The sequence below is a fragment of the Hyperoodon ampullatus genome (genome assembly GCF_949752795.1).
Source record: "Hyperoodon ampullatus genome assembly, chromosome: 4".
NCBI classification, from domain to species: Eukaryota; Metazoa; Chordata; class Mammalia; order Artiodactyla; family Ziphiidae; genus Hyperoodon; species Hyperoodon ampullatus.
In genome coordinates this window covers 80,922,632-81,066,810 of record NC_136917.1, presented here as the reverse complement: position 1 = coordinate 81,066,810, position 144,179 = coordinate 80,922,632, and the positions used below count along the sequence as shown (strand labels likewise).

The window sequence follows — 144,179 nt, the reverse complement described above, 5'->3', positions numbered from 1 at the left end:
TTGGTTATTAAAAAAAAAATCATGGAGAGGGTGTGGAGAAAAGGGAACTTTCCTACACTGTTGGTGGGAATGTAAATTGGTGCAGCCACTATGGTATGGAGGTTCCTCAAGAAACTAAAAATAGAGTTGCCATATGATCCAGCAATCCCACTCCTGGGCATATACCCAGAAAAGCTATAATTTGAAAAGATATATGCACCCCTATGTTCATAGCAGCATTATTCACAATAGTTAAGACATGGAAACAACCTAAATGTCCATCGACAGATGAATATATAAAGAAGATGTGGTACATATATACAATGGAATACTACTCAGCTCTAAAAAAGAATGAAATAAGGCCATTTGCAGCAACATAGATGGACCTAGAGATTATCATACTAAGTGAAGTAAGTCAGAAACAGAAAGACAAATACCATATGATATCACTTATATATGAAATCTAAAATATGACACAGATGAACTTATTTACAAAACATAGACACACTCACAGACATAGAGAACAGACTTGTGGTTGTCAAGGGGGAGGGGGATAGGGGAGGGATGGAGTGGGAGTTTGGGATTAGCAGATGCAAAGTATTATATATAGAATGGATAAACAAGGTCCTACACAGGGAACTATATTCAATATCCTGTGATAGAACATAGTGGAAAAGAATATGAGAAAGAATGTATACATATATAACTGAATTTTTACTTTGCTGCACAGCAGAAATTAATACATTATAAATCAGCTATACTTCAATAAAATAAAATTTAAAAAACAAACAAACAATGCCATCATGGAGCCAGGTCCTTTCCATCATGCTACCCTGCCAGTCTCAGCATCCATTTCATCCCAAGGCTGGCTCACCTCCGGACATAAAATGACTGACAACAGTGACCAGAGCTATATGCTTTCTAATTTGCATAGCCAATGGAAAAAGATTTGTTTCCCACAGTTCTCTTTCAAGAGTGAGAAAGAACTTTTTCAGAAACGTTTACTCAAGGTTCCTCACATTTCACTGGCTAAATTTGCTCATTTCTGAACCAATCAATGGCAATGAGTTTAGGATTACTCAGACTATTCAGGCCCACCATCTGTGCTGATGTCCGTTCCCCAAATTGCCCTGCAACTTTCAATAGTAGAGAAACGGAAGGGATTTTGGAAAGTAAATCAAAATGTCCAAGTTCTCAAACTGTCACCTCACTGAACTACACCTTTGAGAACCTGTGCAATTAGAATTTCTTTAGGAGACATTCTTGTAAGTGCAGTTTATGGCTTAAAATGTATACACATTTAATATGTTAATAGATTCAGCTAATTACCCTAAAAGCAACAACAACAATAACCACCACCACTACAGCAAAACACAACCTGAATCGATTTGAACCCTCACCAAAAGGATAACAGAATACCTTTTAACCATGTACTTGCCAAAATGGCCCTTTCTCCACCTTTCTATTAGTCTTGGGAGTGAAGAATATAAGTTCTAATATTCAGTTTGTGGATTATTGATGAAGAGGAGCATCTTTTAATTTGCTCTTAGTCATCTGAATTTCTTCTGTGACTTGCTAATTTACTTCCATTTTTTCACAGGACCTTTGTCTTTTTCTTATATATTTTAGGAACTCTATATATTTGAGATATTAATCCTATGTTTCAGATATTTTCTGAAAGATCTGTTGGTTGTTGTCTTCTACATGTTTATGGTAAATTTTGTACTATAGAGTTTTAAAATGTTTGCAGTTTAAATATAATTTATTATTTTTTTAACCTTCATGGTTTCTAAGCTTTGACTGAATCTTGCTTAAGTGATGTCTTTCTTACCTTAAGATCATAACATTTTTTCTTTATGGTATCTTACTATTGTAAATAACATTAATATATGTTGTAACATGGAATCATCCTTGCTTTCCTGAGATAAACTCTACTTGCTAATACACCAATGACCTTCATTTGTTAATATTTTATTTGTGCTTTTTACAACTGGGTACACAAGTGGTGTTGGCCTATAGTTTTATTTGTTTGTTTGTTTGTTGTTTGTGGTGGTGGTGGTGGTATTTGAGCCTAATAGAATGAGGTAGGAAACTTTTCATCTTTATGTATGCCTGGAACACTTTCTATAGTCTGAATTAGCCCGTATAACTCTAGTCATTTGACTTGCTTTTCTATTTAGCTGAGAAGAAAAATATGTTGTGTTACAATGAAGTTTATGCATAAATACATTAAATGTGTCAATATTTACTAATATCTGTTAAAGGTCTGTTATTTCATTACTCTATTTTTATTAATTCTTTACTTAAATCTTTTAACAAATACTTTATATTTTAGAGCCCCCTCTGCTTTCTCCCCTTTCCCTCTCTTCCTCCCTCCTCGAAGGTGGACATCAGAACTTCAAGACGGTGCTAGGTTATAAGCAAATTCCTCACCCAGATCTTCTAACCAATATTTAATCTTCAATTTTGTCCATTCTCTTATTAAGCTTATTTACTGAGCTTTAAAATTTTCTGTGATCATATTTTTAATTTCTAAGAAGTTTGGAGTTTTTCATAATTGTCTATCTTGTATGGAATATATATCTGTAGTCCTCTTTTATCACACAATAATTATTAATTATAACTATTTTGGAGTCTTTTCTATTTGTTCTCTTATATCTGTTTGAGTGTTGGGTTTTTGGTTGAGGTTGGTGCCTCTCTTTCACAGTATTCCTCAAGTGGTGATTCTTAGTTGTGTGCTTATCTTTGTATCTATGGCTCTGCGTATACATGTCTGTGGATTTGGCTTCTGTTTACTACAACTTGCTTCCAGGGATTGTGGGTGGGACAGAACATGTGGCCTGGAGGAGATGTCCCAATAGATATCTTCTGTGTGAGTGGTCTTTCTGTCCCTCACTAAGTCAACAGCTCTGTGGAGCACTGCTGTGCTGTTTTATCCCCACGGTCCATTGTGAGTGTCAAATTGCTGCTGCCACTGTTAGTGTGAGTGAGAGAAAGGGGAGGGACTGACCTGTCTAGCTGCTCTGCACAGGATTCCCTAGTTAATATCTGTGGCCTCCCTCTGCTTCATTGCATCTGTTGAATGGGTTTACAGGTTCCTGGAACTACAGTTAGATTTCACAGTTACTTAAAACAGATTTCCTTTAAACAACAACTATTATTCTAGAGAATTTACACAGAGCATAAAATGAAGCACATTTATATCAGTATTATTATTAAGATTTAATCACCATTGAGAGATTTATGAGATTTCTTGAAGCCTCTTTAAAAATGCTTTTGCTAGGGAATTCCCTGGCAGTCCAGTGGTTAGGACTCCCTGGTCAGGGAACTAAGATCCCACAAGCTGCATGACCAAAAAAAAAAGAAAAAAAATCTTTGTTTTATGACCTGCATAAATCGTTTTTAAAAACTTATAAAGAAATATGAAACTCTCAGCTTGCTGTTTTAAAAAGGCAACATTAGCCATTAATCACTTTCCTGGTGGTATTTATTGATCTCTTATTTATTGGTGCATCTTTTTCTCTAGAAAGTAGAATTATAGCTTTGAATAAAAACTAAGAGGTAAGCAAAAGCAAAATAATTACATGCAAACTCAGATCTTATTTTAAGAACATTTTGGTAGGAAACTATTACCATCATCAACATCAAAAAAATTAAGCACCTCCTGCAGTGGTTAAGAATTTGCCTGCCAATGCAGGGGACACAGGTTCGATCCCTGGTCCAGGAAGATCCCACATGCCACGGAGCAACTAAGCCCATGCGCCACAACTACTGAGCCTGTGCTCCAGAACCCATGAGCCACAAATACTGAGCCCGCATGCCACAACTGCTGAAGCCCACATGTCTAAAGCCCGTGATCTGCAACAAAAGAAGTCACTGCAATGAGAAGCCCGCACACACAACGAAGAGCAGCTCCCGCTCACTACTACTAAAGAAAGCCCACGCGCAGCAACGAAGACCCAACGCAGCCAAAAATAAATAAAAATTTTAAAAAAATTTAGCACCTCCTTTAACAGAATAGATCTTAAATACCTCTGTATAGTTTGGGGAGATTAAATGAGAGAGAGAAAAAGGCATAAGCTCAATTTAATTTGATGTTTTTAAAGATACCCAGGTCAATAAAATGATCTTAAATTTTTTTTTTAATTTTAGAAAGCAAATCTTTTTACTGTTACGTAAAATGTTTAATGTTTGTTTTAACTAGAATATATTTAAATAGGGTTGTCAGGCATCCTGTATATGTGAGACAAGCTCTGTATTTAATCATGTCCTATGTCCTGTATAGACTTTGTCAGGACACATCAAATGCCCTGTATTCAGCTTCTTTTGGAGAAATTACAAAAATTCATCAGCTAGAGTTATTTTTCCACCACAGCGGTTGGTGCTTAAATCACTTAAATGGCAATACCAGCTGAAAGCCATACTTCTACAAACAAACATCTGGACAATCTCTTATTGTCTCTCCTGCCGGTTTGGCTGAAGGGAGATCAAAAGGGGAAACTGAAAATTAAAAATATTTACTTTTCATATTCAAGAAAAGGAAACACTTTTCTCTGGCCAAATTGCCAAGTTGCGAACAAGTAACCACTGTTAATTCAAGATAACTTGGTACCAGTTTATATGCTCCAAATATTAGCCAAATAGCTATAGGCTCACTCCCACAGCCCTGCTTCTGGAAACTGGCCAGTCAAAAGCCTCACTCTAAGCATCTAAAAGCAAGCATATTAATAACAGCCCGAGTTTCTGAATGCCAGCCAATCAGTGACAAATCCCCAGTCCTGAAAGTCAGCGCTCTGGGACAGCCCATGTTTCTATATACAACACCAAACAGCAAGTGCCTCTCTCCAGTAGCCGTACTCCTGGAGGTTGGTCAGCTGACCAACAGCCGCCTTCCTCCAGTGACCATCCCAACACAGCAAAAAGTCCTACAAGCTGTGTGTACTCTTGCTTCTGAAAGTCCACTAGTCCCTGAACGTCAAGCTTCTCAAAACCTTATGTAAGATTAACTGTGGTTTTGCTCACGAAAACTGTCTTACACGTGTAGCTCTCCCTTGCAGGCAAGCAGGAAGATTACCTTCTTTGCATCAGATATCGAGTTCAGTTTATTGTTGTTTGGCAACCTTGCAAGCCTGTGTGTAGTTCCTATGAGTTCAGATTTGTGAGTGACCAATGGCATTGATGTAGACATAGATTATCAAATTCAATTGTCTCAAATTTTCCAGTAATTGATAATAGCAAATCGATAATTTTTTGTGTATATTTGAAACGTCAAATGCCAAAACACAAAAGTAATTTTGTGATGAATTTCCAAACAGTGGACACTTATTAAATGAGAAAAAAGTTCTTTTGAAGCCTTTCTGTAATACACAATTATTCATTCAATATAAAAACCATTAGGTATAAACCAGCATATACTAACAGCTGAGCATAAGATATGTATGATTTCTTCAACTAGTACCAAAGAAGATGATAAAATAATAAATTTTTTTGATTGCGAGAAATTCAGATGAGGATAAAATAATCACAGCAGAAGTTATAATGGCCTTCACAGTCTATGTCACCATCTGTCTTTTAGCTCGAAGGTTTAAATGTACTGCTACCAGAAGGATTTTCTGATTCCAAAACTGCAAGCAAATACTCAAGTGCTGGGACAAAATCTACAGCCATAATAAGGAGTGTTATGGCTGCATTTACTACTACAAGCTATCAAAGATCTAAATGCTTCCTTGCCTTTTTGCAGCACAGCCACAAATAATCACAATCAGAAAAAAATTTTCCTTTTGCTCCTGCAATATTTTTCTTGTGAAAAAGGCTTGCTCACAAAGTCATCGTGAGTGAAATATCTTCCAGATGAGACTTCAGAAACACTAGCAAATTTCAGGAAGGACTCTCTTACTGAGCTAGGAGTTGATGAGATCAATTTTCCTGCTTTCAATGTAGGTGATGCAGATGTTTGCGTAAAGGTGCAAAAAAAAGTTTCTTCAAAGTTCAAGCAAAGCATGAGATTCCACTGACTGTGCTGGCTGTCCTGGCTATATTCTGCTCAGAGAGCATATGATGTTCTTTCTATAGACATTGCCATGACATTGTTATGAAATTATTCTTTTACTTTAGCATTTATGCTTTCTAATTACATTATGATATTTGTATTAAGCAATTTAAAAAGTTTGTGATTTTGTTGGCATTATTCGGTTATCTCAAAAAATTTACTGGCTCTATTTAACAAATACATTTGAAGGAATCCTCAGTTTGTCACAAAGTATGAAATCATACTTTAATTATGAAGAAAATGGACCTAAAATTCTTGTTGAGTTTTTAATAATCTGTTAAGTGAAGGCTACCTATTTCTTGTTCGTAGTTTTTAATCAATTTAGCAAGAAGATGATGCAAATTGAAAGAAGAGCAAACAACATTTTTCAAGTACTCCACTGTTCAAAGGAAACTGAAGAAAGAAGTGATGAAAGATTCATCTCTTTCATTATCAAGGTTGTTCTTTTTTTAATTTTATTTTTTAAAATTTATTTTTGGCTGTGTTGGGTCTTTGTTGCCATGCAGGCTTTCTCTAGTTGTGGTGAGCGGGGGCTACTCTTCGTTGCAGTGCACGGGCTTCAGGTGCACAGGCTTCAGTAGTTGTGGCATGCAGGCTCAGTAGTTGTGGCTCATGGGCTCTAGAGCACAGGTTCAGAAGTTGTGGCTCACAGGATTAGTTGCTCTGCGGCATGTGGGATTTTCCTGGAGCAGGGCTCGAACCCGTGTCCCCTGCATTGGCAGGTGGATTCTTAACCACTGCACCACCGGGGAAGCCTTTGAGGCTGTTCTTAAAAGGGGTAGTAGTACTTCTGAACAGAAAAGAAATTCCAACTTGATGTAGACAATTATTATGGCACTAGTCATAAGTGGGCTTTAAAATTGATATCCTCCTTTGAAGAATTTTATTCTTTTACTGGATATTACTAACAACTCTACCAGCACGAGAACAAGTAGAATCAGGTGGCTTGCTGAAGAAGAAGGAAATAAAAATGGACAACAATGCTCTTTCATATCAGTGGACATTTTATAAAGTTATTGATCAAGAGATGCAACGTAGTCTTCAAGAATAGAGGAGCAAGTTATGTCATTAAAGATGGTATAGATTTTCTTTGGAGAAATTTCTATTCAGATTATTTACTCATTTAAAAAATTGTTTTATTTATCTTTTTATTATTGATTTGTAAGCACTCCCTACTTATTCCAGATACAAACAAATAAAATTTGAAGAGCAATGATTAGAATTTAACTTTATGCCAGTATATGTTTAGTATACTGGCTTATAATGTTAATATTACTCATGTTCTTACTGATAAATGTTAAAATGACCAAAAAAATGGACAATGTAAATGGAAAATAGACTGTAACCACAAGGAATTCTACAATCAAAAGGCTACAAAACAAGGAACTGTTGAGGAGAAATAAAATCAGAGAAATAAAATCAAAGGAAGTGGTATATAATTTAGATGCTTATAATTTATTTCAGATAAATAACAAATACTTTTATTGTAAAGTATATCCCATGTGGTATTTTTCATTTATCTAAATGTATATATGCCAAGGCAATTAAAAGTAAATCAAATTTAACTGGGAATCCTGTTTTTATTTGCTAAATCTATGACCTTATATTTAGTTCAAATTTAAGTTTTAATAGTTTTATTTTTATGTGTTATATTCATAGTTTTTAATAAATTATGGCACTTTGTATACCAATGTGCATATTATAATTTTGCCAATTTTCTAAGACCTGGGAATATTGCTTACCTTTTTACTGGATACACAAGCTTGAGGTTATTTCAATCTTTGTTCTTACATGGTATTTTTAGCAATATTATTCTTTTTTTTCATTATAGCATGTTTTTATACAGCCTAATTGAGAGATTATTAATATACCATGTAATCTACCCACTTAAAGTATAAAATTCAATGGTTTTTTACTACATTCACAGTTATGTGCAACCGTGACCACAGTCAATTTTAGAACGTTTTCAACACCTCAGAAAGAAATCCGTACCGTGTAGCTATTTGCTTTTGTGCCCCAACCTCCTTTTTCACCTCATCCCTACCTTCTGCCACCCAGCCCTAAGCACCACTAATCTACTTTCTGTCTCTATAGATTTGATGATTCTGGACACTTCATATAAATGGAATCATAGAATATGTGGTCTTTTGTAACTGGATTCTTCCACTTAGCACAATAAATTCAAGGTTATCCATGCTATACCAAGAATTAGCATTTCACTCCTTTTTACAGTCAAATAATATTCCACTGTATGGATATATCATATTTTGTTTATTCATCAGTTGATGAACATTTCATTTTTTTCCATTTAGGTTACTTAGAACTGGAATTGCTGGGTCAAATGGAAACTCTAAGTTTAATCATTTGGGGAATTACCAGACTGTTTTCCAAAGTGGTGGCTTCATTTTCCATTCCCACTGGCAGTGTATAAGGGTTCCATTTTCTCCACATCCTCACCAGCACTTGTTTTAGCTGACTTTTTGATCCTAGCCATCCTAGTGAGTGTGAAGTTGTATCTCATTGTGGTTTTGAGTTGCATTTCCCTGATGACTAATGATGTCTAAGATCTTTTCATAGTTCTTGGTCACTTGTAGATTTTCTTTGGAGAAATTTCTATTCAGATCATTTACTCATTTAAAAAATTGTTTTATTTATCTTTTTATTATTGATTTGTAAGCACTCCCTACTTATTCCAGATACAAGTCTCTTATCAGATACATGATTTGCAAATACACAGTCAAAAATCCAGGTATAATTTAGAGTTGGCTCTCCATATCTGTACTTTTGCATCAGAGAGTACATCCAGCTGTGGATCATGTAGTACTGTATAGAATTTACTATTAAAGAAAAACTGCATATAAGTGGAACCACACAGTTCAAACCTGTGCTGTTCAAGGGTCAAGTGTACTTTTTCTCATTCTATGTAGTCTTTTTACTTTCTTGACAGTGTCCCTAGGAGCATAGATGTTTTTTATTTTAAGTTCCATTTATGTATTTTTTTCATTTGTTGCTTATGCTTTTGTTGTCATATCTAAAAATTCATTGCCAAATCCAAGGTACTACAGATTTACCCCTATGCTTTCTTCTAAGAATTTTAGAGTTTCAGCTCTGAAATTTAGGTATTTGACCCATTTTCAGTTAATTTTTGTATATTGTGTGAGGTAAGCATTCAATTTCTTTTTTCTTTCTTTTTTGCATGTGGCTATCCAGTTGCCCAGCACCATTTATTGAAAAGACTTCTTTTCCCATTGAATAGTCTTGGCAACCTTGTTGCAAATCAGATCTGAGTCTGAGAAATATGGGGGAAGAATCCTGGGATGAGGCCTGGATCTTGGTGAGAGAATGCCATGAGGAGATCTGTAGACCTCCATTCTAGAGGACGGATTGTACCAATCTGCCTCCAAGTAGCCTGTGGAAAACTGCTGGACACCCTGAGGCAGCTGAACAGGAGCACGTTCTCCTCTTCCCCAGAGGAACACCAGTGTTTACCTGTGAGAAGAATGAGAGCGGGAAGTTACTCTCTGGTCCTTGACCAAGGAAGGAGTCACAACTGGCCTGCTTGTCCATCACAGGCCCACTGCAGCCAAGACCACTGCAACTGCAGTTATCATTCTGCTTAACATACCTCCAGAGCTGGACTAAACCTCAGAGGAAGATAGAGCCAAGACAAATTTCCTAAGCCAAAGAAATTGTCTTAAGCAACCCAGCAGCCGAAAAAGAATGAAGAGCAGCCAGAACACCCAGAATTAGGTTAGCTTCTACTGTAGTCATTGCTAGAGGATACAGAAGACAACTTTAATAATAAACAAACACTCACTCAAGGAGATTCTATTACAGCATAAACAGGACTTTCTGGGCCTAAAAAGCATTATTTTGAAACTAAATAATTCAGTGAAAAAAATGGAAAGAGAGAAGAGACGCAATTGAGAATCCAATTAATGTTGTGATAATCAAGCTGAAGACTTATCTCAAAACAAAGGACAAAAATTCTGGTTTAAATAAAGACTGAAGTCATCACCTTGAAAAGGTTTACTGAGTTCCAGGCAGGTTGAGAAAAAGAAATAATATATAATATATAAAACATACATAAATAATATATCTATTTCTAAAACTGGTGAGTTTTCTGAATTGCAAGGACAAAGAGAAAATCTTACATGCTTCTGGACAAAAGACAAAGTATCAACTGCAACTGTGGAAGCCTGGAGATGGTAGGATAATATCTACAGGGCATGGAAAGAAAGGAAGGAAATCTCAAAAGCCTACAATCAACCAAGATGCCATCCACCTCCCAGAGTAAAAAGAAACCTGTTGATGAATATGGGATGATTTAGATTATATATATCCCACATGTATCTCACCTGAGGAAAATACTAAGAAAGAACATTTCAAGCTAAGGGCATCTCAAGAGAAGATGCAAGAGTGATGAGCAATGAACCTTGACACACATATTGTTATATTGTATTTAATTAATTAATTTATTTATTTTTGGCCACGCCATACAGCATATGGGATCTTAGTTTCTCCCGTGCTCCCTGCATTGGAATTGCGGAGTCTTAACCACTGGACCACCAGGGAAGTCCCATATTGTTATATTTTAAAGAAATAGTGGCAGAGAGGTTACAAATGTGTAATGTAAGTGGCAAATACAGAGTCTCAAAACTGAAGACATTGACGACACATATGGCAAGTGAAAAATCTAAAAATAGTTTAGAATTAAAAATACCAAAGGATCTCAGCCAATAGGAATTGGGCACGAGTGCGAAGTAAGGGAATTATTTGCATCCTAAAGCTCTCCTTTAGTGAACGAGGAAGCAAAAACATGAGGATGAGGAAAAGGGCAATAGAACCTTTTAGTATCTTGTTTTTATATAATAGTAGAAAAATATCTATTTTATCAGTAGGAGAAATTAGAAAACAACCTCCAGTGCAATGGCAACGTAAGTAAGAACTAAAATGAGGGCCAATTGCCAGGAGAGTTTGGACAGAGTCTCAGTTTTATCCCGAGGGATCAGTTTCTTGGCTCACAGCATCTGAACAGCTCAGCCTGAAGCCAGGATGCATATCTAGCCTCCAGCTCAAGAGTGTGAGTAAAACCTGCTGGAGAGCCAGAGAGGAAGGTTGCATGGAGCATGAACTTTGGAGTCAGTCAGAACTTGATCCCAGACAGAAGTCTGCAAGTTGTAGCTTGTCCTTATCTGTAACCCTTCATAAGGTTGTGAAATGGGGTGAAATAATATGTGAATATGCATGCAGTGCCCAGTGTAAGTAGCTATGCTACAGTAGTGATTTTTATCTTTATTATTGTTCTTATTATTTGAGGGGATTAGCTCAGCCCTTGCAGATGGTCTGGAGCCCAGGGGCCAACTGGACTCAGCTGGTTAGCCAGGGACTTCGGTTTCAACACCCTGACCCCTGTTTTAGCTCTTCTCTATGTGACTTTGCTCTGTAATTCCAAAACCACCCTCTCATGCTGAGACCCAGGACATTTCCGGGATAAAACCTCCTGCCTGGAGGTAGACTGGACTGGCTTTTTGGAGCTCTGTTCACTTGATCAGTTTCTTTACATTTTGTGAAGTGATGATGTGGTAAAGGGAGTCAAAAGAGATCATTGTATGACTATTCTGAAAAAAATATCTGAAAATTATAAAGTAAAACAGTTCTATATTTCCGACCATTTTGAAGTTAAAAAAACAATTGAAGTTGGGTTTGACCTGCCCAGACTAAAAGTGAAACCTGTAAATTAAAGATAAAATTTTTCCCAACTGGGGTCACCGCAAATTCCTGCCGATGTCTGGTCTGGGTAAAGAAAGAACGCGTCAGACTCAAAACTGTACTTAAAATATCGTAGATGGGGAAAAAAAAACTTGATGGTCTTTCAAACAAGGAATGGATTAACACAGGCAGACAAGTTTATATCTTGGAGAAAGATAAAGCATAGCAAAATAAGGAGAACTAGCTTCTCAGGCAGCCTTAAAACCACCCTTAATGATTTGCATGGGGATTTTTTTTTCCAAAAGAAACTAATTTGAAAATTCTTTCCATCATGTGCCTAAGAATTAGACTCTGTTATATCTACTTCGCAACAATCTAGTGACCCAAATAGATTAAGTGAATCTTCTTATATGTGGAATTTTTTTTTTTAAGTGCAACTCATAGAGAGTAGAATAGTGGTTGCCAGGGCCTGGGGGTGGGAGAAATAGGAAGAGGCTGGTAAAAGGATACAAACTTTCACTTGCAAGATGAATAAGGTCTGAGGATCTAATGTATAACATGGTGTAGTTGATAACAAGGGATTATACAACTGCAATTGGCTAAGAGAGTAGAACTTAATTGTTCTCACCTCCATGCGGCCCCCACCACAAGAAAAGGTAAATAAATGAGGTGATGGAGGTGTTATTAACTCAATGGTGCGAATTCTTTCACAGTGTATAGATACATCAAATCATCATGTTCTACATATTAAATAGATTATAATATTACTTGCCAATTATACCTCAATAAAGTTGAATAAAATTGTTATTAATAGAATGAATTAAATAAATTAAGCAAATCTACATGTTGCTATCTTGGCAATTCACACAGAATTGGCTGTCCCTGTGAAGCAACTTCACTGACTGCATTCGCTTTCCTAACCCCACCTTACTCATGTTTCCCTTCAGGCTGTGCAATAGCAGTGCAATTCAGTTTAATAAGAGAATTAATATGAAGCAGATCGGCTCATAAACTTTATGTCCTTATGAAACTACCCCAAATCAAACAATTTTATCTTTACGAGATACATTTCTTTCTGACTTGTCTGCGGTAAATACATATTATCGCTCCTCCCTGGAGCCTGGTGGGGATGTCAGAGTCATCTTTGATTACTTGCTCCCTCCAGCCAATCCACGGAGGATTTGGCCTGGCCAATGGCTCCTCTCTTCCTTGGCTTCTGTCCTTTCAACTGCCAACTCCTAGTCCAGATCTCCCTGTCAAGACTGCTGCAGAGGCCTCTAAAATGACTTTCCTGTCTTTACTTCTCTCCTTCCCCCAACCCAACTCACACCAAAAACCGGGTAATTCTTCCTAAAACCCAGCTCTGATCACATGACTCTTCTATTCGGGTCACTCTCCACTGCTTTCAGAATTAAGCCCAAAGTCCTCAGCGTTTGCCCTCTGCTTTTTTCCTCACACTTCCACTTCCACCCTGCCCTCTAGTCAAATTGGATTCACAATTCTCCTAAATAGTAAAGCCTCCTTAAATGTATGTGTCACGGAAGGTTGTGAGCCTTGGCTATTGTGAGACTTTTCCCTTCTACAATATATTATCTTTCATGTCTACCTGTGAAAATCCTACCTGTCCTTTAGGCAGAGCAGCTTCTCATTCTCCATTTCCACAGTTCTTGGTTTATTTATTTCATGACATTTATCATTATTTTCATTAGTTTGACATTTATCGCATGTATGTGCGTGATATACTCCTGTTCAGGATGGAGGCTGTGTTCTATTTGGATTTGCTGCAACTGGCCACACAGGTCTGGATGTCTGTTGAATGAATGAATAAATGAATTCATTTATTGAATTGGGTTTTGCCAAGGAAGACTTTCTTTCTGCAACTTATTTAACCCCAAAGTTTAGTTTCCTAATAGGGTTTCCTGAAATTTGGGCAAAGTTTACTGCATTATAGATAAAGAAAGTATTAATTATATATAAGCAGGTTTTATACATATGGGTACTTTTTTTTTTTTTCTACTGGTGACAATCAGAATAGCCAACTTAGGGTCTGCCAGTGATGCTATATGTCCCACTGGCCAGGAGATGATTTGACTGGTGTGGGGACAAGTTAGTCCATGGTCATGTAAGTACTTGTGGCTGCCAGGCTGTATTCTGTAGACAAGGTGCTTGTTGCAGAGGACAGAGTACTCCCCAGCAGGTGATGATGCTGGCAGACTAGGGCAGGGACCACTGGTGTCTTCCAACATGTCCAGAGAGGGCAAGGATTTCTTTGTGGTGCACTTTCCTTATGTATACCCATGCATAGAAAAGATACCTCTTGATTCTTCAGTTAATGGAAGTCATTAATGCCTTCAGTACCTCAAGCTCTCTGGCCAAAGGAAGACCTTTGTCTGCTCCTGCCAAGTTGCTGGTGCTCACTCTTCCTAGATAGCACATTTCCATGGCTGAACATGGCACTCCTGCCCAAACTGGGGTGATATCTCCCTTGTTTGCTGCCAGTCCAAGGGCCTTCTTGCTGGTGTGATAGCGTACTGTCCTTGAACAGAAAGCAAGAACTCAGAGGAATCATCTCGTTTTGAGATGATATGATGTCTCTCAGAGTGGAACTGTACCTTTTAAATGTCCAGGTGTCCTCTGAACAGTCTGTTTATCAGGGACATCACTGTGAGGCGGGTAACACGGAGGGGAAGCAGTAACTCTGGTGGAGACTGAGCAGGAGTGGATGGGGCATTGTCCTTCTCTGATGATTAGGCTTAAATGACTCTTGAGTTGATCCCTGGGTAAGCACTGGTTGTCACAATGCCCATGTCACCCACTCACACCGCTGGCTCTTAACACAACATGCTTTCCAGAAGTAAATCCTTTCTCCCCAGCCTCATAAAGCTAGCCACCATCGATTGGGCATGAGATGGGGCGGAATTTTCCCACAAAGAAGGATTTGTGCCAGGGATTCCACCCAGGGTTTCTGGTATCATAGACACTAGAGATCAAGGGACTCTTTAAAGACCTCTAAATCCTGCAGATTAAAAAAAAAAGTCAGCAGTGAGGTCTCTCCCCTGATGAAACAAAACCATTATTGGAATTCCAAGGTATAAAGTAAAAATTCAAAGTCAAGCTGGTTTCGTTGCTGAAGGAGTTGGGGGTTGAGGGGTAGCTTAATCCCAGATTATTAGCCTATCCTTTCCCCCTCATTAAATCTTTGGGTCTGGGGAAAATCCAGGTATCCCAGGGTTTAAATGGAGCACAGTATTTAAAAATTCCTTTAATTGAAAGATGAAGAAACGAAGGCCCAAAGAAGTTAGAAGCCCAGTACCAGCTGGGAACAGAGCAAGGTCAGAAGTACAAGTCTCTTGGCTGAGTGTTCTTTCTATTCCTCCTAGAACAGGGCTGTGATAGGAAAACAAAGTCAAAAGAGAAACAGACTAAAATTCAGAAGAGTTATTAAGAAATAGTTTAGGCATATGTGTCATAGCAGAAGAAAGTCCCAACAATGGTAATGAGAGGGGTGTTTCTTCAAGTGTGTTCTGTAGACCTTCTGCATCAGAATGTCCTGGATATCTGGGGAAAGTTGTTAAAAGTGTAGATTTCTGTGTAAATTGGTACAGCTTCTATGGAGAAGAGTATGTAAGTTCCTTAAAAAACTAAAACTAGAGCTACCATATGATCCAGCAATCCCACTCCTGGGCGTATATCCGGAAAAGAGGAAAACTCTAATTCGAAAAGATACATGCACCCCAATGATCATTGCAGTACTATTTACAATAACCAAGACATAGAAGCAACCTAAGTGTCCACTGACAGATGAATGGATACAGAAAAAAGAATGAAATTTTGCCACAAAAAAGAATGAAAATTTGCCATTTGCAACAACGTAGATGGACTTGGAGGGTATTATGCTAAGTGAAATGAGTCAGACAGAGAAAGACAAATACTGTATGATATCACTTACATGTGGAATCTAAAAAATATAACGAACTAGTGAGTATAACAAGACAGGAATAGACGCACAGATATAGAGAATAAAGTAGTGATTGCCAGTGGGGAGAGGGAAAGAGGAGGAAAGATAGGGGTAGGGGATTAAGAGGTACAAACTACTATGTATAAAGTAAATAAGCTACAAGGATATACTGTACAGCACACGGACTATAGCCAATAATTTATAATAACTATTAATGGAGTATAACCTTTAAAATTTGTGAATCACTGTTGTACACCTGAAACTCATATAATATTGTACATCACTTATACCTCAATTTTAAAAATTTACATTGATATCACATATGGAAACAGCTCTAAGAGACCCTATTAGCCACCAAGAACACTCTAAGCCCCATCCAGCTATGGTTCCATGACAGCACTCTAGGCTGGCATCCCCCTCTGACTTCTCTGCAGTGAGCTCCAGGAGCAAGGAAAGGAAGAAGGGGGAGAGAGAAATGGGACAACAGCTGTTGTCACCAAGGTTGAGGAGAGCAATGCAAGGCAACAAAAATTTGCTTCAAAGGCTCATAGAATGGCAGTTGGGAAATGCACAAAGGTTCAGAATCCACAACAATATAGAATCATTCTGAATCATGCCCACAATGCTGGAATTATTGGAAGAATCAGGAGACTCCATTATAATGTCATATGATTTCTAGTTCCTGCTTCGTGAATCTTGTACCTTTCTACCTAAGGATTATACTGTTGAAAAAAATAGTAAAATGTAATCTCTAACTTTTTTTAAAATTCATTATCAATTTTCATGTCTTATATTTGCCTTTGACCAAACCTTGAACTGTATATCTGCCTGAGTTGGACCTTACTCCTTTCGTGGGATGACATCACATCAATATCTCATAGCATGATTTCCCCAAGTGTAATATACATCCACTGATACATTTGAAATTATTTTAAATGGTACATGGACAAACAATTTTTAATAGTTGATTAAAAGAGTACTTATTTTTAATGTATATCGGAAAAATGTATAATTAGCAAATCAAATCCCTGATTTCATCGGAATTTTTGCTTAGGACAAGGTTAAAGTGGAAAAAAGTTTAAGAAACATAATAAACCCTTAATATTAATATGGTGGGAGGTATGACATTCCTGTTTCCCAGTGGAAGTTGCTCAGCAGCACTAACTGCTCCTGGGAAAGGTGTGTGAAAGGAAAGTGGTTAGGGAGGAGGCCTGAAGTTTTCCAGCTGGACCAGCGCCTAGATGAGTGACTAAGTGTAATCAAGGAGTGAGATATTAGCAAACACACCAGGCTACTGTCCTGAAACCATAGGCACCAACTAACATGATCAGAAACAAAGCTGATATTTTCAACTCTGTATGTCTGACTCCTAAGAATGTCTCTCAACTTGTTCCAAACTCAGGCCTGCTGAAACTCCCACAGTGTGTGCAGCTATGAAAGGAATCTCAGAAATATGGGAGTGTAAATTCCGTGAAGACAGTGAACATGGATTTAGTAGATATCTGTATCTCTAATCTCCCAGCACATCCCAGTTATGATGACTGAGTAACAAATTACCCCCAAATATAATGGTGTAAAGCAACCATTTGTTATGCTCATAATTTTGAAGGTCATGAATTCAAACAGCGCACACAGTGGATGGTTCTTCTTTGCTCTATGATATCTGGGATTCTCTGAAAGCTCATTTACTCACATGGCTGGCAGTTTAGGCTGGCTGTTGGCTGAAGACCTCAATCCCTGTTCTCATGGGACTCTCTATGTGATCTTTCTGCATGAGCTGGTTTGGGCTTCCTTGAAGCATGGTGGCTGGGTTCCAAGAGTGAGCGTGCTGAGAGAGAGAGAGAGTTGAGAGAGAGAGAGATTAAGAACAGGTAGAAAGGGACTTCTCAACAAGAGAAGCCACAGCAATGAGAAGCCGGGGCACCGCAACCAAGAGTAGCCCCCGCTTGTGGCAGCAACGGGGAGAAAGCCTGTGTGCAGCAACGAAGCCCGTGCACAGCAACGAAGACCCAGCGCAGCCAAAAAAAAACCCAACCAACCAAACAAAAAAACCAGGTAGAAAGTGATAGCTTAGCCTTGGAAACCATGCAGCATTACTTCTGCCATGTTCTATTCACTGAACCAGGTTTGAGGAGAGGAAATAGGATAGGTTCTGGAAGAGCATGTGGGCCCAGAAGTACTGCTGGAGCCATTCGGGAAAATATAATCTGCCACACAGAGTAGCAGGTTATAAGAGAAATTGTCTTCCTCTTACTACGTTTGTATAACTGCCATTGTGAGAATATGTTACAATTAGGTCATTGCTTATGATATTGTGAGTTTATGTAGCCATTCCTCTGGATTGTTTCTCAACTCTGAAGAAGGTCTGTCCTTTAGCATGAAAGTAAGGAAGGGGCTGGGGTGGGCACCGAGATAGATGACTAGGATGAGAAAGAGAGCAAAGCATTCAGGACACCACTGCCCTGTGGTAGAGAATATGATGGTACTTGGCCCGTGGGGACAGGCTGGAATGTAGGAAAAAAGAATTCAGAGAAGATATTGGTGAAATTGTCCTAGCATGATAGTGACGTTATTGTAGGATCTGGATCTTCATATTAAAAAACTTTGTATTAGAGGGAAGGGATATGGGAACAGATGTATATGTATAACTGATTCACTTTGTTATAAAGCAGAAACTAATAAAAAAAAAAGATAATCAACAATGACCTACTGTATAGCACAGGGAACTCTACTCAATACTCTGTAATAACCTATATGGGAAAAGAATTTGAAAAAAAAATAGATATATGTATATGTATAACTAAATCACTTTGCTGTACACCTGAAACTAACACAGCATTGTAAATCAGCTCCAATATACTCCAATATAAAAGAAAAACTTTCTGAAAATGCCAAAAAAAACCACTTTGTATTGTGTGCAATGTTTTTTCTAATAAAGTATTTTTTGCCAATATTTTATTATGCACAATTACAAACATATAGCCTAAAACAATTTAGCCTATTTGTAATTAATTAGAATTCAATATTTGTTTACAGATCTTTTTTGAGATAAAAATTTAAATTTATTTATTTTAGTGTGATTTAACTTCTCTTAGTATTGAGATAGCACCATGTTCAAGAGATTTGAGCTTTATCCTTGCTCAGGCCAAAGTGTTGACGAGGGAGCATCATTCCCTGGGACTAAGCTGGGTCGTGGCAACAGGAACTGGAGTGGAAGCATCTCATGGAAAGGCAAAACTTGAGGGCACAGAATAAGACCTGCTTGGCCTGGTGGCCTGCCTCACCTGGGATGCTGCCCAGGCACTGGGTCCAAAAAACAACCTCTCACCAGCCTGCAACTCTAACCTTAGATCACCACATTCTATTATATATATTCGTGATGAAGCTTCCAGACCCCACCAGCATGATTTTGGATTCTAGTCATTGTAAAGTGATGCCTAGGTATTTTTGAGAACATGCAGGATGATATCTTGTGTGTGTGCAATAAATTCCCTTTGTTCCTCCTTGCTGCCTTACCTACTGATGCTGCCAATGACTCTTGAAGATTACTGGGCCTTGGGCCCATCATTGTATCCCCAGCTCTGGCCTCAAGGAGAGGACACCACGGGCCCTTTGCAGATCCAACCCAAATCTTCCTTTGATCCTCATGCCACCACAAAAACTAAGTTGAAATGAACAGGACATCACTGAAGGGTTGGGCACAATGAAATGGACTGTATATAGAACAGAGCCTCATAGTACTGCTAGATATGGGTTCCTGAGACCTCAGGCTCAGACCTGCTCTGAGGTCCCTTAAAGGGCCGTCTCCTGCCTCCACCTGGAAAAAGCAGCCCTGTCTCCCTACAGAAGTCCCCAGACTTGTGCCACATTTTATACACTTCTGCTGGGGAAGAAGAAGGAACTTTTCACCCTTTTTAGTCTGTGGCCCACCTTCTCTTTCCCTCAACCAGAATCTGCCTTTTCCCAGAATGGCTGAGAGAAAACAGACACCCCCTTCAGGAAAAGCCTGCCCTACCCTGTCCCCCACTCCTGTCCCCAGATATGACCTGGCTCTCTGGCTCCAGCAGGACACCCACAACAGAAAACAGTCCAACAGAAATACCTTGCCAAAGTCTGGCATATTCTGTCTGGTGAGAAATACCTGCAGAATGACTTCCAGTCAGTCCAGTTCCTTTCCACCATCTTCCGCAGAGTGAGGTGACCGTGACTGTGAGGCTGTCCTGTTCCTCCTATAGGTCTCTGCAGCTAGTCTCCTGTAGTCCCCAGCTTGACCATACACGCTATACAGACAAAAGATCCATTTGCTCCAAAGTAACAACAAAGTCTGCAAAGACAGAAACCAAATTTATATGACACCCAGAGCATTTAGCATATTTATGTCAACACCTGTAGAGAGAGAAATGATAACACCACAGTTTTCCTAAAAGCAAAGATGTAGGGGTTCCTTGATTTCTTGTTTGTATTTATGTTATTAAAAGACTGTCTGAAAATACGTTCCAAGAACAAAAAGTTAGTCTTTCGCAAACATAAATTTAGAAAGTTCTAACAATTTTTCAATCATATTTTCCCCCAAATTTCTATTGTCCTCAAAGTTTCTAAAAATACCAGGGTATCCCATAACACTTATTTATCTTCTACCTGACAAAGATTTGAAGGCTTCCCATGATTCACACGTTATAGGTGGTAGTTAACTACCATATTTGTTGATGATGATGCACATTTTGAACCTCTGATAAGTGCCTGTTGTCTGCCAGGGACCAAAAATGACCACTGTATAAGCTGCCATAATGAGGAGGTGCACATTTTCAGAAGGAGGCAAAACTAAGTGCATCTCTCAGCTCCATAGTCGGCAGACACCCACCTGATCCCTGTGAAACAGGAGGGAGGGGGGCAGGGCACAACCCTTTATGAATTACAGAGCTGTTGTGGATATGACAGTAATTGGTTAGAACCTACAAGACCCAAGGTGGTGGAAGATTCAACTCCCAGCAGACCTTGAGCCTCATTATACGCTCACTGTAATATATTAGCATATGCTAAAGGACATGCGCACCAGCGCCATGAGAGTTCCATGGCCAACCATAAAAGGCCAAAAAGTAGGTGGTGACCGAATTCCTAGAAATCCCGGCCACTTCCCTGAAATAGTTGGAATAATCCTCCTATGAAATCACCCAACCCATAAAAACTAACCGCCCTATATTTTGGGGTCTCTTGCCTTCTGAGATGGCTCACACTCTGTCTGTGGAGCGTGTTTCTTCCTTGGCCACTCTCACTTTCGGGGACAACCCCTTGCCCTGGGGCTGCTCTCACCTTTTGAAATGAACTGCATTTTGTCTATGGACTGTGTATCTCTCTAAATAAATCCACTTCTTACCTATCACTTTTTTTTTTTTTTTTTTTTTTGCGGTACGTGGGCCTCTTACTGTTGTGGCCTCTCCCGTTGCGGAGCACAGGCTCCGGATGTGCAGGCTCAGCGGCCATGGCTCACAGGCCCAGCCGCTCCGCGGCACCTGGGATCTTCCCGGACCAGGGCACAAACCCGTATCCCCTGCATCGGCAGGTGGACTCTCAACCACTGCGCCACCAGGGAAGCCCTTTACCTATCACTTTTTCTCTCACCGAATTCTTTCTGTGATGAGACATTAAAGAACCTGATCTTCATTAAGTCCTGAGACCAGCTGTGTGATTTCAATTAAAAGACAGTGGGTTCAAGTCCAAATCTGGGTTTTGGCTGGGTTTGAGTCCCATCCCATGGGTTCAAGTCCCAATCTGAGTTGCGTGGTTTCACCTGGATGACATTGTCCTCTGTTCTTACACTATTTGTGCTCTTTTGCTCACGATTTGGGTCTTTTCTGAGTTAGAAGCCTAGGTGTTCATAGCAGTTTCTTGCCCCAGGGTCCTGGACTGTAAGTCTATGAATCTGAACCTAGCTTGAAAGAAAATCCTTTTGACTCAGCATTCAGGTCACAGCAGCCAGGCTCTTATCCAACACCAGAAGCTGTATTACTTTATTTTTCTGTGAATCAAATTAATTCCAACTCTTGGCCAATATTCTACCGTACTGGTGGGAAACTCACTTTTAGGTTTTTATTGGAGGTAGTTCCTTCCCCCACTCAGGATTACACAAGAATTCAGGAAGCTTATGTGCTGCTGAGAAAGTAAATACTTCTAGGCTTCAGTTTATCTTTGTAGTCACTGATAGGCTTATTGCTTAAAGCTGTATTGTCCCTGGAAAGATCCTGTTCTGTGCTTGTGATCAGAGTCTAGCCTTCCTAAGGGCACCATAAATCCACTCTTTTCAAAATACTTCCAAGGAATGGGGCGCAAGCCCTTCTAAAAGAAACCATGTCCTTCTCCATTCAGCTACCATCCATCATCCCCACCATACCCAACTCCTGAACACTCTCCATAGTCTCTTCAATCAGCTTAGGCTTTAGGCTGTTGGGGAAAAAATAAAATAAAAAAGGCCAGGACAGGTTGTTCTGAAGTCACTTCTTTATCCCCTGAGGCAAGAGAACTCAAGGGCAGACACAATCAGAAAAAAAAAAAAACCTCAATGGCCCATATTCTTTCCGATTTCTGTAAAGTAGCAAAAATAAGACAAATTATATTCTGCAAAAAAAAAAAAAATTGTCTTCCTACAACTCGATACAATACAAATTAGCTGGGCCCATTGAAGGGGACTCTGTCTTAGGGGCTGTCCAGTGCCTCAAGAGTCTGTTATCTGGTAGTAGAACAAACACAAATTCCTATAACCTAGAGCAGAATGTGGTAAATCCTATGTCGAAGAAAAACTAATCAGTTGATCTAAGGAAGAAATGGAGAATTTTATTCGAGCCAAATATGAGGATTATAACCTGGAAACAGCATCTCAGAAAGCTCAGAGAACTGTTCCACCCTTTAGAAGTGAAGGGACAGGGACTTCCCTGGTGGCACAGTGGTTAAGAATCCACCTGCCAATGCAGGGCACACGGGTTCGAGCCCTGGTCCGGGAAGATCCCACATGCTGTGGAGCAACTAAGCCCGTGAGTCACAACTACTGAGCCTGCTCTCCAGAGGCCGTGAGCCACAACTACTGAGCCTGCATGCCACACCTACTGAAGCCCACACACTCTAGGGCCTGTGCTTTGCAACAAAAGAAGCCACAGCAATGAGAAGCACGCGCACCGTAACGAAGAGTAGCCCCCACTCACTACTAGAGAAAGCCCACATGCAGCAACGAAGACCCAACACAGCCAAAAGTAAATAAATAAAATAAATAAATTTATTAAAAAAGAAAAGTGAAGGCACAGTTAGATAAGTTTTTTGAGACAGAGGGCTGTACTTTAAATGTTGCATTATCGAGTTTACACAATCCAGATCTAAGCCTCATCGTGGCCTCTTATAAGATCAAGAAGAAATGTTATCTTTTCAGTTGTCTTGTTGATGTTAAGAGAATGTTGCTCTTTATAGTTGAGCAGGCATTTCTGCCGATGGGGGAGGTTTGGCTGATGCATAATGCAGATACACAATGCACAGTAGCGGGGAAAGAGGAGGCCAAAGGGCAGAGAAAATTTTTTCTGTTAAAAATTTTCTCGTCTTGCCATAAAATGTGAATTTTATTTCACAGCTACAAGAAAGTGAAAATGAAATTCTATGGAAGCCCAAAGATGGAGAGATTCCCTCTCACTGGGGGTACTTCTGAAAGAATTGGTATTTGAGCTGGGCCTGAGAGAAGGAAGAGTTGCTGTTACCCTCAGAAGGGAGGGTACTGGGACAGACCTCATTTTAGGCAGGAGACAGGAAAACAAAGTCAGTGGGGTAGGAAAGTGTTATTTGGCCAGAGCGCAGGGAAGCCTAAGATCTGAATGGAAAATATGGCTCATCTGGGGAGAAGAAGGGGGCAGTTAGAGCAGGAGACGGGCAGAAGATATATGAGGTGTGGTTCCAGCAGGAGCTGGAATGCAGTTCTAACAGACTTATGCAGTCATATAGATTTAGGAATGAACATTAAGAGAAGGATTTGAGTAACTCACAACGGCAATGCCAAGACCCCAACTCCTCAGTCTGATTTTATACAGGCCGGGTAGGAGTGACGGGGTAGTGTTGCTGCTGGGAGAGCATGGTCTACCAACTCCTAATAAGCCCTGAAGAGAAATGCCTGATCCTACCTTTAAGTGACTTTCTGGTCACTTTAGAATATGACAGTTTTGACACCTTTTGTTTTCAACTTTAGGATTTAGCTAGATTCTAGGACAATGAAAAAAGCCCACTTGCCTCCTATAACATAAAGCTGTACTTCTGGTGGAAAAATGTTATTCATGGGTTAGAACGGATGAAGGATATTTCCTTATTGGAGGTTTCCTTGGAGAACACTCATAAGTCTATCTGTAAATTCCTGTCTTGGGAGTGATGGATACAAGTTTCATTAGAAAGTGAAAGAAAAACAGCTAGCGTTGAATTGTTTAAATTAGTGTTATGAGGGGTAAAAAGGTGACGGTGATGTAGTTGCTATGATCTTTCATTCATTCCTTCATTCATTAACTCAACAACTATCTGCTGACCTCCCAAGTTGTAAACACCTGTTGATTTTATCTGCCTAGCCTCGTCTCCCCTTTACCCTTTCTTCTCATAACAGAATTCTGATTTCCCTTGGTGACCTTGCCCCCCACTCTAGTCCATTTCATTTGGTGGAACTGGTTCCACCCCTGACTCCAGAGACAAACAGATGACTCAGGCCAGGGCTGAGCTCATATCCTGCTGTCCACAGAGACTTGGTCAGGGATGGGCATGTGAGGCAGATCAGAGCCCACATAGCTAAATCCATAAACTTCTATGGAAAGATTGTAGAGAAGTAACCCCTTATTCTGCCAAAATTGAAATGGACATTATAAACCTGGAGATACTGGGAATCATCTTACACCACAAGGGTAGACTTCAGAGTCAGGAGATGCGGAGAGCAAGGTAAGAGTCCTGGAAAGCTGTTTGAAGCTTTTGACCCCCCCTTGCCTGAGGACTCCCCGGACTTGACAGTTACATGAGCTCACTTTGTTCAAGTCAGTTGGGTCACATGTTGTCACTTGCAGTTGAGTGAGTCCTAATCAAAACAACCTCGAATACTGGCCTGGTGCCATGGGGTATAACTATGAACATAGTCCCAAAGATTATAACCTGTGCTCTTTCAAATAAGTAGGAATAAAGCACAGCTCGCTCCCAACCTTTGCTGACAGAATAATTAATTGGATCCACCTGGGGAAGATACAACTCTTTACTGTCCCGTTCAGCCTGAGTACCTCCTGAGTATTTATTTATTTATTCTTTAACTATGAAGTCAGGAACCAGTTGCCAGATTTCAGACAGGAAAGCCACAGAATCACCATTGCGTTGTTAACTTTCTGTCCCTGCTTAATTGTTTTTCTCTTCTGCCAAAGGTCCAACGTGTCCCAGGCAGAACCAACATCTATTTTGGTTTTCCCGTTGCCTAGCAGTGTGTCCTTGGGTAAACTATTTTATCTACATCTGCCTACATGTCCCCATCTCTGAAATGGGGAGGGGAGAAATAATATCCCTGTCTCACTTTAAATGATTTCTCTGAAGTGACAATAACATTTTTTATATATGCCAAAATCCAATAACAGTGAAAGGATAAAAATGTATATTTAAACAGTCCAGGAAAACCTTGTCTCTATTTGGAATTCACTGAATAGCCTTAGATATAGTGGTATATGCTGTCAAATATTTAGCAGACTCCCTTGAGGTAGAGAATTACATACTTTGATTTGTAGTATTGACAGATTGCCACAATGTAAATATTTCCATTATGGCCAATTTTAATCTACCAATCAGCTTGTGAGATTCCTCAATATCAGCTCCCACAGGGCTGTGTGAACCTGGCCCAGCACAATGCTGCTCTGGGACAGCAGTTAACCCTAACCTCACCTGCCTCATTTTCCTCACGTATCAAAAGATTTGTTTGACAATATGCTCACTCAAGTACATTTCATCTTCGTGATTCCATGCTAGCATTATATTTATCAGTTAGATGAATCCTGCTTAAACTCATTATAATCATACTTTCATTCACTGTAAGGTGCATCATAGTGATCTATTGCTTTAATGACACTTTTTTTCTTATGACATGTCCAGGAGGGCTCTTGGCATGGAAGGCTAATCAATGTTCAATTGCATTAGATTACTTTCTAGTTCTATATTTCTCCCCTTCATGTGCAAGGAATTTTTCTGGTTGCACTTTTAGGTAAATATACATCCCACTGCAGCATATGATATACAGATTTAAATATGTCAAGCAGATGACCATCTCCTTGTATAAGGATATCCCTCAGACTACTGACTTAGGCTTAAGTCAGTGCTCAAAACCACATTCAGCAGATCTCAGTCTCTGAGATTCTTTACATCTCTTTGTGAATTACTTAAGAAATAAACAAAATGCCCCTCATTAAGCAACCTGAGGCATGTTTTCAAATAGCACATAAAGCCATCACATCTTCAATCATTCAAAAAGGTCAGTGACAAAAGCAAACAAAAACCAAATGTCAGGAACACATCAGCTTTCCTATGGAGCATGGGCAGAATCCTAAATTGATCATTAGTTTTCTCATGAACACAGGGCTTTCCTACTTGTGATAAGTAATCTCTGTGAGTATCAAGCTTCTGACAGTTGGAGGCTTCAAGAGTACACACTTGACCAATGAATAGGTGGAAGTGGATGAATTGAAGTGATGACATCAGGTGACAGCTTCTGCACTCAAGTGGTCCTCTCCAGCCAGGGCAGCTTGCCATGACCTTCCACTATTACCTCATTTTTGGGGGCTGGGTTATCTTGGTTGTTTTGTAATAAAGACATGTCAACTGATATTTGTGAAATGACGTCACATACATGGTTATTCATTGCAGAATTGTTTGTAACTGTTAAAGGTTGGAAATCATGTCAAAGTCCATCAATAGAGGACTGGTGGACTAAACTATGATACATTCATACAGTGTAATACCACGCAGCCAGTCATCAGTACAAAAGAATGAGTGAACTGTTTGTATTCGGATATGGAAAGATCTTCTTATAAGTGCACCATATGGACTTCAGAATGCTACCCTGTGTAAACAATGGAGAAAAGTAAATGAGGAAACACAAGAGAGTGGTATTATAGGTTAGGTTACATGGAGAGAGGAAAACCGAGAGCCTGGGGATGGGATGAAAAAGATACTTTTCACCACAATGCCTTTCATATCGTTTGTATTCTCTATGATAGGAAGTCTTATCTATTCCAACACACACACACACACACTTTTCTCCCACATACACTTTCTTTAAAGAAATAACTTATTGTGGGAAAATACACATTTACTATTTTAATTATTCATAAATGCCCAATTCAGTCATATCAGATACATTCACGATGCTGTGTACCCACCATCACTATCTATACCCAAATCATTTTCATCAACCCCAACAGAAACTCTGGACCTGTTAAACCATAACTCCCATTTCCTCCTACCCCTTAGCCTCTAGTAACCTCTAGGCTACTTTTTCCTCTACGAATTGGCCTTTTCTAGGTATCTTGTATAAATGGAATCATATATTATTTGTCCTTCCGTGTCCGGCTTATTTCAGTATCCCACATACACTTTTCAAGGAAACATCTATCAACTAGGTAAAGTTGTGAAAGTCTGCAATGTCTTTAGAAAGAGAGAATTGACCTTGTGAAATGTGTAGATATGTCTCAGACAAGGTTGCACCAGCCTCTGGTGAGTCCTAGAAACCTCACTGTAACTTTTAAAAGGTTAGCTAGTAGCCCAGCTTGCTAATACCTTCCTCGCTCAGAAAATGAAGCGAAATAGCCACCATTTGCCACGAGCCTTGGGAAAGCCTCACACATGGCAGAGCTCTTTAATTGGGGCCTAAAGGCCTTCACAGGGTCCAGGAATCTTTTCTGAAATTGCATGCAAATTTGTTGTGTGTGGGCCTTTCTGAAGAGTTCTTTAGCATTTGAGATTTCTAAGTGGTTGCATTCAGAAAAAAAAAAAAAAGACTAAGAAGCATTACTAAATGTAATGCTGTCCCTTCCCATGAAACACAGGTAAGAGGCCTTCATTCATCAACCAGTTTGTCCAAGTATATGGTTAATGAACCCACACCAAAAGATAAGCCTCTGACATGGGCCTTGCACATGGCACCATGAAGCTTCTGACTTCTGACCAACAGAGCTGTAGGAAAATAAGTTTGTGGTAGTGTTACAGCAGCAGTAGGAAACGAATACAGTACCTAATTCACAAGGAAGTTTTCTGGAATTCAGTTTGTTAGTACATCTAAACAACTTGTAACAATGCCTAGTATGTTGTAAGTACTCAGTAAATGTTCACATCCTTCTCAAAGGTGAGAGGAAGCACAGGTATAATGATGTAAATAATTCTATGACGTGGTATAAACACCACAATCAATGGCCTAACCAGAACCATCTTCAAAGGACTTTACTTTCTAATTAAGTTCCCAGAGATAATAAATTCCAAGATTATGACAGATATTCCTAAGAAAATTGCCAGAAGTGGGGGCAGCAAATACACGTGTGGGCTTTGTAGGTAACATGAATAAGGGAAACAGGCAAGCTGGGGATTGCCACAGATCAGGGAGGCGGCCCCATCCAAGGGGCAGATCCCAGCCCCATTAAGTGATAGCAGTGAAAATGCAATGCAGGTTCAGTCTTGCCAGATACTTCAAAGTCCATTCCTTCTTCTGTGAAATCTCTGGTTTTTAACTGTTGGAATCCAATTCATATTTAAACACATACAGACCCCACACACAGTTTTCAGGCTAAACTGATTGTCTATGAGCTGCCCTAGGGCCAGAGACCCTCGGGTTGGTATCTCTGGCCAGTTGGTGAACACATATAAAAGCCCCAAAAGGTAAGCTCCTTTTGAATGCAGTTTTTGGCCTTCTTATATTCTTTTTTTTTTTTTTTTTGCGGTACGCGGCCTCTCACTGTTGTGGCCTCTCCCGTTGCGGAGCACAGGCTCCGGACGTGCAGGCTCAGTGGCCATGACTCACGGGCCTAGCTGCTCCGCGGCATGTGGGATCTTCCTGGACCGGGGCACGATCCCGTGTCCCCTGCATCGGCAGGCGGACTCTCAACCACTGCGCCACCAGGGAAGCCCTGGTCTTCTTATATTCTTACATCATAAAAGCATCTTTTGCAGTGCTTTTGGTAGTCTGCATAAACCTAAGAAGCCATGAATTATATGAAATTCTTGTCATGTTAAAGAGAAAGACAACTTCAAATTATGTTCAAATCCACTTTTATTAAAATTATTTGGCAATTCTGGCAGTACAAAGTCTTTGACCACTGGACACATTAGACATGAGTTTATAATTCTGGTTTGCTGTGGGTTTGGTTACGTGTATTTTTCTAAATCTTCTGCCCTTCATTTCATTACCAAATGGCAAAGCGCCTTAAGTTTCTCTATCCACAATACCCTATTATTTATAGAGCAGGAATTTGTAAAATAAGATTGAAAAAATAAAATGCACAGATTCAAAAACTTCTCTTCAAATATTAAGAACATACAAAGTATAATGAAGACATCTACATTTAGTCCTCCAAGTAACAAGGTGGGTGGTTTGATGTCTTATTTTTATTTATTGCTAATTATAGTTCAGAGACCAGTGTTTCCAAAAACTATAAAAACCTTCATTGACATTCCCAGTATAGTTCCAATGGGTTTAGAGGGTAAAATGAGTGGAGCACTTGATTTGGCCTTTAAAATCACAAGCCTTTTTATCTTTAGTGGGATTTTTTCTTCTACAGTAGCTCAGGGCACTATTTGCTTACTTAATGCCTTATAATTAGCATCTGCCTTATAGTAGATCTAAGTATTGGCCTTGTAAAGTATATTACTGGACCAAATGGAAGGAGGGCTTCCTGTCCAAGGCAAAACTTTCACTGGACCTTAAAGTAAAACCTCAGAGGGTCTGGTGCTCCTTAGTTGTTCTCCAGTGATCCTGAATTTGTCTGTAAGAAAGAAAAAAAGCAAGCTGTGTAAGAATCTTTACATGAGACATTTCTTGTTCTAAGTAGTCCTGCTTTTCTGGCAGTATATGAAAGTCCACTGCATGGCAATGGAGCCCTGTTGTTTCGTTCCTGTGATAAGAGTATCTCTTGGGGCTCGGAATGCAGGAAATAAACAGAGCAATCACTTGAGAAAATTCTGCCCTAGCTTCTTTCAAAGGCTGTACTTTCATAAGACTGATAAGGATGTTCAGACTTTGTTTTCATGCATTGTGTATTTCTGGGCATTCCCATGACTAACTAAAGACCATTCCCCTAAATGGCCAATTTATTTCAGTGATAGAAGATTGCCACATCATATTATTGTTGGTTGCCATCACTACTCAAAGACAAAGCAACTTGGCCAGCAAAACAGGCAAGTTTCTTTATTTATTATTATCAGAATAGGGTCTCAACTGTGCAAAGGTTAACTGTAATTTATTTGTATTATCTCAGCAAACTGGAACTATGAACATTAAGTCACAGTAGTAGCAGTTTTATCAGTATAGTTCTCACTCTTATTTCCCTAATAAATGAAGAGAAAATATTTTCTTTAGGAATAAGCATACAGTTTGAAATTTTGAATAAGCAATTCTTTGCATCTAATTTAAGTATTATTTTATAAATTGAAAATACAGTCTCCAAAGTTAAAGAAAATAATAGAATATAATGGGCCTTTTCTCCAAGTTAAGACCTATCTCAAGAATACTTAAAATACTTAAAACTTAAGATATTTAAATAATACCTAGAACAAAAAAGCAATGCATCAGTGTAATGCTGCCAACCCACAAAGCATTTAAACACAGGAGAGAGAAATTATACTTACAAATGGAGTCCTGATTCCAAATTTGCTATGGAATGTCATGGTGACTTTGTTTTTATGTCCTGTTCTTTGATCAAAGGCATGGCACGTATCAAAAGGCGGACTGTACAAGTGAAGGCTCACAGCAGGTTCTGTATGGCTAATATTCTCTACTCGATGTAAGCCAATGGAATCTAAACAATATTGAAGAGGGATGGGTAGATGAAGGAGCTTAGATGTTAGCTGTAGGTAAAAATCTGGTCAATTGCCCAAGATCTTAAATCAACTGATACATATGAATTATTAAAAGTTAGTTAGAATTGAACTTCCAGTTAAAAATAGTAAATGACACGCATTCTGCTTTCTCCTAAAAACTTCCCTACAACTGCAGCAAAAGAATAAAAAAGACATCAACATACAAAGATAAAGGGAAAAGAAGAAACTTTTTAATTAAAGTTAAAAAAAAATCTTTAAAAATTTGAAAGGTTAGAAGTAGATGGATGGCTTTGCAGAGGAGAGAAAGCTAAATCCTCAGCTACCCTTGGAGATGGCCAAGAAATAACCTGATTTATGTCCTGAAACTAATAAACAGCTCAGGAACTGGCACCACATGTACTTCCTGAAATGAAGGTAAACATGGGCTATAAATACAAGAACTGGTTGAAGCCTATTTAAGTTTCGTCACAAAGCTTTTTCACCACCTCACCTTCCCTCCATCCCTGGTAGAAATCGAAGATCTATTCTCTAGAAAGAGTACAACAGATAAACTCAGGATTGGTGGATACCTGGTGAAAAACAGGTGACTTAAGTGAAAATTTACACATTGAGTGGTAAGATCTCCACTTTCTTCATCACATGGCTGCCAGAATGCTGCCAGACAGGAATTTCTTCTCCAGGCAGGAGACGGGAAGCAGCTTCTCTGAGAATCTGATCAGCTCAAGAAAAAAGTCCTGAGGATATCACCACTGATTTTTCCTCAAGGAAAAGATTTACCAGATGTTCCTAGAGTGAAGTCCAGTTGGCAAACACCATCCATGTTTGAAAGCTACCAATTAACTTTTTTGTCTCTGGTTTTTAAATATTAGCACATAGTCAAGGCCATCACACCTGTGAGCAGAGCCTCTAGTATAAAAGAGGCCAGAGCAACCTGAAAAAAAGGCAACATGAAATAGACACTACTCAAGAGAAGCCTTAAAAAAACAAAACCAAAAACTTATCATTAATATCTTCACAGAGCTAAGAGGAAGGGAATTCCCTAGCAGGCCAGTGGTTAGGATTTGGCACTTTCACTGCTATGGCATGGGTTCAATCCCTGGTCAGGGAACTAAGATCCCTGCAAGCCACGTGGCGTGGCCAAAAAAAAGAAAAAATAAAAAGAGATGAGGAAAATACTATATAAAAAGGACTAGAGAATAAAAAGAGCTTTTAGAAATATAAAGATGATACCAGAAATAAAAATCCGAATAGAAGGGTTGGAAGAAAAAGCTGACAAAGACTCAAAGAACAAAGGGCCAAAGATTGAACATAGGAAAGATTAAAAAAAAACCCCAAAAACCAAAAAACTAGAGGACTAGTTCAGGAGGTTTAATATCTGATCAACAGTAGTTTCAGAAACAGAACAACAAAAAAATCAAAGAAACAACTTGAGAATATTTTCTTGAATTGAAGGACATGAATTTCTAGATTATAAGAACCTACAGAGCTCCCACCACAATGAGTGTCATGAAACAAACTGCATCACTGTGATACTGGGAACAGAGAAAAGACACCCAAAGAGAAGTCCCCAAAAGTTTCTAGAGAGAAAAAATAGGATTTATACATAGTAAGATTCAAAAATCAGAATGGTACCAGGCTTTGAACAAGAAGAATGGAAACTAAAAGACAAAAGATTACCTTCATAGTTCTGAGAGAAAATGACTGCGAGGTCATGATTTCATATTCAGCTAAATTATCTATCAAGTTGCAAGGGTTGTATATAGAGATTTTTAGATATGAGGTCTCAGAAATTTACCTTCCATGAACCCGTTCTCATAGGGCCGTTGGAGGATATGTTCCACCAAAACAAGGCCACGAACCCAAGACAAAGCAGACGAGACCAGGAAACAAGGGGATAAGCACCAGGAGACAGTATAGGGAAAGCCTGGATGATGTGAGGGGACCACAGGATGAGCCCTGGCCAACCAATCCACACTGAAGGAAGTCAAAAGGCGTAGGGGAGATGCCTTCAAGAGATTAAAATAAACAAAATATTTGATTTTTTTTTTTTTTTTTTTTTTTTTTTTTTTGCGGAATGCGGGCCTCTCACTGTTGTGGCCTCTACCGTTGCGGAGCACAGGCTCAGGACACGTAGGCCCAGCGGCCATGGCTCACGGGCCCAGCCGCTCCGCGGCATGTGGGATCCTCCCGGACCGGGGCACGAACCCGTGTCCCCTGCATCGGCAGGCGGACTCTCAACCACTGCGCCACCAGGGAAGCCCCCAAAATATTTGATTTTTATAACTATGTTGATAAGAAATTTATATATAGTAAGGAGAGAGTTGGAAGATTAATCAAGGAAGGAATTCAGTGTATTAGTGTAGTTAGTATAGGCACCTAATTTGGCCTTATGCTTTACGATCTAGCTCCATGAGCTTGCATGACAAAGAAGAGCAAAGCCCAGAAGCAGACGACTTTGGTTCTACTCCCAGCTAGACTGACTACCATTGAACAACTCAGAACTTCTTGGATCTTCTGTCTTCCTCATTTAAAGAAATGGGGCGTAATTCTCAGATCTGCAAACTCTTTGATTCTATAGGCTACTGCTTTTATAATACACTGGCTTGCTTTTGAACAAAAGTTAAACATTCTGAAGAACTGACTGCCCTTTATACAAATAACATTTTTTTCTCCAATTGCACCTCCAATAGACCACCCAATGCAAGCAAAGATCCCGCAAAAACAAGTCACCCATCCTTTAGAAATCCCCAAAGCTCATGTCTGATCCCTAAATGTTAGTAATCCCAGCATTATTATGTCTTTGCCTCCTTTTCCTTTATGCAAATGATGTACTCTCTGTCACAGTAATATCGGACTTTTCTTGGTGATACTTAGGGATGCCAGCTTGCTTGAGGCAATGTTCACCTTCTGCCTATTACAATAAGTAACTTGATCTCCTTGCCCCACTGTCCCTTTCTTCCACCTTATGACGCATATTGCTACTGGATTAATCAAGATATTCCCGAACAAAATTCCGCTGACTAAAGAAAGTTTTTACTTTAAGCTAGTCTTGGAGGCTAAGGCCCTGATCTTACTTTACTCTCCGACTACTCCTATCCAAGCCCATTCATCTTCCCCTCCGGCTAGACCGTTCCTGCATAGTCTTCATTCTTTGCAACGCTTGAATGAAAAACGTTCTTTGAACATGGGTTGTGCCTTCACCCATGTTCTTTCTTGTACTTGAAACATCTTTCCCCCCAATCACTATCCACATCTAGCTCTCCTCCTGCATCTGTAAAAAATCAAAGGTTAAAAGTTGGTGGCTTTTGAGTAATGCATCTACAGAAATATTTAGCTTGTCCTATCCAGTATTTTACTGATTGGCAAAATTTCCCATAACAATCAGAATTTCCCACCTCTATGGAAAAAGAAGTCAGGACGATCTCACTGGAGCTGGGTGACCACGTTGTCCCTTTAGACAGGGCAGCTTGCACACCAGTTCCCACAGCCTAGTTCCGGCCTGCATCACTCACTCACTTTACCTGCTTGGCTCCTATAGCCTTTTGCATTGAAGACCCTTGAAAAAAAATCTTAGATGTTCTCCAAGATCTAATGTAGCTTTTTAATGACTCTATGACTCTAGCTGAAAGTAATTATTCTGAAAGGCTTTTGGCTTTATTGTGAGCAGTACCAGCAATCTTGTTCATAGAAATCTGGTGTGCCTGCTATATACAGCAACCCTCAAATAAAGAGTTTCCTACCACCTGAGAAACTAACTCCTTTGTTATGTGAATGGGGGAAAAACTTCCTATACAATCTGACTTCTGTAACTGACTTGCATTCTTAAACTAACTGAACAAATTTAGGCCAAGTATCAAGGCCAATACTGAACGTTAAGATCTAAGAAGAAAGAACCTGCTTTGCCAGAAAAACCTCTGTAATATTTTATTTTATATAAGTGGGATAGCATCCCAACTAAGACTATGGGCTTTGGCATCAAATTCTTTGGGTTCAAATCCTGAGTGACCTTGGACAGGTTATTTAATCTTCCTATGTGTTGGCAATTTCATCTGTAAGTGGGAATAACATAAAAAGTTATCTCAGGACTTCCCTGGTGGTACAGTGGTTAAGAATCCGCCTGCCAATGCAGGGGACACGGATTCGATCCCTGGAAGGGGAAGATCCCACATGCCACAGAGCAACTAAGCCCGTGTGCCACCAACTACTGAACCCATGTGCCTAGAGCCCGTGCTCCACAACAAGAGAAGCCACCACAATGAGAAGCCCACTCGCCGCAACTAGACAACGCTCGTGCATAGCAACGAAGACCCAATGCAGCCAAAAATAAATAAATTAATTATAAAAAAAAGTTAGCTCATGGAAGCTTTAAGGAGCTTTTTGGAAAGTTACTAAGTCCTTTAGGAACACAGATGTTAATCACTGCCTCTACTGAAGAGCATTTGGCTCTCCCATATCACATTTAGAAGAAAGAATGAATTCTTTGTAAGAGATCTAGAAATCATTGCTAAATAATGTGCTTCAGGGGCTTCCCTGGTGGCACAGTGGTTGAGAGTCCGCCTGCCGATGCAGGGGACACAGGTTCGTGCCCCGGTCCGGGAGGATCCCACATGCCGCGGAGCGGCTGGGCCCGTGAGCCATGGCCGCTGAGCCTGTGCGTCCGGAGCCTGCGCTCCGCAACGGGAGAGGCCACAACAGTAAGAGGCCCGCGTACCGCAAAAAAAAAAAAAAAAAAACAAACAATGTGCTTCAAAAAGTTTCTCTTGAGAATACTCTTTTTAAAGTAAGCTGTGCGCACTTTAGTAAAACAGGGACGAGCTACTAGCATTCTTAATCACTTCTGGAACATTTCTTTACATTTTCTAATGAAAGACTAACACTACCAAGTTGGCCTCACGCCTTTATTAAAAGACTCTACTTACGTAAATTCATGTTCAATTCTAACTGTCCTAAGACTTGGTAGGTTAATGACTCTTCAGTGGACACTAACTTGCATGCATATGTTTTTAATAAGTGATCCCAATCCACACGCAAATCTTTAAAAAGACAAAACCCACTGCTTTTAGATTACTTCCTAAGCAGATGAAATCATGACTCCACGATCTAAATTCTATTGCACACATGTAAGCAAGCAATATTTCAAGTGGGAGTTCAAGGTTTTTCCCACTTGTTGTTAGAAAAATTGGATGTTACCGTTGATGTAGGCACACTGGTTTTCCCTCAAGATTCTTTCAGACTTCTTGATCATCTCATTGGATTTTTTGTCAGGCCAGGCAAATAATGTCTCCTTTAGATTTCCCTGCAGCATCTTCAGAAAGCAGTGGGAGTCAGTGTGATCGTGGATACTGCTATATATACACAAAATGACAACTAGACTCAGTAGATGGTCCAGAACCCACACGTGTAACAATCTGTCCAGAGCTTACAGCTGCAACTGTCAATAGGACGTCTCCCAGGCCAATATCCATTTCAGCTGGAGTTTTAAATGTCATCAATTTATAATTCAACATTGTTCAGGGCAAAGTAATAAAATACTATGTCTTCCATATCAATGCATATAAGGGGTACAGTTTTGATCCATACCCCTACTGAAGAACAATTCATCTTTTTAAACCTTGTTGTAATACTACTTTGATAACAGAAACACAAAACCAGTAACCATTTATCTTCTCCAAAATATAGCTTTTAATAACTCAATTAAGCTGGGCTAGAACTTGACTTAAAAACTACATTAGAGAAATTTTAGAGCAGATAAAGATCCTTTATCTGTAACTGCATCACACTGAGAAGATCACATAACAGTGTTTTTTCCCCAGGCTTTTTATTTTTTCTCCTTCCTCTGGGGGACAAAAGGTATGCACATGTGTGTTACCAGCTGAAAATTATACTATAAAGCATATGAAATGTTAATATTTTATACATTTAGAGTATCCTATCTGTGATTACCTCCCAATATTGATGGGAGAAAAAAAGCAAATTGGATCTGGGGAAAGAATTTATTCCTATAATCTTAAATAGCATTTAAGTTTATTAAGTAGTATTAGCTATAGGGTTGATTAAAAAATATGAACCTGTATATGCTATAGCATGTATTTCATATGTTGAATTCTGTTACCCCATATATGTACCATGAGAACTTGTTTCCTAATTCACAGAGCCTTGTTCTACTCCTGACATATAATCTGCTTTCAAAAAATATTGAGAGAATGAAAACAACTTCATTCTATATGAGTAAATAAATGCACTCTATAGACCTAACTTTCCAAAATCTTGTAAACTCATGTTTACTTTTTCCCACCAAAAATGGGTCTGGATTATTGGCCTTTTTTTTTTTTTTTTTTTTAACCATTCTCAAGAGACTGAGAAGGATCTGCTTAAAGAGGTAACAATACTTGACTGGTAGTAAGACTTGCAAATGTATAAACTAAGGAAAAATTAAGGGACCAAGTTTCAATAATTGGTATTAGTCTAAGTTGTCTTATCTTCTGTATACAGAAAATAAACAATTAGCTTGAAGTAGAAAGAAATTTTCTGAATTTGTGAATTGCTTTCCTAGCTCCAAATCTGCATGCTTTGGTCTTTGGTCCGACAATTGTTTACACACTTCAAAGCACCACAAAGGTCAAGTTTTAGCACAACTTCATAGAAAGTTTAACTCTACAGAACACAGAGAGATTAAATTAAGCTGGTTACTTACCTCCACCTCATTTGATTTACTACTCATTTTGGGGGAAGGTCTGTCATAATACATGGTATATGCTAAACCCTCACGCTAATTCCTATGAGAACTTTTGCTGGGATTAGGGGACATTGTGAACAAATAATTACAACATGCGATTTGTTAGTGCTCACAAGGCATGTGGCCAGCCTGGTACTGTACTTTTCATATGCTGGAATAAATACTGAATAAATATCTGAATGAATAGTTGTGTTACCTGCCATGTCCTTCGCCCCAACATAGAATCATGAGATTAAATTTTCCATTTCCTTGATCCACAAGATTTCGGGTATATCTGAAAAGAACGTTTTCAGAAGTTTGAATTTGGTCGATGAGACAAACACAGGGAAAAGTAAGTGTGTCATACAGTATCATTCATTTACAAATGCTAATATTTTTACCTCGAAGCAACTTTAAATGTGGTTGTCTAATTAGAAATCGAGCACAAATGAAAGCAAATATTTTTTCACAGCTCATTTAGACATTTTTGTATTTTGAATCACTGTGTTTATAGCTGCTCAGTTCTAATTAATGGCACGAAAAAGGTAAGAGAAAAAAATTAAATTCCTTGAGTCTCCATGTGACAGCCTCAAACTGATAAAAAGAATAAAAATTTCTCACAGAAAGCATTTTCAAAGTGCACTATTGCTCTAGGCAAGAATGTTGCTATTGTCTTTTTTCCCCCCCCCTGTAGCTAAACCAGAATTTGAAAAACAAGGTTTCATTAAATAGCTGTTCTAGAATTCTCCTTAGTTTTACTAGAGTCCAGACACAAGTGACATCCACATTCAAAAGCATCATGATGAAACATCCTCCACAAATAGAGTGGACATTGACCTAAGTACCAGAACAAAAGCAATTACACTTGGGAAGTAAAATAACACTCTAAACCTTTTACAATGAGGAGAAATTAGTAATTAGCCCCCAGAAATCCCAAACCAAAACAACCACATCCACACCAACCCCCCACCCCCTCCAAAAAATCAACTTTAAACTTTCTATTGGTCCCACAGGTACTCTTGACACCATCTAATTAACAAAGTTCGATAATTATGACATTCATTTAGACTAATTTTTTAAAAACTTTTTATTGGAACATAGTTGCTTTACAATGCTGTGTTAGTTTCTACTGTACAGCAAAGTGGATCAGCTATACATATACATATATCCCCTCTTTTTGGATTTCCTTCCCATTAGGTCACCACAGAGCATTGAGTAGAGTTCCCTGTGCTCTACAGTAGGTTCTCATTAGTTATCTATTTTAGACATAGTTTCAATAGTGTATGTATGTCAATCCCAATCTCCCAGTTCATCCCCCCAGCCCCCCGGCCCTTTCCCCCTTGGTATCCAGACGTTTGATCTCTACGATAGACTCATTTTTAAGGAAAGGAATCTTTATCCTTTTTGTTTGTTCACATGGTCATCTGTTCACTTATGTCCCACATGCCCCTTCCTCCCCTAGGCTGGAGGCCAGGTCCTGGCAGAGTAGGACCACTGAGAGAGTTGATTAGTAAGTGCTTTCTAGATATCAGTCGTCCTTACTTTGGAGCCCTTTTAATGACCTAGCAGGCAGCTGTGCACACAGCCTTTAATTCACAGTAAATGGTTCCTGTATCAGGGATCCTACTTTTCCCTCCTCCGGCCCTAGGGTCTTGCTTGTCTGGGGCTTCTTCCAGACAATTTACTGCTTGGCCCCCAGTGGAACATATTTTGTCTTGATTCTTCTGCACTGGCCTTCCCAAGGTCAGAGATCAGATTCCTTCACAGTACTAGGACACTTATTACATGCGCAAAATACTACCACATTGATTTCTGCTCTCCCATCTCCCTCCCTCCCTACTCCAACTGCCCGCCTAGGAGTGCACCCATTATTTTACTGAGCTGTGCTTCAGAAACCTGTGGAATAGGTCAATCCAAATGTTTCAAGAGCTTGTCAATCAAGATAAATTCAAGGCCCCTGGAAATGTCCTTGTTCTATAGATTAAAAGCCCATACAGCATACCCTGGTTAATTAATTTCACTTGGTCAGTAATAAATCTAGGCAGAAGAAAACTATTATGGCCACCTTGTGTCTACAGAGGGTTTAGCAGTGGTTTAGAGTGTGGGCTCTAGAACAATAATGCTAATTTGAATCCTCGAGCCACTAAGGGACATTAGTATGACCTTGTGCAGGCAATCCAACCTTTTCATTGCCTACTATTTCTCACGTGTAAAACAGGGATAAGAATGGTACCTATCTCAGAGAGTTGTTGTGAGGTAATCAGTTAATACATGTGTCAAGTGATTGGAAGAGTATTAGAGCCCATAACAAGCCCTCAATTACTTGGAGCTAATGGCAAAATTACTCTGGTAGCTTTATTGGCAGCCACAGAATGACAGGAACCAAAGGAATTTCCTAGAACCACTTGCAAGTGGAAAATAGGATCCTAAGTAGACTTCACTTTCTATTTCAGTTCCTAAAGTACAACTGAAACAGCCCTTGGCGACAAAACTTTACCAAACACACTGTATATGCTGACATAAAGTGGCTAAGTGAAACGGCTTCAAAGGAAAGCTTCATCTTTTCTTATTCTTCTGTTTCAACTATGCTCCTTTCCCCGACCTCATCACGACCAACCATTAAGACTGAAGCGCTGGTTACCCTTCGGAAAAGAAACCCTCACTCTTCAGGGTGATTAAAGTTTACTTCTCTCCCCAGAGGATTGGTAGGCTGTTTCATTTTTTACTTAATCTCCAAGCCAAGGCATCTCACTCAAGCACCTCTGAGGAGCAGGGGTCTCCAATTTACATTCCAGACCCTCAGATCTAAGGATAAGGAAAAGCATATTGCTTGGGGGCTGAAAGAAAAGCACTCGGTTATTTCGAGAACCTGACAGTGGGTTTAAATAAACCCCCAGCCCGGGGAGTCCAACTGGTTTGGGAGAGGGGGCATCTTAACCTGAAAAATAGCAGCTGACAACCCCAAGTCGTTATTTTGTATTAACAAAAATGCTTGTTGGCAGACGCCTGCTTGCAAGCGACCGAGGGAGAAGTGATGGAGAATTGGTGTCGTTTAACTGCGTCCTCCACCGTCCACCCTTTTCTCCGGACCGCTGTTGGAGTGCTCTCCTGAGAACACCCCGGTTAGTCCAGACAGCTAGAGTCTGAGGGCGTCCAGACACCGGGGTTTCCCCGCATCTCCTCCGTGTCCTAGGCTAGCGACGGCTCCGTGGGGGTGGGGGGTGGGGGGGTGGGGGGTGGCGGGTGGCAGAAGGAGTGGCCGTTCGGAAGCCGAGGAGTTGATCAACGAGAAAAGAACAGAAAACTTGCACCGCTCGGTGGCCTCCCCTCTGGGAGCCTGCCGCAGTCTCCTGCCAGTGGGACACGCCTTCGGCCCAAAGCGCCGAACGCCCGCCCCCGTGTTCGCGGGCGAGGAGGCGCGGCGCTGGGGTGCGGGAAACGGCCGGGAGCACTGAGAGGGTGGGCGCTGCGGGCGCCGGGCGGCCCGCGCTCTCCGGGAGTCAAGACCCGCTTCCCACGCGCCCGCGCCGGCGCCCGCTCGGACTCAAGAGTCGGCGCCGGAGAGTCTCGGCGATCAGGGCGAAAGCACGCTCACCTGTACTGGTCGAACTTGGCGTACACTGCCCACTCGCCGGGGCTGCTCTCGTAGGCTTCCAAGACGGCCTGCACCTCCTCTACATTGACCTCCTCGCCGGCGAAGAGCTGGTGCAGGATGCGGATCAGATCGGCCAGGGTGCGTGGCTTTAGCACCTCGGTCCGCTCCATCCCTTGCGGACTGGCGGCGCGCGTCTCGCTGCTGGGCTGCGACGGAGGAGCTGAGCGAGCCGAGGAGCCGGAGGCGAGAGTTCCTAGCTGCTAGCCAGACAGTTACACACAGACACGAAGCCCCAAAATGCACGAGTGCCACAGCGTAAAAGAAACCCCCGCCAAGATACCCACCGTGGCGGATCAGAGTACGGGCTGCGCACACAAATCTGGACCAAACCTGCTAGGTTCGGCCTCCCCGGGCCCTTTTTAAGCTCTCGGAGTCACCGGGAATGTACCAACGTTCCTCGGAGGGTGGGGAGAAGCGGGGAGCGACCTGAGAAGGGTGGCGGAGGCGGCGAGAGCGTGCGGGCAAGGCCCACGCACACGGCCCCGGCTCCCTCGGCACCCCGGCCCTAGCGGAACCCTTCTCTCCCGGGTCCCGGGGCTCGCGGTGGGCTGCGCGCAATCTCTCCCCCACCGTAGCAGGCCGTCTTTCGGCCGCCCATCCCAACCCCTCTTCCCCCCTCCCTCGCTCCCTGAGGCTCCTGTGTGCAGCCTTGGTTTGCGACGCTAGGACGTCGACAGAAGGGGTCTGGAGAAAGGGCGCAGGACGCTGAGGAAGGACACGGACGCTTCCTTCCAAATGGAGCCGAGGGATTGATTTTGAACAGTTTACAAAGGTTGAGTATGGAGTCCACTCCCAAGGTGGAGAGCTTCTGTTCTGTCGATTGAAACCATCGATAATATGCCCCAAGGCTAGGTGAAAATAAGTCAAAGTCTTCTTTTAAAAAAATTTAAATGTGCTGTGCTTAAACTACAGTTTGACAAGGGAGGCTGGGGTCTAGAGCAACACTGGTGAAACAATAGAAGGCCGGGTATCCCTCTTTTTTAAAAAAAATCAAACATTTCCTTTAAAATATTGATAACATATCCAGGGCAAAGACCTGATGTTTCAAGTAATGGGTCAAAGAAATGATGATTTTTTTTTGATTCCTAATACAGTAATTTAAAGGGTTCTAATCAGATTATTTAAATCCTTCAATTCTAGGCTTGTGCTTGAAGTAGCCTACCGGTAATACACACAAGGAAATGCATTTCTATGTTGTGCATAGCACGTAGCAGCTTTGAGGTTAACACAAATTAAGTATGAATGAAAATAAGGAAAAAGTGAAGGACAGAAGAAATGCCAGTAGAGATTCCTTCTTTCTTACTATAGATGGATTCAGGGTTATTAAAGGTCTAGACTTCTGGAAGATTGGTCTGTTTCTCCCAGACTTTGCTCCAAGGTATTTGTATGTATATACATATGTATGTATATGTGTATATACTGTATATATTTAAGTTTACTAGTGCCACCTGCAGTCTTAAACACCCCTGATTAAACTGATTACACTGTAAGTATTCTAACAATGTTGTCAGGAAGTAAACATAACACCTCAATCATCATTGTTCCAAAAGGGCTACAGGTAGAAAGCACTCCAGAGGCCTACCTTTTGTGATGTAGAGGTGGTTAAAGAATTATGGGACAGAGTAACTCGTACCCTTTTCATCATTTACTCATAATTTCTTTATTCTCGTCAGTGTTTTCTATTGAGTCTCTTAATTACTTCATTTAAGCTATTTTAATCCACAAATATTGGGAATGAACAACAAAAATCGAACACAAGCTTAACTATTTAAAACTCCTTTCAAACATGCTTTTCATTTCCTGGAGGTTCTATTTCCACAGTCAGGCTACCCGAGCTCAAGAACCTCATCCACCACTGCCTACTCTTTCCCGCTTCATTCTCAAGCTCTTTCAACCAATAGCTAACTTTTTAAAACCTCCAGAGTATCTTTTATGTTTTTCCACCTTTCTATTCTTATTGCTATTCCACTCAAGCCTCTATTCTAATTTTGGGTGGATTACTATGCTGGCCCTTCCCAGTACAGATCCTTTATTCACACCCACTAATTATACTTAAGTTCAGACTGCTTATGTTTCCTGGTCAGAAACTTTCAATAACTCTTATTTCCTACATACTAGGTTTGTCAACCTGGCATTTAAAATTCTCCATGTTTTGGCTCTATATTTCCTCTTTCATCTTTTACCTTTACTTTTCTTCTTTACCAAATGTCTTCCAGCCAGATTATATTAGTCACTATTTCTTGTGGTTACCAAATCCATTCTTCTGCTTTAAGCTTTTCCTTCTGCCTAGACACTAGAAAGACATTTCAATATGTCCAGATCCTACCTTAAGGTTTTAGCTCAAATGCTTTCCTCTCAAATAAGTTATATCTCCTCTTGAACAACTAAGGCAATAATCAGTATCTTTCTTATGGCACTTAGCACTTTGCAGCAGGTATTGTAGTTACTTATGTGGATTATCTTGACCGTGAGACGTTTGGGACAGGCTCCTTTTACATTTTATTTTTGTATTCCTTTCTCTACACCTAGTACACAGTGCCTTGCATATGCATGAATGGTGACTTCAGCAAAAACATACTGGTAATTGGCTAGAGTAATTCAACTGCTAGTTTTAAGGATCCTTAGGGCTGTGCGTTCAAATCCAGCAGACTAGACTTGTTTCTCTCAAGGTTTTTTTTTTTTTCTCTCTGGTTTCTCTGTAAAGAAAACCCATATTCTTCCCCACAGACTTGCACATTGTAACTTAACTACTGTCCCTCCCCCCTCCCCACAAAGTGACTGACATTACAGGCTCTATTGACATAAGTAGAATACCTAGATTCAGAGGTGGTAGTTCTACCGCACTCTGCATTGCCCAGGTCAATGATCATCACATTTTAAGCCAGACGTTGACATATGATAGATATCCAGAGAAAGGAGTTAGAATTATTAGAGGTTCAGTAATACTGGTCTATCCATCTGACACATTTTCACAAGCATGTACTATATGCCTGGCACTGCTTACAAAACTTAAGTCTCTGCCCTCAGAGGGCATATGTTCCAATGGGGCTGGGGGTAGCTACCCCAACAAATACGGTATATATGGAGAAATGGACACATAGTACCATACACAATACACGATGGAGAAAAATAAAGCAGGAGAAAGAAGGTAGGAGGTGGTGAGGAGGTGTCATGTGATAGTTGAACAGGGACTGAAGGATGTTAGTGAGAAATATAATTGTCTGGGGGAAGTTTCCAGGTGGAGGAAATGGTAAGCACAAAAGCCCTGGAATGGGAGCAAGTCTAGTGTTTGAATAATAACACAGATGAACACAGAGGTGGGTGGTAAGCTGTGGAAATGGGGACTGCAGATCACAGAGGACAATGAAAGTCTTCAACTTTTACTCTGATATGGGAAGCCACTTGGGGATTTTGGCCGGAGAGCAGATAAAGGGAAGCCAATTAGCTGGCTATTACAGTTCAAGTGAAAGATAATGGTGGCTTGGCTAGAGTGGGAGAATAGATGAAAAATGGTTGGATTCTGAACATGCTTTAGTAAAGATGTCAGGATTTGCTGATAGACTGGAAGTGGGTTAGAGTGGGATTAATAATTAGTTGAGCAATTGGAAGGAATGGATTTGCCATGATTAAGATAGTAGACGACTTGGGAGAACTGAGGTGGGAAAGGGGGAAAAGATATGCCTCATAGATCTAGATATATAATAGAACCTCCTAATAGTTTTAGCAGGAAGGCAGAGGGAAGAGGGTTCCATAAAGAATAAATCCACCTCAAAATGGATAGGGCTTTCCTTATGGCTATCACTAAGTAACCAATAAGTTTCAGGTATATCTGCTCCATATGAGAACATGGAAGGAACTATGATTTATAAGGATTCCTCTAACTCAAGATTCTAATCACACTCATATACATACATGTTTTATCTTTCCTTCATCCATATCATATAAGGAAACACAGGAAATTCCCTGGCGGTTCAGTGGCTAGGATTCCGCGCTCTCGCTGCCGAGAGCTTGGGTTCAATTACTGGTCAGGGAACTAAGATCCCACGAGCTGCGCAGCGCGGCCAAAAAAAAAAAAAAGACAGGTAAATCTAATATTTGGTATCAAATTTTATCTTTTTACTTTCTATTATTTCAAAAAATCAACTTAAACTTTCAAGGATTATTTAAATTCGTACCTGACAATCTACCTTCCAATTAGAATGAAAGTTCCAGGAGAACAGGAATCTTACGTCTTATTCCAATGCTGAGGACATAGTAGGCACTCTATGTGAATACACAAATGGAAATTTATAGTTTCAAGGCTTTTGAAAGAGATTGCCAAAATGTCCCCTAAAATTGTAGTACCAATTCACATTCCATTCACCAAGAATATGACAGGACTTATTTCCCCACAATGTTGCCAATACTGATAATTGTTTTAACTACTGATACTATGAGAGGTGATACTCAGCATTTCGTAGTTTTTACCTGTACTTTTTTTTTTTTTGCAGTACGCGGGCCTCTCACTGTTGTGGCCTCTCCGTTGCGGAGCACAGGCTCCGGACGCACAGGCTCAGCGGCCATGGCTCACGGGCCCAGCCGCTCTGCGGCATGTGGGATCTTCCCGGACCGGGGCATGAACCCGTGTCCCCTGCATCGGCAGGCGGACTCTCAACCACTGCGCCACCAGGGAAGCCCTACCTGTACTTTTTATAACTAATGATGTTCAGCACTTTTCATGCTTTATTAGCCATCTATATTTTTATTTTTTGGAATTACATTTTAATGAATTGTGCTCATTTTTCAGACGGTCTTTTTTCTTATCAACTGAAATGAGCTCTTCAATTATTGGACATCAAAACCCTGTCATATGTTGCAAACATTTTCATCTTCTGCCATACAAAAATTAAAAACATGCACATTTCCTTTACTGCTGCTTTAAATCATTCTGCAAACCACATCATAAACTCAATATATAATGAATTACTGATTATATGTGCATAAGGAAATGTACTAAGTATTATGTGTGTGGGTACCAAATAAAAAAACCCCAAACATCCTATTTTCAGGGATATTACAATGATGAAAGGGTGTTAGACATGCTTATAAGGGAGTAAGCGCAGTAACTGCTGTAATAGTGGTAGTTTGCTGTGTTCTTATGAGGGAGAGAGTATCTCCTCCTTGAGAGATTCAGATAAGCTTTAAGGAAGTTAAAAAATGAATTAGGCAGAGAGGTAGGATTTGAAGGGGTGGAGGTGTAGGAAACAAAAACAAACAAACAAACAATGCACATTCAGGAAATAGCGAATAATCCAGTGTGGGTTGGACAATTTTGAAGGAAAACAGTACTTGTAACAGTAAACCTGCTGAACTGTTTTCTGAATACTTTCCTTCCATTATGTGGTCTGTAGCTGAATTCCCTTAGTGTCAGAAGCTTACTAAGTATATTACAATCCTTGAAAAATGAAGCAGAAGCTGCATAAAAGGTGATTTTCATTATCATACCTCTGAACACTGTACTTTCCCGCTTTGGGTTACACACAACTAAACTGGTTGACTAATGCTATATAATTTAAAGCATGGTCTGCACTTCTCTTTGAGTTTTCTAATCTTATCAGAGTAGATGATATTAAAGGTCCCTTCAGGGTTCAAACTTCTACAGAAATCATAGATTCCAGGAAGTATTCAATCTTATTTTGATTCCAGATAAACATTCTTAGCTTACCTTACACCCTAAATATGGGGAACTCACTGTGAAGGCCTCGGCATAGGCAGCTTCAAAGATGCAAAGCACACTATTCTAACATTATATACACTGTATGTAGAATAGGTCATCTTTGCACAGTAAGATAAAGCGTGGCATTACTGATGTTGATTTTCTCATTCATAAATATGGAAAAGTTAAAATATAACCTGAGGGTTTAGTTCCCCACCCCCCCAAGCTCATTTAAACCAGACATCTGCAAAAATATTTTGTGAATTGCGTTCTAGGTTCTAATAACCAAATAACTTATGGGATCCAGGCTTATGATCCCATGATAAATGTTGTATAGTCAGCACAGAATAATGTAAATACGGTTTTAAAAAGTGTAAAGCCCTACATATTCTTAAAGGTTGTGAGTGAAAAAAACAAAGTATACATATTTAGCTAACCTCAGATTGAATAAGTTAGTAAATTATTTAGATCAGAAAAGAATAATTAAGTTGATGACACAAATTCAAACTCAAGTAGTTTTGACTGTTAAGGTAATAGTCTATCATTTGAAACCTTAGCAGCAAACGTAAGATACACATAGGTTAAACATATTTTTCCTATCTGTTAAATATATATGCATATAAATATATTCATATCCTTCAGTAAACAGAAAGAGCACAAAACTAGAGAACAGATCCTTCCCATATTCAACTTATTTGACCTGAAAATAATATTCTTTCCAGCTTTCAACATACGTACTAATTTCTTACTTAGCCTTTACACAATTCAACCTGTATTATTTCAATGCTAAATACTAGCTGCATTAATTTATTAAACAGGGACATCATTATAAGGGGACTTAGGAATTTGTTCTCGGGCAGAAAATGAGAACTGAACAGTGATTTCATCACCTTAAACTGAATTGTTCCTTAGCATCCCTTAATGATAATGTATGGCAGATCATTAACCATAAAGTACATTCTGGGACTTAAAGGACATAAATGTAGTTCAAAGTCCTTTGACAAAATCATACCATTCTAATCACCTTTGAAAATAAACACTTAGAATTCTTGTATACACCTTAGATCCTGTTTGAACATTCCATTCAATTTACTGGGATTAAAAAAAATGCTGCATTACAAATACAATACAGAAGAAGAAAAAAGGTTGAATCTTATTTAAGCAATTAACAGTTTAATAGCATCAGTAAAAAATGGTACTTTTAGTCATGGCATGAAATACACATAAAATCTAGCTATTTTCCAATTATTCTTTGAGCATTTTCAAGTTGGAAAATACATTATAAAAACTGAAAGATGCTGCCTCGTTTACTCACTGAGTGCTTTTAACACTGTAAAAATAAGAGAGAGTTTAATACCACAGTTATAACCACTGGGACTCAAGAATCATTAAATGATAAGATTGAAAAGAGTTAGATGACTCATTTGTCCAAAATTTGTAAAATTCCTTCTGTTTCCCAATAAAACAGTTAAACCAAAACCACGAATTTTCTCTAAAGCAATCTTCCAGTGTGTCAACATGTGTGCTCTCTTGGCTAGATGTCTGCTAGAAATTAGCAGGAATAGCTATTATCTTTTGGCAAAGAGGTAAAACCAAACTGCCTAACTCTTTCTGCCAGCTGGGTTGCCCTCTACTGGACTACGCAAGGTAATAAAGCCAGCAGGTCAATGCAACTTTGTTTCACAAGGTAACACTGTAGATAGAAATGTAAATGAGAAAAGGCAAAACACATACCTCAAACAAATTGCACTCCCCTGAATAAGCCCCAAAAGAATCCTTTAGTAAACTGACTTTTATGGGGGGGGGAGGGAATCAGCAGAGTGCTAATTTTTCAAGTGAACAATTTCAGTCATCTTGAGAAGTGGTACAAAAGCAGCTTTATATAATCTTAGTCTCCTTTTCAACACTTTGGAGGCAGCTCTGGAGCAATAGTTGTAGTATTGGGTAAACCCTAATGTCAATCTTTTATGCTGATTTGTGTTTTAATACAAATCACATTTTTGTGAGTCCATCTACTCTGTGGATATTTTAAATGTATAGACATGGGTCCCAGTAGATGCATGCTGAAGAGATCACATCCACAAGTCTCTTGCCACAAGATCAAAACTTTTCAGAGCTGTTTGCTTTGTGAAGATTCATTTTAAGTTAGCAATATCTTTTCCTCTGTAGCTCATCCCCATGCCTGAGATTTGCAGTAATGCAGGACCAGTTTACCATCACTGCCAAAACACTACAAAAATAAAAACGGCAATAAATTAAACTCAATTTTTGTTATTCTTAGATGAAACTAAGAAAAAAAATGTTATACCAATCATAAAATCCTCATACATGTACATGTATCTATAAGGCTAGTTCTTTCAACAGATGCAAGCTACTATTGGACACATATTAGTAATCATAAATGTTTAACAGAACTTGTCCTTTAAGCACCTTAAGCATAGATAAGCAGACATATCTTAACCTTGTCCCTTCTCTACATCTGACTATAATGTATGTACTATTTTCTAGTAATGGTGCTCTAAGAATGCTGAATAAAGTCATTCTTACATAGTCTCCTTTTCAATCTCTTGGAGGGAGATCTGGATTACTGATTATAAAAACAATGTAGAAGATACTACATGTAGGTAAAAAAGGAGATCTTACTTTCTGGTCATATTTCATAGTCATCTTCTGTTTGTGTTATTCATTATTTAATTCTTCAATCACTGTATAATTTATTGAGATCCAACTAAGTTCAAGGTGTTAGAGATATAACAGAGAACAAGAAAGTAATCTCTTTTCTTGATAGACAATTAAGAATGGCTTATCATCTCTTTAAATGATGTGAGTTAATGATCATACTATACACAGATGAGCATATTCCATGAAGAAAATAAAGCAGTAATGTTTTACCTCATAGAGGGTTCCAACTTCCTGGTCTGGGGAGGGGGCAAAGGACTGATTCACATAAATAAACTGCAAGAAATAAGAAAATTATGGTGATTCATTCTTAATGGTATCCAGATTAATCTCCATTTTTCTGGGTGCCAATCAGCCAGCTATTTCCAATTGTTTGTCTTCAGAACTGAAGAGAGCTTCCCTAAACCCCTTCTTTCTAATTCTCATAAATTAGTCAATTAGTGAGATCTTATGAAGAGCATGTCTTTCCTCTGGTGGAATAACAGAATTTTTGTTCCCAGCTTTTTATAACTAAGAAACTTTTGTTTTTACAAACAGCTTTTGAAGATTTATCCAAGAAATTACATTAGTAAAAATATCAATTTTCTCATTTATTCATAATTAAAGACAGAATTTCTCCTAACAAAATTTTACACACACAGCCTCAAATAAAAACATCTAATAATTGAGATAGTTGGTGCATTTTTCTTGAGTAAATGACATGCACGGTTGGATTTTTTTGACCATTACCACCTCTGAAAACTCTCAGAAGTACTGAATTTCAGGCTGGGTGAGACCACTGTAAAGTCACTTGCAGCCAAATGAAGTAGCAAAAATGTAGCATAATTGAAACCTAATGTCCTTACAACCTTGTTTCTTAAGGGATTCACTGTTCAATGTTTCAGTTTAGTCTGTTTCTACTAAAACATTTTTAGTACTTAAAAAATTCCTGAAGATACTGAAACAAAAGATCACAGTGTCAAAGTGACTTCTGATAGTTTTCTTTTTAGAAAACAAAACATTTGCAGGTGAACATACTCAATTTTCCTTGTCTACAATCAAATTTTAAGACAAATTTCCTGGGCTTCACAAAGACCTTAAAAATATCTATCAGAATAGTTGGTTGACAGATACTATTTGGGACACCAGCTAGAACAAGAATAAATATCACTTATATTTCTCCTTCAGGCAATACAGTGTGGTAATTAAGAGTAGGGGCTCTACTGAGATCTAGGTTTGAATTCTGGCTATAAATACAAATAACTTTTCTCACACTGTGTCCTTGTTTGTAAATACAGAAAATAACAGGACCTATACTTCTTGAAGCTGCTGGGAAAAATAAAATGAGACAGTACACATCAAGTGTATGTGCTTGATATATGTACTCAATAGACATTAGTTAGACTTATTAAATTATTTAAAAATAGTTCATACTTAAATATCAACTCATTATTAAGGCTGAGTAAGGTTCTAACATAATTTCAGAAACAACAGAAATCAGTGTGCATTTTAATGTGGATTTCCTGTGATAAGGATATAATAATTTGTGTTTAGTTCCTGACAGTTTAACTATGAGTGAACATAGATTTTACTCTTTGGAACATTTTAAATTAGGAAAAGGGCTCTGGACAACAATTTAGTTTATTTCATCAAACAATCCCTGAATGTCTATTATGTGCTAGGAAATGCACAAGGTGTGGAATTATGAAGATTAATATGATCTCTCCCCTCAATAAGCAAACATACCTGAATAGATAAGAATATAGATGGGGAAAATGCATCTGACAAGGTCTGTAGCCCAAAGATGGGGCATTAGTTTAGCCTAGCCTTTTGGTCAGGAGAGGCTTTCTGGAAAAAAAAAAATGAGGAACAAATTAGGACTTAACTAGGTGCAGAGAGTAATAATTAAGACTCTGCAGGCAAAAGAAACAAAAATAAGATGTGAGTGTTGAGGGGGCAGTACAGCAGATACAGTAAAGAACTATAAGAACTTAATGTAATTCTGTAACAGGAGTTAGCAACTGAAAGTGACTTTAATTTTAAAAAAGCAATTAAGGTAGTTTAAATGGAAGTTCCATAGAGGTAAAAATTTCAAAATACAATCTTTAGCTAAATGCTAGAGCTTAGGAGGATAAAATTTTAAAGAATAATGATTTCTTTTTAAATCACCAGTCTTTATATAGATGTCTCTTTAGTTATTTTGGTTGTTATAAACTTGAGATTTTGTAGGGAGGGTTCATGGGAACAGCATTCTCTTGAGTTCTTGCACGCTGCTAACAGTTTTGTGCCCTGATTAAATGTCAGTTTTGTAGTATATAAAATCCTTATCTCACACTTTCTTTGTATCTTTGCTGCTCAACTTTGATGGTAACCTAATTTCCTAAGCCATGTCCTTTTCCCCCTAGATGTCCAAAGGATTTTTCTTTTTATTTCACATCCAGTAATCTTACCAGAATGTGTCTCCGTGATTATTACACCGCGTTGGTATTCTCAGGATCTTGGTACATTTTTTTAATATGTAGTTTCAAATCTTTTTAGAAGAAATTTCCCTTGAATTATAATTTTAAGTATTTGTTTTGTTCCTCTGCTTTAGTTTCTTCTTCAGGGACTCCTATTTCTATGTTTACTCTCCTTTGTTCATACTCAATATTTGTCATTTTCTCAAATTCTTTTTACCTTTCATTCTACCCCCCCATCCCATCCCCCAGCCTGAGCAACCAGATGCTGTTTAACGTTTTTTTTAAGTTAAAAAAATTTTTATACAATTTTTAAAGGTTACTTTCCATTTACAGTTTTTACCAAATATTGGCTATGTTCCCCATGTTGTACAACACATCCTTCAGCCTATCTTGCATCCTTCAGTCTGTATATCCCACTCCTCCACCCCCATATTGTCCCTCCGCCTCCAAACTGGAAACCACTAGTTTGTTCCCTGTATCTGTGAGTCTGCTTCTTTTTTGTTATATTCACTAGTTTGTTGTATTTTTTAGATTCCGTGTAAAGTTATATCATACAGTATTTGTCTTTCTGTAACTCATTTCACTTAGCATAATGCCCTCCAAGTCTATCTATGTTGCTGCAAATGGCAAAATTTTTTTTCAGTGGCTGAGTAGTATTCCATGGTGTGTGTGTGTGTACATCTTCTATGCATTTATCTGTTGATGGATACTTAGGTTGCTTCCATATCTTGGCAGCTGTAAATAATGCTGCTATGAACACAGGGCTGCACGTTATCTTTTCAAACAAGTTTTTTTGTTTTCTTCACATGTATACCCAGGAGTGGAATTGCTGGGTCATAAGGTAGTTCTGTCTTTAGTTTTTTGAGAAACCTCCATATTGTTTTCCACAGTGGCTGCACCAATTTACATTCCTACCAACGGTATATAAGGGTTCCCTTTTCTCCACATCCTTACCAACATTTGTTATTTGTGTTCTTTTTGATGACAGCCATTCTGACAGGTGTGAGGTGATATCTCACTGTGGTTCTGATTTGCATTTCCCTGATGATTATTGATGTTGAGGATCTTTTCATGTGCCTGTTGGGCATCTGCACTTCCTCTTTGGAAAAATGTCTTTTCAGTTCTTCTGCCCACCTTACAATTGGGTTGTTTGTTTTTTTGATGTTGAGTTGTATGAGCTGTTTATATATGTTGGATATTAATCCCTTATTGGTCATACCATTTGCAAATATATTCTCCCATTCAGTAGGTTGTATTTTTGTTTTGTGGATGGTTTCTTTTGCTATGCAAAAGCTTTTAAGTTTAATTAGGTCCCATTTGTTTGTTTTTGCTTTTATTTCCTTTATTCTAGAAGACTGATCCAAAAAAATATTGCTGTAATTTATGTCAAGGAGTGTTCTGCCTATGTTTTCCTCTAGGAATTTTATAGTATCCGGTCTTACATTTAGGTTTTTAATATATTTTGAGTTTATTTTTGTGTATGGTGTTAGTGAATGTTCCAATTTCATTCTTTTACATGTAGCTGTCCAGTTTTCCCAGCACCACCTACTGAAGACACTGTCTTTTCTCCCATTGTATATTCTTGTCCCCTTTGTAGTAGACTGCTTGACCATAAGTGCGTGGGTTTATTTCTGGGCTCTCTATCCTGTTCCATTGATCTATGTATCTGTTTTTGTGCAATACCATACTGTTTTGATGACTGTAGCTTCACAGTATAGTCTGAAGGCAGGGAGTGTGATTCCTCCAGCTCTGTTCTTCTTTCTCAAGATTGTTTTGGCTATTCAGGGTCTTTTATGTTTCCATACAGAATTTAAAAATATTTGTTTTAGTTCTGTGAAAAATGCCATTGGAAATTTTACAGAGATTGCATTGAATCTGTAGATTGCCTTGGGTAGCATAGTCATTGTAACAACACTGATTATTCCACCCAAGAACACAGTATATTTTTCTGTTTGTGTTGTCTTCAATCTCTTTCATCGGTTTCTTATAGTTTTCAGAGTATAGGTCTTTTACCTCCTTAGGTATGTTTATTCCTAAGGTATATCTTTCTGATTTTGAAAATTCTTTTTTTTCCCTTCTATTTTTCTTCAGCCATTACCTGTTGTTTATTTGCTCTTATATTCCATCTAGTTTAGTCTCCATTTCTGAAATTTAACCTATAATTCTTTTCCTGAGCTCTGTCACTTCGAGTTTTACTATTGCTGATTTACGTTGTTCTTTCATGTCTGGTATCATCTTTCTTTTGACACCTGTTTTGACATAATAAATCAGTTACTGACCTGCTTGTAGGCACATTTTTCTCTGGCATGCTTTCATTGTCTTTAGGGATGTTACTCTGTTTTTTTGCTTCCTTGTAACACTGTGCAGGATTTGACCTTGATACTTCTCTGTTGCTTACTTGTATATGAAATCAGTTTTCTCCAACTTTTAGAATGAAATGGGTTAGTGTAGTTTTTCTAACTCCACAGCGCTCCCTCTACTGTTGTTTTTTGTATAGTGTTGAACAATATGGACGCCTGCTTTCTTTCTTTCTTTTTTTTAACAATTAACTTTTATTTATTTATGGCTGCACTCGGTCTTCGTTGCTGCATGTGGGCTTTCTCTAGTTGCTGAGTACAGGCTCTAGGCACGCGGGCTTCAGTAGTTGTGGCACGTGGCCTCAGTAGTTGTGGCTCACGGGCTCTAGAGCGCAGGCTCAGTAGTTGTGGCGGCGCATGGGCTTAGTTGCTCTGCGGCATGTGGGATCTTCCCGGACCAGGGCTCAAAGCCATGTCCCCTGCACTGGCAGGCGGATTCTTAACCACTGCGCCACCAGACAAGTCCCGGAGGTCTGCTTTCTGAGCTTTCCAGGTTGTTCCTCTCCATTTTGACCTGGTCCTTCTTTTTCCTTCCTTTCCCTGCTTAAATGTTTCACTTCCAGAAGTTCCTCTTCAGTGTGGGATCTTGTCTTAGAAGGGAGCCTGAGTCTGTTTTGAGAGTTCTCAGGGGCTAGTGTGCTCCAGTCCCTTAAGTTCTCCTTAGTGCAGATATATTGTAATCACCTGCTATTGGAGAGAATCAAACACTCTCAATTTCAGCTACTATTCTTAAATTGGCCCACTGTACTTTCCAGTGAATGCCTGTTAGCTATTTCCAGGTTCTCCCTTTCTCAGTGCTATCAGATGCCAATCCTACTGTTTATTTTTTTCAGCACATTTGCTAATAGGACGCAGAGCCTGTGGTCATTGGTGGGTATTCCCACCAACTTGAATCTTAGGTTTCAGGATACTTGTCATCTAAGCTCTGTTATAAGTATACTGATCATGGGGTTTCGGTTTTGCTTTCTAGTTGAATATATTTTTGTGGGAATTCATGCCTTCTGACACCCTTGCTATCTTCCCAGGATCCCCAGCATTACTTTTTCTTTTGACATTTATTTTGTGAAAATAATGTAGGGTACAGCTCTATGAGGCCAGAAGATGTGAGTTCTAGTTTAATCTAGAAAAGTGACAAAAAGATTACTTTTGTTTATGTTTCCTATTGTTTAAATGGGAAGAAATAATCAGATTTGCTACAAAGGTTTAAAGTTGGACCATATGAAATTGCTGAGTTTTTGGTTAAACTGATTGATTGGGGGCTTCCCTGGTGGCGCAGCGGTTGTGAGTCCACCTGCCGATGCAGGGGACACAGGTTCATGCCCCAGTCCAGGAAGATCCCACATGCCGTGGAGCGGCTGGGCCCGTGAGCTATGGCCGCTGAGCCTGCACGTCCGGAGCCTGTGCCCCACAACGGGAGAGGCCACAACAATGAGAGGCCCACGTACCGCAAAAAAAAAAAAAAAAAAAAAGGTTGATTGATGGCAGTTTTACATGGTTCAACCTAATATATATTGACATCAACCAAGTCCTTTCAGATTACTGAATATAAGCAATACAAAATGTCAAAACTCTAACATTAACATAGAACACAGCATTCTTTCACCCTTTCTTCTATCCACAAATTTCTAAAAGTAATGCCTTAATTACTTGGTACTACTCCTCTGGTTACCTACCTCTCCAACTCTTCATGGTATACTGTTAGTAGAGATAACCTCTGCTCATTTCTCTTAAGTGTATGTTCTCATTACCCTAACTTTTCCACTTAGACTTGGACTCTAGGCAAGGTCCTCTGCTCCTCAGGTTTTAGCTACCATATGCAAGTGGATGACACTATAATATTCTTGCCCATCTCTGAAATTTAATTAAGTTCTATACGGCACTCTTATAAAACAGATCTTTTCTCATTCCGAGTGATCACAAACAGAGATGTTCACCTGTAAAACTCAAAAATCCCCATCAGTTTTCCCTTACAACTTCCTTTGGAGGAATCCTTGGTTCTATGCTATCCTTACCTCAAATAACTTCTGGTGATTAACCTATCTTGCACTTGCTTTTGCACCCATGACGTAACACTTTTGTGAAAGCCACTTACCAACAAAATCTTAGATCAGAGTAGTTTCCACCTCTTCATTGACAAAAAGAAATAAATTTCAACACACCTCACTTTCATAAATAATCACCCAATCCTTACACATAACTGTATTTAAAAAATACTTAGTGATTCTTCAATTATCTATCCACATATACATTACCTGAGTTAACAATGACCAAGATTGTGGTCTGAAGATAAAGGCGTTCTATATATTAACATAACATGTGACAAAATGTCAAATACATGTAGACATTTAAATTTCTGTGGCCAAATACCAAATTAAAAACCTGTGGCATTTAAATTTTTAATCGTAACAACTCACCGTGAAATGCTTAACACGTATCATAATATGAAATAAGTACACCTGAACCTTAAAAACGAGGGGGTTGGGGCGCCCACACTGCACAGTCAAAAATCTGTGTATACAAGGCAGATTCAACCGACTGCAGGCTGTGTAGTAGTATAGTATGTATTTACTGAAAAAAATCCACAGATAAGTGGACTGCCACAGTTCAAACTCATGTTGTTCAAGGGTCAACTGTATACCTCTTAGTTCTTCCACAGCACATGGCAAAGGTATATTGATTACCTTGAGAAGAATGGGAAGGAAGCAACATTAATACCAAAACAAAGAAAACCCCATAACTTTCTGTACCGATATTCTATGATAGATCTTTCTGCATGGGCATTCAGTGAGTTTTTGAGGAAAACAACCAATACGGTAGGTTAAAAAAAAAAAAATCAGTCCACCTTTAAAAGCAAATCTAAAATTCATTTCTTTTCATGGTTCTCCACAGAATCCTTCAATAAAGCACAGAAATTCCACTAACAAAAGAAATAAAAGGACATTACTGAAGTAACATATGTGGCTCCTTATGTATTTCTATATACAACAGTTATTCATTGTTGCCTAGGAACTACAGTACCCCCTCCGTATCTATGGGTTCTGCATCCTCCCTCAGATTCATCCAAATGTGATGGAAAATATTTGGAGAAAAAAATTCCAGAAAGTTCCAAAAAGCAAAACTTTAATTTGCCGTGTACCAGCAACTATTTATGTAGCATTTACATTGTGTTAGGTATCATAAATGATCTAGAAATGATTTAAAGTATAAGGGAGAATGTGTACAGATTATACGCAAATATGCCATTTTATATAAGGAACCTGAGCATCTGCAAAGGATGCTCCTGAAATCCCCCTTGAATACTGAGACAAATGTTTTGTGAATTTTTGTAGGGAAATGATCACCATTGTTTTCTTACCAACTGTTCTGAAGCCACCAGTTTAAGGAACTTTTTGATGAAGTCAATGAGTCCTTGGATGGTTCGGGTTCGCTCTACTGCCCATTTCTTTGTTTTCATTATAGGAGTGTCTCCCACAGCCTTTAGCAGGATGTCAACTGTAAAGGAAAAAAAAATACAGTTGACACAATCAAAACAGGAATTAGGGGCATCAATGTCCACACAGTCGAAAATCCACCTATAACTCAGCCCTCTGGATCCACAGTTCTGCATCGTGGATTCAACCTACAACGGATTATGTAGTATTCTAGTACGTATTTATTGATAACAGTCCATGTGTAAGGAGACCTGCTTAGTTCAAACCCATTTTGTTCAATGGTAAGCTATACTGACAAGTACGCTGAAACATCTAAAGAGAATGTGATATAAAAGACTTCAGAAAACTTAAACCTTCAATCAACATACAGTTTATGTATTTATGACACTGGAGGTATGCCTGAGATGATAAATGGAAGATATGAAAAGATTCACTTAGAAGAATTTCACCTTCATCAAAACATTTATTTTTATTGAAAAAAAAAGGTAAACCTAAATTTCCAACAAAGATGTTTAGCAGAGACTGGTTAAGTAAAGGATATTATACTCTATGATAGGATGTACATACTGTAGTATAGATATAAAGCACACTCTAAACTCCCTGGGTTCAAAATCCTGGCTCGGCCACTTGCTAGGTATGTACATATATATCTAGATAAGCTCTTTAATCTCTCTGTACCACAGTTTCTTCACTTGTAAAATGAGGATAATAGCAGCAACCTGATAAGACTGTTATGAAGATTAAGTGAATACATATAAAGTGTTTAGAACAGTACCAGATCATAACTCACTTATTAAACCTTAAGATAATTAAGCTACAATTAAAGATACTATAAAAGCATATTTAATAGTATGAAAAATTATCAAAAAATACTAAATATAAAGCAGCATAAGATTTCAATTTCATTAAAACCATCACAGGCACATATTCACATAAATGTGACTATGCACCAAAATGATATTTCCCAGTAGGGATATTATAGGTGATAATCACTTGATTTTACTTGTGCTTTTTGTAACCACCAAGTTTTCTACAATAAACTTTTAAATAAAGGAAAACAATAAAAATTATTAAAAAGAATATACAAAAACTAGGGGCCAAAAAGGTTTCTGAGAAATCAAAGGTTTCAATAATTTAAAATACAAAGATGCAAACAGAAAGACTATGAATCTGTCTCCTGAAGTTACTTCATTAAAAAGAATTAGAAAATATAAAGAACAACCAAATGGAATTGAAGAATACAGTAACTGAAGAGAAAAGTGCACTAGAAGGAATCAACATTAAACTAAATGAGGCAGAAGAATGTATTAGTTCTTCTGACAAAATACTGAAAATCACTGCCATCAAACAGAATAAAGAAAATAGAATGAAAAGAAATGAGGACAGTTTAAGAGACTTCTGGGACAACATCAAATGAGGACAGTTTAAGAGACTTCTGGGACAACATAAAATGGTAATATCCACATTATATCCCAGAAGAAGAGAGAGAGATCGGGCCTGAGAAAATATTTGAAGAGATAACAGCTGAAAATTTCCCTAACCTAAGGAAGCAGTCACCCAAGTCCAGGAAGTGCAGAGAGTCTCATACAGGATTGACCCACAGAGAAATACACCATGACACATTGTAATCAAAATGACAAAGATTAAAGGTAAAGAGAAAATATCAAAAGAAATATACAAGGGAACTCCCATTAGGCTATCAGCTGATTTTTCAGCAGAAACTCATGTCAGAAGGGAGTGGCATGATATACTTAAAGTGAAGAAAGAGAAAAACTTACAACCAAGAACACTCTACCCACCAAGGCTCTTGTTCAGATTTGATGGAGAAATCAAAAGCTTTACAGACAAGCAAAAGCTAGAAGAATTCAGCACCACCAAACCAGCTTTATAACAAATGCTAAAAGAACTTCTGTAGGTGGAAAATAAAAGGCCACAACTAGAAATGAGAAAATTATGATACGGAAAAGCTCACTGGTAAAGGCAAACATATAATAAAGGCAGGAAATCATCCACGCACAAGGCTAGTAGGGAAGTTAAAAGACAAAAATCGTAAAATCATCTATATCCATAATAGTTAAAGGATACACAAAACAATTAGATGTAAAATATAATATCAAAACAGTAATCATGATAGGGGAAGAGTACAAATGCAGGGTATCTAAAGTGCGTTTGAAATTAAGAGATCAGCAACTTAAAACAAGCACGTACAGGTATAGGCTCCTATACAAAAACCTCGTGTTAACTGCAAAACAAAAATCTATAATAGATACACACACAAAAAAGAAAAACGAATCCAAACATAATACTAAAGACAGTCATCAAATCACAAGAGAAGGGAACAAAAGAATAAAAGGGGAAAAAAAAAGACCTACAAAGATAAATCCAAAATAATTAACAAAATGGCAATAGGAACATACATATCGATAATTACCTTAAGTGAAAACGGACTAAATGCTCCAACCAAAGACAGACTAGCTGAATGGATACAAAAACAAGACCCATATATTTGCTGCCTATCAGAGACACATTTAGGATCTAGGCACACATACAGACAGAAAGTGTGGAGATGGAAAAAAGGTATTCCACACAAATGGAACTCCAAAGAAGGCCACAGTTGCAATATTTATATCAGACAAAATAGACTTTTGAATAAAGACTGTTACAAGAGACAAAGAAGGACACTATATAATAATGAAAGGATCAATCAAAGAAGATATAACAATTGTAAATATATATGCACCCAACACAGGAGCATCTCAATATATAAGGCAAATGTTAACAAACATAAAAGGAGTAACTGACAGTAACACAACAATAGTTGTGTTATGAACTTGGTTAAGTTGTTCGACACAAAATTAATGTACAGTAATCTGCTGCATTTCCTTTTTTTTTTTTTTTTTTTTTTTTTTTTTAGGCTGCACTGTGAGGCATGCGGGATCTTAGTTCCCTGGCTAGGGATCAAACTTGTGCTCCTGCACGGGGAGCGCAGGGTCTTAACCACTGGACCGCCAGGGAAGTCCCATCTGTTGCATTTCTACACACTAACAACAAAGTATCAGAAAGAGAAATTAAGGAAATAATCTCATTTACATTTGCATGAAAAAGAATAAATTACCTAGGAATAAACATACCTAAGAAAGCAAAAGACCTACATTCCAAAAACTGTAAGACACTGATGAAAGAAACTGAAGACAACACAAACAGATAGAAAGATATACTGTGTTCTTGGATTGGAATAATCAGTGTTGTTAAAATGACTATGCTACCCAAGGCAATCTACAGATTCAATGCAATCTCTATAAAATTTCCATTGGCATTTTTCACAGAACTAAAACAGATATTTTTAAATTCTGTACAGAAACATAAAAGACCTTGAATAGCCAAAACAATCTTGAGAAAGAAGAACAGAGCTGGAGGAATCACACTCCTTGCCTTCAGACTATACTGTGAAGCTACAGTCATCAAAACAGTACAGTATTGGCACAAAAACAGACACATAGATCAATGGAACAGGATAGAGAGCCCAGAAATAAACCCAACACACTTATGGTCAAGCAATCTACTACAAAGGGGACAAGAATATACAATGGGAGAAAAGACAGTGTCTTCAGTAGGTGGTGCTGGGAAAACTGGACAGCTACATGTAAAAGAATGAAATTAGAACATTCACTAACACCATACACAAAAATAAACTCAGAATATATTAAAGACCTAAATGTAAGATCGGATACTATAAAATTCCTAGAGGAAAACACAGGCAGAACACTCTTTGACATAAATTGCAGCAATATTTTTTTGGATTAGTGTCCTAGAGTAATGGAAATAAAAGCAAATGTAAACAAATGGTACCTAATGAAAGTTAAAAGCTTTGGCACAGTGAAAGAAACCACACACAAAATGAAAAGACTGGGAGAAAATATTTGCAAATGATGCAACAGACAAGGGATTAATTTCCAAAATATACAAGGAGCTCTTACAGCTTAATATCAAAAAACAAACAACCCAAACAAAAAATGGGCAGAAGTCCTAAATAGATATTTCTCCAAAGAAGACATAGACAGCCAAAAGACACATGAAAGATGCTCAATATTGTTAATTATTAGAGAAATGTAAATCAAAACTACAATGAAATATCACCTCACACCAGTCAGAATGGCCATCATTAAAAAGTCTACAAATAATAAATGCTGGAGAGGGTGTGGAGAAAAAGGAAGCCTCCTACACTGTTGGTGGGAATGTAAATTGCAGCCACTATGGAGAACAGTATGGAGGTTCCTTAAAAAACTAAAAACTAAAAATAGAGTTACCATAAAACCCTGCAATCCCACTCTTGGGCATATATCTGGAGAAAACCATGATCGAAAAGATATATGCACCCAAATGTTCATAGCAGTACTATTTACAATAGCCAGGACATGGAAGAAACCTAAGTGTCCATCGACAGATGAATGGGTACAGAGGATGTGGAATATCGTTCAGCCATAAAAAGAACAAAATAATGCCACTGGCAGCAACACGGATGGACCTAGAGATCATCATATTAAGTGAAGTCAGAGAAGAACAATTACCATATGATATTACTTATATGTGGAATCTAAAAAATGGTACAAATGAACTTATTTACAAAACAGAAATAGAGTCACAAACAGAAAACAAACTTATGGGGGGATGGGGGGATAGATTAGGAGTTTGGTATTTATATATACACACTACTATATATAAAATAGGTAAACAACAAGGACCTGCTTATAGCACAGAGAACTATACTCACTATCTTGTAATAACGTATAATGGAAAAGAATCTGATTAAGAAAATATACATATATGTGTAACTGAATCACTTTGCCGTACACTTGAAACTAACACAACATTGTAAATTAACTATACTTCAATTTAAAAAAATTTAAAAAAAAGACATCCACAATCAAAGGAAACACTGAAAGCAGAGGTAGAAGTTCTGCTGCCTGCTAAAGTCAACTCTATTCTATTACAAACTTCCTGTCCCATTCCTTGGTATTAAAAATTGGGTCCCAATGAGGTTACTGAGATCAATTTACTGAAGTTTACCCCTGGAATGAAGCCATCTAGAACACATAATGCACAGTTTATCTCCCTACTAAAGTTTATCTTCCTTCTTCCATTTAGTAATCCTACCCTCAGTTATCTAAGCAAAAGAGATGAACTGGGAGATAACTAAGGAGATTTTGGTTAACTCACCTTCCATACCTCCCTGTCCCTGCTCCTTCAATCCCCTGGGGCTATCAATCAGTCAACTGTAACTGGGTATTGCAAGTGAAGAATAGTGAGTTGTGCTACTGAAGAAGAGAGTGAGAGCAAGAAGCTAGAGAAGGAAAAATATTTATTATAATTATAGCTGTACTTTATTATTACTTTTTTTAATTCTAAAGGTGATTTGCTTGTAGTTCTCTACTCTAGCTACACAGGAGACTCAACTGGGGGAACATGTGTAAGAACACAGATGTCTACATCAATTAAATCAGAATCTTCTGGAAATAGGGCCTCGGAACTGCTATGTTTAAAAGCTCCCTCAGGTGATCCTAAAGTGCCGTCATAACTAACAAGCTCGGTCTGCTTCAGTAATATGTACATTAAGCCAAAGGTGGAGCATATGAAATATTTAAGTTTTCTCCATGAGAAAAGGTCCTCAAAAAAGGATGACAACTTCAGGGTAGACATTAAATAGCTAGAAAGTAAGTTTTCTATCACAGACGCTAACTCAAATGCTCACAGGAGCCAGAAGATGAAAATTCGATTTTTAAATGATAGTTAAAAATCATAAATTGTGCAGACTCAAGAAAACATGCCATATAACCTCAGGCCATATTTGGGAATGTGGGCCTTATTTTTTAGCCACAGTATTACACAGCAATCTTCAGGGTCAAGTACGTAGTTAATTGTTGACTAAGACTGCTAGATATTAAGACAAACTCTTTGAAAGTCTGTTTCTGCTTATAGTAAATTGCAAGGGAAAAAAAGGAACAACAGTACTGATTCACTTCGCTGTACAGCAGAAACTAACACAACATTGTTAACAACTATACTCCAATAAAAAAGAAAAAGAATCTCTAAAATTCATGGGATTCGTCTGAAGAACAAGTCTAGTGGTTACCTACAGAAATAATTATAGTTTTTTGTTTATCTATTGGTGAATAATGTGGAAATGACAGAAAAGATTTCCCCCAAATGTAGAGTCAGTCTGACTTAAAAGGGGGACGGTGCTGGGAGAGACAATTATCCTCCACAGCAGCAGAAAGTGAAGATGGATGAAAGGGCATGATATCACTGAGCACAACATGAGAAAACGAATTCCTGATTTTCTCATAGGTAACTCTACATGGAGTGCTCCACTTAGGAATTACTGTATTTTACAATGGCGAACTAATTCTCAAGCAATAAAGGGTTGAGGGCTAATTCTCAAGCAATAAAGGGTCCAGTTCAAGCAACGAAATGATTCATTTACAAAGATTCCAAAACAGTGGTTTTTTTTTTTTTTTTTTTTTTTTATAAAAAGGCGATGCCTCTGCCTTTAGTTTTCCCTTAGCAGTCTTCATACTGGGTAAAACCCCAGTTTTTTGGTCCAAGGTGTGAATTCACACGCATTTGGTATAAAAAACAGCGACCTAGTCGGAAGGTGTGGATTCTAATTCAGATTTGCCACAGACCATCCTTATCAGCTAAAATCATTATTCAAATAATTAGATCCTGCGTTAAGTACCTGGAACTATCAAGATCCCACAGAGTTCCCACCTTCAAAGAGCTCTCAGTCTGGTCATTTCAAAGGAAGATGAGAGTACAGCGTAATAAAATGCCGTGACATTCAAAAACTGGGTACCACACCGCGAAGGTGCGTCCTGAGATAGCTTTCTTTCGAGGCACTTAACTCAAACGTCTTAAAAGCCGAAAAGTATACTTCCTCTCTCCTGACTGGTCAAAAACCTCGTCTGGAACCGGCCCTCCTCTAAATTTTGCTTCTTTATTAGCCGCCATCCCTATTCGAAGACAACCTCAACCTCCCGCCTCTGCCCAGAGTGAAACTGCTCTGAAAATTACTTTTCTTCTTGGTGTCACCGGCAGGCTCCTCTGTTCCCGGAGAGACTGCAGCGGAAGAAGGGGGCTCCGGAGTGGCTGTTTCTGGGGAGACCTCCGTGGGTCCTTCACCTTCAGCAGCAATTGAGGGAGGCAGCTGCAGCGTAGACTCCAGCTCCTCAGCCATCTTGCTTGGAAGGAGGTGAGGGCGGAAGTGGTGGCTCAGCGAATACAGTGGGCGGGCTTTGCGCCGGAGAGCGGCGCTAGGGAGGCGCCGGAGAAGGGGCGGGGAGAACCCAACCCACCAGTGAGAGTCGGAATTGCAGGTTGGTCCTATGCGTCGAACCTGTTGCAGTCCCCTGACCGCTGATAGACCAACTACGGTTTCTCCGCCCCCCTCAACAGCAAGTTTCCGGAAAAGGTCGGTAGGCAACGTCCCCGTGAGCCGCCGGGAGCGCAAGCGCCCCTATGCTTCGAGCTCCGGCCTGGAGCTGTTTCCGCTTCCCTCCGTGCCGACCCCGCCCAGGCCCCGCCCTATCCAAGTCCTGCCCCGCAGCTCCGGGGCGCGCGCGCGCGCGCACGTGTGCGGGAGGGGGCGGGTGGGGAAGGATCACCAGCGAGATCCCGAGGCGAGGCTCGCGCGCCCGCCCCCGCCCTGGCCCCCAGCTCCCACCCGGTCGGCCCGGCTCAGCCATGATCAAGGCGATCCTCATCTTTAACAACCACGGGAAGCCGCGGCTCTCCAAGTTCTACCAGCCCTACGTGAGTACCCCGCTGCCGCCGATTCGGGCTAGGGGGAGTCGTTGGCGGCCGGCGGAGCCCTCAGGGCGACCCCCTCAAGCGCGCCGCGGCCCTTCTCGCGCCCGGCCGTCTCGCGCTCCGGGCTGTCAGCCTCCCGGTGGGTGTGCCGGGTGCCCACCTCCCGCCGCGCTCCCTTCCTCCGACGTGGCTCTGCCCAGGTGGCTCCTCCGCCTGTCTGTGGGCTGGGTGGCTTCCCGGCTGCGCGGGCCAGGCCCTGGAGACTTCCCGGTGCGGGGCCGAAGCCAGTCAGTCAGCCGCAGCCCCCCTGCGCCCGCGAGCCCACCCGGCGCTCTCGCCGTTTTGCAGCCCGCGGCTTCTGTTAGCAGCCGAGGGAGACGGCGCGGAGCCGGTAGGTCTCGCAGCCCCACCTCCGTGACTCCCAGCCTTTCCTGGTGGACTTCTTTCTCTTCTCCTGTGGACGGATGGGCTACTGTTTTTCGCTGCCATCCTGTCGTCACGCAGGAACTTTGGTTTCCTGCGTTTGGAGACCTGCACGCTCAGTACAGTCTGTCCAGTAGGTTGCCTTACGGGATCTACTGCCCCTGTGACTTTCAGGTGTCTCCTTTTTAACGAAAAAGATAAGTGAGGACCTAACGTTTTTATGTGGCTTTACCCCCAGTGGCTGCAATTTATCTACTCCTGCAATAACTGGCGAGGATTGTAGTTTGACCAGTTAGAACTGTGATGCTATACCTGAAAGTTACCATTTCAGCGGCTGGTTTGGCATTTTTCTACGTAAGGGAGTTTGCCCTAATTTATAGTTTTCCTTTCTCCTTACGAAGAATAGTAATATCTGTTAAACTCTTTTAGAAGTGTAAATATTGTTGAAAAATGCAGAAGATTTTAAGGTAGTGAAGATAAGTAATTTATCAGTGTTTGAGGGAGGGTTACAGACAGATGTGCTTATCTGAGGGCAAAATTCACCACTATGTAGAACACAATATTAGGCTCTCAGTGGTGGGATTAATGTAGAGATAATACCTATTGCGTAGTATTGGGCATTTTGCTTAGAGCCAAAAAATGAGCTTTCAGCTAAATACTGAAAGTGTGCCAAGGCTAACACTTTTATGCAGATAAATCCCAGATGGAAATCATTCCTGCCGTTAAAAATTAAATATGAAATGTCACTTTGCCTAAAATGATAATGCAGTCTGTGGAGGTGTTAGCTGAAGTGAGAAATCTTGAGCTCATTCCTCATTTCCTTAAGTAGTTTTGCTTTTGCTGGCGATAAAGAATATTTTCTACTACTCCTGTTTGGTTTTAGTGTAGCATAATTTAAATACTAATGCTCTAAGAATTCTACATCATTCTTTAATCCAGGATAAAATTCTAGTTGATTCTTCTGAGTGGAAAAAATCCCCTTGACTTTACATTGTTACCCATTTGCCTAAAATATAGTACTGTACTAGCCTTTATTGAAGGAATCTTTCCTTTAGCCATTTTGCCTGTGCCATCCATTTGCAGTGTAGAAACAGTGTGTTCCAATAGTGAAACAATTTTAAAATGTGTTTTTCCATATCTCCACTTAATAACTAAGCACTATTCAAAGTAGAAGATTTCGTGGCTAATCTGTAATATCAGTGTAACCACTTCTGTAGCGTAAAATTTAACCACATACAGAAAAATGTATTGAATTGGGAAATCCAGGAATACATCTTTCTCTTGTCCAATGATGGCAACAGAAATATCTTTTACCTTTACTCAGTAGGTAGCAGTGAAGGTTAATGTGGGAAGAGACAGTTGTTGCAGCAGTGGCAGCTCTGGTGTCATTTTTGGTCATTGCTCCATGACAGTGTTATGGGGGGGGCAGGGAGCTAAGAGATGTAAAAAAGAAGAATCTAGTGGTTGCTGGACGTGTGGAAATGGGGATGCTAGGAACTGTTATTGGTCTTTTATAAATTGAGTTTTGCCAACTGTGTATTTATTTTTGTCATTCAGGAATAATTTAAGATTATTTATTTATTTATATATTTGCTTTCTCTGATAGATCATAACCCGTTTGAGGGCAGAAATCTTTTTCATTCAGTCAGTTCATTTATTCACTCTTTATTCCATTTGTTTGTCAGCAAATGTTGATGTCTTGCCTACCATGTGCAGGCAGTGTTTTAAAATTTGGAGGTGAACAAACAGATAACTTCTGCTCTTTTAGCAGAGGCATAGACAAAGCTAATAAGTAGAATATATACCATGTCGGATAATAATAAGTGCTGTGGGAAAAATAGAGCAGGGAAGGGTGATAGGGAATGCAAGGATGACACTTTAAAATGGGATAGTCAGGTAAGTTTTCACTGAGAAGGTAATATTTGAGCAAAGACTTGAAGGAGGTGAGAAAGCCAGCCTTGCAGGTATCTGGGGGAAGTTCTTTCCAGGCAGAGGAAGCAGCAGATACAAAGGCCCTGAGGAGGGAATGCCTGTTTGAAGAACCTCCCTTATTGGAAGAATAGGTGCCAAGATGACTGGCCTGGCAAAAGCAGACTATGTAAGGAAAGAGGAGTTGGAAATGAAGTCTGCATGTACAGGGCATCAGAGTTTATTCTATTCTCACTGCCTGGAATGTCCTTCCCTTCCACTGTCAAATGTCTAGATTCCAGGCTTAACTCAAACATCACTTAAGCATCCACTGAATCCTTTTATCTTGCTTAAAGACTTCTCTTGGACTTTATTTTTTTTATAATAAAATCTCTTAGGATTTTATTTTTATCTTTATTATAGTACAATATTCTATTTCACATCCCAAAATTCCTTGGGGCATTCTAGATTCCTTAAAGGAAGGTATCAGGTTTTAGATATATTTGTGTTACCCCCAGCAATCAACATTCAGCCTTGAATGTAAAGAACTCCATACATCTTTGCTAAATGCATTCATCAGAGTTTCCTACCTTGAGATGGAGTGTGGATTAGAAATGATTTCCTAAGGTTCCTTCCAACTCTTTTTTTTTGGCTGCGTTTGTCTTCATTGCTGCACACTGGTTTTCTCTAGTTGCAGTGAGCTTGGGCTACTCTTCATTGCTGTGTGTGGGCTTCTCATTGCGGTGGTTTCTCTTGTTGAGGAGCGTGGGCTCTAGGCGCGCAGGCTTCAGTAATTGCAACGTGTGGGCTCAGTAGTTGCAGCGTGCGGGCTCAGTAGTTGTGGCTTGCGAGCTCTAGAGCGCAGGCTCGGTAGTTGTGGTGCATGTGCTTAGTTGCTCCGTGGCATGTGGGATCTTCCCAGACCAGGGCTCGAACCCGTGTCCCCTGCATTTGCAGGCAGATTCTTAACAACTGTGCCCCCAGGAAGTCCCCCTTCCAACTCTTAAAATTCAGTCCTTTATTAACTAGAAGTTTTAAGAATCCATGCCTTTAGGACAGAAGTAATGATGAAATAGCTGTAACTGCAACTGTTTCTGTTTTTAGTTGAAAGAAGTCTTTAAGAAGTAGATATCCAATAATATTGACAGTTTTTAGTTTAATTTATTAAGGGATATCTAGGTGTGTGGCTGGGGTACCAGTTCTGTACTCTGATAGGATGCTGAGGTTTGAGTCCAACAATAATGATTTGACACTGAGGAGTTTGAAAACTGTTTAACCATTTGCGAACCAGTTTCCCTTAGTGCATTGGATTTCCATTTCTTATTTATCCTCCCTCATGATACAACAATTTATATGTTCATCTTTACCCTTTAATAGTACAGATTTCCAGTTACCGCTGTAATAGATTTTTAGGTTTGATTGTGCCTCCAACCTGCTGTTATGTGAGGGACATACGAAGTCAAACCAGTTTTTCTAAACTGAAGTTTTTGATTCATTCTGCTAGAGTCAGACGTTAAGATTTCAAGGGTGGACTCAGAATGCATCCACTTTTTTTTTTTTTAACATTTTACTGGAGTATAATTGCTTTACAATGATATGTTAGTTTCTGCTTTACAACAAAGTGAATCAGTTATACATACACATATATCCCCATATCTCTTCCCTCTTACATCTCCCTCCCTCCCACCCTCCCTATCCCACCCCTCTAGGTGGTCACAAAGCACCAAGCTGATCTCCTTGTGCTATGTGGCTGTTTCCCACTAGCTATCTATTTTACGTTTGGTAGTGTATATATATCCATCCACTCTCTCACTTTGTCACAGCTTACCCTTCCCCCTCCCCATATCCTCAAGTCCATTCTCTAGTAGGTCTGCGTCTTTATTCCCGTCTTGCCCCTAGGTTCTTCATGACCTTTTTTTTCCCCTTAGATTCCATATATATGTGTTAGCATACAGTATTTGTTTTTCTCTTTCTGACTTACTTCACTCTATGACAGACTCTAGGTCCATCCACATCACTACAAATAACTCAATTTCATTTCTTTTTATGGCTGAGTAATATTCCATTGTATATGTGTGCCACATCTTCTTTATCCATTCATCTGTTGATGGACACTTAGGTTGCTTCCATGTCCTGGCTATTGTAAATAGAGCGGCAGTGAACATTGTGGTACATGACTCTTTTTGAATTATGGTTTTCTCAGGGTATATGCCCAATAGTGGGATTGCTGGGTCGTATGGTAGTTCTATTTTTAGTTTTTTAAGGAACCTCCATACTGTTCTCCATAGTGGCTGTACCAGTTTACATCAGAATGCATCCACTTTTGTTTTCACCTTCTGTATCCTTGAGCTATGACTGCAGAAGTTCAAATGTTTTTCTTGGTTTGTTTCTTTAATTGATATTTAGCCATAGCAACTTGGCAACAGTAAACTTTAGTGTTTTTATATTTGCTTGGCAATATTTGTGTATTACTATAAATGACTAATGAGATTTATATTTCATAAGCCAGATATATATATATATATTTTTTTGTTTTTTTTTGCGGTACGCGGGCCTCTCACTGTTGTGGCCTCTCCCGTTGCGGAGCACAGGCTCCGGACGTGCAGGCTCAGCGGCCATGGCTCACAGGCCCAGCCGCTCCGCGGCATGTGGGATCCTCCCGGACCGGGGCACAAACCCGCATCCCCTGCATCGGCAGGCGGCCTCTCAACCACTGTGCCACCAGGGAAGCCCCACCAGATATATTTTTACATAACCATCAAGCAGGAGAAAAAAAAATCTCTGGAGTTACGATTCTCATGTTATCAATGCACCATGGCATATCCTGTGGTGAATATCTGTAATAAAATAAAAGTGTTTTTTTATATTAATTATCTTAGTTGTGTCTACACATATAAAAAATTGTGTATGTATAAGCATGCGCACAAAGTGCAAACAGGAAAGTTTTCAAACTCTTACATACATGAGTTGTCTCAATATTCTTATAAACTATGTCTGATTATTAAGTTGTTTGTCAACCAAATGCAAGCCCTAGAAGGAACTCTCAGATTGTTCTTTCCTTTTTTTTTTGAATGTATTTACATAAAAAATATAAAGTGTAAGTATGTATAACTTTTTTTCTTTTAAAAAAATCTTTAAGAAAGATGCATTGGTGTTTACTGATGTCTTTTTTTGGCAGCTATTAAGACAACATGACAGATGGGATACTTAAACTTATTTTTATGATGGAGACGTAGTTGTCAACAGTTCTAAGTATTAATTAAGGTATTAACACATATTAACATATAGTATTTGACTTTTGTTAACAAGATAATTCAAAATGGTTTGATTTCCTTCCATATGTGTTAGGATGCTTTTGGCTAGTAAGTTGGGTTTCATGTAACCTGACTCAAATTTTTTTAAAAAGAACTTTGTTAGGATACAGAATAGTAAGTGCAGACTAGTAGACAAACTACAAAATTATTTGATTCAGCAAATCAATGACTTCGTCATAGACCCAGTTTCTTTCTCTTTCTCTGCCCTCCTCTTCACAAAATTGATGTCCAAAGGCTGATTTCCTCCCTGAAATCAGTTGTAATCAATAAAATGCACAAGGAGAGAGTGATCTGTTCCTGTAATCCTGGGCTGTGTGTTTCCCTTCAGCCTGATTAGTTCTACCCAAGACCAGTAACAGCTTATACGAATGGGGATCCACCCTTGCAGCTGAGGAGGGTGGAAACATGAAGAAAATTGGTGTTCTGTTGGAAAGGTGGAAGAGAAGAGTGGATGTGGGTAGGCAAAGAAGTGTCCACTATTCTCTCTTCATTAGCTCACATTATTTCTTTTGAATAGGTAGTTTTTTCCTCTGTAATTTTAGATTGCCTCTGAGGATGTTACTATCAGGAATGGTTCTTGATAATACGTGGTTCTGAACATGTGCCACAAAAGATCTTACTTAGTTCAAGGTATTCCTTACACCAATGGATCATTGAAAAATTCAAATTCTAATATAATCACAATTTTTGTGGGTAATATGCTTGAAAACTTGCTTTAAAAAATTAAGATTAATAAACCTGTTGAAAATTGTATTGAAAGGAAGAAATAAAATGTTCACCATTACAGTGATTTTTTTGGTTTTGGGGAAAAGGTTATAAATAGGACAGTGTTATAGTTCATTCCTCTGCCTTTTGGGACTGGTAAAGGTCTTGTATAACGTGGCTGTATTATGTTTCTTTGGTAAAGCTGATTGTTCAATTATTTATTGTTTTAATTTTTAAATAAGTTTCTTTATTGTGATTACATGGAAAATATTTAAGTTTTAAGGTCACTGGGGGACTTCTGGCAGTGCAGTGGTTAAGACTCCACGCTGCCAATGCAGGGGGCACGGGTTCGATCCCTGGTTGGAGAACTAAGATCCCACATGCCACATGGCATGGCCAAAAAAAAAAAGATCACTAGGGACATCCTCGATTTTACCACCCATCAATAACTATTGATAGTGTATTTCTTGTTTATTTTTTCTTAAATTTTTTCTTCCAGAATATTCCGATGAAGAGTATATACCCTTTAGACATTACTAACACAAAGAATGCATTGAAGCTGTTGTTGGATTTATGGAACATTTGTGGCTTTAAGATAACCAAATATCTGGTTAATGTCTGGCTGTTCTATTGTTAAATGTTTAAATACAATAGTGTATGTTAATTGCACTTTAATAATTTGCATGTATTTTTTTCTCTGTGTATATCTTTTTTTTTTTCCCCACATAGTTTAACTTCTGTAAGTAACCTGAGTGTATCAGGGCCCTTCCCTTTTTTGATCCCAAAGGGCAATATTTGCTAATTTTTGTTATAAAGTCAAAGAATTCATTCTTTAACACTTGGAGTTGTCTTTGTGCTTTTTGGATTATGGATTTCTTCACAGCTGCTGCTAAGCCAAGGTGATTCTGAGTTGTAGACCATCTAGAGGAGCCAGTCCCCTTCCAGTTTCTTGTTGTGTAAAACTCTCAAATTAGGATAAATTACACGTTTTTTCCTGGCCCATTCAGCCATATGAGCCTTCCCCTTACCAAATCCTTTGAACTGCAATATAGATAAACTACTTTATTTACTGAAGGATCAGGCAACGCTCAAGAATACTGCAGTGTAGGAGGAATAAAGGCCGGTATTCTAGCCATCAGGTGTTAAGTTCTTAAGTCTCCAAGGGGAGGCACATCTGGACTTAGTCCTTTGAAAGTAGGAGTGGCCTTTTTGGATACTATCTGACCTGCCCATTTCACTCTTTATGCTCTCTTCCTCTGCCCATATTCCTTCAACAGATATCTATTTGTTGTTTGTATGCCCCTGTTCTAAGCACTGCTAATATTGTAATGAGTAAGACTGATGTCCTTCCTGCCCTATGAGTTTACATTCTAGTGATAGGAAATAGGCAGTGAACAAATTATGTAACAACTGTGATTAGTCTATGAAAAAAAACGAAACAGTGTAGGGGGATAGAGAATGATGGGGGAGAGGCTATCTTAAATAAAATCATCAAGGAAAGCCTCTTTAAAAACCTGACATTTGAGAAGAGAACTGAATGAGGTGAGGGAGTGTTTGAGAACAGCTGAGGAAAGAATGTTTCAGGCAGAAAGAGGTTCAGGATCCCTCAGATGGGTCCGAAATTTGTGTTGAGGAATAGCAAGAAGGCAAGTTGAGTGCTCACAGGGAAGAGTGGCAAGAGATGAGTCAGAGAGAAAGACAGGGACAGATCACGCCCATATGCCAAATCACACAGTCTCTTCAAATCTTTCAGTCTGATGACATCATCCATAACATGCTCTCCACAAAAAGTGGTATTTCTCCTTGAATCCTACTTGTATTTTGAACAATTGAACAATGCCTCTGGCCTCTGCAGGAGAGTCAGTGTTGCTCAATAATGAGACTCTGCTCAATTATATTCTTCTCTACCTGGTTTGGAGAGGTAGGAGAGCTAACCTAGTGAATGAAGGTAAAAGTGAGTGCTCAATTCTGTGCAACCTCTATACTAATGAGACCAGTGATCAAGCTGGTTTTGTTTCCTAAGCAACCTGTGAAGTAATACAGCTCAAGAAAAAAAGCATTTATTTTTCCCAGACATCTCACAGCCTTGATTATAGAAGAGCAAAGTTTATGTGATGCCACTAAACCACCTCTAATATTGTGCGAAGCATCTACATCTTTCCTGCCTTGCTTCGAGCCTTGTCATTCAAGAATCAGTAGCTGTCAGTCATTGTTCCCTTTGTTACCCAGAAGGAGAGGGCTCTTTATCTGTGTGTCAGACCCACTGAATTGTTTTGATTACTATGTGCTGTCTAATTAAGTGGGGAAGACTGCTAGTGTATCCCACCACACATATATTCTTCCATTTCCTGTCATCAATATATCTTAGTGTAATCGTTACAAAATAATTTTTTATGGTGCTAAAATATATGTAATCTGAAATTTACCATTTTAGGTAGTATATAGCTCTGTGGCATTAAGTAAATTCTCAGTGTTGTGTAACCATCACTAACCCTCCATCTTTAGAACTTTTTCATCTTCTCCACTTGAAACTTTGTACACTGTTAAACACTTAACTCCGCATTCTCCCCTTCTCCCAGCCACTGGTAACCACCATTCTCCTTTCTGTCTCAATGAATTTGACTACTCTAGGAATATCATGAAAGAGGAATTATACAATGTTTGTCCTTTTATGACTGGCTTATTTCACTTAGTATGATGTCTTCAAAGGTTTAACTATGTTGTTGAATGTGTCAAAATTTCATTCCTTTTTAAGGCTGAATAATATTCCATTGCATATATGTATGTGCCACACATTGTTTATCCATTTATCTGTTAGTGGATCCTTGGGTTGCTTCCACTTTCTGGCTATTGTGAATAATGCTGCTATGAACACGGGTCATAGGATACATTTCTCTACTGACTAGTAACGTTGAGCATCTTCTCATGTGTTTACTGATCATTTGTGTAGCTTTTTGGAGAAATGTCTGTTTAAGTACTTTGCCCACTTTATAATCTGGCTGTTTGATTTTTTGTTGTTGAGCTGTTCTTTATGCATTCTGGATATCAATCCCTTATCAGATATATGATTTGCAAATATTTTCTCCCAGTCAGTGGTTTGCTTTTTCACCCAAGGAATGGTATCCTTTTTCAAAGGATAGTGTCCTTTGATGCACAAAAGGTTTTAATTTTGGTGAGGTCCAGCTTACCTTTTTTTTTTTCTCTTGTGCTTTTGGTGTTATATCCAGAAAATAATTTTTTAATGACCACATAATAGTTTGTTGTCTAGTGTATCATAATTTATTTAACCAGACTTCTACTGTGGACTTTTATTTTGAAAAATGTTTTTTTAAATGAAGATTGAATAAGAAAATACTTATAAAACCTGATGCATAATAAAGACTCAATACTGTACCTAAATAAATAATAACTTTTATTACTACTTTTATTATTATTACTTTTATTATTACTACTTCTTTCTAATTCCTATCCTTGGTTGGAAAATTATATAATTTAGGGACTGTAGAACATTCCAGAGATTGTTCTCAGATACTCTATTTCCTCAAAATGAATTGTAGACCTTGTTTTGGAATGAACTTCCTTCTTATTACAAAATACAAAGTCCTACAAGATTCTTCCAGAGAAGAGTTTCATTGAGAGATGTTTTAAGGAGAAAGTTAGCTAAAAAACTTGCCCAGCTTTTTTTTTTTAAAGAATTACCTAACATTAAAAAAACTTTAAGATATAATTTATAATTCACATACTATAAAATTCACCCATTGAAAGTGTACAATTCAGTGATTTTGGTTTTGGTAATCATGGTTGTGCAACTATCACCATAATCTAAGTTTAGAACATTTTCATCAAACCAAATGAAACCTCATACCCATTAATAGTCACTCCCCAATCTGTACTCCCCCCAGCCCCTGTCAACCACTGATCTATTTTCTGTGTCTTTAGATTTGCCTATTCTAGACATTTCATATAAATGAAATCATGAAATATGTAGTCTTTTGTGGTTGGCCTCTTTTCACTTAGCATGATGCTTTCAAGATTCACTCATGTCACAGCACATATCAGTACTGCATTCTTCTTTATGGCCAAGTAATATTCCATTGTATAGATATACCACATTTGTTTATCCCTTTATCAGTTGATGGATGTTTGAATTGTTTCTACTTTTTGGCTACTATGAATAGTGCTGCTGTGAACATTCATGTACAAATTTTTCTGTGAACATATATTTTCACATCTTTTGGGTGTGTATCTAGGAATGGAATTGCTAGGTCATACAGTAACTTTGTTTATTAATTGTTTAAAGAACTACCAGACTGTTCTCCAGATTGTCTATTCCATTTTACATTCCCATCAACAATGTATGTAGCTTCTAATTTCTCCATATCCTCATTAACTCTTTTTTAAAAAAAATATTTGTTTATTTATTTGGTTGTACCAGGTCTTTGTTGCAGCAGGTGGACTCCTTAGTTGCAGTTTACCGGCTCCTTAGTTGTGGCTTGCCAGCTCCTTAGTTGCAGCTCATGGGCTCCTTAGTTGCAGCATGTGAACTCTTAGTTGCAGCATGCATGTGGGATCTAGTTCCCTGACCAAGGATTGAACCCAGGCCCCCTGCATTGGGAGCACGGAGTCTTCACCAGTGTACCACCAGGGAAGTCCCTAATTAACTCTTGTTATTTTATTATATGTCTTTTTGATTCTAGCCATCCTGGTGAATGTCAAATGGTATCTCATTGTGATTTTGGTTTGTATTTTCCTAATGACACTGACAGTGAGCATCTTTTCATGTGCTTATTGGCTGTTTGCATATCTTTGGAGAAAAGTCTTTTCAAATCCTTGGCTCATTTTTAAGTTGGGTTATATGTCTTTTTGTTATCGAGTTTGTAAGAGTTCTTCATGTACTCTGGATGCAAGTACCTTACAGATGTATGATTTGTAAATATTTCTTCCTGTTCTGCTATTTTCACTTTCCTGCTGATATCATTTGCAGTGCAAAGGTTTTTAATTTTGATGTCCAATTTATCTATTTTTTCCTTTGCCTGTGTTTTTTTGCACATCTAAGAAAGATTTGTCGAATCCAAGGTCATATAGGTTAGTACCTATAATTCCTTCTAAGAGTTTTGTAGTTTTCTTACCCTTAGGTCTGTGATCTTTTTTGAGTAAGTTTTGTGCAGGGTGTGAGCTAGGAATTAACGTTATTTTTATGCATGTGGCTATTCAGTTTTCCTAGCACCATTTGTGGAAAAGACTATTCTTTTCCCACTGAATTGTCTAGATACCTCACTCCAACTTTCCTCCCCAAATTTTACTTTGTTTTTGAGTTTTCAGACCTTTCAGCTTCCACCACTGTTCGGGCTCTCTCTTTAAATATTTCAAACTCTGTCTATCACCTTCTCAGCTGTTTGTTATTTAAATTAAATAATAAGGTTTTTGCCACTGAAAGTGGGAAACAGTTTAGTATGGTAGATGTTAATTTTAGAGTGTTAATAATAGCTGTCGTTTATTGACTGCTTTCTTGTGCTAAGTATTTTTAATACAGTTTTATACATTGTGGGGGAAAATGCCAGAGAGTTCAAAGAAATTTAATGAAATATCTGGGCAAGTGTTAATATAATTTCTGTTGCAGGTGCCCTCTTCCCTCTTTGTTGTTTGGGATTTAAGGGTAGCCCCACGATGACTGCTTGTTCTTTATACACTCAGGTTAAAGTGAAGCCTACTGACATATATCAAGTCTCCAGCCAGACTTCCTGCTTGGGAGAGGTCTGGCAAAAAAAACCACTGAATTTTCTTTGCTGGGGCCTTCTCTTCTTCATGATTCCTAAATGTTGGAGTGCTCTGAGGCTTATTTTTCAAACTTCTCTTCCTTTTAGGAAAAAGACAGTCCTCTTCCTTTTGCAAAATGAACTAATTATTCCTCATATATGCTGCTCGCTTTCTTGATTCCATGCTTTGGCCCAAACTTTTCCTTCTGCCTCCAATATCATGTAACTTCACATTCCCTGTTCTCTGCATTTCTGAATTCTATCTGTTCTTTAAGGCCGTCCCTAGATATCTGTCACTTTTCTTTGAAAATAATCTTGCTGCTGAAAATCATTTGTTCCCCTTCTTTTTTTTTTTTTTTTTTTTTTTTTGCGGTACGCGGGCCTCTCACTGTTGTGGCCTCTCCCGTTGCGGAGCACAGGCTCCAGACGTGCAGGCTCAGCGGCCATGGCTCACAGGCCCAGCCCCTCCGCGGCATGTGGGATCTTCCCGGCCCGGGGCACGAACCCGTGTCCCCCTGCATCGGCAGGTGGACTCGCAACCAGTGCGCCACCAGGGAAGCCCCTGTTCCCCTTCTTATAGTATATTATTTGTGCTGTTCTTATGTCAGGGATTGCCCCCTTTTATTATAAAGACATCTATTTCTTTTTTGAAATATAAAAAAGGCAAGATATAGAACATGAAATAAAAATATTAAGTAGTTATATTCATTTTATTTCTTGCTTTAAGCTCTTTGGGAAAAGAAACTTTCTCTTTATCTTGGTAATTCTTGATATTCTAACATTCAGTGGAGTGAATGAATGCTTTTTTTTTTTTTTTATTGGCTGCATTGGGTCTTCGTTGCTGCTTGTGGGCTTTCTCTAGTTGCGGCGAGCGGGGGCTACTCTTCATTGCGGTGCGCAGGCTTCTTATTGTGGTGGCTTCTCTTGTTGTGGAGCACAGGCTCTAGGTGCGCAGGCTTCAGTAGTTGTGGCACACGGGCTCTAGGCATGCAGGCTTCAGTAGTTGTGGCACACGAGCTCAGTAGTTGTGGCGCATGGGCTTAGTTGCTCCGCGGCATGTGGGATCTTCCGGGATCTTCCTGGACCAGGGCTCAAACTCATGTCCCCTGCATTGGCAGGTGGATTCTTTTTTTTTTTTTTTTGTGGTATGCGGGCCTCTCACTGTTGTGGCCTCTCCCGTTGCGGAGCACAGGCTCCGGACGCGCAGGCTCAGCGGCCATGGCTCATGGGCCCAGCTGCTCCGCGGCATGTGGGATCCTCCCAGACCGGGGCACGAACCCGTGTCCCCTGCACCGGCAGGCGGACTCTCAACCATTGCGCCACCAGGGAAGTCCGGCAGGTGGATTCTTAACCACTGCGCCACCAGGGAAGCCCGAATGAATGCATTTTAGAAAAAAATTCTTCGTGTGTGGGAGGGAGGGAAGAGGATAATGACATATTTACTGTTTGATTAGAGGAAAGTTTGGGTTTTAAAGTTGCCTTTTATGATATATGTGTAGGAACAAGGAAGAAGCATAGGAAAAGATAAGGTTTTATTAGTGGGATACTGAATTTTTAAAATTTAATTTTCAGTATGCATTAAGAAGTATTTAAAATAAAAGTTGTTGCCTTTATGTAACTCTAGTTGTCTTTAGACTGATGTAATCTAGGAGTTGTGACTGACTGAAATGTATGTATACCTTTGTTATGAAACAGTGTTAGGAAATCTCATCAGCCTGAGGCAAGCTCTAGGCTTCTTTATGAAAGCTGTTAAATTAAATTGATTTTTAAAGAAAGGGAAGTTGTCTTATGTAAGCAGAGACTTAATTTGTTTAATTTTAACTTAGACTGGTTATTTGATTAAAATTTCAAGACTTCTTACCAGTATTGATTTTCTTAGTTGAGTATTGCTTGGTATTTTAAGAAAGATGATTCCAAGTAGCAGTCTTGAAGTTCATATGAGAAATTCTTTTCACTGTTAAAATAGTGAAACATAATTAAGGTTTAGCATATTTAACCTGTTATTTGTTTATAAACAATAATATAATGCAAAAAGATAACTTTCCTTAAAATAAAACTCCTCTAAGACCTTTACACTATCATTAGAATTCTAACAAGGCCTGGAGGTAGATTTTCTAAAGTAAGTCAGTGTTAATCCATGCTTATTATGTGCCAGCTGTTGTTTTTAAGAGCTTTATATATATTAACTCAATCTTCACAACAACTCTGTGAGGTAGATACTGTTATTCTTGCTACAAATGAGGAAAACTCAGGCACTCAGAGAGGTTAAGTAACTTGCTCAAAGTCACCCAGTTAATATAGACCATAGTCAGGAATAAACCCCAATAGTCTGGTTGCAGAATCCATACTCTCCTTCCTCCCTTTTTAATTTTTAGTTTGCTTATCAAAGTTATACATTAGCATAGGTTAAAGAATATAATAGTTCTATAAGGTTTATAATGAAAAAACAACATGGTCTCATTTCCCCCTTCCCACAGGTACGTACTTTTATTTGATAACTCAGTGATTATTACATGTCTCTAAATAACATGCTTGTTTTGTTGCCTGATTTTTCACTTGTGGGCATGATCTGTTGACTTCTGCTATTGAAAATGATTATTTAGCTCCTTTTCCACCCCTCCCGCCCAGCATCTGTATCCTACCAGTCCTTTCATAGTTACGTCATAATTTTGATTAGATCAGTATTTGGTGTTTACATTAATTTCTTGTGTAAAGAAAGCTGAACCATGTTGTAAACTGTGCTTAGTTTTTCCTTTCCTGACATTTCATTTTCCTTGCGGATACAGTCGCCTTTTCCTTTGATCAAGTTTTTTATTTACTTGTCACTAATTCATGTCTTTGCCAGTTGTCTCAGTCATATACATCTTCTATCAGTTTCATGTTCCTGAAGAAATCCCTCCTGGAATCCTTTGACTAGGTCCAACCTGGACCTGTTTTATGGCAGTCATATTAGGATCTTTGTTATCTTAGGTATTCCTTTTGCCTATTTCTGTGTTGGATCCCTTGTTGCTTGATTTTTTTGGTTTATTACCTTACCATGGTGGAGCTTACAGGAGTTATCCTCCAGTAACTTCTTGAGAAAGGTCATGGGAGGTAGATTTTTTTTGAGATCTTGCATGTCTGAAAAGAGTATAACTTTACATTGACTGCCTATAGAATTCTTGGTTGGAAATAACTTTTCCTCAGAATTTTGGTGGTGTTGCTCTATTACCTTTTAGTTTCCAGTATTGTTATCGAAAAGCCTGATGCAATTCTGATTACCTGTTCTTTGTGTATGATCTGTTTTTACTGTCCAGAAAATATGTAGTGTCCTGTTTGTCAGCAATTTCTAAAGTTTCATAGACCCTTGCTATGAGTCTGTTTTCATTAGTTGTGCTGGATTCTTGACGGGCTCTTTAATTCTGGAAGTTCTTGTTTTCTTTCCTTGAAAAATTTCTCAGTTTGCTCTCTTCTCTTTTTGAATCTCCTTTTATTCAGCATTCCTCTGGATTGTTGTTCTACTTTTGTTATCCTTTCTCTTCTATTTTCTGTCTTTCCGCCCTTTGGTCCTATTTTTTGAATGATTTTCCATTCTTTTCCCCCAATTTTAAAATTTCTCCGTATATTTTTAATTTATGTGAACTCTTTTAAAAAAATTTCTGAATGTTACTGTTTTGTGGTATGCTGTTCCTGTTCCTGTTTCCTAGTTGGATTATCTTTTCTTATCTCTCTGGTATTAATGATATATACTTAAAAATTTTCTTCTTCCTACTTGGTTTGTTTCAGTTGCTTTTCTCCCCTACTTTTGTCCTTAGCTTTTATGTTCGAGCTGTCTTCAGATGTCCACTAATCTTTGGTTGACTTCTGTGTAAAGATAGGATACTGAAAACTAATTGGAAACACTGAATCCATGAGTAGAGGTTATCTATATGAGCTTTACTTCAGACAGTGTGGCTAGGCAGTTTAGCTAGGGTAACAATTGCTGTAACAACAATCCCCCCCAGTCTTAGTGCCTTAACATAATAAAAGTTTATTTCTCACTCACATAAAGTATAGTATTGGTGTTTCTGATCAGCTAGAACCTTCTTTGTGGGCACTTATTTGTCATTCGTGAGATGGTGTTAACGGAACTTCTGCATCTAGTTAACATGGAAGATTGTGCAGGAATTTTTATGAGTGAGGCTTAGATGGTGTATTGTTTAATTTATTTAATTTATTTATTCTTGGCTGCATTGGGTCTTTGTTGCTGCATGCGGGCTTTCTCTAGTTGCAGCGAGCAGAGGCTACTCTTTGTTGCAGAGCACAGGCTCTAGGCACGCGGACTTCAGTAGTTGTGGCATGTGGGCTCAGCAGTTGTGGCTCGCGGGCTCTAGAGCACAGGCTTAGTAGTTGTGGCACACAGGCTTAGTTGCTCCGCAGCATTCCCAGACCAAGGCTTGAACCTGTGTCCCTGGCATTGGCAGGCGGATTCTTAACCACTGCGCCATCAGGGAAGCCCCTACATGGTGTATTTAAAAATTTTTTTATATATTTTTAAAATTAAAAGAAGTTATTTTTGAAGTATATTTGATTTACAATGTTGTGCCATTCTCTGCTGTACAGCAAAGTGACACAGTTAAACACATGTAGACATTCTTTTTATTACATTCTTTTCCATTATGGTTTATCACAGGATATTGAATATAGTTCCCTGTGTTATACAGTAGGAGCTTGTTTATGCATCCTATATATAGTAGTTTACACCTGCTAATCCCAAACTCCCAGTACTTCCCTCCCCAACCCACCTCCCCCTTGGCAACCACAGGTCTGTTCTCTATGTCTGTGAAACTGTTTCTGATTTGTAGATAGGTTCATTTGTGCCATACTTTAGATTCTACATATAAGTGATATCATATGGTGATATCATATCATTTGTCTTTCTCTTTCTGACTTCACTTAGTATGATAATCTCTAGTTGCATCCATGTTGCTGCAAATGGCATTATTTCGTTCTTTGTATGGCTGAGTATTTTTCCATTGTGTATATGTACCACATCTTCTTTATCCATTCATCTGTCCACGGACATTTAGGTTGTCTCCATGTTTGGGCTATTGTGAATAGTGCTGCTATAAACATACGGGTGCATGTATCTGTTTGAGTTATAGTTTTGTCCGGGTATATGTCCAGGAGTGGGATTGTTGGATCATATGGTAATTCTATTTTTAGTTTACTGAGGAACCTCCATACTGTTCTCCATAGTGGCTGCACCAGCTTATCAGTACATTGGCACCAACACTATAGGAGGTTTCTTTTTCTCCACACCCTCTCCAGCATTTGTTATTTGTAGACTTTTTAATGATGGCCATTCTGACTGGTGTGAGGTGGCACTTCACTATAGTTTTGATTTGCGTTTAAAGAAGGCATACAGATGACCAGTAGGTACATGGACAGTGTATTTTTAACAACTGGCTCACTTGGGAGGAAAGAACTCTATTTTGTAGTATTGGCTACATGATGTAAGTACTCCATTATGGTCAGTTTCATGCTACCAGCATGATGTAGTGACATCATGTGACTGAATGCAGAAATGGGAAGAGATAACGCACTGTTGTTTTCAATTGTGCCAGCTCTGGTATACCACTGCAACTGCCTACCACATCACGTTGTCCAAAACTGAGTTGTATGGCTCCCTTAAATTCCAGGGAAAATGGAAAATATTCTTGAATTGTGTGCTTGGGAAGTAGAGTTTGGTGAACAGATAACAGTTTCTGCCAAAGTTGGAACCTCCAATGTCATTAACTTTAGATCTAGGTACAGTTCCTGGAGAAGTTTGTTCCAGGCTTTAGCCTGGAGGGTGACGAAGGCCTAACTGTAGGAATTCTGGGAACTGATTGAAGAAAAGGACTAGAGATTTCAACATCTGGCTTGTTGACATTTTCTTAATCCCCCTGTTTTCAGTATGGCCTGGTATTCACTTATACTGTTGCTCTAACAAATGACCACAAACTCAGTGACTTAAAAACAACACAAATTTGCAGGCATACCTCATTTTATTGCTCTTTGCTTTATTGCACTTTACAGATACCGTATTTTTTACAGATTGAAGATTTGTGGCAACCCTGCCTCAAGCCAAGTCTATTGGCGCCATTTTTCTAACAGCATTTGCTCACTTGTGCCTCTATGTCATATTTTGGTAATTCTCGCAATATTTCAAAAATTTTCATTACCATTATCTTTGTGATAGTGATCTGTGATAGTGATCATTGATGTTACTGTTATAATTGTTTTGGAATGCCACGAACCACACACACATAAGAGAGCGAACCAAATGTGTGTGTTCTGACTGCTCCACTCACCAGCTAATCCCCTATCTCTCTCCCACTTCTTGGGCCTCCCTGTTCCCTGAGACACAGCAATATTGAAATTAGACCAGTTAATAATCTGACAGTGGCCTCTAAGTTCAAGTGAAAGGAGGAGTTGCATGTCTCTCACTTTAAATCAAAAGCAAGATATGATTAAGCTTAGTGAGGAAGGCATGTTGAAAGCTAAGGTAGGCTGAAAATTTAGCCTCTTGCACCGGTTAGCCAAGCTGTGAATGCAAAGGAAAAGTTCTTGAAGGAAATTAAAAGTGCTTCTGCAGTGAGCACACAGATGATAAGAAAGTGAAACAGCCTTATTGCTGATGTGAAGAAAGTTTAGTGGTCTGAATAAAAGGTCAAACCAGCCATAACATTCCCTTAAGCCAAAGCCTAATCCAGAGCAAGGCGCTAACTCTTCAACTCTATATTAAGGCTGAGATAGGTGAGGATGCTGCAGAAGAAAAGTTTGAAGCTAGCAGAGGTTTAAGGAAAGAAGCCGTCTCCATAACATGAAAGTGCAAGGTGAAGCAGCAAGTGCTGATGTAGAAACTACATTGAGTTATCCCAAAGATCTAACTAAGATAATGAATGAAGGTGACTGTACTAAACAACAGATTTTCAGTGTAGACAAAAGAGCCTTCTGTTGGAAGAAGATGCCATCTAGGATGCGCCTGGCTTCAACGATTCAAAGGATAGGCTGAATCTTTTGTTGGGGGCCAATGTAGTTGGTGACTTTGTTGAAGCCAGTGCTCATTTACCATTCCAAAAATCCTAGGGCCCTTAAGAATTATGCTAATGTTATGCTAAAATTGTGCTTCTCTCCTTGTGTTCTATAAATGGAACAACAAAGCCAGATGACAGCACATCTATTTACAACATGGTCTACTGAATTTATTTTAAGCCCACTGTTAAGACCTACAGTTCAGAAAAAAAAAGATTCCTTTCAAAATATTACTGCTCATTGACAATGCAGCTGGTTACCCAAGAGCTGTGATGGAGATGTACAGTGAGATTCATGTTATTTTCATGCTTGCTAATACAGTGTCCATTCTGCAGCCCACAGATCAAGGAGTCATTTTGACTTTCAACTCTTCTTCTTTAAGAAATACATTTTGTGAGGCTATAGCTGCCATAGATGGTGATTCCTCTGATGGATCTGAGCAAAGTCAGTTGAAAACCTTCTGGGAAGGACTCACCATTCTAGATGCCAGTAAGAACATTATGATTCTTGAGAATCATAGTCAATAGTCAAATCATAGTCAATCATAGTCAATCATAATCAAAAGAACATGAGAAGAGATCATAATATCAACATTCACAGGAGTTTGGAAGAAGTTGATTCCAGCCTTCATGGATGACTTGCAGGGGAGGGATTCAAGACTTCAGTGGAGGAAGTAACTGTAGCTGTGGTGGAAATAGCAAGAAAACTAGAATTAGAAGCAGAGCCTGAAGATGTGACTGAATTGCTGCAGTCTCATGATAAAAAAACTTGAGTGGATGAGGAGTTGCTTCTTAAGGATGAGCAAAGAAGTGATTTCTTGAGATAGAATCTACTCCTGGTGAGGATTCTGTAAAGTTTATTGTTACGACAACAAAGGACTTAGAATAATTCATAAACTTAGTTGATAAAGTATTTGCAGGGTTTGAGAGGACTGACTCCAATTTTGAAAGAAGTTCTCCTGTGGGTAAAATGCTATCAAGCAGCATTGCATGATTCCTTCTTTATGAAAGGAAGAGTCCATCAGCGAGGCAGACTTTACTGTTGTCATATTCTAAGAAATTGGCACAGTCACCCCAACCTTCAGCAGCCACCACCCTGGGTAGTCAGCAGCCACTGAGGCAAGACCCTCCACCAGCAAAAAGATTATGATTCATGGAAAGCTCAGATGATAGTTAGCATTTTTTAACAATAAAGTATTTTTAAATTAAGGTATGTACATTTTTTTAGACATAATGCTGTTGCACACTTAGTAGACTGCTGTATAGCTTAAACATAACATATACTCACTGGGAAACCAAAATATTCATGTGACTCCCTTTATTATAATATTTGCTTTATTGTGGTCTAGAACCAAACCTTCAATATCTCCAAGGTTTGCCTTTATATACATCACATTTTATTTTCTTTACCCATCCATGGACACCGATGGACACATAGGTGGTTCCCATATATTGGCTATTGTGTATAATGTCCTAATGAACATGAGAGTGTTTTTATCTTTTCAAGTTAGTATTTTCATTTTCTTCAGATAAAAACTTGGAAGTGGAATTGCTGGGTCATGTGGTAGTTCTATTTTTAATTTTTTGAGGAACGTCCATACTGGTTTTCATAGCAGCTGCACCAATTTACATTCCCACCAACATACACAAGGGTTCCATTTTCTCCACCTCCTCGCCAATACTCATTATTTTTAGCATCTTTATAATCATTCTAATAGGTGTGAAGTGATACTTCATTGTGGTTTTAATTTGCATTTCCCTGATGATTAGTGGTGTTGAGCATCTTTTCATGTACCTTTTGGCCATCTGTATGTCTTCCTTGGAAAAATCTCTATTTAGATTTTCTGTCCTAATTTTTTAAATTGGATTGATTCTGTATTTTTGCTACTGAGTTGTATAAGTTCTTTATATATTTTGGATATTAACCTCTTATCAGGTATATAATATTTTCTTCCATTCAGCAGGTTACCTATTTGTTGATGGTTTTCTTTGCTATACAGAAACTTCTTAGTTAGATGTATTCCAGGTCTTATATTTTGCCAAGTCATTTTTCTGTTGGGATGTTTATCTTTTTCTTACTGGCATTTAAGTGTTCTTTATGTATGCTAGCAACTATTCCTTTGTCAGTTTTTATGTATTACAGATATGTTTGTCATGTTTGTAGCTCTCTTAATTCTTTTTTCTGGTGTCATTTGAGCATTAAAAGTGCTTACTGGGCTTCCCTGGTGGTACAGTGCTTAAGAATCCTCCTGCCAATGCAGGGGACACGGGTTTGAGCCCTGGTCCAGGAAGATCCCACATGCAGTGGAGCAACTGAAGCCTGCACGCCTAGAGCCCATGCTCCACAACAAGAGAAGCCACCGCAGTGAGAAGTCCATGCACCGCAACAAAGAGTAGCCCACACTCGCCACAAGTAGAGAAAAATCCACACGCAGCAACAAAGACCCAACGCAGCCAAAAATAAAATAAATAAAGTTAGAAAAATAAGTGCTTACTTTTGATGTGATCAAATTTGCCAACCTTTTCCTTTATGGTTATCGTTATTTGTGTCTTATTTGAAAGTCCAACACTATTACAATGTTATAAAGATATTCTTCTGTATTATATTTTTAAATTTTTGTAGCTTCACTATTGACATTTATTTTTAATCAATCTGGGATTGATTTTTGAGTATGTGAGAGCTAGAAGTTCATTGTATTAGAACAAAAGAAAAATTTTTATCCTGGCACCATTTATGGAAATGCCCTTCCATCCTTGCTAATCTGTAGTGAGTATTCTGTTTTAAATTAAATAACTATATTTATATGTGGGTGTGTTTCTGGTTCCATCAGTCAATTTCCCTATTTCTGCACCAATATGTTGCCTTAATTACTGTGGCTTTACAATAATTCTTAATCTGGTCAGCAGGTCCTCTTATATTCCACTTGAGAGTGTCTTGTTATTCTAGTCCTCTGATTTCATATGTAAGTCATGAGAGGAGTCATATTTGGAGTCATAATCCGGTTTTCAAGTTCTCCCCCTACACCCTTGTTGGGATTTTGATTAGAATTGCCTTAAGTCTTTGGAGCATTTTGGGGAGATTGAGCATCTTTATAATATTGACTCATTCAGTCTATAAGCATTGTACATTTTTTTACTTACTTAGGTATTCTTTAATTTTTTCAGTAAAGTTTTACATTTTCTCTTGCATTTTTTGTTGTTATTGTTTCCTTTATTCCTAGGCACTGCATGGTTTTTGATGGTATCTTTTTAAAATTATATTTTACAACTCATAATTGCAGAAGGTTAGAATGGCAGTAGAATTTTATATAATGTCTTTCTTTGTGTTCTTAATAAAACCTTTTACTAATTACAGCACTTCTGTGTAAATTATTTTAGATTTTCTATGTGGAAAATCTTTTCATCTGTGACTGACAGTTTTGTTTCTGCCTTTGAAACTAATCCTTTGAAATTTGTTAATCATTTCCATGATTTTCTTTATAGTTTTATTTTTATCACCCCCAAATTTCTGTCACTACGTAATATTTAGTTTTGCCTGTTTTTGAATTTTATACTAATGGAATGATTACATATCATTCTGGTACTTACTTTTCTCCCCTGCTGTAGAGTGAATTGTGTACCCCCCACATCCACATTTTGAAGCCCTAACCCTCAATTTGATGGCGTTTGGGATTGGAACTTTGGGAGATAATTAGGTTTAAATGAGATTATGAGGGTGGGGCCCTCATGATGTGATTAGTGCATTTACCAGAAGAGATACCAGAGAACCTGTTCTTGCTGTTTTTCCCCATAAGGACATGTAAGGACACAGTGAGAAGGTGGTTGTCTTCCAGCCAAGAAGAGATCACTCACCAGAACCCAACTATGCTGGCACCTCAGTCTTGAACTTTTAGCCTCCAGAATTGTAAGAAAATGAATTTCTGTTAGTTAAACCTTCAGTCTATGGTATTTTTTTAATGGCAACTTGAGCTGTGGTAACTCTTTTTTTCCACATTAAACTTTTGAGAATCATTCATATTGATGGGTATAAACTGATTTAATTTTTACTGCTTATAGGATTCTATTTTATAAGCATACCACAGGGACTTCCCTGGTGGCACAGTGGTTAAGAATCCGCCTGCCAATGCAGGGGACATGGGTTCGAGCCCTGGTCCAGGAAGATCCCACATATCGTGGAGCAACTAAGCCCGTGCACCACAACTACTGAGCCTGCGCTCTGGAGCCCACGAGCCACAACTACGGAAGCCCGCATGCCTAGAGCCCATGCTCCACAACAAGAGAAGCCACCGCAATGAGAAGCCCATGCACCACAACACTTGCCGCAACTAGAGAAAGGCCGCACGCAGCAATGAAGACCCAATGCAGCCAAAAAAAAAAAAAAAAAAAAAAAAAAATTAATTAAAAAATGTGTACCATAATTTATGTGTGGTTGATGGACATTTGGGTTGTTTTCAGCTTTTTGTTGTTGTTATGGTGCTTTTATGAACATTCTTCTACGTGCTTCTTGTTATACAGGTGAAGAATTTATTATGTATATGTAGTTGACCAATTTTCTTTTGTTTTTGACCTTCAAAAACAATGGTTTCGGGCCTCACTGGTGGCACAGTGGTTGAGGGTCTGCCTGCCGATGCAGGGGACGCGGGTTCGTGCCCCGGTCCGGGAGGATCCCACATGCCGCGGAGCGGATGGGCCCGTGAGCCGTGGCCACTGAGCCTGTGTGTCCGGAGCCTGTGCTCCGCAACGGGAGAGGCCACAACAGTGAGAGGCCCGCGTACTGCAAAAAAAAAACAAAAAACAATGAAACAATGGTTTCATATGGGTTATCATTGTACCTAGGAGTGGAGTGCTGGATTGTAAAACTTTTTGCCCAAGTGGTTATACCACTTACCTTCCCACTGGTAGGATGAGTTTCTTTGACTCCACATCTTTGTCAGCATTTGATAGTGTCATAATTTTACATTTTTGCTAATATGGTACATGTGGAGTTATCTCATTGTTACTTTAACTTGTGTTTCACTTCATTACTAAAGAGGTTTACCATCTTTTTATTTGTTTATGGACCATCATATTTTCTTTCCTGTGAAATTCTTGTACATGATTTTGCCCAGTTTTCTATTGCAGTGTTTGAGAAGCTGACTCTTTTTTACTGGGATATGAATTGCTTGGTGAATTTAACTTCATCTCTTTATTTCAGTTTACTCATTTGTAAAACAACGGGCTTTGACTAGTTAATATCTAGTGTCCCTTTTACTAGTGTCTATAATTCATGTGTCTGATATTTTTCTTGTTGGTTTTTGAAGCTGACAAATAAGTTTTATTGAAGTGATAAACTATAAAGTGCTGATTTTTTGTTTTGTTTTTAATTTTAAAATGTTAAGTTTTGTTTCTTTTAAAGTATGATAGGTTAGTTCTCCAAGGACTGCACTCTTAGATGAATTTCCCAGACAGATACTACTACCTTTTATTTTTTTAATTCTTATAATGCTGTTAAACCTAGAAATTAGATCCTAACATATATGAATTATTCTTTCTCAGAGTGAAGATACACAACAGCAAATCATCAGGGAGACATTCCATTTGGTATCTAAGAGAGATGAAAATGTTTGTAATTTCCTAGAAGGAGGATTGTAAGTAAAGCATTTCATGGACGTTTCTAATCTTTGACTATATGAGTAAAATATATACTGTTTAATCATTTTATCTTAAAATTTCCTAATTTGATTAATTGGATTGGGGGAATTAATTGCCGCTTATGTTAACTATAAATCTAACTTAAATAATTTTTTGAAGATATTTAATCTTTTTCTTTTAAAAATTTATAAAGGCATTTTATATAAAGGTAATATATTCATATGGCAAAAATTCAAACATTACATGGAAGTATAAAATTTAGACCTAGTCTTCCTCCTCCAGCTTTAGTCCTTCTTCCCAGTTTCTTGTGTATCCTTCTAGAAAATTAATTTTGCACTAACATATAGAAGTATAACCTTAAAAATTTTTACTTATGGGATCACACATGTATGCTGGTTTTCATATTGCTTGTTTGCACTTATACTTTGAAAAACTCTGCATATAAACCCATCTAAAGCAATCTCATTCTTTTTAATGACTACAGAGTACTCCTTAGGCTGAATGGACCTGTTTTCATAAGAATTTAGATAGCACCCTTTATTTTATATTATGATCAATTCTGACGTCTGCTTTTCTAATATATGTGTGTCTAGATAGATTCGAATTCAGCTAAGACTTTTCTATTTTTAAAATGAATAAATAAAAATTGCTTATGATTAGTTTGCCAACTGTTGTAAATAGTTTTAAATTAATGGGTTTCATGAAAATAATTTGTTCTCAAATAATTTCATAAACATTCCTTCCCGTGTTTATATGTTTAATTTCTTAACAAGATATTTCCTCAGTGACAATTCAAAAACTAAACTTTAGCTGAACCTCATTATGAATAATCAGAGATTAGTCTGAGAAACTTAAACTTTTCTGTATTTTTAAGGTGTATGATGCATATTATGAAAAACAGTTTTCATAATAGAGAATTCATTCTAACCTGACTATAAATTACTTTTTATCATGTAGAAAGTTTACTTGCATTTCTTGAAAGGTTATATCATGCTGCCCTTAAATTTGCAAATACACACCTATGATTTGTAAATTTTGCTGTTAACTCGAGGCCTCCAATGTAATAGTTGAGACAGATGTACTTGCTTTCTGTTTTTGTATTTTAATTGTACTTTACTTATCTCTCTTAAACTGTAGTTGAGTTGTGTTTGCCATTACCATCGTTTCCCTTTATCTCAGCTCCTTAATCTTCTAACCTCATACGAAATTAATCACCCAGCACACTGCAAGAAATTGATTGGTCTAACCAGGGCACTGTTTGAACTAGGAAGTATGACTTGAGTTTGTAATTATTCTTTTCCAACCTTACAAAAAGTAGAAAGCAAATGTTGCATCAGAGACGAGGCTACACATCTGGTTTAGTCCTAGTTTTGTTACTAACAAGCTGGTTTTCTTGGTTAGGTCACTTAAATTCTTTGTACCTCAGTTTTCTCCTCTTATGTTAAATAAGATATTTGGACTAAGGATTTCTAAAATTCTGTAGCTTTTATGTCGTGTATTACATTCTATACAAGAATTTGAATCAGTATTGTACTATAGTATAAAGATGAAATTATAACAAAACGTGTACTTATATTAATATTTTGTTTTCTTTTAATAACTTTAATTGTCATTTTGAAACTTACAGTTTTCAAAAGTTTGGTCTTCTTTTAAAGCAGATCCAAACAAAAATTTAAGATAATCACTAAATTGCAGATTCAGGATGAAGTAGAGTCTGCTGTTGCTGCTTTCTGTCCCTTTCAAGGAACAGTTGCAATGATAGTCTATAAATACAACTCAGAGAATCTTTAAAGTGCTTGTACATATTTTTAAATTGTGTACCTTTTCTGATAGTAGGAGTTTTTAATTCTTGTCAAAGATCATTTTCACTTTTGGTATTAGAGGATATAAAGTAATAAAAAATAATGAGTGTATACTTAGAGAAGTTGTTTCTACAAAACTTGTGAATTTAGTATTACTTTTATTGAGTGACAAATAGGGACTTCCCTGGCGCTCCAGTGGTTAAGACTCCATGCTTCCACTGCAGGGGGCATGGGTTTGATCCCTGATCGGGAACTAAGATCCCACATGTTGCTCAGCGCAGCCAAAAAAAAAAAAAAAAAAAAAAAAAGAAATAGGTGTTATTTTCCTTTGTCTTGTTTGAATGTTCAGTTAGCTCTGATTATACTTAGCCTTGATTTTTTTATGTTTCGTTAGTGTTAAAGGGTCTTTTGAGAAGGTGAATGAATTGTTGTAAACTTAACTATGGAACAGTTAAACTGTATTTAGAAAAATAAAAGGTGTTTGTAATGATTCCTGAATTATTATTTTTAAAACTCTGAAATTCCAGTCAACATAAATAAAAATATTTGGCAAAAGGATTGAGTATCTCTTAGCTCAGTTTTCTTGCATTTATATTCCAAAACAAAATGTGTTTTTGGAGAAGATCTTGATGGTAAATATGTCCAAAACTTAAGAAGAAATGTCATTTTTTTTTCCTAGTTGATAATCAGTGTTAAGCTGTGTAACATACTGTGACCTATGGAGTTAAATCTAGTAAGCTCTTAAATATGCCCTATGGGGCTTCCCTGGTGGCGCAGTGGTTGAGAGTCCGCCTGCCGATGCAGGGGACACGGGTTCGTGCCCCGGTCCGGGAAGATCCCACATGCCGCGGAGCGGATGGGCCCGTGAGCCATGGCTGCTGAGCCTGTGCGTCTGGAGCCTGTGCTCCGCAACGGGAGAGGCCACAACAGTGAGAGGCCCGTGTACCACAAAAAAAAAAAAAAAAAAAAAAAAAGCCCTATGATCTCATTTCTGCCTACTTCTCTGACCTAATCGCTTGCTAATCTTTCATTGATCGCAGGCCTTCTTTTTCTTTCTTGAACACAGATATTTCGTTCTTGATGAAATTGCCTTTTTATTAGTCTACCTTTGCCTGCAATGCTCTTCTCTAAATTTTTTCATGGCAGGTTCTTTATCATTAGATCTCAGTCTAAACATCAACTCTTTTAACACACAATAGGAAGTAGCAAATCCATCAATGTGGCATCATCCTCTTTTGATTCTCTAAGTAGTCCCTTCCACTCTGATAATATTTTCTTTGTTTGTTTATTGCTCCTTACCCACTCTCAGTACCTGGCACATAGTAAGTACTCAGTAAATAATTGAATGAATGAATGAACTAATGTTAAGCATCGGCATCTTTTACTTGACTTCTCTGAAGAAAACAACCATCTAGTTCACTTGAATGCTATGTCATTAAATGTTACCTTTCTTTTTATAGAAGGTATTAAACAAATTGTCAGTTTTCTTGAACTAATGAAAATGTTTTTCATTTTGTAGATATAACATTCCAATTGTTTTGTTTTGTCATTTAGATTAATTGGAGGATCTGACAACAAACTGATTTATAGACATTATGCAACATTATATTTTGTCTTCTGTGTGGATTCTTCAGAAAGTGAACTTGGCATTTTAGATCTAATTCAAGTAAGTTAACACTTGCCTGTTACTGTCTTAAACAACAATTTTGGCATTTCAATTTTTTAAAACTTCTGTGTTCTAAATTTTCTAAAATGATGTTTTGTTTGGTAAGAAATAAGTGTTCCATAGTAGATGTTGGGTGGATAAAAGCGGGATGAGGGATGTAGAAGCACAGTCATTTAATCTAATTAAGACTAACTGCAACTGATTTCCTCATGCCCTTTTTTCCTGTTCATGTAAGTCACCACAAGAACCCCAACACTCATGGGTCTTTTACCATATGTATCCAGATCTAACCCCCAAACCCACCCCTTTCTATCTCCTGAAAATCTTTCATAATGGCCCTGGAACTCAAGGTCAGTCATCAGCAAATTTCTCCTTATCTTCAACCTCTTCTGTTAATATTATCTTCACCTTTTTGCTGTAGGTTAAATCTGGCTTCCCTGATGAAACTACCTGCCACCCTCTCAAGTAGTAGTAGCAGTTTTCTCTTTTGCTTTCTTCATACCATTGAGTCTGGAGGGTGTTCTCTTTGCTTCTCATTACATTTTCCAGACCCTTTTCTCTTCTAAAATATCTCCAGACTTTATCTCATGTTCTCAAACTATACCTACTTCTACCAATCCGGTTGCAGTAATCTCTCATTCCCACTCCCTATTCATTGGATATTTTGTCAAAAACTTTCAGTGGTCTGAGATTTTACTCTACCTGCAAGCTAACAAGTTAACTACCACAGTGTCATGGATGCTGACAGAAGATGGGAGATTTTGGGGCCAGAAACCAAGGACTTTATTTCTGACAGCTAAAACAGTAGTCAAAGTGACAGCATTTGCTTACACTGGTTACTCAAGTCCCAGTTCCTAAAGTGTGACTTGATAAGGTGCAGGTAAGACCTGCACACACAGCGGATTGAGTTATAGGAGAGGAAGCCCAAGCTTAGTGAACTGGAATCTTTTATAATGGACCGTAAGCATATCTGCCCACGTCCTGGAGGAAGAGAATATCTTCCAAGCAAAGTATAGATAAACCTACCCTTTGCTTTGGAGGGAAACACTATCTATTTTCCAGGGCTGTTGGCTATACGAGCTTGCTTGAAAAGATAATCCACAATAAAGGCAGTCAGTACCTCTGTTCACATGATGTGCAGGAATGGAACACCCATGGAGAATTGTCTCCTAACAGATTTTATTTCTTAGTTCACTGACATTCACTCCAGTACTACTTGTGTTATAGTTCTTGGTTATTTCAACGTTCATGTGGATAGTTCATTCAATACACTGGTATCTTCAAACTGGAATTTCTCTTCTCCAATGAATTTTGCCCGTTACCCTACTTCACTATTCATTTCTGGACCATGTCTTTATCCAGACTTAAGTCCCTCCATCATCTTAATTTCACAGTTTCCACTCTCTGCTACCATCTCATCTTTTATCACAATTACTGTTACTCCAACAGTTCTTTGAGCCCATTGGGACCTTCAGTCCCTTTTTTTGTTGGTTTTTTTTTTTTTTTGAGGATAAAAATTTTTATTGACAGTTTTTTAGGTATAGTTACACTTTTTTTTTTTTTTTTTTTTTTTTTTTTGCGGTATGTGGGCCTCTCACTGTTGTGGCCTTTCCTGTTGCGGAGCACATGCTCCGGACACGCAGGCTCAGCGGCCATGGCTCATGGGCCTAGCCGCTCCGCAGCATGTGTGGTCCTCCCGGACCAGGGCGCGAACCCATGTCCCCTGCACCGGCAGGTGGACTCTCAACCACTGCGCCACCAGGGAAGCCCTAGTTATACATTTTTGAACTGTTCAATGTTTATTAATAGATAAATGGCAGCTTTAGAAAAATAGACATGTTTATATCCAGAATCCTGTATTCTCTTCCTGTGTTCCTTATATCTTTTCAGTGTGTCTTTGGGACCTTCTTTCTTTTAAATCTATCTTCTCACTGTCCCTGATCCTCCTGATGTCTTACTCTCCTTGCCTAGCTTAAACTCCATGGTCAATCATGATAATCATAGACTTGTATATACTCAGCTCTTTGCCTGAATCCACACATCTGAACATACTTAGAGAAAAAAAAGATAACCATACATGCTGGCCTCACTTTAAATTCATGATCTCTGACCTCAGTGATTCCTTAATGCTACCCAGTAATCACGTTATATTTCCCTGGTCATTTCACTCTCCCACACTCCTAGACAACTGCTGATACATTCTCCTCCCCTCTCAAACCTGTAGCACTTCTAACGTGTAGCTTCCAAGTTCACTAGGCAATCAGAAGCATTCAGAAGGGAACTTCTACAGACTCTGTATCTGTGTCCTTGTACTCTCTTCTATAAGAGATGAATGAACTTTGCTCCTAGCTAAGGCCAACTCACCCGCTTATATACTAGTTTACTTCTTCCTCATTGCTCTATCATTTTTCTCTCTTCAGTATCATTTTTTCCTCTCTTCTAGATCATCCCCACTAGTCTATAATATGTTTATATGTTCTTCCATCTTAAAAAAAAAAAAGTCTGTCCCTACTTCCTTCTCCAGCCACTGCCTCATTTCTTTCCCTCTCTTTATAGCAAAACACTTTAAAAACATTTTCTGTACGCAGTGTCTCAAATTTTTCTTCTCCCATTCTTTCTTGAACACATTCTAATCAGGTTTTTCAGCTCTACTGTTGCTGAATCCAAAGGTTCTCATCAGTCCTCCTTTATTTGATTAAGACTGTTTATTACTCTCTTCTTCATGAAATATCTTCTTCACTTGGCTTCTAGGATACCTGGTTTGCATCCTACTACTTTAGTTACTTCATTTTAGTTTCTTGATCTCCCTTACGTCTTCTTCTTTGGCAAATCTGTTGATTATGCAGAATCCACTTACTGCTCTCTGCACTGCCTCCACATGGGTCCACGCCACCATCAGCTCTTGACTATGTCAGTAGTTTTCTGACTGGTCTTCCTGCTTCCATTGTCCTTTCCTTTCTCAGTAAAACAGCCGGAGTGATACTATTCAAATATGTTACATTTTATACTTTTCCATTTTGAGTTCTTCAGTGGCTTCCCTTCTCACTAAGAGTAAAAGCCAAATTCCTTATAAATGACCCATGAGGCCTCACATGATCTGACTCCCCTCGCTGAACCCTACTGTTTATCTTACTTCATTTTCTACTCTTTTCCCCTTTGCTGCATCGACACTGGCCTCCTTGTTCCTCAGATATATCAGCATGCTTTTACCTCAGAGCCTTTGTACTTGCTGATCTTTCTACCTAGATTGTTCTCCCCTCATCGATTATTATTTTGATGCTGTTGCTGGTCTTAATGGTTATGATAGCGTGGTTGTTATATCTTAGTAGGGAATTATATGGGGAGTTGTCAAAAAACAAATATCCTACATCATATCTGAAGTAAATTCTATCATGTATTTGTGGAAAATGGAAACTATGTCTTGTGTTTTGCAAAAGTTTTTAGCCATTATTATTTGAAATGTTGGTAATTTGTCTTGATATTAAATAAGATACAGTAAAAAGAATTTCAGGAGGATTGTCTTATTGTCCTGTTTCTAACGTAGGCTTGAGCTGTTTTTTTAAGAAGATCCTATTGAGTTATTACATGTTGATCTATCATGTCACAAAAAAAGAAACTTTCTGTAATTTACCTTACAAGGATGAATTCTGTCACTACCTTGAACATGTTGGAAGTTCTGTAGTTGCTGTCTTTCCCCGGTGGCTATTACAGATCATTAAATACTTAAGAGGAAGTGCTGAGCATGCATAAGTCAGGCACTTGAAAAACATTGGTTGAGTGAACAAAGATGGAAGGGAGTAGCTTATTGTTTCTGCTTCTGTTTCATGAAACAGCTATTCAGAGTTTATTTAGAACTGATTTTCTTGCTTTGTCCATCCTCTAGTTTTGAGAAATATAATAAAAGTGGAAAATTATAAATCAAGAGAGTTTAGACCAAAGCCTCTTGGTTTTGTATTTTCTTTAGGGAATGGGTCAAGAAAACTTAGTACACATCAACATGTGATAACTAAACACAGTTTCATTTGGTTTTTTTTGAATGTTTGTATTTTACTTTTATTTACATTTCTAGAACTGTTTAAAATACAGAAAAACACAAAGGATAAAACAATAAATACCTATATTCCTATCATCTAGAATTAAAACTTTTTAAAAAACTTTTTTGAATTTTTTGAAGTTTTGAATTTTATCATTTGTTTTTTTGAACATTAAAAATGATATAATTCAAATGATCATTAGAAGCTTATATTTTTATCCAAAGGTTTTGTGTTTCTAAGGTATGTATGTATTGTCCCAGATTTGACTTCTTACCTTATATAAAATCTGAGAGAAGGAATTCTTAGTAAATTCCATGTGGGAATTATACTAGTATGTCACCAGGTTGAATAATCAACTTCTGTTTGTTTGCTTTTAATTCTTTGTTAGTTGGGGAAAAAAGGTAATCTTTTTTTGTTTCTGGTGTGTACTATTTTAATGTGATATTGATTACAATATCAGCTAGTTTCAGAGTTGATAGCTAGCCGTTTTTGAAGTCCCTTCTGTTATAGCATGTTGTCATTGGAAGTGTTAAAATATTTACAGAGTGAGAATAGAAGTTAATTAAATATTAATGTTGGTTGTTTGAGTTATTTATAAGCAGTCATATTGTCCTCATTAATTTAGTTGCCACGCTGATATGGAGGCATAAAAGTTCACTAGATAATTCCAAATTTTGTAACAGTTTTCTGTATCACATGTAGCAATTATATCAGCATCAGCCTTGTTCAGTTATAGTTAGGAAAAAATTGAGGACTAACAACTAAACTTATCTTTAGGTTTAGAAAGATATGTTTTGACCATGGTGTTAGAATATGTATATAAATTAGAGCTGTTATGTATATAGCATTTGTCAGTACTACAGTACTGAGCGTTAGACTGAGTTTTGTGAAATTATTTTACTTATTGCTATTAGTGTTAATTTAGTATGATATTGAGCAAGTCATTTAATGTTAATGGACCTTGCATTTTTCACCTGTAAAGTATGCCTGTTTCAGTATGCTGCCTATAGACCTCATGAGTTGTTAGAAATATCAGTGAATTAAAGCAAAGTAGTAGTGGTTAAAACCATTCAGGCCCTTCTCTGTACTGGCTATATAACTTTGGGCAAGTTATTTAACCTCTTTGACCCTGATTTTGTTCATCTGCAAAGTGGAGATAGTAATAATAATAATAATACCAACTCATAGAACATGTGAAAGCATTAAAAAAAGATGGTGTATGTGAAGCCTGTCGCTAAATGACTGACCTGAAGTAGTCAGTGGTTTTTAGCTAACATTATCATTAAAGCATGTATTTTATAAGGAAGGCGTATAATTTCATTAGTACACAAACTGAATTGGGTAAAGAAGTCCTTTTATTTTTCTTTTTCATTTTTACAAGAATTTGTGAATCTGTTTATCCTATATGTTCTTTGATGGCTTGGAAGGAATTCTGCATTGTGATAGAATTATGTGATAAGAATAGGCTTAATTGAGGAAACTTGTAAGCCAAGCATACTTAAGAAAGATCCCCTGATCTTCCTACTATCTCATAGGAAGCTGCACTGATGTAGATACTACTAAACATAGAATAATTTGCCAATAGAAGCCTCACCCCTCCCATTCCACATCATTGTTCTCTTTTATTGCAAGGGTAGGCTCATTGAAAGCATCCTTGTCAGTGGGGTGGCATAAACATTACTTAAGCTTTGAGCTATACACGTTTAGGTGCCACGTGTCTTTAAGAGTTGCCTGGGAAAACTCGCCGACCAGCTCTTGAGGACTGTGGGAAGTTGCAGCTCACCTATTGGAGGATTGAGTGGGATAAACCCCTGGTCCCATGGAGAGATGAGTTCTGGTGCAGTTCCTCCTGCTGGAGAAAGAGAGAGCCCTGGCCCAATTTGTTTATTTTCCAGGCAATCCAGAGTGAATGCCCAGGATCATTTTAGGAAAATTCTATGGTGTTTACTACACCATACTGTGTTACCAGAGTATTAAAAACTTCTGTTTTTAATAAGATTTGTTTCTTACATACGTAAGAAACCAAAAAATAGTTCTATAAACAATTTGAATCGGACACTGTTAGAGTGATTCAGCATTCTTTTTTTTAAATTTATTTATTTTATTTATTTATTATTTTTGGCTGTATTGGGTCTTCATTGCTGCGTGTGGGCTTCCTCTAGTTGCAGCGAGCAGGGGCTACTCTTCGTTGCGGTGCGTGGTCTTCTCATTGCGGTGGCTTCTCTTGTTGCGGAGCACGAGCTCTAGGCACGCAGGCTTCAGTAGTTGTGGCACACGGGCTCAGTAGTTGTGGCTCCCGGGCTCTAGAGCACAGGCTCAGTAGTTGTGGCGCATGGGCTTAGTTGCTCTGCAGCATGTGGGATCTTCCCAGACCAGGGCTCGAACCCATGTCCCCTGCATTGGCAGGCGGATTCTTAACCACTGCGCCACCAGGGAAGCTCGATTCAGCATTCTTAAAATCCTTTTCCTATCTTATTTTCATTGTTGAAAAGTCTGATTTACAGTCATTGGAAATGTAATAATTCACTTTTCAGTTATTTACATTGCTTCTTCTTAGTGATAAACCCAGGTAACAATTTGATGATACTTACCATTCTAATTTACATGTTTTGTTGACCTCTCATCAGTGCTCTTGGGAGGCATTATTGTGTTTGGAGTTAGATGGTATGGGTTTAAATATTGGCTATGTCATCTAACAGTTCTATATCTTTGAGCAAATTACTTAGTCTTATTCATCCTCAATTTTCTTGTCTGTAAATGTTGATATTCATACCTACTTTGCCAGCATTATTATAAGAATTGGAGCTAACGTATATAAAGCAGTCAGCACAGGGCCTAGAAGATAGCAGACACATTGTTATTACTTACTTTATAGTGGTGAAGAAAGTATTTTGGAACTCAAGTACTTAAAGTCAGAGTTTTGGAGCTAGAAGTAACTTAAAATTTATTTTTTTCCCCTTCAAAGTAGGTTTGAGAGAGTGAAAAACTCAGGTTATGTTGGTATTTTTCTTTGGTTTATGATGAATTCCTTATTTCTCAGTGTAGAATAGTAGGTTTCAGGGAGGGGTTGGATATAGAGGAGAAGAGTTCCTTTTGAGCTTGGTTTTTCAAAAATTTTCTTCTTTTAAAAAAAAAACTTTTCATGTTGAAATTATTTCAGACTTAGAAAAGTGGCAAATATAATGCAAAGAATTTTTGCATACCGTATCTTCATCCAGATTCCTCAAATTTAACATCTTCCATAACCTCAAGTAGGTAATTAAAATCATGAAATTTACATTGATAGAATATGATTATCTAATCTGCAGATCTTATTTAAAATTTGCCAGTTGTCCCATTAATGTAATTTTTCTTGTTTAGAGTTCAATTCAGGTTACATATAGTGTTAGTTTTCTTATCTCCTAAGTCTCCTTTACTCGGTTATAGTTCTTCATCTGTCTTCCATTCATGTCTTTCTTACCTGGATCCTTTGAAGAGTACTAGCCAGTTATTTTGTAGAGTTTTCCTCAGTTTGGATTTGATGTTTCTTAATGATTAAATTTGGATTATGTATTTTTGAATATCACAAGTGATGTTATATCCTTCTCAGTGCATCATATTCAGGAGATACATGATATCATTTTACCCCATTACTTGTGATATTTATTCTGATTCCTTGGTTAATGAGGTGCCTGCCAGGTTTACCTACTTAAACTTCCATTTTCCCTTTGTGCTTAGAAGTATCCTATGGGGAATAATTTTGAGTATATAAATATCCTTTTTCTAATCATAATTTGGTCATTACTTTTAGCATCTGTTGATGATTCCTGCCTGAAAGAATTATTGTGGTGTTTGCCAAATAGTGATTTTTCCATCATGCTTTCTATACTTATTAGTTGATATTCTGTAAGGAAAAGCTAAGATTTTTATTCATTTTATTTTGTTTTATGTCTGTTCAAGATACCAATTGTACCATATTCAATTATACACAAGAGAATATCTTTCAAGGCCAAATACCATTAAAAAAGTCAACTTTTGCTTGGAAGTTTAAATGGAGTTCTAACAATTGATGTCAATATGAGTTTTTTAAATGTTCTTGGAGTAGCTTCTGTGCACCAAAAGAAATAATTCAGAGGCTACTTTCATTTTCTAAATTAGTATTTGATATATTAGCCTTACAAATTCAAAACCCTACTTCTTCCTTAGATGTCTAAATCCAACATACAAATCATATTAAGTCACTTTAATGGAGAGACTACAATGTAATTAAATTTCCTATAGTACAAGAAGTCTTTGCACAATACTGTTGTTAATTTAGGTGATAAAAGTATGGACAGTTAAAATTTTTGCTTCACACTTTTATGTATTTTCTAAATTTTCTGAATAATCACCTCTTACTACATTAAAAATAAAAGATGATTTTTGTTGTTGTTGGAGGGAGTATCTCTAGTGAATAAGAGTGTGGGTTCTGCCATGAGACTTTCTGGATTTTAGTGAGGACTCTCCTACCTAACTGTGCTAGTAGTTAGTTAACTTTGTACTTTAAATTACTCTTCTGCAGATGGTTGATAAAAAGTACCTGCCTTATGGGATTACTGTGAAGGATTAAATAAAATAATCTATTTAAAGCACTTGGAACAATAGCAGTGCCATAATAGTATATACTCAATAAGTGCTATTATCATTGTTAGCTTTTAAACTTTAAAAAAATTTTATTTTAAAAAATAGAAATAAATCACACAATATGAATCATTGAGTTCTTTAAGAACTCTTAAAGAATCATTATGACATCAATATAGAAGACAGTCCTTTTATCAACTCTTAATTTTTTCATATTGAAGTCAAGAGTTTAATATGTCTAAATTAACTGGTACATAGTAAATGCACAATAAATGTCTCTATTTTTACTGTTAGAAAAATATCCGTCATCACTGGCACATTAGTGTCTAGGTCAGGTTTAGTGGAAATCCAGTTCAGAATCCAGTCATAGGCTAGCCTGAGTGCTACTTACACACCTTAAACACCATACATTAAAGATTCTGAATATTATATGCAACAGTGCTGTATTCATAGTTGTTCTTCAAAGCTAATTAATCTGATTTTAAGTTCAGTCTGTGTTCCCTAGCTTTCTTGGAACATTTTTAGTGGTATTTTTTGATTCCTTACTTGAGCTAAGCCAGTATCTCTCTAGAACATCTTGCTGCTGACTGAAAAAAAATTTTTTTAATCTCTTGACATATTCCTAAATTTATGCCTTCTATTCTTGGGCTTAAGACTTTTCCTGTCTTATAACATGTCAGTTTAACATTTACGTATTTTATTTAATATTATAGATTAGAAACAGTAAGAGCAATTCCTCCTGAAATTTAACAGAATTCCCCAAACCCAGAAATTTTTTTTTTTCCCTAGAAACTCTAAAGAAGAGTCTGCCAAATAAGTGATATTGCTTAAGGATATTTTTGTGGCATTTATTTTATCTAGTGCACATTTTTATTTTTGCATCTGTGTATAGTATTATAATACTAGCTAAAATATATTGAGTACTTTTTTTGGTGAGATACTGTTCTAAGCCATTTATATTTATTAATCACTAAAACAACTCCATGGCATAGGCACTATTATTATACCCAAATGAGGCTTAGAATTAAATAACTTGCCCTAGATTTCATAGTCAGAGGCTAAGCTGGAATTTTAGTAGAGTACTAAGTACTCTTAAGTACTAAGCTGCTTTGGAATAGATTCCTGTTACCCTTTGTGATCCAGGGATATAGATTTGTAATTAAAGATAAAGGAAACACAAGGAAATTTTGTTGATAGAAGGGCACAGGGAAGGGAGACTCTGTTTATATGTGGATGTGTCATTTTTCTGAATATCTCTATATTTATTTTTGAAAAACTATAAAATTATTTAAAATGAAGGAAAACTTAAAATATTATTCTTAATAAATTAAAAGTAATTTTTCTTCCACCAGCCTTTGAATTTCCAAGGCCAGAGATTAATGAGTAGCTACTTAGTAGATAACAGTTATATTGAAATTGACTTTAAACTTTTATCATTTAAAAATGAAACACAAGAGGGTGCCATGTACCATGTTGCTTCTAGTTTTTTAGTCTTTTTATGTTTCTCTTTGTGAAATATAATGCAACAGCAGTTTTATTATTTTTTGGTTGTCCTGGCTAGAACCCCCAAGGCCCATTAATTTGTTTTTCTTAATTTCTTAACTTCAGTTTGTAGATTATTAGTTTTGTATTGACCTTGTCCAGGTAACGAATCATCAGTGTATATTTACCTTGGGGCTCCAGATTCTAATTACGTTAAGTAATTCTTGCTAACTCAAAAGAAAATTAATGGAGAGTTTTTTGAAGTGGGTTTTTAAGTTTTCATCCAAACTTAACATTTGAATGCCTTAAATCTTAAGCATTCTTTCCCTAAGTTAAGAACATGTAGTTGTAATGATATATTGCTGCAGGGCACTTTTTAAAAAAGTATTTACATTTTTCATACTTGGTATTGTTCTGTTTTAAATATTAACAACCTTTTTTCTTTCTAAGTTAGTAAGCAAATCCCAAAAACTTGGACACCACAGTATGTAGTTACCTTGCTTTTATATCAGTGTTTATTAGCAGAATTAGAATTTTCTCTTTCTGTTTTAATTTTGTAATCATATGTTTTGAACAGCCAGATAAATAGTACTGGCTTTTGTTTAGTCGATGTGTTTTGGGCAGTGTTCAACACTTTATCTAAATTATTTAACTAAACCTTTAAGATAATCCAGAAAGGTAGATAGATGTATAACTATTTTATAGTTCTGATATTTGGAGGAGTTAAGTGACGCTTAGGCTCACATAGCTAGGTAGTAGCTAAGGAGGAATTTGAAGCCAGGTCTTTCTGGTTTCCTCACTACTTTGCTATACTACCTCTATAGACAGCTCATACTTTTTACACACTATATTTCACCAGTGGCACATTCAATGCTACCAAGAAATTTTTTTCTCTCTTTGTCAAATGTAGTCTATGTTCAGTGGGTTCCACTGATCCTTCGTAAGTAATACATAAGTGAAGGGAAACTATTCAGACAGCATTTTCACCAAGATAGTCATCTTCTGATGGTTAAGAAAGAATGGCTACAGTATATGGGTAGTCAAACCAGTGGATCTGGAAAAAGTAAACATGAAAAAATAAAGCCATACTGGAAACTTTATTCTGAATACTAAGTTTAATAATGATTTTAAATTAAGAAAGACCACCTCACACCACATACGAAAATTAATTCCAGATAGCTTTGGTCCAAACATGTAAAATAAAACCATGAAGCTTTTATTTTCTTCTGGGAGAATATCTTCCTGACCTTGCTGTAGGCAAAAATTTCTTAAATTGGACAAAAAAAAGATTAACCATAAAGGAAAAAAGCTGATAAGTTGGACTATATTGAAATTTAAAGCTTCTGTTCTTCCAAGAATGTTATTAGGAGAATGAAAAGGCAAGTCAGAGTAGAAAAAGATATCTGTAATATGTGTGTATGACAGGACTGTATCTAGACTATGTAAAGAATTTCTATACATCGATAAGAAAAAGACAGGTAATAAGCAGAAGTCTTGAACAGAAAAATGAGCAGAAGTCTTGAATAGACATCATGAAAGAGGATATCAAAATGGTAAATATGAAATGGTGGTCCGTCTCTTTAGGCTTCAGGGAAATACAAATGAATATCACCATGAGAGACCACCAGACACCCATAAGAATGACTAAAATTAAAAGATTGACAACATACAGGGCTGACAAGGATGTGGCACTGTGGGAACTCCCATATACTATGATTTGGATTGTAAATTTGTTTTTTTTAATGGCTGCGCCACACGGCTTGCGGGATCTTAGTTCCCTGAGAGGGATCAAACCCACACCCCCTACATTGGAAGCGTGGAGTCTTAACCACTGGACTGCCAAGGAAGTCCCTGGATTGTAAATTTTTATAATTGCTTTGAAAATCTATTGAAAATCACTTTGAAAACCTATCTGCTCCATGGCCCAGTGATTCTACTCTAGGTATACATTCAGTAGATATGTGTATGTATGTTCACTAAAAGACTTATATAAGAATTAGTATCATTACTAATTGTAATGGCCCCATGCTGGACCCGAACTTCTGTCAACCGTGGAATAGATAAATACATTGTGGTATATTTCTGCAATAGCACACTGTATAACAACAAGAATGAATGAACTGTTATACTAATATTATGTAACAAAATAAATGAATCTCACAAACAAATCAATGAATAGAAGAAGCCACTCATATGGTTCCATACTGTATGATTCCATTTAAATACACAGTTGTCCCTTGGTATGGTAGTTGGCATCTGCCGGGAATTGGTTACAGGACCTGCTATGACCAGAAGCCGTGGATGCTTAAGTCCCTTACAGTTGGCCTTCTGTATCTGTGGGTTCCGCATCCCTGGATTCAGCCAACCATGGGTAGTATAGTACTATATTTATTGAAAAAAACTTGTTTCTAAGCATGTGTGCAGCATTGGACCCACACAGCTCAAGCCCAGATTGTTCAAGGGTCAATAGTAGTTCAGAAATAGACAAAATATATCTTTAATGTTAGAAAGCAGGGTAGTTACCCTTGATGTTGATAGCTGCCTAATGGAGTATGAGAGGACTTCTACAGTGCTGGTAATAGTCTAACACCTGAATATTAAGTGCTGGTTACACAGGTGTACTTACTTTGTGAAAATTCATCAGGTTGTACATTGTTATGATTTGTGTACTTTTTTTATTATTGAGGTATAGTTGGTTTACAACATTACATTGGTTTCAGGTGTACAACACAGTGATTCACAGTTTTTATAGACTATACTCCATTTAAAGTTATTATAAAATATTGGCTATTATAAAATATTGGCTATATTCCCTGTGCTGTATAATATATCCTTGTAGCTTATTAATTTTATACATAGTTGTTTGTACCTCATAATCCCCTATTCCTATCTTTCCCCTCCCCCTTCCCTCTTCCCACTGGTAACCACTAGTTTGTTATCTATATCTGTGAGACTGTTTCTGTTTTGTTATAGTCATTCATTTGTTTTATTTTTTAGATTCCACATGAAGGTGATAACAGACAGTATTTGTCTTTCTCTCTGACTTATTTATCTATGCATAATACCCTCCATGTTGTTGGAACTGGCAAAATTTCATTCTTTTTCATGGTTGAGTAGTATTCCTCTGTGTGTGTGTGTGTGTGTGTGTGTGTGTGTGTGTGTGTATATACCACGCCTTTATCCACTCATCTGTTGGTGGACACTGAGGTTGCTTCCATATCTTGGCAGTTGTAAATAATACTGCTGTGAACATTGGGGTACATGCATCTTTTCAAGTTACTGTTTTTTTTTCTTCAGCTATATACCCAGGAGTGGAATTGCTGGGTGATATGGTAGTTCTGTTTTTAATTTTTTGAGGAACCTCCATACTGTTTTATGCAGTGGCTGCGCCAATTTACATTCCTACGAACAGTGTTGTGTACTTTTCTGTATATATGTTATACTTCAGTAAAAATTTACTGAAGGACAGAACTTAAATGGTTTTATTTCCTGTAACTTATTTAACTATGAGTTTATAAATGTATTCAGACCACTTCCATGTTAGAGATACTGTGTCAAAAATAAATTCATCTTTCTCAATGGGAAAATTTTCTCTGACTCCTCAAGAAGTCAGTATTTGTTAAATGCTTATTCTTTGTTCAAGAAGCATTATCCCATTCTATCCTCATAACAAGAATGTGTTATAAGAAGAAGAAAAGTGAGTCAGAATTAGAAATAGAATGAATAAAGTCATTTCACGGACCATGTCACCAAGACCTTGAGGAGAAATAGATGAAGTTGGGAGTTTGGATAGGTACTCAACAATATATATTTTCTCCTTACCACACAGTTGAAACAAACTAGGCACTCACTTGAGGATGACCTTTGTATGCCCCACACTTGGTCATCTTAATAACTTGCCTTCTCATAAATGAAACTATGTGTAAAGCTGTATATTCTTGGTTACTACTGATCTTTTATTTCTCCTGGTCTAAGTCAAGGATCAACAAATTACATCCTGCAGGTCAAATTCAGCCTGCTACCTGTTTTTGTAAATGAAGTTTTATTCAAATAGAGCTATGCTCATTTGTTTATGTATTGTCTGTGGCTGCTTTTGTGCTATACTGTATGGCCCACAAAGCCTAAAATTAAAATCTTTACTCTCTAGTCCTTTGCAGAGAACGTTTGCCAACCCTTGGTCTAAGACAATGTTGATCATGGTCATATAGTTAAATACATGGTTTCACCGTCTTATTCATCTACATTGATGCCAGGAAGGAGCCTTGGATTGTGGATCTGTGTAAATTGGCCTCAGATTGGAGTAGTTATAGCAAGAAGCCTGTTGTTTAGATTTTACTCTGTCCGGTAGGATCACCTATGAATACAGTGACCATACATTTCAGTTTGCTTGGAACAGTCCTGGTTTACATCTGTTGTTCCAGGTTATTATTATAGTACAATAACATTGCATACTGTTATTATAATATAATAATTAATAGATGCTCTCTTTTACTCTTAATACCCCCCAGTTCGAATGATAAACTTATGGTCATTCTATCTGTGAAAATTACCACTGAGAAGGGTAGTGGATACAGAAATAGTGATAGAATAGTGACAACTATGCAAAGTGGAATTTAAGAGATTAATTTTGGAAAGTTTGTATCAGAGGTCCCCAAGACCATCTCAGTGATTTGCTAGGAATCACAGGACTCAGAAGTTGCTATGTTTATGGTTAGGGTTTATTACAGTGAAAGTATACAGAGTAAAACCATCAAAGGCACATGAAGGGAAGTATGGAGGAAACCAGGTGCAAGCTTCCAGGTGTTGTCCCTTTCTACTGGAGTCACACAAGATGTGCTTAATTCCCCCAGAAGTGATATGTGATGACATGTGCAAAGTGTTCCAAACTAGGCAACTCACCCTAGCCTGGGTTTCCAGGATTTTTATTGGGGGTCAGTCACATAGGCATGTGACACCTCCATGACTGACCTTGTTTACTTAAGCTCCAGAACCTCAGAGAAAAAATATGTTCATTGTAAATCACACTGTTAGCATAAACTGTCTGCTCACACTGGTACAGTGTGGCCCAGGGCCTCAGGCATGCAGAAACACTCTTATCAGATAGAACTTTCCAAGGGCTCAGAGCTCAGTTCCCAGGAACTAGCCAAAGGCTAGTCTGAAAACAGGCCATTTTGGGGAATGTATAGGGGTTGAACAACCCAGGCTTACTGAGTTAACCCTTTCCCACACAAGGTCGTACAAGGTATTTGAACCAGAGTTTGAGTCCAGGTAAATCTGATTCCAAAGTCTGTGCTCTTCCCATAAGTTTAATTTTTAGTGATCTTTTATACTGATTTGCTAATTTAAAATTATTGGCTATATTAGATGTGGTTGAGACTTGGACTGTGCCCATCTAGCTTGATAGATACTTATGACAAGCTTTCTTTTTTCCTCATATGAAGATAGGGAGCCTGATTTGAGTATTTTTCAGTATTTTTGTAATGGTACTAACAATTTTTAGGTCTTAGTAATTTTCAGTGAAGTTTATTTTGTTTATTGTATTTCATTTATTAATGTATTGAAAAATAGTTTAGATGTACAGGCTATAATTATTCCTTTTGCACTTAATACAGTTTTTAATTTAAAAAAGAAATGTGATAATAGAGTTAGAAGTTTTAATTCACAATTAAGAATTGTCTGCCTTATAGGTAATAGATTTGAATGAACTTATTCAGTTCTCAAAAGCTTTTAACCTTTTTTCTTTTCTTTAGGTATTTGTGGAAACATTAGACAAGTGTTTTGAAAACGTCTGTGAACTGGATTTAATTTTCCATGTAGACAAGGTACAGTTTCTACATTATCAAATTTTCTAAGCTTTTTATCTTAGAAAAAAGTGTTAATTTGTATTTGTCAAAGTAAAAATAGATTTAGTGAATAATACTGTTTTTATTCCTTTATTCAATTCATAAGTATATTTACTGTGAGCCAGGCACTGTGCTTAGTGAAGAAGGTTCAGACCCTGGCCTAGAGGAATTCACATCTAGAGGAGGACAATGGGAATGGAGGAAATTATATTTAAACTGGATTTTTTTAGGGATTAGTAGATATTTCACAGACAGAAAAGGAAAGGATGACTCTACAGGCAGAGATATAAAATACATGCTTTTTGTGAGGGGAGGATTTGATATTGATCATGAGGCCTTAAAGTACCTTTAGTGACGTGGATTTTGGGCTTCATTCTGAAGCAATTTAGTTTTTTAAAACAAGTTTCTATTAACATTATTGTTGCTTTGTTCATTTTTTGCGGGGGCAAGATAATTGTTTTTTCCTGTGTTAAGGATGTTGGATTGGTAGGTGGGAGATTAAAGTCAAGGAAATCAATTAGAAGTCTATTGCAGTAGTCCAGAAAGAAATGAACTAAGGCAGTAGAGTGGGGATGAAGGAAAGTATATAATTGATAGGACTTGATGGCCTATTGAAAGGAGGTGAGAGAAAGGAAGAATGACTGAAATTCTCTAGCCAGTATTATTGGGGATAGGAAATTTACGAGGAAGAGATTCCACTTTTACTATATATAGATTTTTTTTCTCTATAAGTTCATATAATGTAACAGACTGTTTTGAATGGTTAAGCCATTGAATAAAATTGTCTGGAAGTAATCTGAAAATTTTAGCAAAAAATTGTGATTTTTAAAAATCAGCTTTATTGAAGTGTAATTTACACACATGAAAATTCAGCAGCTTTAAGCATACATTTGACTAAGTTTTGGCAAGTGCATTTAGTTATGTAACCATTACCACAATCCAGATATAGCACAAGGAATGCATTATATTATTTGTGAACATCAAAAGAATACATTTACTATTAGCTGGTCCTTTAGATCATATTTCTCATTTACTAAATGATTTAATTTCATATATTGACTCATTTTGGATATAGAACTTAAACTTGATATTTTTAAGAGAATTATTTTAGTTTTCTACTGCTTTTCTCTATTATCTGTCTTATGCTATTTGCACTTACAAAGACTCCTGTTATTTTTAGGCGTTAAGGTTCACAATATTCTAAAGTATGTTTTGGTACATGGTTAAACTGTTTAAAATTCTATGTTTAAAATGACTGCTCAAAGATCACTAGCTTATATGTTGCATCTAGCAATTTTCTGAGAAAATTGAAGATTCTATTGTAAAATATTGTAGCCAGAGTAAAGTTGTCACATTTGTAGCAGAGAATAAAAGTTTTCCTTAATAGGAAAATTAAGCTCTACATATATACAACTTCCATACATGATACAGTGTTTTTAAAACTTCTATTTTATGTTAATATATGTTCATTTTAGAAAAATCAGAAAATATAAATAAGAGGAGAATAAATAGACGCTATCTCAATTTCAGAGATTGCCTAGCATTAAAAGATAAACTGAGGCACACTAAAAATTTTAAGAGTTTATTTGAGTAAAAATTGATTCAAATTGGTCAGCACCAAACCGGAAGTGGTTAGGAATACTCCACTGACAGGAACTAGGAGAAAGACGTTTATAGAGAAGAGTCAGAAGCAAAGCAAGGGAATTATCTGATTGGCTATTGCTTAAGCACCTGTATTATTTGGGAAAGCCAAGTTGGCTGTTTGTGATTAGTTGCTCTTAGGTGTTGATTTCTTAACCTTGAGGCATTTTAGGCTGAGGTTGTGCTTTGCTTATATATTAGAGCTGCCTCAGTCTGATCGCCTCCTTTTTTAAATTAACACTAGTGTTAACATTTAACATTTTAGAGTATGTGTATTTCTAGACTTTTTTGTACAAATGAGTACTGAAACAAATATGTCTTTAAAAAAATCAAAAATAGGATCACATATGTAGTCTGTATAGCCTGTTCATTTCACACAACAGTGTATCACTGTTTTGAAACCTGCCAAAATTAGCTGGCCTAAACTCTTGTTTTAATTTTTTTTCAATGCAATGAGAAAAAAGCTTCAGTATAACAAGAGTTAGAGACCAGTAAAATAGACATTTCCTGTCCCTGTACTCTGTGTCTAAAACAATGCTAGTCTTGTTTTCAGCCCTTCTATGAAAGTAGGCTTGTTTTCAACTTTCAAGCAGCCCTGGACCTTCCAGCAGTCAGAGATCTCCTAAATAGCTCAACTCATTTCTTTCTAGGGGCAAATACAGAGTTTTGTACACAATCCTCTGTATGCTGTTATACTACACTTGGATAGAGGGAAGGAGGAAGTTGTAAAGAATACCCCTTTTGTTATCAGTCAGGATGGGCTAGTTTATGCTGCAGTAACAATATCAGAGTATTTCTAATTCACACAGTATGTTTATCATGTCCCACATGCTGTCAGTCTGGAATCCATGGTGACAAAGCTGCCAGTATCTGGAAAATCATCCGTTTTTATGTCAGAGAGAAAAGAGTTTTCATGGGTAAATTTATCTGCTTTTCAAACTATCACACATGATAGTTTTGCCAAATGTTTTGCCACTACAAGCATGGATCACTAACTTTCTAGCCTCCAATATAATAGTTTCCATGTGGCCTACTGCCCAACCCCTAAGTCAGTGTCTTTTCCTTTATTGTGATTGTTATCAGTTTCTCATTACAAACCTTCAAGTACTAATTTGTGTATCAGTCACATAAGCTAATACTTGTAGTCACCCTGAAGTAGTGGAACAGCACCCCCTGCCCAAAATTGATTTGGATGTAGAGACTGAAGATACCACATGTACACCAAGAGGATCTGATCTGAAAAGGTTTATCATTCACATAATAAGCTTTTGGGGGGAAAACAGGGAACAGCGACTATCTTGGGGTTTTATGTGGTTAGGGGGTAGGGCTGGGTTGAGGGTTTCCACATGCAGGCCAGGTCTTGTGTAAATTAAACTTCCCGCCAGTGCAAAGGAAGGAGCACCTGGACTTTCTTATCAACTTGCCCACATGTGGGCAGAAGAGGAAGGGAGAGCAGTGGGACTTGAAAGCTGTCAGCAGGCAGGCATCAAAAATGGAGTCAGACTCTTTATTACAGCTAAGTTATGCTGTGGTAATAACACCTAAAATATGAGTAACTTGGTTTATTTCTTACTTATACTGCATGGCCACTGTGGGTTTGCTGGGAAGGTCTGCTTATTTGCGCAACTGTGTTACCTGCCCATTTCCTGAACACTGTGGCTTTAATTGGGCAGCCCCAGGTTGTCACCACTACTGCAGCACAGCATCAAATCCCAGGGCAAAGATGAAAGAGCTAAAGATTTATAAAGAGCTTGGTTTAGAGCATGTATGACATGTATTGACAGCTATAAAAGTGCTCTGTCTACTCCTCCCTGCATTCACCCCATCCCCCAAAAGATCAGGGTAAGGGAGATCTGATTGGAGGCCTCAGTGTCTTTCCTACCCTCCAGGCCAGGAGAATGAAGAATTAAGAGTGAGAGTGGAGAGGTTTCCTCTAGCCCAGTCCCTCTTAAGGAGTTTGATAGCCTATCCTTAAACCACAGGACACAGAGTGAGAGTCTCCTTTTCCTTTCACCACCTGAAGAAATCTAACCATTAAGAGTATCTCAGCAACCACACCTAAGTACCAGTGAGCCGACAGAGAAAAAAGAATGCCATCTCAACAAGAGAGATGAGGAACAGGCTGAATAATCAGAACATGTGCTCCATGAAAAAGAACTACTAGAGGAGATCGGTGAACACTTGAAATTTTAAAATGGTAAAAAGTGCTTAAGGAGATGCAATTCGAAAAGGTCTTCCTGGGGCTTAAAAATGTGTTTTCAAACTGTAGAGTTTAAAGAAGAGAATGGTCACAGTTGAGGCTTGAATTACAGATAGAAGATGAATGCAGGAAATAATCTCAAAGCATATAATTGAAAGATTAAGAGATAGAAAACATGAAGGAAAAGGTATGAAAATATGAAGTATTTAACATGTATTATAAAAGTATTTTGAAGCTGTTATCCACCTGGGGGAAAGGAGAGTAGGGAATAACAGAGCATTTAGTAGGAAAACAAGGCATCTCAGTGGTAGAAAGACTTGATATTTTACAAATAAGAATAAAGTCATATTTGTTTGATTAAAAGAGCAAGGAAAGGGGCTTCCCTGGTGGCGCAGTGGTTGAGAGTCCGCCTGCCGATGCAGGGGACACGGGTTCGTGCCCCGGTCCGGGAAGATCCCACATGCCGCGGAACGGCTGGGCCTGTGAGCCATGGCCGCTGAGCCTGCGCGTCCGGAGCCTGTGCTCCGCAACGGGAGAGGCCACAACAGTGAGAGCCCCGCATAACGCAAAAAAAAAAAAAAAAAAAAAAAGAGCAAGGAAAGAGATAGTCTTCATTAATAAAAATTATTAACAGTAGAATCTCTTATTTAAAAGGGGAAAATAATACAAATAAAATCTGATCAAGACAACCAACTTTGGGGGAAAGGGAAATTATTTAAAATAAATGTATTATTCAGTATAGTAAGTGTGAATTGAATGAAACAATCCATTAAAAGTCAGAGATGATGGGTTTTAAAAGGTGCAGCTTTGGGGCTTCCCCGGTGGCGCAGTGGTTGAGAGTCCGCCTGCCAATGTAGGGGACACGGGTTCGTGCCCCGGTCCGGGAGGATCCTACATGCCGCGGAGTGGCTGGGCCCGTGAGCCATGGCCGCTGGGCCTGCGCGTCCGGAGCTGCTCCGCAAAGGGAGAGGCCACAACAGTGAGAGGCCCGCGTACCGCAAAAAAAAAAAAAAAAAAAAGGTACAGCTTATATAGGAAAGACAGGATAAATTCTAGAGTATTTCCCTTTATTAACCAGTTTCCATAACATTTGGTTCCCTAGTAGTCACCAGAAGTGATCATTGAATTTCTTTTTTTAGTACCCTTGTGACATATGAATTTTAACATAATTGATTTGTTTTAATCCACTGTGGATATTATTCTTTTTGATGCTCAAATTGCCCTATCTTTGGCCAGTGGGGGAACCCCTTCACGTTGTCTTCTGGGTTCTCTTGACATGACCCCTCTCCCCCTCCATGGACTTTGATAGCTGCTTTGTGTTCTGGTACAACTAGATGTTCCAGATTCACTTTATTTATTTCCTGCTCTAGATATGTTATCAGTCATTCCTTCTAGGAGCCCTCATTTTTTTTTTTTTAAAGGGGGAAATGGTATGGAGAAACCATAGTCTGGATGGAGGTGCTTGTAATTATGGGGTTGATCATTGTTTCTCCACCTTTTCTATGGGCAGAGCGTCTTATATATTTTTTGCCTTAGCCCTCATGTTAGTTTTCTCTCTGTAAGGTTCCTTTTAGTGGATGATGATGTATAGAAATGACAGTCCTAGCACCATGTATGCTCGTTGGTAGAGGTGTGATTATTACTTCTGGTTCTCAGTGAACCAAGCTAGGAAATAGATGTATGTACACACACACACACCTGCCTATTTCTATATCTTTATATATATTAAAAATCATTGAGTTCTTCTTAATACCCCAGCGTCTAGTGCAACACTACAGAATTTATTCTAGCCTTCATCTTTTCCATATCTGCACTTTGCTTCTCTGACAGTGAGAGATTATTCTCATTCCTATTATTTGTATTATTGTTGATGCATTTACTTAATTTGCTTAATCCTTCCTTTCTATAACCCAGCTCCTGGCTGGGCCGTTCAAAGTCAGACATGCCAGGCTTCACCCTCCCCTGCCAGCACTAGTCAAATGCTTGGCACCCCCCCCTTCTACTGAGCAAGTTGTTAGAAAGTCAAACCTGATAAAAAAATGAGGCATATCCAATATCTGAGTATCTGATGGCTGAGAATTTTCCAGAATTAATGGAAGATGCCAATCCACAGATAAAAGAATCACAAGCAGAATAAATAAAAAGAAATCTACACATAGACTAATGATAGTAAAATTGAATAGCAGAGAGAGAGCTCTTAAAATCATCCAGAAATAAAAGACATATTACCTTCACAAGAGCAGTGGTCAGACTGGGAAGTGACTTCTCAACAGCAACCACAGAAGTTAGAAGATGTTGTGTTGAAAGAAAGTAACTGTCAACTGTAGTTCTAAAATTAGCAAAACCATCTTTCAAGATTACGGGTGAAATAAAAACATTATTTGAGAAATAATGAGGGAATTTGCAACCAGCAAGCCTTTGGACTAAAGGAAATACTAAAGAGGGCAATTTACACGGAAAGAAATCTGAAATATAAGGAGTGAGTTGAAGAGGGAAGAAGAGCAAAGAAAGAAGTAAATTTGTGGGTAAGGATGAAAGAACATTGACTGTTAAAGTACTTACGAGATTAAAATGAAAAAAAATTGTAGCATTAAAATACAAGTCAACAATAACACATAAGCCAGGAGTATTCTAAGGTCTTTTAATGAGCATCCATGACCCTTATGATAAGCAGCCTTTAAAAAGGATTTCTGGGGCTTCCCTGGTGGTGCAGTGGTTGAGAGTCTGCCTGCCGATGCAGGGGACACGAGTTTGTGCCCCGGTCCGGGAAGATCCCACATGCAGCGGAGTGGCTGCGCCTGAGAGCCATGGCCGCTGAGCCTGCGCGTCCAGAGCCTGTGCTCCGCAACAGGACAGGCCACAACAGTGAGAGGCCCACGTCCCGCAAAAAAAAAAAAAAAAAAAAAAAAAAAAAAGGATTTCTGTATAATCAACCCAAAATATAGAATAGCAAGTAGAACAGCTTTCTAGTTTTTCAGACTTGAATATTTTGAATTTTCTGATTTGAAACATTCATATTCAGTGTAAGTATAAAATGCATTGTGTAACAAAATAGAATTACTCTTACCTATTACTCTATTTATTTATTTTTGGTTTTTGTTTGGCCACACAGCACGGCTTGTGGGATCTTAGTTCCCTGATCAGTGATTAAACCTGTGCCCCTGCAGTGGAAGCACTGCATCCTAACCACTGGACCACCAGGGAATTCCTTTACCTGTTGCTTTAAATTACTATACCACTGTTGCTTTCTATTGGTCAGCAATTAGCAAATGTCTTCATTATTATTAGTATATTATAGTATGTTAAAGTATGTTATATACTTAACCTTTCTATTTTGTCTTGAAAATTTTATCAAAATTTTGATGGCTAACAAAATGTACTCTTAATTCCTTTCAAAATTACTTACAAAATTGTCATACTTTAGACTTTTCTTTCATGATATAATATTAAAGAAGAGAGAAGTTTGTGTGGGGATTATGCTCTTTAGCAGGAGAACCTGCTCAACTGCATCAATCTCAAGATATTATCCACATACCTGTAGAACCGATTATTTCCTTAGCAAACACTTTCTTCAGGTTAATGATATTATCAAGTGAAAGTTGTTTTGTTTTGATTTTTTGGCTGTGTTCATTGCTGCATGCGGGTTTTCTCTAGTTGCAGCGAGTGGGGGCTACTCTTCGTTGTGGTGCGTGGGCTTCTCACTGCAGTGGCTTCTCTTAGTTGTGGAGCACGGGCTCTAGGCGCTCAGGCTTCAGTAGTTGTGGCACACAGGCTCAGTAGTTGTGGCTCACTGGCTCTAGAGCTCAGGCTCAGTAGTTGTGGTGCAAGGGCTTAGTTTCTCCGCGGCATGTGGGATCTTCCGGGACCAGGGATCGAACCTGTGTCGCCTGCATTGGCAGGCGGCTTCTTAACCACTGTGCCACCAGGGAAGTCCCCAGGTGAAAGTTTTGATTTATATAACACTTTGATATGTCAGCTATCCTGTTGGAGAATAATTTACAAAAATTTAATATATTTTTAGATTTAATGAAGCTCTGATAAATATATTTTGAGAGGATATATTTCTGAAGCTAAGCTTTTTTCTTTTTTAAATGTTGGTAGTGACTCCAGAAAAACCCAAAGACACCCATTTTCTTACTTAAATTTTTTCATTATAGCTTTTATTTATAAATACCTGTAGAGCTAAAGCATGACAAGAAAATATCATACTTCGTTGATTCTAAAATGCTGATTTTCTTTCACATTTTAACATTTTTGAGATCAGTATGCATTTACAATTCTATAGCTTGCCATATTTTTTTTTTTTTTTACTTTTTCTGGTAGTTACATTTTATTTTTTTAAATTTATTTTCTTTTGCCGCATTGGGTCTTCGTTGCTGCGCACAGGCTTTTTCTAGACCACTTAATCTTATATGTTACAGTAGTTTTAAGCAAAAGTCTCAGGTTCTGCATTGACACATAAAAAGACTTATTGTTTAACACATGTAAAAAGTGGCATGCTTCTCTTACCACTCACAAATATTCACCACCTTTGAGCTACCTCTTAAATAACTTAAATAGGTACATGGCCATTGCCTTTAATATTGTTCCTCTGAATGATCTCTCTTACTCTTTAGGAAGGTTTTTTTTTTAAGCAATATATGCTCGTGTTAAAAGTTTTCAAAACAAACAAACAAACAAACAAAAACTATGAAAGAAAGCTAAGTCTCCTTTCTTCCTCAGTCCTCCAGTCCCATTCTTTAGGCAACTACTATCTATTAAAAAATATTTGCAGCACATTATATACCTATTGGAATGGTCAAAATCCAGAATACTGACAACGCCAAATGCTGGTAAGGATGTGAAGCAAAAGGAATTCTCATTCATTTCTGGTGTGAATGCAAAATGATACAGTCACTTTGGAAGACAGTTTGGCGATACCTTAAAAAACTAAACATACTCTTATCATGCAATCCAGCAGTCGTGCTCCGTGGTATTTACCCAAAAGAGTTGAAAACTTATGTCTATACAAAAGCCTGCACATGGATGTTTATAGCAACTCTTTTCATAGTTGCCAAAACTTTAAAGCAACCAAGATGTCCTTCAGTAGGTAAATGGATAAACAAGCTGTGTTATATTCAGTCAATGGAATTTTATTCAGTGCTAAAAATGAATGAACTATCAAACTCTGAAAAGACATTGAGGAACCTTAAAATGCATATTACTAAGTGCAAGAAACCAATCAGAAAAGGCTGTGTACTGTGTGATTCCAACTATATGACATTCTGGAAAAGGTAAAACTATGCATATACTGAAAAGATTAGTGGTTGTCAGGCTTGGGGAGGGAGGGGGATGGGTGAATAGGTGGAGCATAGGGGATATTTAGGATACTCTGTGTGATACCATAATGATAGATATATATCATATTTATCCAAACCCATAGAATGTACACCACCAAAAGAGAGCTCCTGAGGTAGACTATGACTTTGGGTGATTATGATGTGTCAGTGTAGGTTCATCAGTTGTAACATATTTACCACTCTGGGTAAGCTGTGCATGTCAGAGGCCAGGCTGTATGTATGGGAAAGTTTCTGTACCTTCCCCTTAATTTTGTTGTGAACCTAAAACTGCTCTTAAAAAAATAAAGTCTTTTTTTTTCTAATTATTTTCATGCCTTTCCAGAATTTTTCTGGGTATATCCAAGTGTGTGTATGTGTGTAATTTTTTTAGTATACCTCAATGGGACCATATTATAGATAGCGTTCTGTCCCTCTCATTTGTTCATTTAATAACTTACCAATATTTCTGAGGAATCTGTATATTTCTCATTTTTAGGTGTGTGATAATAGTGTAGATTCACCGTGTTGGTTTTGTATTTTTCTTTGCTCTTACCAACAGTTTCATTGATCATTCTTGTACATATATCTGGTTCCAGTGACTTTTATTATTTTATTAATTCATAATGCTCATTTTCTCTTGCCTCTAACTTTCAATTCAATCTTTTTTTTTTGTCGTTCTTTTTTTTTCCCATTTAACATCTTTATTGGAGTATAATTGCTTTACAATGGTGTGTTAGTTTCTGCTTTATAACAAAGTGAATCAGTTATACATATAATATATCCCCATATCTCTTCCCTCTTGCGTCTCCCTCCCTCCCACCCTCCCTATCCCACCCCTCTAGGTGGTCACAAAGCACCGACAATTCAATCTTTATTTTCTTGTAGAACTGTGGGAATAATGTGTACAATGTGATCTCATTTGTGTACATTAGATACACACACACACACATATATAACAAGTATATGCATAACAAGTTTTCTAGAAGGATATATAAGATACAATTAACTGTGATTATCTTTAGATAGAGGGACCTAATAACAGAAGCAGAGGATGGTAGAGACTATTTTTATATATAAGTTTCTGTATGGTTTATATTGTGATTTAAAAAAAATAAAAATGAAATTTAGAAGTTACGTTCTATGTCCAGAAGAAAAAGGCAAAAATACACTGTTAGTGTGGTATTTGCCACTTTTTAAACACTTAAATACCTATAAAAATTCATAAGAGAGAGTGAAAACTTGTTGAACTTTTAGGTAAACATCAAAGCAGTTTAGTAGATGAGTTGTATTATAAGCATATTGTTACCCTTTTATTTCCATAAAAATCTGTTTTAAGTAAAATTTATAAAACAAAATACTGAAATATGTCAACCATAGAGTTAGGGCTAAGCTAAAAGCAGAGCTTTATCATCCTCTTTCTCTTATTAAGTCTGCCAAAAATTCTTGTCAGTTCTTGGAACATGAACTTTTCTATCAATAGACATGTTCACCTTCTTAATTTCCCCTCCTCACGTGACATACCTTACTTTGGACACCATAATCTGAATAGTATTGGAGTAGCCTCCCAATTACTAGTTCTCATTCCCACGATGTTTCTGTCCTTAAATTTCTTATTTATTTATTTAAATTTATTTTATTTATTTATTTTTGGCTGCGTTGGGTCTTTGTTGCTGTGCGCGGGCTTTCTCTAGTTGCAGCGAGCAGGGCCTACTCTTTGTTGCAGTATGCGGGCATCTCACTGTGGTGGCTTCTCTTTGTTGTGGAGTATGGGCTCTAGGCATGCAGGCTTCAGTAGTTGTGGCATACAGCCTCAGTAGTTGTGGCTTGCAGGCTCAGTAGTTGTGGTACACAGGCTTAGCTGCTCTGCAGCATGTGGGATCTTCCCGGACCAGGGCTCGAACCTGTGTCCCCTGTATTGGCAGGCGGATTCTTAACCACTGTGCCATGAGGGAAGCCCTCTCCTTAAATTTCTACATAACATATTGTACCTCCTCACTGAGAATACACTCTTTAGGCATTTATTATCTTTATAATAAGTGAGATTATGTTTAAGAATTTAGCTCACAGGCCCTTCAATTGTATTTTCTGTCTCTTCTGGATCTGAACTGGCTTTCATAGGAATTATTTTTACTTTAAGGACATATTTACATACATTTCTTAGAATTTCTTACATATGACCCACATTTGTAGGCTGCTCATATTTTGTTACCTCTAAAGTTGGTAGATGTTTCAGTATTGCTGCAATCTTTAGTTTCCACCAATCTAGTGCTTGTGTTCTGAGATATTTCGAAAGGCAATAGTACAATGTATATGTAGGGATGAACCCATAAGAAAGCCTGAGCAAAATGAGGGTGGTGGAGTTGTTACATTTCTATCAGCATTACAAGTCATGCTGTTGCATAATAATTTGTTTTAAAAAGAGAAGAGGAATTTCCACTGCTAAAACAGAAGTTTTAATGAATCTCTGTACCCTGGCCATGGCCTCTCTTTCTAAACACTTTTTATGCATACAGTACCTATTAGCTATTATAAGGTAATTTTATTTTATCACCTAGTTATCTTCTTGACCTTTAATTGAATTTTCATAGATTATGATTTGCTGTATCAATTTCATTTATTATTGTTAACAGAAGAAAGCAAAGTATTGGACTTGGATCACTCAGATTTAGGTTTGAGTCATTGATTTACCACGTACTAGCTTATGCGTCTTGAGTAAGCTGGTTTATTCTCTCAGCTGTAACAAAGGTTAATGTGAGAATTAAATCAGATACTGTAAGTGCAGCATCAAAACGGAGTTTTAATAAATGGTATCTAGTAGCAGAAAAGATAGTAGTAGAAGTGATGATATTTAGCACTATTGTTTAAAACAATTGTAGCTTCTGGTTTTGTTTGCTAAGGAAAAGTAATTTCTGTAATTCTTCAAAATTGGTATGTGAGGTGTCCATCTTTGCAAAATGAAACATTAATAAATAATAGGATATTTTAAAAATCATGAGTACATTTGCATGAAATCTTAAAAAGGAATGAAAATCGAACAGTATAATTATATACTTAATTTTTTAAAGTTTTTGTTTAAAAAACCTATTAGGTTTTTTTTTTTTAAGCACCTATTAGGTGCTTCACTTGAATTTATTTAATCCTTATGATAATTCTATGAGGTACCCATACTATTTCTACCTCTCTTTTACAGATAAGGTAACAGAGAGGTCAAGTAACTAACTTCTGAAGGGTATACAACTAATAAGTGATAGAGTCAGTATTTATACCTATCTAATTTCAGAGTCTCCATTCTTAATGCTGCCACATTATTTTTTAAAAATTATAGCACAGTATACTGTTCTGTGACACTCCAGCTTTGACTTGGTGATTTTTGATCCAGTAAATACCTTATGACAAAACACCTGGGTTATAGTTTTTCTCCCCAATGGAAAATGTTGTTTTTTGTCATTGTAAGATGTATTTGATCATAAAAAATCTGAGTAATTAGATATATAGAGAGGGCTTTGGGGTAAAAGCATTATTAAAGTACCTATAATATAAAGAAACTTTTACTTCATTTTAAATCTAGAGCCTGTAGGAATGCCACATAGCCTCATTGAGTACCTTGAGCATAAAACAACTTAATAATTACTGACTAAGAATCAGGTATAAAAGGCCTTTATAGGTCTTTTTTTTTTTTTAGCATTAATCCTGATACTATAATGGTAGCTAATGTTTATTGATTATTTACTTTGTTTTGGGCACTTCCATGGTCACTGACCTCACTTAATCTTTTCATCAGTCTATGAAGGAGATACTATTATTATCTCTGTTTTACAGCTCATTAAACTAAGATTTAAAGAGGTTTGTATAATTGCCTAAGGCTTCACAGTAGTGACATAAGTGTATTATGAGTCTTCAATCCAAATTATTTTTATTTTACAGCTCATAAAATAGCAGTATTTGAAAGAAAAATTACTGGGATCATGAAACATTCTTATAGTGAGTTTTCTTTCTTTAGGTTCACAATATTCTTGCAGAAATGGTGATGGGGGGAATGGTATTGGAGACCAACATGAATGAGATTGTTACACAAATTGATGCACAAAATAAACTGGAGAAATCTGAGGTAAGAATGGAAAGTGCTTTAGTTAATGAAGGTAGTAATAAGCATGATCATAAATTATGCATGATTTGTAGCTTTCACTGTTTGTCCTTCAGTATCACCCTTTAGGTACAGCTGGTATGCTTATTCGATTTTAAAAAGAGGTGGAATATACACATTTTAGTATGTTAAATGTTCTGTGACCACTATCCACCAAATAGGTTTGTGTATTCTTTTAACCACAGTTGTAATTGCTTTGGGTAATGGATAAAATTCCCAATTCTTGTTGCTTAAAAAAGAAATTATGAATAATGCAATCAATATTTGTTATTAAACCTGAGTCATTAATTATCAAGGAAGTCTTAGAACTGGTTTTCTAAAGATATATAAATTTAGTGTTTTATAAAACTATTTCTGCAAAAGGAAAGGAGAGAAAATGGAATTCTCATAAGGAAGTAATGTTATAATGGGTGCTTAGTAGGCCTGAGTGCACATTGAAAGAAGAAATTCAATGCTCTAATCTTTTAATTCTGGATCCTTCCTAAAGTTCACTGACAAGTTAGCTAGATCATACATTCCATATAATGATACATGTATTCATGGCTTTTATTGCATTCTAGAAGAGAAAGATTTGGTTAGTTATATACAGCTAACTTTGTGCTGCTAAATTGAGTGAATGAGGACCGACCAGCAGTTTAGCCTTTTGTAAAACTCTACTTTAGAATTGTATGACTCTTCCCTCAGTAACAAGGCTGAATATCAGTAACAGGTGCTGTAGCTGAGCCTCTCAAGTTTACATGATTTTGGTTGTTTCTTATTGCTATACAGAAATTTAGAAAGATGAATAGTCTTGATATCTCATTCAATACTACACATGTTTGAGGATACTCTTACCTTTGGTATTTATAGTCATAATGCAGTAAATAATTTTATTTATAATTATTAGTACAGTTATTTGGTTGATCTAAAGTAAATATTACTATAAAAGCAGAAAGATATTAAAAATTTGCTAGCATTAATTTACAACAGGTGAGTTCTGAAGAATTTTTATCTTGTTGGCTCTTCAAAGGATCAGCTTAAAATGCTGTGCTCATTGAAATGGAATGAAACACAGGATGGTGGATAAATCTGAAATCTGAGGATTAGAAACAGTTGAAGTTTTATATAAAAACATTTTCCAATGTTCTGTTTTAAATTAAAATAGTCCTTCATTTCTCCTTATCTCAAGTTATCATCCTCCTTGGTTTCCCAAAGGAGAGGGTTGTAATGAGGAAGAGCTTAAAATTATGACTCTTTTTAAGTAATTGTATATATTTTGTGTGTTCTACAGCCGATTTTTAAAATACTGGTTTTTGAAAAGGGAAAACAAACTAGATTAATAGAGAAAATTTTGTTTTAGGACAAGGAAAAGGGCTAAGAATATTATTTAATAGAGTTGGCTTGCAGTGTATTGTTCAGTATGGCAAAAGGTTTACCATAAACTCTAAGCTATAGTTTTTAAAGTCTTAAAATGATAACTTGAAATTTATGTCTGTTAAACCTTGCTTTACAAAACTATATGGTTATAGATTTTAAATGCCAAGAGACAGTGATACAATCCATTAATAATTAGTCTAAAATGAGTGGATATGTGGTAATTTGTGAATTCCATGTAATCATCTGTAAAAATATATCGACCTCTCGTCTGGAATTATCACATTTCCAGGTATTTAACTCCTTTCCATTGGTGGTGCCCTTCCTCCCGCCTGCCCACCTTTTCCTCCTTAGGTTTGCTATATATAATATTGACAGAAGTCATGAAGGACCTGTAATAATTACATAATGGATATTTGCTTTTTGATTGTCCAGTAAAACTTTGTTAATGAGCCAGTTTTTTTTTAATCTATAAAGAGCAGTAAAATACAGAATTTACATTTTCAGTGGAAATAGTTATAAGAACATTATAACTTAAAGTCCTTTAACAGAAACATGCTATTTAAACATGCTATTTAAAATGGTTTTGAATACTGGTGAATATTTGTTTTTCATCCACTGATTGTCTTTTAACATGTATAATCATTTGTTATCTGCTACCAAATTAGTTTTTCTTTTTCTCCTTTACAAAAAAAGTATGTTTTAAAACTGATGGATAAACTAACATATGTTTATCAAGTGTTTCTCTATATGTGGTGTCTGCTAATATTTTCCTCATAAAGTAGGATTTTGAGTCACAGTGAAGCCATATAGTTCTGATCATACTTTAAGAAATTGTGTTGAAATAATGTTGATTTTGATTTTCCTATATTTTAAGTATGTTTGGAAGGCCACCAGCTTTATTCCAGACGCAGTGAAATGTCAAGAGTTTTCATATGGGTTCCTTTTCCATGTTATTTAAACTGGTTATATCTACCAAATATATGACTGCAGAATAATCCAAAATTATTTGAGAGCAAGCTATAAGCTTTTATTAATCTTACTCTTACAAAATTTTAGTTAAAGTGTATTATGTAAGCAAAAAGCTACAAAGCAAATCTTAAAGTTCAGAATACCATGATTGATGAAAAGACCTGTTTATCATGTTTTAAAAATTAATTTAAGTAATGTTTAGAATATCATTTATCTTTTAAAAAGCCTGGATATAATTAAGATACAGCTTTTAAAATATAACATGGATGTATCGAGTTGCCTTTACTTTGTCAGAAATCAAAGATTTTATTATTTTATCTTAAAAGTAGTATATTTCCGGTAACAGTCAAAAGTGAACCAGTTTAATTCCCATTACCTAGACAGGTAGAAGCAAAGATCACCCAGATCTTTAAAGAGACGAGAAGCAAAGATATGCTCTGAATATATTTTCATCTATCCTGCTTTGATAGATAAATGGTTTACTATAACATTGGGGTCTTGGGAAAGGAGGGTTTAAGCTGGGAGGTTGGTGGGATTTGGGGGAAGTGTAAGAGGCACTCAGGAATCTGCCTAGGAGTAAAAGGACTCCCTGGGGGTGGAGGTAGAGGGGTGGGGTTGGGGAGACTTGTTAGCTTTTATGTATTTCATGTGATTTGCAAGATGAATAAATGGGTCTGAATTTAGTCACTACTTTTTAAAAGTCAGTCCTCTTTTTTCCGAACATCCTGATCTTTCTAGCTCTTTCCGTTCTTCTCTCTTACAGACCTTTATCTTTCAATCTCCCAGACAGGACAGGTAGACAAGGTATTGCTGACTTTGAGAAAAATGTACTTTAACAAAGGGAAAGCAAAATGATGTCAAAGGCAATTAATTATTTAGGCCAGACTCAAAAATTCTTTGTGTTAATGAACCCATATAGTCCCTGTAGCCTATTTTCCATTCTAGTTTCTCCTTGTAGTTTATTCATCTTTTATTGGACTTAGTGTATTTTACTAGTATATCATTGATGTCATGTTTGTTCTGTTTTGTGTGCCTGCATTGTAAAAGGAAAGTTTAAGTTTTTTTGTTCTTTTTTTTTAAACATTGTCATTTAACTGACAAATTACATTTGTAGAAATGACAATTTACTTTGTATGTAAATCAGAGTTTATTTTTAGCATCATATGGCAGAACCTTAATTTAGCTCTCACAGATTTTTTTCCCCCATGTTTCTAAATTAGGATTCTAACATAAAATTGTATGCTGGGTTTTGGAAGCTGTGAATTTACAAACCAAAAGCTGAACCTTTAGAGATTAGCATACAAAGTGGGAACTGGTAAAGGCTTAGAACAGTGACTGTTAAATAGTCCCCTTCTCCCCACCTAATGGTTTTCAGTTCCAAAGTCTTAACAATTGCTTTTGCAGTTTTGACTAACAGGTGAATATTAGAAGTAGCCAACAAAAAGTAAGATCAGAAATCTTCTAAAATAGAAATAAGTACTCTAAAACATGGAATTAAATATATTGACCAAAATAAAATGGATCTTCACTGTAGCAACCTTCTGATATCCAAACATATCATAGTAAGACTCAATAAGGTATTGTAAACCCTGAAAATTTTTGAAAAGCATATTGGCAAAAATTGGAAATGTTTTAAATAGACTCCTAGCTGTACAAAACTAAATTTTCTCTGCTAGTTCCTGTGCATTTTACACACCATAAGTTACCTGTGTGAATTACTCTTTAAACATTTCCATGTAGAGATGGTGATGAACAACTTTTTTGTACAAAGCCATTTCAAAAAAATGAAAATGTTTATATACTTCCATTTAAAAATTTCAAAATGAAAATACTTTATTGAGTGTCATGCAGGGAAAAAAATGTGTAAACTTAACAAGTTAGATTAACCACTTTAGTAATTAGAAAAATGCCACTGGGAATTTGGCATTGCCTTTTAGACACTAAATTACTACTTTCTGGATGTGTTTAAGAAGCAGCAACATACAGGTAGCTTTACAATTTCTTATCCCAAGTTAGTGGGCTATGTATCATGAAGCTAGGGACACCACTTTTGGACCCTGGATCTGTATTACTTTATCCTGGGAATAGAAAATATGTAATGGTCTCATTTACTCCATTGATCTCAATTACTGCCAGTTTCTATGTTCCAGTCTTTAATTTATGTTAAATTGCTTTTTCTACCAAAGAACCATCAATCACTTAGGTCTTCCATCACTAGAACTAGTAATTTGCTTTTTTTTTTTTTAATCAAGTATCTATTTTCAAAGAATAGAGAACAAGAAAAGCGGCCCTAAGATACAGATGTTGGAAAGCCAGCTTGTGAGTTGGTTCTGCCCCTCTACTTTGACATGCACAGTTACTCTCTTATTCAAAATTATGATGAGGACCCTTGAGGTCACTTGTGAGGGTCAAAACTATTTATATTAAATCCATAAATGACATTGGTCTGCTATATTTATTTCACACAGGTAAATCCTATGCTAGAAATTAAAGCTGTAATTTAAGATTACATAAAATGACTAGTACTGAAAGGTTTAACAATTTTTTAATATTCTCATTTTGATAAAAATTTTCATAAAATGCCATAGTTCTTGCTTACTAGAGGACCGTCATCAGCATTTCTAATCTGTTTATAATTGCAGTATTAAAGCACTGCCTTTAAAGCAAAGAGCAAAGCTGTCCCCAGTTTAAAAGTTATTCTGCCTTAAATTCAGAAATTAAAATATTGACATTCTCTATTCTGCTCAAAGCATGCTTTCAAAATCTGCCATTATTTTGTTAATGATTTTGAGTCTGAAACCATTTAATACTGTGTTTATTAATGTTGATGTTCTTTCACTTTGCTGTTAGGTCAAAATTATGAATGTGCATATAGCAACTTCCAGCAGGATGGGTGGGTAAAGGTTTTAGTATGTACAAATTATTTCAACTACCATCTTATTATGCTATATATCAAGCTTGAAAAAATATTTTAAGATGGTAGGATATTTTATGTGTTAGATGAAGTAAATATCTAGGTTCTTTCCTTTTCCCTTGGAGAAAGCTAATTGCTTATTGCATGAGGAAAAGGGAGTCTTCAGATTCTTTGAAATATATTTTAGTAATGCTGCTTTTTCAGTTTCGCTTGCACATATTTTGTTTATTTTTGGGTCTGGCAATTTAAAAACAAAATCAAAAACAAATCATATCCATCCATTACTATCTTTGTGATTCAAGTGCTTGAAATTTCTGAGAGTATGTCTGTATAAGTCTTCTGTTTGGCCTCATTTTGGTATACTTGCAGACTTCATTTTGTTTTCTTTCTCTTAATTCTGTTAATTTATTTAATCTCATGGGAGAGAAAACATGACCATTCTTTTATATGCTGTACTTCATTCTTCCATCCGATTCATACTCTTAACTGCTTTGGATTCATGTATTTGTTTTTGTTAGTGGAGTTGCTGCAGTTTACCTGCCATGGTGGTGCTCAAGTATAACAACATAGATGGAAACAAGTTATTTCTCCAGTAGGGTTTCATTCTTTTTATTTCTCCTTTATGTCAACTGTGTAATCTTAAATCTATAAGAACTATGCTGTACTGTCAGAACTATCTTATTTTTACATTTTAAATTGTACATACCACTAACAAGTCAGGTAAACTTAATTTCTGTAAATTATAGTGTTCAAAAAAATTGTGTTTAATAAAAGTTATCTTGTTGTTTTGAGTATATCTTACTAAAAAAAATCTTAACTAAGATGAAAATTCCTTTATACCTTTGTGTTGGCAAACTTATTTCCTAATGGCAAATTACCTCTTTTACATTTTATTCTTTAATAAAAATGTTTCAGAGTTCATGTTCGTGGAAGTCTGAAACTGAAATGTGTTTTATAGCAGTTCTGGTGTTAACTACCTGAGTGACATGAAGTTTTTTTTTTTTAAACCCTGAGTTTTTGTATATAAACATTGACAGCTCATTTAAGCATCTGAGTAGTGATCAACAGTCCTTCTCATATTTTTCTTTACATTTTATATTCTACAGAATCTGATTTCTTAAAATGTTAGTTTAATTAAAACTTAATTGAAGTACACATTACAATTTTTTAATTTACTATCATCTAAATTTGTGACATAACTACACAAAAGTATTGAACATGCTTGAGAAATAATTTGATTCTCTTGATTCATTTGCGTGTTCTGAGTAGTTACCATCCTTTGCATGTCTATGGCTTGCTGCTTATGTTTAGAGAAATTGTAGTTTGTTGACTTAGAAACTTCTTTTGGTTTTACATAATATGAATATGGCACATGTATGCTATTGAAATCAATTGCTATATTGACTTTATGTATTCTCATTAGCAGCTAACAGTCAACACCATCTGTGGTCACAAAGAAACGACTTAATCTAATGACATTTAACAGGATGAAGTTTTATTCTTTAGTTTAGCTGCTCATGGTACAGGGTATTATGGAAAAGAAGGCTTCTTGACAATGACATTTAATACTAAAAAAAGTATTTTTACTACTTATAAATGTTAACCATAGCATCCAGTAAAACAGACAGACAGACACACACATACACACCCTACCTTTTCTCTCTTTTTCTCAATAATAAAATCCTCGAATAATTCATGCCTTTTAAAATGTTTATAGTTAAATACCTTGTCATTACTTTTCTATAGCCTACTCATAATTAGCACCCTGTATAGAAATTCCAAAGTAGAAATAGTGGCAAATTGATTTTTTAATTAGAAAAAATATAAAATCCTTCTACTGGAAAAATGATACTTAGTTCCAGGTTATCTGTAAGTTTGTAAAATAATTTTTGTTCCCTTGGCAAACAACATACTTCCTAGCAAAAGGAAGCTCTTTGAATTAGAGTCTTCTCTGATTCTCAACCATTCTAAATTTTGGGAGCTAAACACTGAACTTGAAAAGATCAAGTTAAAGATCCTTTTGAATATGATTCATGCTACCCTAAATAATATTCATCTATATCTCCAACATCTTTTGGGGGGCAGTTGGAGAGAGGTGGGGTATAACAAAAACTGCATTGCTTCAGGTAGGTATAAATGTAGAGGTCAGTCAAATTTTTAGTTATACATCAAAAACAACTACACTCCATTAAATTATAGAAATTGAATTCTCCAACCCTATTCAGTCTTTAATTGGGTATGGAGTTTTTCATCCATATCACCCTTATCATTGCCTGTGTGGACCATATAAAATACTATTTTACTGATTTTTCTATTATTTCCAATTCTAACTTGATAATCCGTGGCTTTTATTTCATTGCTTAACAATGTTTGTATCCTTTATTCAGCAAATAGTTTACACTGGCCTATTTTGTATCACTCAAGATTTTTCTCAGGTAACAGCTTTATTATTATTATTTTTTTAATTAACAAAAGAGGTAGGATTACATGAGAGAAAAAAACTAAATTACAAAAAGGGACATTAAAACTAATCTTTCTGATTACATGGACACTGTCTCATATATGTAATCTAAGCAAAGTAGAAGATTTGTTTTTGTTACTTCATTGCTTTTGTGCAAGATAATGTATGACACTGAATTCACATCTGTTTGTTGGCTTTATTACATAACCTGAATAAAAATTGATGAAATCTAATTGGTATATAAATTAAATCATAAAAATATGAAGACTGTTGATGTAGCTATTTGAGAAAAGTGATATATATGCATTTTTCTTTATTTTTAAGCATATTTTCTCTCAAAATTATTTCACAAATTATAAATTTTCCAACTAAGATGAAAGCCAAATATTGTACACTAATGGTATTGGAAATTTTAGAATTCATTTATTTATATACATCCTACCTTTTGCATTTATACTGTTCTTTCTCTAAATTTGTATATTGTAAACTGAACATATGTTGAATCTACTTTATATGACAAAATATTTTTAATCATTATATTTTTACTAATTCATTGAAGGGTTGGATTGATCCTCTTCTTGCAGTTTCATTTTTAGGCAGAACCGTTCTCTTTGGATTGAGGCTTCACTTTATTTTTTTTTAATTTTTATTGAATTTGTTACAATATTGTTTCTGTTTTATGTTTTGGTTTTTTGGCTTCGAGGCATGTGGGATCTTAGCTCCCCGAACAGGGATCAAACCCGCACCCCCTGCATTGGAAGGCAAAGTCTTAACCACTGGACCACCAGGGAAGTCCTGAGGCTTCACTTTAAAAGCCTGATTTTTTTTTTAAATGTCCTAGAACTTTCCTAGAAAAGTTTAGAAGAGCCTCTACAATTTTAAAAAATAATTTTTAAAAACTTTATTGTTTTGAAATGTTTTAAGGGTTTAGCCCTAAGAAACTAAACGAACATGATTTATTACTTTCAGTTTTTATTTCACAGCATATATTAATAATACATGACAGTTGAAAAACAAAAACCCAAAATCTATCACAGTTGTTGCAAGAGATGTCTAATAAGGAAACTAATGTAAAATATGCTTTATGCTTATATCATAAGTCCGTTAAATCAAAATATAAGTGAAGATCTAGCTTTGTCATTTGAATATTGTGTGTGATGTTTCTGTAGTACAGGTTAATTTGTATTTAAATCTTTACATTGTTATCATTGCATGTATTCACTGTATTTTTTAAGGTGTCAACTGTTTTCTCTTTATAGATTAGTATTTCAAAGTAACCATTCCATACCAATTCAAACTACCATCTGGTCTCTAAGCTTGTTTTATGAAACTCTTTTATCATTGTCCTCCAGTTTTAGTGTTTTGTGATGGGCTGCACCTGAGCTGTACATTTTCTTTTTCTTTTATTTGCTTCTGTATACAGGCTGGCTTAGCGGGAGCTCCAGCCCGTGCTGTATCAGCTGTAAAGAATATGAATCTTCCTGAGATCCCAAGAAATATTAACATTGGTGACATCAGTATAAAAGTGCCAAACCTGCCCTCTTTTAAATAAAAAATTTAAAAGGCCACTCCCAGGTAAAATCCGGGGGAAATGTCATCTAAGTTTACCATGCAGTTGTTTACCAAAAATAGAGGAGGAGAGTCTTAACTTTTGCTCTTGGATTTAAGTCAAGGTACTGTATAGAAGTTATGTAAAATCAGTATGGAAGTTCATTGTTGCTTTTCTTGCTCAGTGATTTTGAAGAAATTGAGTAGTTACAGTGTGATTTTTTTCTTTATTTTCTAAACTGCATTCCTATGGCCACCTAAGGCATGCCTCTATGTATTGGCTACTACAGTATTTTGAAAAGTGTTTGGGACATTTCTTTAAATTATGTATAACCATAATGTTGGTGTTTTGTATGGATCACAAATACAGCATTCCTTAATTCTCTCTGTTATTTGTCAGAATTGTTATTTAAAGAATGAAGTATGTATTGCATGAAAACATTATGACCTTTTTCTCTTAGTTTAAATAAACTCCAAGGTAACTGGACTTCTAAAGCACCGTTCTGTTTGCCTGGTATCTACTTTAGCAATAATTTTTTTTACGACCCTCTGACTCAACGAAGTAAATAAAAGTATATTTTATCACTGTTAAGCAGCTGTTAATGTTGATTTATTTAATTTATACTTATATTTTTAATATTCAGAACCTCATTATTCTAAAACTCGATTATTTCACAAGTCAAGAGTAGTGTATCTCATTGTATATTGTGTAGGATGAGATCTGGAGTGGGAGATGACAAATCTTTTCTAAAATCCTTATTGAGAAATTGCAAAATCCGTTTTATACACATAGGTTTAAGTCTTGCATCTGATCCCTTCTTGCTGAGATGATGAAAAATAATTTCATAGCAAATACTTAGTTGCTTTTGAACACAAAACCCTTTGGGGCCCCGCTTGTTTCATCCCAAAGTCAAGACTTTCTTAAGTCCTAATACTCTCATATTCTGGTTTCTCATAATTTGCCCACATTTTCTTATTTAATCTTATCTTGGGATTCATGAGTGGGATTCTTCTTCCAGTTAGACTAAGGTTTTCCTTCTAATTCTAGTCCTCCCTCCCCAAATATTATTTTTTGAAACATTTCCTTAGATGTGTGGCATGTATGAATTTTACTCCAAGCTCTAGGGTGTAAGAAAAGTCACTGTTTTTTCTAAATAAAATTAATCTGACTCTAAACCTCATCCTACTGAGGCAACAGGAAACTCAGTCTGTGATTATTGGGATTTCCATCAGTTCAGAGATGTATAAAAGTCCTAGAGGAAGGTTATGCAAAGCAGAACATGCAGGGAGGTCCCTGGTCTTCAGTCATTTGAATGTGCCAGGTGAACAAGTCCCTGTCCTCATGGACATATATGCAGTACCACACTTTTCTCTTTTCCCTTTTTTTGGGGGGTGGGGGTGGATTATGGAAAGATTTAAGTTTTGATTTGGTTAGAATGTACCAAAATTAGGGAAACTTCTGGGCCGGATCATACTTTAACCTCAAGAAATAGTCAAAAGGGTTTCATCTTTTACTATATTCTAGTATGAAAAAGAAAACCCAGTCATGTGCAAATGACAGAAATAGGCAAGTCATAGAAAACTAATTCTCAGTGACCGCTAAATATGTAGAAATGCTTAATTTCACTAGTAGCCAGGGAATGCAAGTTTAAAGGACAATTAGATTTTATTTTCACCTGTCATATTAGCAAAAATTAAAAGGGGTGACAGTATCCAGTGTTGGAGAGGATGTGAGGAATGAGAACTATCATACATTGCTCGTGGGAATGTAATTTACTGTAACTTAAAAAAATAAGAATATGCCAAGTTCTGTGGAAATTTTTAAAAATCAAGAATACACATATCATACGTACCCTGTGACTCACTTTGGGAACTCTCTATTCTCTTAGCATTCCTGGATATCTTTATATACAAAGGTAATTATTTCATCAACTTTTTAAAACAAAATAATAATAAACTGGAGATATCTTAAATGCCCACCAGTAAGGAAATGGTTGAATAAATTATTGTAACTACCACACTAGTTGTAATAGCAAAGGACTGGAATGACCCAAATGTCCATTAGAAGGAGATTGGTTGAAAAGCTGGATTACATCCACATTGTGGAGTCCTATGAAGCTATCAAAATGAAAAATATCTCTCTGTATTGCTGAAAATTGATCCCTAGAATATAATGTTAAGTGAAAAAAAATCAAGATGGAAAAAAGTATATTGATGGTGTGTGTATTAGGGTTCTCCAGAACCAGTATTTTGTGTGTGTGTGTGTGTGTGTGTGTGTGTGTGTGTGTAATGAGATTGACATTTAACTCAGTAGACTGAGTAAAGCAGATTGCCCTTTTTAATGTGGGTGGGCCTCGTCCAGTCAGTTGAAGGCCTGCATAGAATAAAAGGGCTGACCCTCATCCAAGTAAGAAAGAATTCCTCCTGCCTGACTGCCTTCAAACTGGGATGTTGGCTTTTTCCTGCCTTCAGTCTTGAACTGAAACATGGGTTCATCCTGTGTATCAAGCCTGCCAGCCTTCAGACTGGAACTATACCATCAGCTCTCCTGGTTTTCCAGCCTTCAGATTTGGACTGGAACTCCATCTTAGGCTCTCTGGGTCTCCAGCTTGTCAACTCACCCTGCAGACCTTGAGACTTATAAGCTTCCATAATCACAGGGGCGCATTCCTTATAATAAATCTTTTTAAATAAAATCATCAAGTTGGTGATTTTGTTTAAATAAGAGATTTATTATAAAACTCAAAGTCTGAAGGCAGGAAAGTGCCGATGTCCTAGCTTGAAGGCAGTCAGGAAGGAGGAATTTCTCATACTTGGACAGAGGTCAGCCTTTTAATTATATTCATACCTTCAACTGATTGTGTGAGGCCCATCCACATTAGGGAGGGCAATCTGCTTTACTCAGTTTACTGATTTAAATGTTACTCTCAACCAAAAACACCCTTACAGAAACACCCAGAATGTTTGACCAAATGTCTGGGCACCCGCATGCCCCAGTCAAGTTGACACACAAAATTAACCATCACAGTATGCTACCAGTTATGTAAGAAAAAGGGAGAGTGAGTGGTGTGTGTGTTGTGTGTACTTCTAAATGAAAGGATAAGCCGTATATATATACGCACATACATACATACACATATATACAACATATATATTATATACATAGTGAGAAGGAGGAAACAGGGCAGAAGTGTGGGGATAGAAGCTAGACTTCTTAGAATGTACCTTGTTTTGAAACCCTGTAAATATTTTAAGTAATTAGTAATCAAACTTAAATTTTAAAAAAGTAAACCCTAAAAATTAAAAGCAAAGCAGATAAATTGAACTATGTGATGAGTTGGTGGCATAATCACCCAAAAGGGAACTGCTTCACATGACTTTAAAACTCTTGACTATACACCACTAAAGACTAAAAGACCTTCCCTGCCCACCTCCCAAATTAAATTGTTTTCTGTAATCCTGGTACTGGTGATATTTTAGAATTCCGAGGCTGTGCATGTGGACTCTGGGGTAAAGCAGAGGAGAAGGTGCCTCGGTGCCTGTAGTGGATGCTGTGGCATGCATCCTTTAGGACTGAAGCACTCATTTCCTCCGCTGCTGGCAGTGTCGGTGGCTACGAGCACTCAGCTGAGTTGCTGAGAATTGCCACCAGCTGAAGGGAGCTACTTCACTTGAAGTCATGACGACTCCTCTCCAAAGACATCCTACATCCAAGTTATAAAAGCCCAACCCACTTGGCTAAGGCAGGACAACTCGGAAAGGCCATCCCAGCTCCAGTGCTACCCATGGGATCAGCTAAAGCCTTTGTCGTGACTGCATTGCAGTTTAACGCTTCCCTCTGCCTCATCCTACTTCCTTTAGATTTCAGGCTTTGATCCCAATGGCATATCACAGTGATTAGCTTGCATCCAAATCACTATCTCAGTCTGGTTTTCAGGGGAGCCCATCTAAAACAGTTAGAGCCAAGAATGGTCTGAGGAAGCAGATTCCAAAATGAGATTTTAGGGCTGGACCACCCACTGGCAGGCTGGCAACAGAAGACCATGTTACTGGTGGCAGGTGGAGCATGGTTCACCACTAGCATGCCGTAGCAGTGTAATTGTTGAAACTTTCACTGATGGTGAACTGGGAATGCCTTGGTAGGGACAGTGTCTCAGGCATTTGAGAAATATAAGAGAACTAGTAATTATGAAGAGTATGGAATTGGATGGCTGTTCTTACAGGCATTCATTCCATTAGAGAAATGCTGAGGGTGATTAATTACCGATTAAAGGCTATGTATGAAGACCAGAAGGGCTTCTTAACAACATATAAAAAGACTTTCATCTCTTGCAGCTGGAGGACAGAAAAAGCTGAGGATCAGGCCCAGGCCTTAACTGTAAGATGGGCAAAGTTCAAGAGAAGATTGGATTCCAGCCTCATCATGTCTGCTAAGCCAAGGTCAGGGACAAAAATCTTGGATACGGACCTATAGAAGTAGCCCACTTCTTCCCATTAAGCTACCACTCACTCCCTTCCTCCTCCTTGCTTGGAGAGGATGCAGAAGCTTCTGCCTTGCAGGTTAACACACACCCTCCTGAGGATTTGCCTCACCTGCTCTGATCACCAAGCCAGTCGGGTCGAGACAATATAATTGGGCCAGGGAAGTGCTAGGGCTGCCAAAGTTGTTGCAGAACCTTGCCAGAACAAACCTGGAAGAGCCAAGAGAATATATTTGGGCCTGGATCCTGAGGGTTCTGGCTTAAGGGGGAAGGAACATAAAGCTGGATGAGGGAGAGTGTTTTATATGTAAGCCCTCCAATGACAGAACATTTAACACTGGCAGGGACCTGAGGAGACAGTGCTGACACACTGCTAGGGTAGTTCTTGGAAGCTTGGAGAAAGGCTGAGCCACTACACTTGGCCCAGGTAAGTGAAGTATAACAGAACCTCCAAGCAGACAAGGGGAAGAAGAGATTACAAACCTTAGAGAAGTGTGTGGGCTAAAGCGAATATACTGTGTAAGGTAAGACAGCCTGGAAGTTCCTCCATTTACCAAAGCAGGAAGGAATATGTCACTGTTTATAGGGACACTGGCATCATTTAGAAACTCGGTAGTGGCTGTCTTCTGAAGGCCAGGACTTAATAGTAGGAAATGCTGCCACAGAGCTGGGTGCCCTGATATCAGTGGGGATGATGAGATCGTGAAATAATAGATGCCAGGTTGTGGCACTTAACCAGGAGGTGCATAGTGGTTTAATTATCTTAATGAACTGCAGGGTCAGAGTGGCAACCAAAGATCCTGATCCACAGAGAGCTATAGAGATGGTTAACGGAACGAAGCTTTGGTAGGTACAAGGTAGATGGTCAGCCAGTAAGGGCGTTGCCCAATCTAGATAATCTAAAGAACTAAAAAATGGATGATCGGGAGGTTGAGAGCAGCCACCACAATAAAGTCATTACTTTTGTTCCAGTTTCTGGTCCTGAGCCAGTTCTCAGACCCAAAACTCATTGATTGACAGAAGGACCAAATCTCCAGGAGGAAGGACCCTGCACACCATGGCAAGTGCATAATATTAATGATTTTTCAACTACTTCCTTAAAGGGACTTATTTACTTGGATAACCATACACTGGGAAATGGAAAATACCCAATGTTTTGAGGACTTTGGGGCACAGTTTCCAAGCTGACACTGATAACTAGGGACCAAATATCATCACTTGGTCCCTGCCCCCATTACAGTGGGAGCATATGGGGGCTAGGTAATAAATTTAGTCCTGGCCCAGGTATAGCTCATAGTGAGTCTGCCAGGTCTACAAATCCACCTATTGGTCATTTTTCCCCCATACCCGAATATAACTGGCATGGACAGTTATCTGTGGCATAAGAGCTATTATAGAAAGAAAGACTTAAGTGGAAGCTTTGCAATTGCCCCATACTCACAGCCAAGATAGGAAATAATGATATTGCGTCTTGGGGAGGAGAGAGATTAGTACGACACTTAAAGACCTAAAAGATTTTAAAATGGTGGCCTCCATCACATACCCATTTATTGACCAGTTCCCTACAGGTGGATCCTGGAGGATGACAGTGGACTACTGAAAACTGGACCAAGTTTTAGCTCTAATTGTAGGTGTTGTACCAGATGTGGCATCTTTGTTAGAGAAGATTAACAAGGTCTCAGATAGATGGTATATGGCCATTGACCTGGTAAATGCCTTCTTTTCCATCCTTGTTAGGTGGGAGGACCAGAAAGTTCACATTATGGATACACAACAGTGTACTATGGATAGTAACTCGCCCTCAGAACATAACATAGTCAGAAAGGATCTGGGTCATCTGCATATACTATCACATTGGTCCACATTTTGATAACATTGTGTTACTTGAACTGGATGAACAAGGAGTTGCAAGCACATCGAAGCCTTTGGTAAGATACATGCCCTCCATGGGTGGAAGATAAGCCCTGTGAAGATTCAGGGCCCTACCACATCAGTGAAGTTTTTAGGGATCTGATGATCTAGGATATGCCAACCTATCCCTTCAAAGTAAAAAACAAAGTATTGTATTTCACAGCTCCCCCACTCAGAAGCAAACATAGAGGTTGGTGGGACTCTTCAGGTTCTGGAGGCAGCATATTTTATACTGGAAACACTATTCCAACCCATTCATCCAAACAGCTTCTAGATTTGAGTGAGACCCAGAACAGGAAAGGGATCAGCAGCAGGTCCAGCCTGCAATGTAAGTGTCCCTCCCTCTTTTTTTTTTTTTTGTGGTATGCGGGCCTCTCACTGTTGTGGCCTCTCCCGTTGCGGAGCACAGGCTCCAGACGCGCAGGCTCAGCGGCCATGGCTCACGGGCCCAGCCGCTCCGCGGCATGTGGGATCTTCCCGGACCGGGGCACGAACCCATGTCCCCTGCATCGGCAGGTGGACTCTCAACCACTGCGCCACCAGGGAAGCCCTGTCCCTCCCTCTTGAACCATACTTCCTGACAGGTGCAATGATATCAGAGCTGTTAGTTATGGCAAAAGATGCCATGTGCTGCTTATGGCATGCCCCAGTTGAACAATTACAACATAAACCCCATTGCAGTCAGACAATGCCACCTGTAGTGGAAAATTACACGTAATTTGAAAAACAATTCCTCGGGTACTCCTGGGCCCTGGTTGAGACAAGCATCTGATCATAGAAGTGATCATACATCCAGAACTGAGCTGGGATCTGTCAGAGTCACAAAATCATAAGGTTTGGCAGAACTAGCAACAATCTGTAGTAAGATGCAAGTGATACATGGGAAAGAATGGAGCCAGAGGGCATAAGCAAGCTGCACAAGTCCTGATCCCAATATCATTCTCCACTGTTGACCACTGCCTCTCCTTCAGCTCCAGGGAAAGATAATAGTGTGGAGAAATCCAGTGGGCACAACTTTGGGTTATATACATGTGCATCCACTCTATGTGAAGAAAAAAGTGGCCCAAGGACGCACAGGCAATGCCTAATGACTTGGTTGGTTAGCCAAAGTCTTGGAAGGAGGAAGATTGGAAGATCAAGGACAAGGTTTGGGGAAGAGGCATGTGGATAGACCTATATAGGAATAAGCATGAAAATATGAAGATTTTTGAATCATGTGTTACCTATAGAAATCATCTGAAGAGACACTATACTGCCAAATAGAATGACTCAGCACAGTGTTATTGTGCTTCTGTTATTGGCCTCAGTGTTGACACAGTGGGAGCTGGAATGGAGTATCCAGGGATTGAGGGCTACACGTGGGCCCAGCAGCATGAACTCCTACTCATCAAGGCTGATTTAGCTACTGCTTGGGTCAAATGTCCTAACTACCAATAACAGAGACCAGTGCTGAGACCCTGATACAGCACCTTTCCTTGAGGAGACCAAGCAGCCACTTGGTGGCAAGTATTTAATTTTGGGCCCCTTCCATTTTAGAAAGGGGAGTGAATTAATCCTGACAGAATTGACACATATTCTGGATATGAGCTTTTGTTTCTTGGCTGCATGACCTCAACCAACATTGCTATGGAAGGATTTACAAAGGGTTTGATCAACCTACATGGGAGCCCACATAGCATCACAAAGGACCAAAGGACCAAGGAATCTACCTTCCAGTAAAGGAAGTGCTGCAATGAATGCAGAACCATGAGATGAACTGACCTTGTTATATGCTGCCCAACTGAAGCTGCTGGACTGATAGGGAAAGTAATGGTCTTTTAAAAAGGCATACCTGAGGCACTAGGTGCCTAAATTGACAACCGTTTTATGGTGCTGTGTTCCCAACAAGTAGACTACAGGGGTCCAGGCACCAAGGGATAGAAGTAGGAGTGGCTTGACTTACACCACTCCCAGTGACCCACCAGGGGAATTTGTGTCACAAACTCTAGGATCTATGGTACAGAGGTCTTGGATCCCAGAAATGCTTCCTCCAGGGGTGCAACAAGAGTTGTATTCACCTTTAATCTACAGCAGCCCTCCATTCATTTCAGGATGCTCATATCAAGAGATCTTGTTGGCAAGGAAAAGAGTCCTCATCCTCCATTCCTCCATAGCTTATTGAAGTCTGACCAAAAAAAGAGTCTTTCAGAGCACCAAAAATAATAGCTGTCATGAATCGTGTAGTGAAAATCACAGCTATTTGGGAGATAGGTTTCATTAGGACTCTGTTGCTGGTGTTGCAGCTGCTGATTTAGCACAGCTCACTCAGTGTGACTTCAAAACCAGATGTTAAAAATACATATATATTTTGTGTGTGGAGAGGGAGAGAGAGATTAAACTGAAGAGTAACCAATTATTGCAGGTGAAGAAGAGGTGTGGTCACTACCCATGTAAGATCACAGAAATTGGAGAACATAATTTCTATGTCAGAATTACCTTCTGTAATAGATCGATACCTAAGAATTGATAGGGAGTGACGTCAGCATAATAGCAATGTAAGATGTTGCCGTTTTCTCTCCCCGCTTTTTAGCAATTAATTAGACATCTCTCCATGAACAAAAGTGCCTCGTGGGGAGCTGTGGGACCTACCACCCTACACCAAGGGACCTGGGAGGACTTTCACCTACCTGTGCTTCCAAAAATAGACAAACAGACATGGTAAGGGCTGCAGACCCAAGGGAGTCAGCGAGCCTGCCCCATCCCTGCTCACTCCAGTAGGGGAAAAACCTGGAGAGTACTGGCCTATTCAGATACCCAGGAGCAAGAGGATTTTGTACAAGTCCAGCCTGCCTGAGAGAAGATACCAGTACACCATTAAGACGGGAAGGATAAGAGTTTGTACACAGTGGAGAGGAAGGGACTCTCCCAGAGCCCCCTTCCCCATGCAGGGCAATGCCTACATAGGGCTAAGCTGTCAAGTATTGGTGACCTCTCCTGTGGAGGAGGTGAAAAGCTGTGAGTGAGTGCCCAGCTAGCCCAGTTTTGTGGGTTACAGCCGGAGAAACCCATTTTTCTCCAGCAGCACCCAGAGTACTGAGGTGGGACCTCCATGACTGGGGAGAGGAGGATAAAGGGAAGGAAGCAGATAAGAATATCAAAAGGCATTAAGGAGGTTCCTGCTGACTACTTCAGCACTTCAGCAGGAAGTCACCCTCAAGCTTTTGGCGTTATCCCACTGGAAAATCCTACCACTGGATCCATGGGCACCCCCATCACCTGGAGTGCTAAACTCACACTCCTACCCGTGCCCCTCCTCCCCCCGCCATTCTGTGGATGGATCCTTATGGGTGCTCCAGAGTACAGAGGTGAGAGAGCAGGTCCAGTAATCAGAGTGCTCTTAGAAAAATGGACCAGGGAGAAACTACAAACTAGAGCTGTAGCGCCACCTTCTGGAAGACATAAGAGGTTTCCAGCCTGGTGAGTTATAAGAGTAAGAAAAGATGTTAAATCTTAAGAATTCTGCCACCTCAGGAGGGAACAGGAGAGTTGAGCAGGTCTACCCTCAAAAGTTGAGGAAACCCCAGATATAGCAGCAGCAGTGATCACTGCCCCATCTGAAGGCAACCAATAAAGATTTAAGGAGTTGTCTTCTACTTCAGATGGAAAAACAGCAACACAAAAATATAAGGAACCTGAAAAACCAAGAAAATATTTCACCCCTAAAATGAATAATTCTCCAAAAACTGAGCTCACAGCTACAGAAAACTGTGATCTAGCTGATAAAGAATTCAGAATAGCTGTTTGAAGAAATTCAGTGAACTACAAGAAAACACAGAAAGATAGTTCAATGATATTAGGGGGAAAATACATGAACAAACAAAATGAAATCTTGACGAAAGAGATAGAAATCAAAAAAACAACCAAACAGAAATTCTGGAGCAGGAGAGTGAATGAAAAGATTACAATAAAGAGCATGTGTAGCAGACTAGATGGAAAATAGAATTAGTGACTTAGAAGGTAGGAATTTAGAAACAACATGGAAGTGAACAAAGAAAAATAATAAAAAAGAGCAAAGAAAGCCTGAATGATCTATGGAACTCAATCAAAGGGCAAATATTAGAATAGTAAGTGTTTCAGAAGGAGAAGAGATAGAGAAGGGGACAGAGTTTATTTAAAGAAGTAATAGCTGGAAACTTCCCAAATGTGGGGAATGACTTGGACATCCATGTTCATAAAGCTAGTAGATCACCAATTTACAAATGTAGGCATAAACAGAAGGAAAAAAGAAACAGTGGAAATACAAAACAACCAGAAAGCAATCAATAGGATGGCAATAGTAAGTCTTTACATATCTTTAATTACTCTAAGTGTAAATGAATTGAATTCACCAAGCAAAAGACACAGAGTGGCTGAATGGATAAAAACACAAGACCCAACTTTATGCTGCCTACAGGAGACTCACCTCAGCTTTCAGGACACACATAGGCTCAAAGTAAAGGGATGGAAGAAGATACAAGGAGAAACCCAAAAGAAGTAGAGTAGCCATAGTTATATCAGACAAAGCAGACTTTAACCCAAAAACTGTAACAAGAGACAGGGTCAGGTGTCAATACATCAAGAAGATATAGAAGTCATAAATATACACACCAAACATTGGAGCACCTAGATATATTAACCAAATACTAGAAGGTCTGAAGGGAGAAAGAGACAACAGATGAAATAATAGATGTCAATACCCTACTTTCAACAGTGGCTAGATCATCCAGACAGAAAATCAACAAGGAAATGTTGGAATTGAACCATATTTTAGACCAAATGGACCTAACAGACATATAAAGAACATTCCATCCAGCAGCAGAAAATACATTCTGGTAAGTGCACACAGAACATTCTCCAGATAAATCATGTGAAAGGACAAAAACAAGTCTTGGCAAATTTAAGAAGATTGAAATCATACCAACTATTTTTCCAACCACAGTGGTATAAAATTAGAAATCAGTAACAAAAGGAAAGCTGGAAAATCTACAAATATGTGGAAACTAAACAACACACTTCTGAACAACCAATAGGTCAAAGGAGAAATCAAAAGGGAAATAAAAAAAACTTGAAACAAACAAAAAAGGAACCACAACATACCAAAACCTATGGGATGCTGCAAAAGCAGTTCTGAGAGGGAAGTTTATAGCAAGGAATGCATACATTAAGAAATTAGAAAGATCTCAAATAAATAACATAACTTTACATCTCAAAGAACTAGAAAAAAAAGCAAATTAATCTTAAAGTTAACAGAAGGAAGGAAATAATAAAACCAGAGTGGAAATAAATGAAATAGACACCAGAAAAAACAATAGGAAAGATCAATGAAACTAAGTGCTGGCTTTTCAAAAAAATAAAATGTACAAACCTTTAACTACACTAAAGAAACCTTTAGCTAGACCAAGGGGGAAAAAAAAATAAGGAGAGAAGACGCAAATAAATTAAAATCAGAAATGCAAGAGCAGATGTTACAACTGATACTACAGAAATACA

General features: G+C 37.8%; 3 protein-coding genes across 11 annotated transcripts; 1 reads left to right on the top strand and 2 right to left on the bottom strand.

The window, feature by feature from the left end:
- Positions 1-28,968: 28,968 nt before the first annotated feature.
- On the bottom strand, positions 28,969-41,232 carry CDO1 (cysteine dioxygenase type 1; the record flags this gene model as incomplete). Its single annotated transcript, XM_079702407.1, has 5 exons — positions 28,969-29,698; positions 30,561-30,730; positions 35,943-36,097; positions 37,685-37,762; positions 41,063-41,232. The coding sequence occupies 5 exons, from the start codon at positions 41,230-41,232 to the stop codon at positions 29,669-29,671; spliced, it is 603 nt and encodes a 200-aa protein (XP_079558533.1). The 3' UTR covers positions 28,969-29,668.
- Positions 41,233-48,733: 7,501 nt separating this feature from the next.
- On the bottom strand, positions 48,734-64,956 carry ATG12 (autophagy related 12; the record flags this gene model as incomplete). 2 transcript variants are annotated; one of them, XM_079703158.1, is made up of 4 exons in its annotated part: positions 48,734-49,047; positions 49,710-49,772; positions 57,647-57,783; positions 64,794-64,956. In XM_079703158.1, the coding sequence occupies 4 exons, from the start codon at positions 64,954-64,956 to the stop codon at positions 48,988-48,990; spliced, it is 423 nt and encodes a 140-aa protein (XP_079559284.1). The 2 variants fall into 2 exon arrangements, with proteins under 2 accessions (XP_079559284.1, XP_079559285.1); XM_079703159.1 differs by lacking the exons at positions 48,734-49,047; positions 57,647-57,783 and having other exon boundaries at positions 49,711-49,772.
- Positions 64,957-65,407: 451 nt separating this feature from the next.
- AP3S1 (adaptor related protein complex 3 subunit sigma 1) lies at positions 65,408-132,777 on the top strand (the record flags this gene model as incomplete). Of its 8 annotated transcripts, XM_079702941.1 has the most annotated exons (7): positions 65,408-65,531; positions 90,207-90,298; positions 93,659-93,770; positions 109,636-109,707; positions 122,888-122,995; positions 130,658-130,705; positions 132,155-132,777. In XM_079702941.1, 7 exons carry the CDS (start codon positions 65,463-65,465, stop codon positions 132,281-132,283), a joined length of 630 nt encoding a protein of 209 aa, XP_079559067.1. The 8 variants fall into 8 exon arrangements, with proteins under 8 accessions (XP_079559067.1, XP_079559068.1, XP_079559070.1 ...); XM_079702942.1 differs by lacking the exon at positions 130,658-130,705; XM_079702944.1 differs by lacking the exons at positions 130,658-130,705; positions 132,155-132,777 and adding an exon at positions 126,120-126,155.
- Between the last annotated feature and the right edge of the window lie 11,402 nt (positions 132,778-144,179).